General features: G+C 45.7%; 2 protein-coding genes across 7 annotated transcripts in view; one reads left to right on the top strand and one right to left on the bottom strand.

Annotated features, from left to right (window-relative positions):
- Positions 1-12,998: 12,998 nt before the first annotated feature.
- On the bottom strand, positions 12,999-105,927 carry SUSD6 (sushi domain containing 6). 6 transcript variants are annotated; one of them, XM_075754243.1, is made up of 9 exons: positions 105,092-105,170; positions 102,492-102,560; positions 98,368-98,454; positions 62,624-62,811; positions 58,146-58,175; positions 25,491-25,688; positions 22,431-22,569; positions 20,813-21,234; positions 12,999-19,006 (listed from the first exon to the last, which is right to left on the bottom strand). In XM_075754243.1, exons 4-9 carry the CDS (start codon positions 62,742-62,744, stop codon positions 18,981-18,983), a joined length of 936 nt encoding a protein of 311 aa, XP_075610358.1. In that variant the 5' UTR covers positions 62,745-62,811; positions 98,368-98,454; positions 102,492-102,560; positions 105,092-105,170; the 3' UTR covers positions 12,999-18,980. The 6 variants fall into 6 exon arrangements, with proteins under 6 accessions (XP_075610358.1, XP_075610354.1, XP_075610355.1 ...); XM_075754239.1 differs by lacking the exons at positions 102,492-102,560; positions 105,092-105,170 and adding an exon at positions 105,786-105,927; XM_075754240.1 differs by lacking the exons at positions 102,492-102,560; positions 105,092-105,170 and adding an exon at positions 105,287-105,483.
- A 13,005-nt stretch (positions 105,928-118,932) lies between these two features.
- CCDC177 (coiled-coil domain containing 177) overlaps positions 118,933-122,610 on the top strand; it is a 10,172-nt gene continuing 6,494 nt past the window's right edge. Inside the window, exon 1 of the mRNA XM_075754229.1 lies at positions 118,933-122,610. This exon is cut by the window's right edge and continues 6,494 nt beyond it. Within this exon, the coding sequence (XP_075610344.1) occupies positions 118,933-120,855 (1,923 nt within the window). The 3' untranslated portion in view covers positions 120,856-122,610.

Genomic DNA, 122,610 nt, shown 5'->3' with positions numbered 1-122,610 from the left:
ATTATAGCTCAGCAGCAGTATTCAGCTGGTCCCAGAGGTACCTTGTGGTAGCAGGGGGGTCTGTAGCTCATCACTGAAGTTGCAGACCTTATCTCTTAGTTCAGGTGGGTCTGATGTTCAGGGCTGTGGCTCAGGAAAAAAGCAGCAGAGGCAGGAGCCGATCACCTGCTCTCCTCTCTGCCTATGTCTCTGCAGTTTGCCCCTGTGTGAGACGGTTAAGGGACATTGGCAGCAGCATTGTGCATCGTCGCATCAGATCACATCCCAGTAGAGATTTAATACTGATAAGGCATTCCACACCATCACATTTTTTACATTATCTAGTACATGTGACAAAGTTTAGGTTAGGTTTACGTTTTTATGCTGAGTTTATGCCAGCTGCAGAAGGACAGGTGGTACCTGGTCTGACATGAAGCTTACGGGTACAAAGTGGAAAAGATTTTTTTTCTCTTTGGGTTAATATTTGAATCATCAAAACAAGTTTACACCAGCTCATTGTGTTTAGCTGTAGATGCTGAATGCAAACTTCTGAGGAAATCTCACAACACTGTGAAAGCAAGCTGTAGACAGCTACAAAAAACTTTACTGGGTCAAAGCTATTTATAAACCTTCAGAGGGTAACAGGAGAGCTTCTGCAGCATCACGTGTCCTTCCTCAACTGGCCCTTTCAGACCTTTCCTGAAAGCCACCTGGGCCCCTTTCTGATTTAACTCAGCATTAGATGTACCCCCAAATGCAAGCACTGCACTCATGGCCATGATCTGCCATTACATTTCCAAGCAGCTCAAATCATACTACGTCTTTCTTTTGACAAACCATCTTCTTTGTTTATGCAGACCCAGGGACTAACATTGGCAGTAGTTTTTGTTCTCAGCAGACAGCAGATGGCAAACACTGATCACGTCATACCATCTTCACCTTTTGCTTGATTGAGACCCAGTATTCATCTTAAAAAGGGTGCGAAGAACATAGGTTAATAGGGGAAGAATAGGATGAAGAAAGTTCACATATTCTCAAGTATCCAGCACTTCTAATCCTTAAGAAACTCCCTGAAGTGACTAATGAACCATCACCGAGAAATCTCCAGCATCATCCCAAAGCCTAATTTCCTGGTGGTGCAGTGATTTTTTGATTGGCAAGCTTAACTTCAAAGGTCAGGAAGGCAGTGGAACAAAAGATTAAATCATCAGTTTATAAGCACTTTCCTTCAGTAACCTGGTAAGCTGCTCATGCCAGCAAGGCAGGCAATCAAGAACAAGCTGTTTCAAATGAATCCGATACTCCTTATTGGAATAAGTAAGCTAGCAGGCAAGGGGAAAAAATAGAGACGTGTTAAACTTGACTGTAATAAAGATTTTAGTGCGTTTTCTTAAGCAAACAGGAAAATACTAAGGTAACATTCATTGTAAGATAGAAGCACAACTTTTACAATCTTTGCATTCAAAATAGCTCCTTGACAAACTTGGGGACAATTCCTTTGTGGAATCAGAGATCTCTTCTTAGCACAGGACCATTCAACACCTGCATTAATAATTTGTTAAGTAGATTAGAGCATGCAGTGTTAAAACATGCAGGTGAATCAGCCTGGGAAGAGTTTCAAACACTCTGAAAACAAGAAAAGAATTCAAACTGAGTCTCAGAAACCAAAGGAATTATTCAATAACAAGATGAAATTTTGCAAGAACAAGGGCACGCTGTATTTAGGAAGTCTAATCTACCTATACAAAATAGGAGATAGCCATTTAGGGAGTAGTTACATCTATGAAGGCTTGAGCTAAAGTAGATTGCAACCTAAAAAATAACTCAACAAATACACTGCATTGCAGAAACAGGTAAAACCCATTCTAGGATGTGGCAACAGAGGGTAAGATATTTAAAGGGACAAGTGATGATCTACTTAATGACAGTAAGGTAAGTCAGATTTAACAATGACCTTGGCTTTCTTATGGCATGTTACTACTCCAACACACACATGGCTGCCACACAGTTCATGAAGAGCTTTGTGATATCTTTAAGAAGTAGAGGTCAAATCCTTGCAGAAGGCTGGAGCGTTGCCAATGCTGTGTCTTGTGTTTATATCACCTAACTTTCCCATGCTTTTCAAGTCTAGGGAGGATGGTACGTGCCCCATCACTTGTGGTTTTATTTCTTATTTTTATGTGACTGTTATACTAAGCAAACCCAACATTAAAAAATATACCACATAGTTGCACAATCCAGGAAAACTCTCATTAGGCTGCAATCACAAGAGACTGTTTAAACTAGTTGTCACTTTACACAGGTAACAGCACAAAGCAGAAAGGACAAAGCTTACATATATATATATATATATATGAAATCTATATGACATCCTAGTTCCTCCAACTTTCTGATAGATCTTACTGGAAAACAAACTGCAATTTCACCGACTGTTAATCCACCCAGGAATTATGCCTACCATACACAGAATTTTTTGTGCCACTATGGTTACTTTAAAAAGCTACATTTAAGCATTACAACTCTTTGAAAGTACTCATACCAATACAGAGGTCTTTCTCTTCCTATTGCCTTAAGATACAGGAATACATGGTCTTTCTATAGATAGGATTGTGTGCTACAGTCAATTCAATAGCAGTCTTGGTTCTGGAGGTTTCTGCTCCCAGCTTCTCCCACTTGCTGTTTTCTCTCCTTCAGTTTTACCAACTCTACTTTCAGGGCAACTGTAACACCCGTTATTTTGGGGGTTTTTTTCAATCCCAACTACCAATCACTCCTCCCCCTTGACAGGGCTCTGCTGTCAGAGAAGTAACTAGATCCACATCTCACTGTGTTCACACCAGAGAATTTACCTCTGAAGTGGTCTTTCCCAGCTGGGCACCGTGCCACCATGTGGCATCAGGCCCTTGAGCTTTAAACCATCCTGTGATCCCTGTGACAGGTATAACAGCACAGAGCTAGTGTAATTAGGGAGGACACTGGAACTGACCCTTCCCCTAGCCCATAACGATTTCCACCCAAGCCCTCAAGAAGACAACAATTCATTCTCTGAATATTTCACTTTCAGCCACAAATGCTGGAAAGGTTGTCTAAGTGAAAGATAACATTAAGCAGATTTTGGCTCATATTATTCTCATTCATGGACTCTTTCTGTAAGAAGCACTCCATCAGCAGCACTCTCACCCACAGGCATTAAGAAGCAATTTACACCAGCAAATACAGAGGGGCAGGTGGGACAGCCCTCAGGGTGCGATGGCTAGAAGGCTCAGGAGGAGATTTCACATGCATCTCTTGATCATTAAGCATCTGGCTGTGACTGGATGGTGCTACTGTCTGTATAAACTGTAAAAGCCAGTGTTAGGGTATGAGGGTCAGCTCGTACCAAGTTCAACCTCAGAGCCCTGACACGAGCGCGCAGTGAGCTGCTGTGCATGCTAGGTTGCAAAGCAGCAGTAGCTCAAGGTCACGGATGTCTCCAGCGTCTTCTCCCCCTCTCGCTCACCTCAGTGGGCCTCTGAGGGGCCACTTGTCACCCAGCTGGGGCCAGGGCAGCACAGGGAGCTGTCAGCCTCAGCCGCTTACTAACGTGGTTAGATTTGACAGTAAGTTTCTAGCCATGCACTAGGTTCACATGCAGTGGCTTGGTATCTCAGCCTGGTTCCCAGACCCACATCTATCTGGGTCTGGTGTTTTCGGTTAGTTATCTGCCATCCTGCTAACCTGGCACCAGAACTTAAGTAAACTTTCAGCCTCAGAGACAGAGGGTTCCTCTGGCTCAGCATTTGAGCTCAAGGACCACCACAAGGCTATTCTGCCTGACTTGCCCACTCCAAGGGGGGAAGGCAGCTCGATTCCCAGAACTTTCACCAGAAGCGCCTACACTGCACTGGGCTTGCCGGCACCATGTGCTGGACCTGCCAGAGCGCGGCTTCTCCTTGCAGAGCCAGAGAGGAGCAGGGCTTTCCTGCTCCAGCTTAGAAAGCAAATGTACAGTCAGGCACCCTGGGTCTGTCGGGAATCCACAGAGGATGAAGCCAGGAGTGCTGGTGTCTGGTTCCTGCCAGTGAATCATTATCTGTTTGCATTAGCTTTGCTCTTTCTGCAGTTCTTGCTCCAAAATGCCTGCTCACTTGGCACAGGAATTGGTGTCACCTCCCTTAAGGAAATGTTGATGGTGCAGCTGCCTTCCTGAATTCGACACTCTACTACTTTTTCAGCGTTGAGCTGAGGGTGTCCTTTTTGCTGAAAATAAATTCTTCGTTCAGATTTGTTTTGGGCTTTGCTCGTGAACACAATGGCCAGAAAGCCTACTGTTTAAATTGCATTTTAAATTGTTTTAGGAAGATTAAATGCTTCGAGGAATAGGCACATTTTCTGTTTGTTCTTCCCCCCAGACCATTCAGAGGCACATATTGCATCTATCGCTCTAGAATTAAGCATTCAGCCACCACAATGTCCCGATCATGTGTCTGCCAGCAACAAAAGACATGATTATGCAGATCTTTCTTCTATTTGGCATCATTTCTGAAGCTCTGAAACAGCCAAGGCACCTCTCCTGCAGCCCTGAGCCACACAGTGCATTACATAAAGCTGCATCAGCTTTTCCAGGGGTCTGATTCTGCTACACGACCCTCCAACATCCCCAGCTGCTAATTCCCAGCACATACACTGGCAGAAGAGTTTTATTACTATCATCAAACTCAAGCGTTGGATGGCACGTAGGATAAACAACAGGCACAGGCCATTACTTCTGGCAGGCAGAAAGCTGGAATGCAAAGAGCCTGGCAGGCCAGTCCATCACCCAGTACTTGCCCCAGCTCCTCACTACCTTCCTAAAGCACAGGAAAGTACATCCCCTCCCCGGCGTACAGACGAGTTGAGAGCCCGGGCTTCTGCTGCTCCCTGTGGGAAATCACTTCAGTTTAACAAATGACATTACAAGGTACGGGGAGTTTTTTCTGTTTAACCTGTATTTCCCTCTCAAAATTCCTCCTGTCACATTGAGTTACAAGCCCTTGAACTAGGCTAAAGACTCCCTTTTCCTCCCTGAGGACTGTTCCCTTTGAATGGTAACATCAACCTTCCTTAGCCACCCCTGCTCAGCTGAGATATACACATATTTAGCCCTTTTCGTCTTTTCTTGTAAGTCCTTCCAGCCTCTGATCATTTCATTGCTCTCGTGTGACCTTCCCTCTGTTTTCCTGTGTCTTAGGCTTACCTGCAATACTGCTGATTACAATGATAAATCTCAGGCTGCTTGAACATGCTCCCCCAGGTGCCTCCCACCCCTCCTGCCCATCCTTTGGTGAGAGTGAACCTCCTGGCAGCCCGGGGAGGGGGCTTTTCTTCGGGCAGGGCTGAATTCCTGTTACAAGGCTGACCTGATCAACCTCTGCTGCTCTGGGCTGTGCTGCTGAGAGAGGAAGGAAAATGGACTCCCTGACCGGTGGGAAAAAACTCTCTGTGACCTGAGATGGAAGTATGGACAATAAGGCACTGGATCTGTCAGGCAGGTTCATGGCTAAGGAGAATAGTGACCGGGGAAAATACCGCCTGGCTCTGCACTCGCTGTGGGATACACTGCGACCAAACGGTGCACACAGGGAAACTTGGAGCATTCCTGACAATTGCACTGGGGTTTCATTCGGTCCTGGTTTGGGTTTGTTTTTTTCCCAAGGCTAGAAGGAAAATAAATAAAAAATTAAAAAAAAAGAGGGGGTGTAGGGGGGTTCATTTCACTCCCTATTTAAAGCTAAGACGATTTTGATAACCTTTTATGTTTTGCCTAATTATTTTCTCATTCAAGAAAAAAAGAGTGGCTTTGCGGTTAAACCACCAGGCACCCCGATTGCACACGTAAAAGTAGCCATGGCTGCGTACTAGCTGAGTGCCCCGTGATCTAAGCTTCATGCTCTAGTGGATAGGTAGGTACACAGAAGAAAATTCAGGCAAGACCTGCCTTGTATGGCCATGAATCCTCAGCCACAAGACAGCATCATGCAAGCTTCTGAGAGAGGGAATAAAGGCCCTCGCCAAATGGTTAAGCTCCATTTTTGTTATACATGCTTTTAACTTCAAGAGCTAAATGACATACTGGCTTACAGCTGCTTTATGTAAAGTTTCATTGATCTTACTCTGTTGGGAGCTTGTAATGAATACCAGACCCCATATTCCTAATATTTTCTATGGAGACAGGCAAAAGGAAAACACTTAAAACAAGGCAAGCTTTCTTTGAGAAGCAGGGGAGGGAGGGAGGGAGGGAATCCCTCTCAAGCATTAATACCCCTCTGCTCTCTCACCAGACTAAAAAAGAGACATAGAAAAGTTTTAAATAACCTTTTTTTCAGTTATGAAACCCAACAAAATAAGAAAAATATTTTGAGCTTTGGACATTTAAAAAAAAATAATCATATTTTGTGGTTTTGAAAATTTCAGAGGAAACTGCAACAATTGCTCAGAAAGGCATCATGTCTGGAGAGTTTGTTTCCTCTCATGTAAGAAAATGACTCCACGTTGCTCTGGCAAGGACAGATGCCAGCTCTGCTAACTGCAGGGAGCAGGTGATCGCTTCCACCAGCCACAGAGATTTGTTTTCCCAATGGCCGTTAGGTCCCACAAATAAATTCAACACCCTCATACTGAAGAAATCAGCAGGCTTTTGCCCAGTGAAGCAAAAAAAATGCATTCTACCATCAAGTCTTCTGCCAAGGAGTTTCTGGCCCAAGGATGGGCTCATGATCCTCTGCAGGTGCAAGTGCCAGGTTAGAGTCTATGGAGAGGAGCGGCCTCCCAGCGCACGTCCTCGAGATGGTTTCCTCAGGGTGCCCTGGCCTGCCCAGGTCACTGTTGCAGCAGAGCACGTGCAGTTTGAGACCAAAGCCACCGCTATTTCAAATTTTGTCACCTTGAGAGTCTGTTCTGGCTTAGGTGTCCTGGCAGACGCATTTACCAGCTCATTTTCAACTCACTTGCTGTTGCTGGCACCAATAAAGCCATCCGGGAGTGCTAATGGCGGGTTGTTTTAATAATAAGAAAGTCCAGCTTAGGAACAACACTTGCAAGGCCCCATTCTTGGGCAAGTGTTTGATGTTTCATGAAGCGATCACACGACATCTTAAAATCAGTCAGCTTCCCCTAACCCTACCACAAGGCTTCCCTGCTATCTAACCGATGGTGGGGATCCTTAATTTCTGGCCTAATTTCCAGCAGGGCTAGGTTAGAGCCATTTATCCCTGCGCCAGCGCTCTGTTGCTGAAGTACATTTGTTGCAATTTTTTTTTCCTTCTTTTTCTTCTTTTTTTTTTTTCTTCCTTCTTTTTGCAAAGCATCCATTATCTTGATCTTAAATACAAATAACCTTTTCTTTATTCCCTCCCAAAAAATTTCTTTGGTTAGAGGAACACATTTTCATTTTTAACTCCTTAATCACTGTTTAGTACATGAAATCTGTGAAAGCGTGGGAACAGACATCCATCCTTGAAAACCCATTTTTAGCCTGCGACTGCCATCCGGAGCGATGTCGCTCTTTGGTGGCGGCACCTTGGTGCGGCGGAGAGCTGTGCGGCCAGGGAAAAAGTGACCGCTGCTGCCGCCGCCGCCGCCGCCGCCACCCCTCCCGCACGGCGCCGGGAGGCAGGCTCCGTCCCGGGGCTGGCGGCGAGCCCACCGGGCGCTAGGTGGGGGTGTCGGACCGCACCGCGGGGCAGCAGCCGAGATCCCGCTCCCTCCCTCCCTCGGTTTGGGAAGCGAGGTCTGACCCAGGTAGATCTGACAGCGCTGGCTGTCCCAGACATCCCAGACAGGTTTTAAACCAGCATTAGGAACTCAAACGAAAGAGAGCGTTATGACATTAGACTGAGTTAAACTGGGTGGCACAGCAGCCCCCCGCGCTCCAAAAGATCACGTTTGGGTTGCAGTGTGTCAGCCCCGGCACTGCTGGAGGGAGACTGGGAAAACTGTTTGTTCTCTATCCCATTTACATCCCTTCCTTGCCCCCATGGCTTGGGTGAGTAGCGGTAAGGCGTTGCTGTGTGGGTGTTTCCTCCTGTGGGAAAGGTCAAGATGCGATGGTAATTTGCATCCCCCAAAACAGACAAGAAAATCCCCAATATGAAATGACTAGGATGGCTTTGTACAAATGCAGAACAGGGAAAAAAAACAAAGGAAAAAAATCTCCCTCGACCTCTCATAATTGTCTTTGCCAATTGCAGGGGGAAACTACAAGGCATTAATCCTTGGTTTTCAACTCACGGGGACAACGACCAGTCCAACAACTGATAAACCAACCAAAACAGCAACACATTTTGTTCCCTACTGCACTACTAAGCAAGCAACCCTAATTCTAGCGTCTCAGAGGTACCCCAGGACCACCTGTCCCTGCATCCAGACCCCTCCTGTGCTCCATTCAGTTGCATTTTCACCACTTTGTTCTGAAATACCTAATTTTGCTGCCAAAATGCAGCAAAGAAGAAAGCTCACCTTCCTGTACGGCTCTCCCAGAGTCCCTGCTGACCTGTCTTAGACCCGGAACAGCGGGGCCTCCATTTGTTTCCCCAGGGCACAGCCCTGACTGGTTCATCTCAAACTCGGCCACAAGGCAGAATAAGAAGAGAATGATTGTGAAGCAGGTGTTGCCCTTGGCACTACGCTTCCACAATGAGGAGAATCAATATCTCCGAATTACCATTTCAGTCATTCCCTTCGGGCACAGCCTGTGCTGGATTAAAGGGGCCATCGTCCCTCTGGGTGATGGCCAGATCACCGCGCGCAGGAGCTCGTAGCTAAAGCAGAGGTCTGGAAGAAGACATGCTGACATTAAGAGCGTTTGTTTTCCTGTCTGCAACGCAGCCTCTGGTGTGACCTAGAGAAGGTTACTTCAGTTTTTCCTGCCTTGTTTTTCCCCCTCCCCATCAACAGGGACAGTGTGGGCTTTCCCACCCACTGAGATGCCATGAAGCTAAATTCATGGTTATTTGTTAGGCTGTTGAAAACGCACCAGAGAAGCACAAGAGAAATACTCAACAGTTTCAGTAACAAATCAACTATTTTCAAGCTTCCTGGAGGAAGCAATTACTTGGAGCCAGGTTACATTTATGAGGGGAGACACAGACTGTAGGATGGTAACAACTTTGTCTGCAGAGCTGAACCCAGGACCATAAATCTCTTGGAAACAGCCGTTTAAGGGTCATTGCTGCCATCCTGCGCAGGCAGCTCATGGGAAGCTGTTTGTGCACAACTACTGTCCTGTCCTACCCGCAGGGAGCCCCACACTGCCCTGCAGCACCCAGGGACGGGAGCACGAGGTGGGAAACCCAGTGCTGTCACCCCTTGGGTGCCAGGCTTCTGCTTCTGGCTGCCACGGGGCACCGCCACTGCCACCTCTCCAAACTTTCTACCACCCCTGTCTGAACCAGGACCACAGGGAAGTGGCAGCCCCCGGTGCAGGGAGCAGCAGCAAGTCTAAGTACATGCACACCTTGTCAGACAGCAGCGGCAAGGGGAGGGACACCTACCTGCTACCCAGGCCTCCTTGGCACTCCCGGGTATCCAGAACATGATCCAGCCCATGATGGCTCCCTCCTCCTTCCCTGAGAGCACCAGCCCTGCACCCAGCCCTGCTACAGGCTGCCCCAGGGCTGCTAGGCGATATGGTTCTGCATACGTGGGGACAGGGAGAGCATTTCTGCCCCACAAAATGGGTCCTCCTGGCCTCACCTGGGATCCACGGGCCTGGAAGACAAACCCCGCTCGCCAGGCAGAGCTAAACGCAGCGTGGTCTCAAACACTACCCCCAACGTAGCTACGAGGTGATCCGAGCAGCACGCCTGCAGAAGCAGAGGAGGAGACAAGGGTGTTTGTGCTCTGAACACCAGTGTGTTGGCACCAGTCTGTGCCTTCTTGCCCCAAAGTCTGGGTTTTCTTAATGGATGTAACTTGAAAAGCCTGAACTGTGCCCCAAAGACCCACCCCGAGCTCAGCACAGGCCAGATGAGAGCAAGCTGCCCAAGGACAGCCACCTTACGCCGAGGCACCCCCAGGACTCTAGCTCTGCTGTGTCCTGACCCAGGTCTCACTGAAGGTTAAGGTGAGAAAATGCTGGGAAACGTCATCATCCCGCAAAAGGGATCAGAAAGTCCATTGTCTGTGTTTGCCCATCCCTCCCCCTGCACCCCGGGACACCAGCCTGGTGCTGAGAGAAACCACTGCAGTTTTGGCAAGTACTGCAGTCCGTGAGGGATGGGGGCTGGCACTGTGTCCCGGCCAGACCCTGCTCTCTTCTCCTGGGCCAGCACTCATAAGGGGCCCTCTGCACAGCCCTGGGGGGTGAGGGCGAGCGTGCAAACACTCGCTTTGTGAAGCATGGGGCTCATTGGCACGTAGCCTGCCACCAGCCTTCTGCTGTCAGGAGGGGGAATCCTGATACCCCTAAAACCAAGCCAGAGGCTGTTAGTGCAGGAGGGGTTTCTGGCAGGGGCAAAGCTACAGTCTGTCAAGGGATGATCTGATAACGCAATCCCACGGCAAAGCTTTCCAATGGTGGCACTGTGGCATGCAGCAGCCAGGGGAGGTGAGGAAAAGCTCCAGATGCACTCAGTCCTGGTAAAGAGTTAAAGCTCAGGGCTGTAAAGGGGCTGGTGTGTCCCTGGCTTTGTGTTCCTGGAAAATCCACACGTACAGAACATCCTGTTTGAGAGCCAGGCAGCATAGCACACTGGCTGGCAGGACGCCTGCGAAGGGCAGGAGCCCATCCATCCCTTTCCCAGACCAAGTTTCTCAAAGTGGCTTTGCAGTGGGGTCGATGTCTTTGTGGCGAGGCTGCTTTTCTGGAAGCGGAGGTATTCCTGCGTGCCCTGGCCTTTCCGCCCTTCAGCCGAAGTGCCAACTGCTAAGGAGGGTTTCCCAGACCACCCACCTCAGGCTGGCTTCCCTCCGGCTTGGCTCCCACAGTCAGTGCAGGCACAAACCAGAGGTGACAAATTATTTCCAATGCATCTAATAGATAAGAGCTGCAGAACAACAAGAAAGGCGCATTCTTGGCTGCCAGAATTGCTGTGGCAGGAGACCGCAGCCCAGTGAAAAATAGTAATAATTTAAAAGCAGTTCCTGGAGGCCACCGACTCCCACGTGCCAACTGTCTGCTACAGGAAGGCAGGCACAGGGCACAGAGCTCCAGTTTCGCAGTGGCAGAACTACAGTAAGATCAGCTTGCTGTGTGGGAATAATTTAAGGAATAAATGGAAACGGGAGGAAGGTAGAAGTCACCCCTTCCCTTCTCTTTAACTTGCCTGTTCCTCCACAGAGGAAAAAAAAAAATTATATATGCGAGTATACAAAAAAATCTCCTAACATCTTTAAGGACTTTGCTTTGAACAAGTTGGCAAAAAGGATCTCCTCTCTCCTTCTCTTTCCCATTACACTACCAATAAATTTCCTTAAAAGAAAGGAATGCTCATTAGTACTTGTCTCAAAGGACAACATTACCACAGGTTTTAGAAGCAATACAAACAACAATAATGGTAAGAGAAAAGGGCTGTATATCGCACTAGCAGAACAACAGGTGTCTGTTCTGCTGCAGTTTGAGCTTCTGCCATCCTCACGGAGCAGCATGACCACCCAGAAGAGGGAAGAGCAAGAGCCTGTGCCCGTCTCACCTCTGCACCTGGGCCTGCACTGTCTGCACCCACGTATTTGAAAGATCTCTCCAATGTCTCCTGCACTGTCCCACTACCCTCTTGGGATTAGTATTTTGCCAATGAGAGCGATCTTCCCTCTAAAAAAATAACACCCTCTTCCTATATGTACTGTTCTCCTTATCTAGTCTCCAAGATTAATTAGCTGTTTATTATATTCACCCCTTCTTCCTCTCTGAAGTCCTCTCACACCGTGCATCATCCTTTAAACCTTTCTCCCTCCTCCCCTTTCCCACTGTTAACAACTTGGCCAGCCTCTGGCTTACTGTTCCCAAGGACCCCACCAAGGGACGGGGACACCGCAGCAGCTATCAGCCGTTGGTGCCTTAGGCATCAGTGCAGGTTCCCAGCCCAGCAAGCAGGGGACTAAGAAAACCACACAGCAGTTGCTTCAAACACTCTCCAAAAATGCATCTTCTTTCCTTGCGTCAAATCCAGACCCAGCCTTATTCCCTCCTTGAGGCCTCCCTGTGGCTTTCATCCAGCCCATGTCTGACAGTCAGCCTCCCTTGCTTTATTGCTATTGCCTTTTCTCCACGCGCACAGGCCCAGTGGGCGTGCGTTTCCTACTGCTGCAGCAGCGGAGCCAAGGAACTGCCATGTCCTCCTCCCAGCTCAGGTCCTTCCCTCTCCATCACTGACTGATCATCGCTGCTTGCTCCCAAGGAACACAGACTGAACAGATTCTGTTTTATCTGGAATAGCAGAGGAAAGGGCAGAGCATGTGCAGGGGTCATAGAATGGTTCGAGTTGGAAGGGACCTCAAAGATCATCTAGTTCCAACCTCCCCCTGCTGTGGGCAGGGACACCCTCCACTAGACCAGGTTGCCCAAAGACCCATCCAACCTGGCCTTGAACACTTCCAGGGATGGGGTCTCCACAACCTCTGTGGGCAACCCATCCCAGTGCCTCACCGCTCTAACAGTAAAGAATTTCTTTCTAACATCTCATCTAAATCAACCCTCCTTCAGCTTAAACCCATTACCCCTTGTCCTGTCACTACGCTCCCTGATAACCAGTCCCTCTCCAGCTTTCCTGTAGCCCCCCCTTCAGGTACTGGAAGGCTGCTAGAAGGTCTCCCTGGAGCCTTCTCTTCTCCAGGGTGAACCACAGTGGGGTCTTTCCCCACTGGGCTAGTGAATTGCTATGCCTGCACACGGTGCTACAGACAGTGAAGGCAAACCAATGCCTTGCCCAGCCTCATGCACCAAGCCTGCACGTTACATCAGGTGATTTGATGGGGAAGGCACTGCACCACTGCAATGTATTCACTAATGATGGCCAACCCATAATGCCCAGGCAGTTAAAAAAAAATACGCAAGAGATTATAGATTCACTTCAAAAGAACTTTTTTTTTTAATTTAGAAATGCAGTTATATACATAGAACAATTAAATTAAACTTTGTACAAATATTAAAATACTATCTTCACACCCACTGCAATGTACAGGATACCAGAAAAAATATATATAAAATAAAGCAAAATAAAACCAATTGAGTGACATCCTGCACAGCATCAATTATGGTTTTGTTTTCAAATCCCACATATATATGGAGTACCATTCTGCAAATAATTCCCATAGTGGTGCAACTCAGATAAAAAGAAAACACATACAGGAAAGAAGATTAATGCACAAAGGCAATCAAGCTCCCCTTGCATTTGCATCAGCAACCACCAGCAGTCTACCCATTGCATCAGAGGACATCTGCTTCACAGACAACTTTGCTTTGTTTTCTTTTGGAAGGAAGCAAATTTGAGAATCAGAACTAAAACATTTTCCAGCACAACTCAGTTGCCTCTGTCCTTGCACACCCCAGGACAGAAGCAAAAGCCCAGCTTACAGAAAGCATACGCAAAGCATCAGTAGAACCCGTTGTGGTGGGTACGTGTATCCGTACATCATCTGCAGAGGGTCGAGTTTGGAAGCAGTGCTGAACTCAGGGCCCTGAAGAGAAGTGTGGGAAGTGGCCTGCTCTGTCCTGGTGTGGAAGGCAGGAGAAAGGGATGAAGGATTGGGAAAAAGGCTTGTTTCCTGTACAAAAATATGCCTTAAAATGAAGCCTGCCCTAGGAAAACTCTCTGCGCTTTCAAAGCGTATCATAGAGAATAAATGTTTTCTAATAAGTTCTTCTGCAAACAAAGGTGTTCACAAAGAGTAAGTCAATCTCCAGTTCCCTGGTAAGGACTGAAGGGTGAGGATGGGGTGAGGCAGGATGTGCAAAACTGATGGGATTTATTGCATTTATATACAGAAACCAGAAAGTGAAACTGATTTAATTAGTTATCTGGATAGAGTAATAAGGCAGATTATTAATTTTTTTTTAAACAACTATCAGAACAGTAAAACCAGGTTTTGCAAATATATTCTAAAAAGGTCAACAAGGAAATCTCAGTGTGTCCAACCAGTTGTACGATAATTTTTTTCTTTTATACAGCAAGCCTGCTGGTGTCTGCTAAATCATCTAAAAAAAAGCACAAGCTTCCTTAGAACCCAGTCATGAAAGCATTAGCTCGTTAGCCTGCAGCATACCTCTGTTTTCAGCCAACGCTCTTCCTTACCCCCCCACCTTGCGTTCCCTTTTCTGTGCTGCCAATGACTTCACCATCCGAGATTCCTTCCAATGGCTGAGCCTGTTGCTCCCTCAGCCCCGCTCCTCAGTACTGACCCAAGTCATCACCTCAGGGTGTTTCCTCCCAAAACGAGGGGAACAGATTTCTTCCTAACACACCTGACTTCTCCACGTGCTGAAAGGCCAAAGAAAGGCTCCAGATGCATTAAAAGAATCGCCACGCCAGAGCTGAAAGGCTAAGGAGAAACCTCAGGGGAGACATCCATGGGGTTAACAACGAGCAGCATGCTTGCTGAGTAAGCTGTCTTCTACACAGCAAGTTCCCTGGTAGTTTAAAAAAAGGGATAAAAATGCATTAAACTCTTCTCCCTCCCAAACTCATGACGTTTTAACTCAGCAACAACTCCACAGGCTCACATGCTGCAGCACGTCTCTCCTCCTGATTGCACTTTTTTATCTCTTCTGCAGTTAATGCCGGGGAGCTGCAAGCTATTTAAAGCAGAAAGCCCAAAGCCATCTCTCACCGATGTCGCTGACCCCCTTCAAGGTGGCAGGAGGCTCTGACACAGCCCAAACTGGCTCATCGTTGGAGCTGAGCTTCACGATGCAGGTCCCGACACGAGACAGTAACCCATGGGGAAGCGGGGCAGTCAGCTTCACTTTCTGGTTCTCTTGGACTGCTCTACGTTCTGCAACGCCTGGGCTGTAAACACTGCAGTAGGCTGCATTTTATTGATCTTTTTTTTAAAAAAAACCTATGCAACTGAAAAGGAGCAAGGAGGGTTTTTTTATTGCACATAGTACTTTGAATTTCTGAAATGCCCTTCTAATTTTTTTTACCTATCGGACTCCAAAAATAACAAAACCCTTCAAAATAAGTGCTATTTTTGTTTTTCCAATGTAATTAAATCATTTAAATGTTCTTGAAAATCACAAGATCCAGCATGTGTGACAGAACATGAGATGATTATGTCGGGAGTGTTTAATAAGAAAAAATACCTCCCTTTGAATTCTTTTGCCAGAAGAAAAGGTGGTGAAAAAAGGTAAGGAGGCTGTGGCCCCATCGGAAAAAACCAAAACAAAAGAAAAAAATCATTTGCTGTGTTACATCTTGCAAGGCTGAGCCCCTGTGCTCCCCATCCACCCCGAGATCCAGGCTGCACCTACCTATGGCAACAGCCAAAGGACACACTCTTTGCTCAGAAGTAACAAACGCTCCCGAGATGGAGCAGAGCTCACGACTGAGGGATCTTTCGCCCTCAGCCCTTGCTCCCGTAAGTAAAGACAGGACTGTGCAATTTCGTTTTTCTAAATCTCTGCCAAAAATACTTCCCAATCCTTCAGCCTCCGCAGAATGCAAACAAACAGGAATGAGTAACAATCACTTGATAATCAGTAAAGTGAGGCCCTGCTCCCTCCCCCCCTTGAAAAAAACTTGTCAGGCAGACATCTCTCAGCTTCCTCCCCTGCCACTCTACCTTATTTTATAGGAAAATAAGCTCTAAAGCTGAGGACTCGGGCAAGAGGAACGTGATGCCCCCAAACCAGTTCTCACGTTCTGGTTTGCACAGGTCCTGCTGCAGGGGACAGGCCCTTCTGCAAGCACTGGAAGCATCAGCTGGGGTTACCAGCCAGCACAGCAGAGCCTGGCCTGGGAGCCGCTGGTTTACCCTCTCAGCAAGCCAGCAGAAGCTGCCTTGTTATGCCTGATCACAAGATCTACGCTTACATATTTCCCTCCACCTCTGCATTTCCCCCCCTCCTTAGTAAAGCCATTTCCCACAATTTCTATAAATGAAACAAAATTAAAGCACTCCCTCTTCTCTGCAGCTTGTTTCCTCCTCCTCCCCACCCAAATTGAATTTTCTCTCCCAAACCGGCAGCTGCTTGCTTTACAACAGTGGCGAGGAAGCAGGGCCACAGAGCACGTGCCGTCTGCTGGCAGAGCAAGCGCTCGTCCAGGGCAAGGTCAGGCCTCAGGATCAGCTTCCAGCTTCGCTGTGGGATTCTCCCACGGAGCCGGTGCCAACACCCGACTGTCCCTTGCAGGGAGGTAGCACCTACCTGACTTCTACACCTTGATTGCTGAGGGTCAGTTTGAGTAGAGAGGACCTTGAATGCACAGAGAGCAACTCCTCCTGCTCTGAGCTGGTTAGGTAGCAGGAAAGAAGTCACACTCTTCTCTCCACACTCCTTCAGCCTTACCACTACACACGCTGGGTCCCTCCATCTGCCCTGATGAAACCAGTGAATGAGACAATTTGCTCAAGCTTAGACCATTTCCAAGGTAGGAGTTAAAAACTAAATACAAACATTCCCATGCTTATTTTCTAAAATTCCAATAGCAGATGTATAAACAACATCTGCCCTTTACAGTGCCTGAAGCTGAGAGATCACAGCCTGCTGTAAAACGACATGGGATTTTCATCATCCAAACTGAACAAAAAATACCCAAACCACCCAAATCAGATTTATCAAATCCTTGTGATAATGCCAGGTAACATCAGCAATAGAGAAGGAAGTTTAAAATACTGTATTTTTAAATTAATAACATCCCTCTAAAACAAGGATAGGGAAAATAGGATTCTTTCACCCACAGGCACACACAGTTCCAGGTGTCCTGGGATTTAAGAGCTAATCAGGAACAGGAGCAGCAGGTGCACGGCTGGGTACTATGGCCAATCTCCATGTCCAAGAACTGGAGCTAAGCCACAGTGACTTTTATATATAAAGGTGTTGTGTTACTTTTACTGAGTGCTGTGATGGTATGTTCCTGAAACAATGAGGATGGTGAAGATCAAAAACCAAAAGCAAGTCAGCAAAGACAGCATCCCTATTTACCTGTATATTACCACATGATGTATAAGGCCATGACATTTTGCTCCTTCAACTCAAATAAAAATTTAGCAGCTTCTCACAGGGCAAACACTCCCCTTGTTACTTCAAGACAGTTATGACAAGGTACATGCATCTAAGAAGCCAACTCTTCCTGCTGAAACCAATCCCAGGGAACAGAGTGTCCAGACCACAGCCCCTCCCCTGCCCCCCCCCCCAGGAAGAACCTTACAAGCACCACAACCCTTCTGTGAATGGATCACCTGCCTCAGATGAACGTGGCTTCCTGCAAAAAGACAGTCCTGTTAACAGCAACCAGGATATCCTGGCCTGCTACAGATAACTGGGCAGGGGGGCAGAGGTATACATATTTTTGGATTTTCTTTTCCCTGCTACCAGAACTTGAAACAATCTTCAAAAACTTAGGTTCAGAAATAAGCTATGGTGTCCTCTAGCACTGCTGTCAATGTAGCCAGCCTTCCCTCGCAGCAACAGGCAACTGCATTGTATTCAGGAGAGACTTTATAAATGCTGCTGACCCCCAGCCACAAGGAAGAAGCCCTTCTCTGTGGGCCCCTTAAGCCCATTAGGATGAAACAGCAGACCCTTGCTGTATGAAGCTAGGAAGCCACACTAGCCTCTGAGATGGTGGCTACCCAGGATCCAAGTACCAAGGTACCTAGTGCAGCTGGAAAGGTAATTGGGGATCCCTGCAATGGCACTAGGCATTCACTACCTATGGGCATTTTTTCTCTTGACATTTTCAAACACCTGAACCACTTCCCAATTACATCTGAAAAGGGCTACCTGTGCCTAAAGATCTGACCAAAAGGAACCTAAGCATTAGTGCAGGACCACCTTAACTGAAAGAGCTTTGAGACACACAGCTTATTCAGAAGAGCAGGGCCACAAATTTGGTTCCAGTCCTGATGCCTCAGTGAACGGGGCTAACTCACAGTTAACACAGGGTTGGTTAACTGAAAGTCACATCCTCCAAGCTTTCTGGACCCTGCTAACCACTGGCCATTCTCCAAGACTCTTCTACAACCTAACACCAGGAGCTGCTCTGGCACCGAACCAAAACGGAAAGGGTTGGTTTACTGGCTGTACAGTCCCAGTCCCAGCTTCTAAAGACAAAGCATAACCAAGTGGGCTGCACAGGTAGAGAAGGAAGGAGGAGACAAAAGTGATTTTCAGGAACGGACTCCTGCAGAGATGGTTTTTGAGAAGGGGTCAGAGGGCATTCCTGCACGTTGGACTTCTCAGCCTTCAGCGCTCTAGCAATTCTCAATGAACTGTTATTGCACAGCTGTCACACAGCCCATCTCATCCGAGGCGCTTCTAGACGTCACGAGCTGCCCCTTAACTGGGAACCCTCCCAAACCCAGCTTCAGTCCCAGTGAGGCATTTTGTCCTGCCCCGTCACAAAGGGGATGCTGGAAGAAGAGCCTATATAACATATATACGTATATATAAACTGTGTCTGCACCCAGTGAGCAAGCGGTTTCAGCCCCTGCTCTGTGGGCGGCGGAAGGGCTAGAGAGGCTGATAAGCTGCAACAAGCCGGACTGAGGAGGAGAAAGGCACAAGAAAAGAGCAGCTCTTCAGAGACTGCTGTCAAACATCTGGCTGGGGAAGAGGAGAGGAGAGCTCAAATCCACTCTGTTCCTTGAGCCCCTGATGCAGATGGAATGGGGAAGCCAGCGCTGCACCAACCCCACTGGTGCATCCAGGAGGCAACCTGGCGACATCCTTTGGATCTTCAGCTGAGGGCGTCTCTGCTTGGAGGTATCCAGGGTACAGCTCGCGAGGACGGGGAAGGCTGCACAGAGTGCTTCTGTCTCGAAGGCAGGGGGAGGGGACGAGGAAGAAATCCAAGAGGGAGAAGGCTAGGCAAAAACAGCAGGCCTCATGCTTCCTTCAATAAGGGAATATCTGAATGGCGGGGAGAGAAAAGAAGAAAAAGTAGTCAGACTTTTGCAGTTCAATGCACACCAGAAAGGCTACTGTTGAAAACAAGACAGGCTCCCACTTCCGTAACGTTATAATGCAGTGGTCCTCCTGTCATCATAACACAGCAGAAGAGACTCTGGAGGGCTCTGCTCCAACCTCCCCTGCGAGTGGGACCATCGCCAGCTCCAGCGTTGAAAATCTCCAAGGACGGAGACTCCATCACCTCTCTGGGTGCCTGTCTGGTCCTGCACTACCCTCCTAGTGCAAAATATTTTGCTAATGCCCAAACTGAATCTGTCAAGTTACAGCTTGTGGCCATTGCCCCATGTTATATCATCCGGCTGAGAACAGTTTGGCTTCAAAGTCTTTTCAACTCCCTGTAACTGCAGTCAATTGTTGGCTTGGCCCTTAGCTGCTGCTTCACCAGATTAAAGGAGCCCAGCTCCCTCAGTCACTCCCCACCAGACCCTGGCTATCTTCACAGGCCTCCAACAGAGCCTGTCCAGTTTCTCCACAACTCTCTTGAAGTGAGGGTCCCACAACAAGATACAGTATTCCCAGTAAAGCCTCACCAATGCTGTTTAGGGGAAGGTAATAATTTCCTGTAAGAATAACAGTTTCCTGCTTTCCCATGACCTCATCAATCTTTTAGTTCCTCAAAATGTCCAAGACATGTTTTTTTACTGCAACAGAGATGGTCAGAGATACAAGGATCACACCTGCCCTTATCCAACTTGAAGAAATGCAACCTCCTCCAGTAGCTGCAGCTTCCTCAACTTGAGCCGTAAGCACAAGCTTTATGGTCTCTCGCTGCAAGGCGCAATCTACTACCATACAACAAGCCTTAGAGGCAATGCATATTTCAGGCAGTAATAAAAATGACACAGCGCAGAGGCAACATCCTCTAATTTCTACACTGTAGACATTTTTTCGTTAAGCTCCACTTTTGGATTTCTGCTGTTTACGCACTTGAGGTTTAATGCCATCTCAGGACATGTTGCAATTTCCACCCTGTAGCAGAAATTCTTAACTAGTTTACTGCAAGGGTCCTGGATGGCATTCCTAGGGCTGTAGGGCTTGACACCACAGAAAGGAGAAGTTATGCCCTGAGCTACCTACAAGCTGGTTATACTTCTTGCCTAAGATGCAGCAGTCTCTGCAGAAGCAATCGTAAGCTGCAGCTTCACATCAGCTCTAAGCATTGTAAAGCCACTCCTTCAGGGCAGAAGAGAAGAACACAAGACACACTGACTGACAGTACCCTGCCCTGTACAGTAAGTTCAAGTAAACCCCTTTTAGGGCTTCTCGCATGCCAGGGCTGTGCACTGTATGCACTGCAGCAGTAAGCTGCTTACTAAAACAGTCTAAAAATGAAGCAGCCCAAACATCACATAGGGTTTGTATTCCAAGCAAATCCTTCGACTCCCACCAACTTGTTTTCCACAAACAGAGCTATTTTACTGCACTTGCACTATGATGCTGGCCGGCTGGCATTTCTTTGCAAATCCTTTGCTAAGACAAGAGTGAGCAACAGTACCCCAACAGTCTTTCCAGACTGCCCTAGACTCCCAGTCTGAGCACGCCACATACGTCAGAAGGCGGCATTAAATACTGCTTGCACGTCTAAGATGTGAAACATGCCATGGAGATTGGGACATCTCCTTTCAAAAACTCCTCTGGTGACTGACGTACATTGGGGCAGTCCTTGCCATTTTCATCCTAGGTAGTCAACTGCAGAACCCACTCTTACAAGGGTCTCGTTCAGTGCTCCTTGCCCAAGTCACATACCATCTGTGTATTCCTCGGAGGAAGTGAGTGATAAAAGGCTCTGTATGTCACTGCTTTCTGAATCTTGGACCTCTTTGTGTACAGGTCTACTGCTAGTCATGCCAGCTACCCAGGAAGAGGTAGCAGCCTGATGCACGAGAACAGTTTCAGAGCGCTGAGAGCCACTGGCTTCACACAGTCCAGAACGTCCAGGGGCTTCATCTTCTCTTTCAAAGCTATTGCGAGCCCCTTGGTCCTGCTGCTGCATCTCTCTGGCTCCGTTCTGCCCAGCTCCCTCTGAGAGCACGATCTGCACTCGGGAGTCCGAGGGTGGAATGCAGTTCCCTGTGCTGCCATACACCGCTTCTTCATAGGATGGCAGGGCCACTTGGACACCATCCACCATGATAGAGACCTGATCTCCAGACACACCTTGGTCTCGCCTCAAAAAAAAACAGAAACAGAGGGGGGGACAAATATCAAGTCAAGCACTTTTATACAAATGTTACAGAGAACTCCAGTAGCCTCCCACAGCAGGACTCTAATGCTCACCATTGACTTATTTAGGGGAGAACAGACAGAAACATGAATGGTGGTTTAACAGGGTTAATCAAGCATGGCCTTGCACCCGTGCTGTGAATTGCCATAAAGATGAGCAGGGGCTGTAATTCACAGTGCCCGATGGATTTAGCAGCAAGAGCTGAAAAGGTTACAATGCTTCCCACCTCACCTGCCTCCACAGCTACATCTGACAGAGATCACGACTCAGAGCCCTCTGCTGTCACAGCCCGCAGATAAAAAAGAGCTCTGACCACTGCTGATTTCAGCTTGCTACACTGCTATATTCTGCAACACCCAGCGCTGCCTGTTCTGCCGCCTTTGCTGCTGGCAAGATCACCTCTGGCAGGGTGGGGCAGGCAGCTCTTACACTGGCACAGTGTCAATCACCTAGGCTCGTGAGTTAGAGTCTTGAGATTTAATTTTTCTTTTCCATTGACAGGACTTCTGCAGAAAAGGGCGACTCCAGGGCCCCACCTCTCAACCTCCCCACTGCTGGACAGCCATGTCTCTGCTCTTATTTAAGGAGTTCTAGCAGCCAACTCAGATGAGAGTCCACAGTGACTTTGTTGACCTCACCTGGCAGCAGTGTTATGGCTGAGTCCCTCCTCTCATCTATAAACCCAGGCCAGGAGGGTTCTCCTCCCACAGTAGGGAACGATGGGAGACTTGCATGTGTATCTAAATCAGCAGTACTGCTAGAATTTGTGTCCATAGGATCTCACAAACAGACCAGGGGAGATAGATGTATGTGTCTCCAGACACATATTTCAGCAGCTATCCAAGGCTAGAAGAGGCAGAAGACTGATCTATAGCCAGACTAGCAGGGATCATAACTTTTCACATTCAAGGCCAAGGAAAAAGAACAAGGAAACCCATCATCAGATGGCGTGTTAGAATGGGGACTGCAGCTGGTGGACCACTGGGCAAGAATGCCACTGAGGTGATTAAAACAGGAGCAGAGAAGCGAGGAGATAAGCTGCTCCAAAATGAAGGCCTAAACCAACCATGTACCTTAATAGGTTTCTGCTGCAAAGAAACAGGCTGCCTCTGAGCCCCTCCAAACCCCAGCTACACTTACCTGCTGTGATGGAATGACTTCAGCTTTGGCTGCAGCAAAACAAACAGCACAACTAAGAGCAGAATGAGGGCAACGGAGCTTGCTGTGGAGGCTACTATGGACAGCGTGGGTACTCCAATTGTCGGAGGAGAGTCCTTTTCTACAAAACCAAGAGAAGTACAAGGTAAAATGATCCACTCCTTTAAATCACTGCCATAGGGAAGGAAAAACATCCACAATGCCTGCCCTCAGGAGTTATACTTGGATGCACATGTGAGGACCCCAAGTTTCCCACACAGTCAAGGCACACCAGCTATCTCTTACAGAAGGCAGTTCAAAGCTCAAGCTGACACCTCTCCATCAGCTGTGAAGGGAACCTAAAAGAAAACATGCACATACAAGGGTCCTTTGGAAAAAACACAAGACAAACAGAAAAAGCAGCAGAAGCAGGCCACAGGAACTGACAGATGGTGGTAAGGATCATGTTATATATATATATATATATCTGGTTGAGCAAAAGCTAAAAAATGTCCTCATGTCACCAGCAAGGCCAATAATTGTCTAGCACAATAGGCAGGATATTTTAGGCCAAACAATAGGAAAAGTTCCAAATAACGGGTTTTCTTGGCTAATGAAACAGTCTCCCAAAGGAAGGGGAAGTCACCTGGCTGGGCGTATTTAAGATGCAGCAAGTATTCAGTTTCTCTCACACACAAACATATGCCGGGGAACAGAGAGGGAAGGCAGATGTTGCTTCAGGATGCCGAGTTGTCAGTGTTAGATACATGTGCCCTGTTCACATTACTCCTCCCTACCCTTCCTCAGCTGTGCCATGTGACTCTATGGGAACTAATTTGGCTTTTACAGGTCCCTTGCAAGACAGGAATAAATGGGGAGTGGAGAGAGAATGGTCTGGAGCTGGTATTGTTGAGCATTGCATATCATGTCTATAATGCTGCACCTCTCCACAGCAAATAACTGTATATGTGTTGCCTCTGTCCCTAATTTATGTCTTTGGTAGAGATGTGAAAAACCTCACTTCCCCATTGGCAAATATTATTTCACATTCAGGACATTTCCAGGTATGCAATTTCTCAATTCCTTTTTGCTACATTCAACACATTCTTCAGGAACACAGGTCTCAAATTGCAGGGGGATGCAGAACACACCTGCAGGTAGGGATGAGGGGAAGAGGAGCCTGCAAACAGAAGAAAAAAAGCTGGAGGACCACTGGTTTTAAGCCTGCAGCCTGAAATCTACGCCCAAACCAGGCATATAAGGCAGAAAGTCAGTCTGCATTTTCTGCATCTTCTCTTGGGGTCAAACCTTTTGGTTTAGTTGTTTTGAACTTGTTTTTCTGAATTTTTTGAGAAGTAGCTTGACCTCTCCCAAGGGAAAAACAACGTCTAGTAGGTTTTTTCCCCTATGGCAAATAGGGTTGAGTAACAATTTCTATTTTCAACATTACTCGGGGCACTGAGTACACTGACAGGGAAGAGGGTAGGCATACAGAGGTGCTCTGTTATCAGCATCAGTACACGATGCTGTAAAACTGCTCACCACCCAGGGTACACTCCAGCACATTCACCATCTCATATTACAAGAAGATGCTCACTAACTCATACAATAAACTGTCAAAAGGCTATGGGGCTGACAGGCTCAGAGCTACACAAAAATCTGATAACTGCTAGGGATTTTATTTACTCTATAAGGAGCAGGTGGGATCTTACCCATTACCAATCATTTTAAGACCTACTGCCTTTCCCTCAACAGTCTCTCACCTCTTCCTCCTCTTCGTCCTGTGAAAGAGACCCAACTAGTTAAACCTCAGCTGTCTCTGACCCTGACCAGTTGTTTCAAAGCCTGTGCTGTGAAAGTAATGGCTTTTTCAGTGAGTCTGACTTTTGAGGCCTCATATTTTTGATAAGGCCACATATTCTTCAGGATGCTAAAGAAATCTGAGGGACTGCTGCTCATCACAACACAATCTCTTCAGCCCTGATGAGGACCAAGTGCTGCCATGCAGGAACGCCCCCCAGAGAACACCACCTGAAATAGCACTGCTTTGTTCTCCAGCCTGGGTGGAGCAAGGGGAAAGGGGACCACTGTGGAAAGAAAGCTTATGCTGAATTTGAAAAGCCTCTTCAGGATCTAGTTGCTGCCAGGTAAACTCCCAGTTCCCGTCCTTATACATCATAGGAAGGGGCTATTGGAGTGGCTCTGACAGAGACACATGTCTTCGGGATAGGACACGATGTTCCAGACATCACAGATATGCAGTGAGCTCCATAAAGAGCTTGAAGAAGGTGCTTTTCTGTTTCCTTCCTGGCTTTGCTTTATGCATTATGAGACAATCCCAGAGTGTACATCTTGCTGACTCAGGATGACTGAGCAGTAAGACTATCAACAAGCCAAACTTGAAGAGGGGAGGGAGTTCTCCCTTTATCTAATAGGTATGCTTTTAAAACCAGAAGAGCCGTAGGCAAACTAAGAGCTGTATGATGAACATTTTCCTGCAAACCTTTTTACTTTCCTGCTTTGATGGTGGAATTCCTGTTCAGCTGGGAGAGACCCACAAAACAAAAGCTGTCCACTTCCACTGGGAGAGAAGCAGAAATCATTTGTCAGCAATGTCCTTTCCTGCCAGAGCAGTGAGAAGCAGCTCTTTGCCACAGGAGGCCAACAGTTAGTTGACCTGTTTGCAAGGAAGATCAGCTCTACATACTCACACACACACGTGCACAAGCAGGTACACCACTGAGGGAGGTGTACTGTCAAACCCATCAGGAGCAAAACCAGACAGCATGGAAAATGCTTCAGTTAGGGCCTCCCCCATTTCTGGGGTGACACCTGTCAAAACAAGAGGCTCCACATAAGTAACAAGTTCCCTCCTTTATACTCCTTTCATGAGGGACTCTGAGCTTGCATCTGATGGGCTAGTATGGAAGAGATGTTTTTAATAAAGAACTGTGATTGTGAGCCGCTTTTATGAAATTGCTGGAGCAATGAGAGGCAGCTGTATAGACCTCCTCAGCATCAAGGGAAATTCTGACTCTCCCACTGGAGTCAGGGAGCACTCACCCGGGCTGAGCCTGCAGCTGACTTCCATGGCCGGGTTCCACTCTCCATTCTTGCAGGTCAGGTATTTATAGTCTCCTTTCAGCATGTAGCCTTCAACACACAGATACTCTATGACACTGCCTGAAGTCAGAGGGTTGTTGCAGGGGCTAGGGTGGCATTTATAGCCTCCATTCTCAGGCTGTGGTGGCTGGGGACAATCTGGAAAAGAGAGAAAACATCATGGAGGATATCTCGGAGGATGACATCTGTTGCATAACAGATACAGCATGTAGGCAGACTTCCACCTACAAACACCCACTGAATTAAGAAACTACCAAAACCGAGAAGAAAAACTCTTACACAATGGCAGAGAACACTGCTCAGTTTCACCTCCGATATGTCTTCTGTGATTGCTAAATACTGCTTGTTATCCCAGTGGTACAATCTAGTTGGCAGGCATTAAACTGGTGATATTTTTGAACAGTGACATCTAAGTTTGTCACAACTGAGATTCCACGTGAGAGGCGCCCAGAAAATCCTTGGTGCTATCTTTTCCCCACAGCTGTTTCACTGGAGACTGGGGGGAACCTAACAGCCAGGCTTTGCTATTAGCCTGGTATGGAAAAAGCATGAGACCTCCTGAATGAGTGAAGAATGCAAACACCCCACTGTACTGTGGGTACAGTGTCAAGGTACAGAGCTGCCCCATAAGGCACCCTGGAAGCCTGTGAGAGCACACCGATTTTAGCTATTTTATACAGATATATCATCAACAGTATGGGGAATGGAGCTTTGCTTCAGTAGGACCAAATATTCTAGCCTATTTTTAAAAAGGAATTAATTACATTACAAAGATATTTCTAAAAAGCCCTCTGTTTACCTCTGTGAAGTCTGGAGCACTGAACGCACTTTATGTTTCTCCTTGCATCTCCCCCTGTCCTGACTAATGCGTACAGGCACAGCACATGCCAGAAGTTTTCTTGTAGAATTTTCAATAGCCATTCAAATAAAAGTAACAAACCACAAATGAGAAAATTGCACTGAAAACAGGATATATGTATTGCTTAGAATTTCCTCTCCTCTGGCAGGTCACTGTGACCCTGCAGAACAGCCTCACCACTCGCTGCTGACACCACATTATCTGCCTGGCTGAAAGAGGGAGAAATCCAGATTTTTTCCCTTTTAAATCCACATCAGCTTCCCAAACTTCACAAAAAGAAAATCCATCAAAGATCCCTCTCGAGATATTTTAGGGCATGGAAAACCAACCATCCGACCCACCCTATTCCATCACAGCATGGTGATCCAAGCCTACCCCTAAACCCTGGAGCATGTGTCCCCAGGTTCTGCCTCTAAGTGTCCCACTTACTGTGGGACAAACAGCCAGAAACAGCTGGGCAAAGTTCAAGTATCTGGATTTTGGACAAGATTTAAAAAGCAAAAGAAAAGCTACAGAGATTCATTCCACTGTGGAAAAAATTGCTACGTTGCTGCAATGCAAGCGACCCTTGAACCTAATCACATGTGTGAATGCATCATAGGTAGTGCCTTGTGAATGCCAGTAAACCCCAAGATGAAGTGCTGAGTGAAGCCAAAAACCCTCTGGTATGAGTTCTGTCAGCTTTAAAACTGCAATTCAATTTACTTCTTGAGAGAAAAGGTTAACAGGGGTCTGAGCAGCAGCCTTTCAAGAAGACTTTGTTCTTGAGGAGATTTATTCCTAAATAAGCTTCAGAGAACCCACTATCCTGTGCTTCACGAGCATTAGCTGTTGCCCCTTCTGTGTTCCTTTATTTTTCTTTTCTGCAATAATTTCCCATTTTGTATCCAACATTTTAATCCTTTGCTTCATGAGGCTAAAACCTGCTTTCACTTTAAGCCTGTCTAACACTTAGGATCAGCTGAAGCGACAGGCTCATGGCACATTTCACATTCAAGCATACAGACAAATGCCTGGCTCCATCTGCAGCCCAAGAGAGAGGTGTTTCTTGCTAAATTGTGGGGACCTGTTTGAGCACCAGAAATATTCTCAGCAGTTTAACAGGTACCTCTTTAGGCAATGGTACTGAGTACAGCACTGTGGGGAAAAACCTCCTGTTGCAACAGCAGCTGCTGAAACGCGGAGTAGAAGGGACAACTTCCCTTCTATGCCACAGGAGGCACCTGGAATTGCTTGGGAGCCACCCATAGCATCTCTCTGCTAACTGGTTGCAGCAAACAGTTTGTTCCCTCTGTTCCCCCTTCTCCTGAGCCATACTCATGCGTGGCCACTGCACCAGGAGGCAGGCTCGCTGTTCAATTCCCCTTCTGTTGTAAAGTGCCACCTACACTGATAAGGTTTCTGAGTTATGTACAAAAATCAGCCAGCTAACAGGAAACAAACGCTCATTTACATTGCAGTAGTGCTCTCAAAGGCTTGGAAGTATCACATCAGTTACCTACAAAACCCTGACTTGGCCTTCTTCCGCAAGGGCTTCAAGAGGAGATGCACAGCTACACAACTGCAGATTGGGCTCCTCCCCACCTCCACAGGCCACTTGGCACAACAGGAGAGAAGCAGCCAATAAGCGTGTTCAGTCAGTTGTCCCTGACTTGTCCTCTTCACACAGGGAAGAGATTGCAGAATTAATCATGTCCCCTCTGCCCCACCCCCTTAGGTCATTTGTCATCACAGCATCCAAGAGCATCACAAGTACTTTGAAATGTCACCTTCAGTGTGACAAATAACACTGTTTACGTGCTAGAGAAATAAATAAAAAGGGATCTGGATCAGGCAGCCAGAACATGAACACCCTCCACCCTCAACATGACTGAGCATCTCTGGGCAACCCCAGCTTCCCTGGAAGACCACCTGAACTGTCCTTTGCAAGGCGGCCTCATGGGAACCGAGCGTCTTGGGGCCTGCAGCTTTGGAGAGGGCTATTAGACAGTGCTGATGATTTTGAAGATTGCTGGAGGTGGCCCAGGCGACATTTGGGTGGGTAAGTAATGGACTGGTGGTGCCTGACAAAAAAACCTGAGGAAGCCAAATACCTCTGCTCCCTGCTGGACCAACTCCCTTTCCCTGGCATCTCTGAGAGCTCAGCACATCTGCAAATCAGGGCCCAGCCCAGCCTAACACAGGCACCCAGAAAGCTTGGGACAGACAATGCAGCTTTCCACCACAGCAACCTGTTCCTAAGTTTTCAGTCCACACAGCTTTCACATGCTCCATAACTGGTTTCTTCAATTGCCTCCATATGTCTGCTCTAAACGGGGACTAACAGAACAAATGGTAGAGTCTGATTCTGCACAACCCCTTATCTCTCAGAACAGGAGCAAAGCTTACACCCTGAATTTGCAGCACTGGTATACCCACGGCAATAGAGAACCAGGCAGAGCAGCCCATTTACCCCCTCTGACAGAATAAAGCACTCACACACCAGGGGTGAAAAGGGCTGGTTGCCAACTGCTGCCAGAATGCACATCCAGAGCAGCCCACCCCAGCCATGCTTTGTAGCCAGAGGGTACAGATGGATGGGAATAGCTGCCTGTGCGAACTGTTTATTGGCACTTCAGAGCACGCCTGCGTCATGAAGGGTGAAGGGTACTGGCTTTGCTGCTTGCATTTAACCCTCAGCGGTGTTTGCACGCTGCTGGGTGGCCCAGCTCCAGGCTGAAGTGTTGCTGTTCGGAGATTACTTTGGCACACTGGTGCTTTTTGAGGCACATGAACTAAGCCATGGAGGAGGGGTTTTCAGCATTTCAGCCTCAATTAAAGCTGGACAGATTTCAAGGGACATAGCAAAACCGTGACCTCTACATTTACTCCTTGCAAGGTTCAGAGGCAGTGGCAGGTAGCAGACACACTGGAGCTTCCCAAAAGGTTACAAAAAATTCCTTTACATTTGTGGGACACTTGAAGTACATATATTGTAACCATCGACCCCCTTCCCAACAGCATCAGCCTAGACTCACAACGGCACTGGGTTATATTTGAAATACAAGGAAACACGCAGAAGTTTCATCAACTCCCTCCCTGAAACACATGTTCTTGGAAGTATCCCAGAGCTTACGATACATCCTAAAACAAATGTCGACGCGAGGCAGGGAAGAGAAGAGCAGCCAAGTTACAGAAGTTATCAACTTCCTAGGGGGTTACTGACATCTTAGGCTTGCAAAGCTATTCCCAGGATCTTGATTCATCAACCATTGAAGACATACAGAAACAGTGGGTTTGAACATAGCCGCGCTGTGTGCGAAGGGGGCAGAGCTCTATTCCCAAAGACCCTGTTTCTACTGAAGTTTATGACGTCTCCTGAGAGAGCTGGTTCTCTGCCAGCACAGGCTGCTGGAAAACAGGAAGGAGATAACCACTGATGAGAAGTCCAAACACTTTGAACATCCCTGAACTCTGTTCAGAGGTAAAGAAATTGTCATTTCCAGATTGATGGGCAGAAATAAAGTTATGCACTGGAGTTTCCACAAATGCCATTCCAAAATACTAGGTATTTCATATATAGACAATTTTTTCTAATACTCAAATTAAAAAATATTAAGCCAGTATGGACCTCCACTCTGTTTCCCATCAACTCACCTGCAAGCGCCGTGGGTTTTTGTGTCTAGGTTACATGAGAAAATACTGTCCTGCTTCAAAGAGGGTTAACTGCTCATATGTTCTTTGAATAGCTGTGAGCAACTTGACAATAAGCAGCACAATACTAAGAAACCTTTTTTCTTGCAGCCACACTGTCATCACATTGTACCTTCACCTGCTCCCTTTCCCATGGCTCTGCTAAAAGTAGCAGCAAGCTTCACTTGCTTTCCCTTCTACCAAATTCAGACAGCTGTGACGGGTTGGAACATGGCTTTTTTTGAAGACAATAAGAGATGCCAGTTGGCCAAACTGATTAACCTTATCACCAAAGGGTAAAATGGATCTACCACGTCTTGGCTGAGCTGAAGCTGAGCCGTGGTCCTGAATGCTGACTTGATGCAGAGGTACAAAGCATTTCTAACATAATGTAAAAACAACAGAAAACCAGCCATGGTCACAGATAATACCACAGATGGAAGTGTGCAGTATTTTGTGTGCTGACATAAAAGTGAGGGTTTTACATACTCAGAACATAAACCACAGGAGACACACAGTTGAGCCTTGACCTCTGAGTGAAATTCACAGATAAGCAGAAGATTTCCAAAGCCCAAGCAGGATGAGCCTGTTGTGGCAAGGATCAAGTACAATACACTCCGCTTACACATACAACATAAGATTAAAACATACTTCAATCTGACTGGATAATTGCCACAGAATTATAAAAGCTCCCCAGTACTGACCTCCTTTGCATAGGCACGCCACTGTACAAGAGGTGACTGAAAGGCCCCTCTCTACAGTCTTGTTTGCTTGGCACTGGGCATTTCGTTTTTCAACTCGTAAGAATCCCAGATCCTAGCAGAAGTCTTGCACCCTTTTTTCTGCACCAAGCGCCTGAGCTGTATTTCAGTCACTCACGTCTTTTGCTGGGCAGTCTGACCACACAGAGATGAACCAAATCCTCCTTAACTGAATTCATTCTTACAAGAAAAAATAAAAAACAAAACCAAACAGAACAAGACAACTACTAATCATCATCTGCTAGAGTGCATAACTGTAGGTTTGTAACTGAGGGACAACAAACCATTGCATTGCTCACCTTATGTGAGTGGGGAGATGGATATAACATTGCTTAGCAAAGGGATGGCTTATATTGAACAAGGTCACTAAAGCTAGGACAGGAACAGTTTTGACAAATTAAATCTGCTGCTGTTTATATGAGTCAGGTCCAAATCCCAGCAACTTCAAGAGGAAGCTGGACGGAGCCTCAGGTAAATTCCTCACTGACTACACAAGTTCTCTAGCATGTTTGACCATCCTCAGAGCAGCATCAGAGGAATATTGTGTTAGTTCTGAAGAGTTTTGGAAGCTAGACTGCTCTGCTGGATGCCCTGAACACATGCCCTGTTCGGCTATGTTAACACCTCCTGGCCTTTCAGCCATACTGCAACTTTTGTGGGATGTGAAGGCTGGAAATGGAAGATCTTCAGCTCAGTACTTGTCTTTCCTCATCTACAAGGTTTACTCAATTTAACCAGTATTATCAAGATTGACAGAGGAAAAACATCCTACAAACAAAACCCACCCTCCTGATCTAACAAGATGAACATTTCCCTGGCCAGTCTGGTTAAACCTGTCATGATTGTCTCACCCCAGCATGTCCTGCCTGGTGAGCAAACATCTTTGTAAAGCAGAACACATAAGCACCTAGTTAAACTGCCCCAATACTAGAGGCCATAATATTTCCTTCATGCCGTCCCTCTGAAGCCTCATCCTAACTTTCTTGTGCTACCCTGACTCCCCCTACAGTAGGATTTTTGTGGAGCAGTTTAAAAAAGTGTCTTGCCTTCAAGTATGTCTTTTTTGTCTCTTTTCACATCTCCTGTCACACAAGAAGGTTCCTTCCTGGTCACAGTCACTGCCTTTGCCTGATCACCACCACCTTTATTCCCTCAGCCAGGACTTGCCACTAGCTGTATAAACAGCACATCCAGAAAAGCATCCAAAATAAACCCCATCTTCCAGTTATTTGTTTCTGCTATGGAGGCCTCTGATTTTCAATTTGGGTAATTCATATCTGTGCGTCACTTCAGTACAACGAAGGGAACTGCAAAGGCTATTACTAACTTCTGGCAAGGACCTTCAAAAAGCCCCAAACTCTAAGGCACCCTTGAGAGTAATCATCCCTCTCTACTCCCCTCTTCAACCTGGGTCCTGCCACAGCTAAATGGGTGGTCCGAAACACCAGCTGCATCTGAATCCTTCTGCAGAGGCTCTGCATTTTCAGCATCTCGGACCTGAGGTTTGGGTTTAATTAACACCATACTGAAAACAACAGAGCCAGGTTCACCATTTCTCTCCAGTTAGTGCCCTGGACAAGCCTGTAGCAATAGTGTGGGTTTTTTTCCGAGTTGCTATTTGTTTGTAAATTCATACACAGGGCTTCATCTTTTTTATTCAATGCTTCTTCACAATAAAAAAATAAAAAATAATAAAATGTAACAGCCTGACATAGCCAGCTAGACAGTGCTCTACATGCAAGTCAGAGATCAGCAATAATGCTCACTTTGGTTTCTACAGGTTCTGGCAACTGTAGCAGAGTGCCGCCCATGGATCCCACTCAGAAGTGACACTGAACATTAGTTTCGCCTTAGGAAGCAACTGAATGAATTTGCTAGCAAGAGCTCGGGCTGTATTTACTAATAGGAGAAGAGACATTGTTTTCTCTCTGCAGAGTTTCAATTCTTGCCAGCAGGGCACTACCCGACCTCTCCACTAATCTCCTGCTTGTTTAGTAAGCCAATAAGGAAACAATTTACCCCTCCCTTAGCCCAGTTCTTGGATCTCTTCTATTTATTGGATATACACCCAACCTCTGTCACCGGTACTCAGAGAAACATGAATTGACCCAACCAGATAATAGTGTCACTACTGTCCTCAGCCACAGCAGTAGGGAAACCAGCCCGAGTTGCCAAGCTCACTTTGTTGTTGTTCAAGAAGCAGCTAAGCCAACACATCAGCCTCCCAGTGTCTGCAGACAGGCTACAGTGCCTCAGCTTACACCTAACAGAACACAGTCCAAGTTTTCATGCAAGTAATTTTTTTGTTTGTTTTTAAACTTAGCTTTTCCTCCTAGAGAAGTGGTTGTCTCAAACTCTCCCACATTTGCTATGGTAGGACAGATCCCTGCATAGCATATGATGAACTGAAACTCCACTACATGCCTACTGAGTGAAAAAAAACCTAGAAAAGCAGCACCAAAACCGAAGGCATGCATACAACTGGCATACACACCATTTTCAACAGCAAGCACTTATTTTATAAACCCTTCCCAACTAGCAGACAGGAAATTCACTGCCCAAGTTAGCTGCTTTTCTCATGAGGACTTCACCCCTTATGCCCTGAAGAGTCTGGGCTGCAGGTACTTTGCTGCCTCAAGGAGGAAAAAAAAAATATAGAGATACACATATATACACGCACACCCATTTGACTCAAAAAGCATATAGCTACCTATCCGGCCCCTCTAACCCAAGCCTCCTGCTGTGTTGTGCTCTGGCGGAGTAGGGGAAGACCAGCACGGCTACAGCGTCACCATGACTGGAGAACAAAAAAAATTCCACAAGCTCCTCTTTGGGTCAGGATTTTTTCCTTTTAAACCAGGGCCTTCAGTCACATATAATATTTCCTTCTGCCTGAGGCAGGATTGGTGTTTGACTCCAGGAGTCTTCTGCAGAGAGGAAGATGAAGGGGACAGAAGACCAGCCAGCTTTGCTTTCAGTGTGAAATCCAGACAGGCAGCATCCTTGGTTTTGGTCTCTTCCCTTGTGAACACAAACCAGCCTATAAACAGCAGAACCCACTTTTGGAAGGCCCTCCCTTGGCAGCAATTTGGTTTTAGTAAGAAACAAGTCTGTATCATTTCATACCCTTTTTAGACTAGCTATGTCAACTAAACACCATCTTTTACCAAAGCAAAAACCATTTCCTAGGCAGCTGGTCTGCAGAGAAAAAGCACCTAGATAGGTTTTGATCAACAGTACTGCCTCTTCCCCATCCATGCCTTCCTTCCCATTGAGTGGCTTTAGTGGTAGATACAAAAGCAGTCACCTCCACCCACATGCCCCAGCTAGTGAGAGTATCAGCTCCATTTCTGAGTGTTAAATATCTTCAGGTTTCCAACCAGTGACATTTGCCTGGATGCACTCAAAAGCTTTCAGCACAGCAGCTTCCCACTATGCACCCTCTGCTCCTGCATTGTCCTCCCCAGTCCGAGTGTTTGGATTAATACCAATATTTGGCTAGAAAATGGCTCATCAAGTATTCCATGGATAAATGTCACTGCAGGTCTGTGCTGAACACCAAGAGCCACATGCTTTAGATGGGGGTTTCTCTTGGCAGTGTGGCTCTGAGAAGTACAGCAGTGACCTGCTCTGGGAATCATATTTGAGATTCTACCTGACATCCAGCATCTTGAGGACCTTTTTTAGCCCACATAATTAAATTCCAACACAAATGTCTCCTGCAGTCATTCAAAAGCCATCTCCCTAGAGGACAGGTGGGTCCCTTCCATTGGAGGTGAAGTATGCTCTGCTCCCCTTTCAGGAAGACAGAGGTGTTAGTGGGGTTTTTTTGCTTGTTACCCACAAGTGTGCCAACCTGCGTGTTTTATCTATATAAATATAGTAGCTGCAGATACAACATCTGAAAAGGGACCCAAAGTGAAGCTATCCTCTGCCAGCTGGAAACAGTTGAGAACTCAGTGTGTTTCTAGCTGGAGACAGCATTCACACCATAAAAAGATTACCAGATGCCCAAGTTTTCCACTGGTCTGTAATTTCTGGGGTGGAAATGGGGCCTGGAACCAGGCGAACAGATTTTGAACCATCTCCTTTTCAGCACTCTGGCTTTCTCTAGCACATGAGCAGATGGGTCATTTCCCAGAGGGACAAACCCGAGACGGCAGCTGCTGCCGGAGCCCAGTCACAACAGCTGAGGCTAAAGAACCTCTTTATATTTTACTTACAGGAGGCAGAAGTCAATAAAAGGCCTCCATTGTGAGTGCACACACTTCTCACCGACCCTGCCCCTAAAATATTTTAAGCCTTCCTAAAAACACACTGCAAAACATAACCCTCTTTTGGGCTCTGTGTATTAAGCAGAGGCCAAAGTCCACTGAAAAATAAGCCCTCTGTCTTTACTGGCTCCAGATGCTGCTTACTCTGAAGGCAATGACAGAAGAGCAAACCGAGCAGGGCTGAAGCCTTCACAGGGAAATTACAGTTTCCCTAGCAAGGACATACTCTGAAGAGGAGGCTTATTTTTCTTCATGTCATAATGTGGGTAAATGAGAAGAAACCAAAGCAAAGAGATTTGTATATATAATCATATAGCTGTGCATTTATATAGTTAGACACAAGCACTTACACTGTGTACAGTAACAGGCACCCCTCACACAGCCATCCCATCCACACCAAAGCTGCCTTTTTCTTTTCTTTTTTTTTTGGGGGGGGGGGGCAGGGGAAGAAAAAGGAATAAAGAAAAGCCTCTAATTGCAGCCTTCCACCAATGCAGTCACCATCTGGTAACTCAAGAGACACATGGAGCAGAATTATCTTAATTAACATGTTACAACAGTATTTAAAAAACTCTATGCTTATTAACACTCAGCTGTGATTAGCCAACCATGGAGGAAGCCTGCTAGTGCAACATTAATTATGGGTCTTGTCTGTCTTTCTATTAGAAATATGATTTTTTTTCCCAGTGGCTTATCTCTCTCCTAAGAAGAGAACCATTAGCATCAAAGCTTGCTCTAAAACAAAAATTCTATTTACATTCTACAAGAGTCAAAATGTTTAGGCTATACGAAGCTGCCACTGATGCTTCTAGAGTGCTACAGACTGTCTTTATATAAAACATACTTTTCTCTGTTTGCCCCTTACAAGAAAGCTTTGCTTCAGTTAGACAACTCCCTCTTCTCACTGAAGTTTTAGCAGAAAAATGAGTTTTATGCCTTTCAAGTTCCTTTCCCCCTCCAAAACAGGAGCACAGACTTTGCTGTATGCTAGGCAGACACAACATCCAGGGCTAACAAAAGAACCACATCTGTGAAAGGAAAATTTCTGTGATGGAAAGCAGCAACCAAAACACAACTGTACTCCAGCAGCAGATTTGCCTCCCTAGAAGAGTGCTACTCGCTATGACAACTGTATTATTTTCCCCATAATAGGCCCACCTGTAACACGCTCCCCTCAGATACATTCCCAAATGATTCAGCCTGACAGGCTCTGAGACTAACGCTGCCAAGTTTTTCAGACTTGGCTCTGCGTTATGTTTGCACAGGGCTGGCTGCAGTGGGGCTCATCCGCACTGGGCATTCTGGACATCAGGATAACACCAATTCATAAGACAAAAACCTGGCGCTTTTAAACAAAGCCAGGATTGCTAAATTAATTCCGGAAACATTAACGAGGAGTGGGAAACAAACTGGGAACAACTGCATAAGTGCTTTTAAGATCTTCTGATAAAGCAATCTTATTGTTGTGCACGCACACACACCCAACACATAAATAAAAATTGCTGGTGGTGATGTATGTGGAAGGTCATGCAGCTTGCTCAGGTCCAGTAAGGATCTGACCAGCTGACCAGTACTTTACAGCATCCCATACTGCCAGGACAGCATAAACAATTTGCATCTGGGCTGCAATTGTAGCCAACAGTACAGTGGCTCCAGAATAAATTCTGTTTCATACAGAAACCTGCTCTCTCCCGTAGGCACAGTGCAGCTTTCCAAGTGGCACATGTTTCATTTGCTTTTGTTTTCCAAGGCTGCTTCCGGCCTCCCCGCGCCTTCTTCCAACCACTCCGTAATTACTTCCACATGTTTAGAGAAGGAAATTAAGCAAGTGCTGTAACAACACTGTAAATAATCACCAGGGTCCCAGATTCTCCTTTTGAAACCCAAACGCACTATCATAAGTAGCACCCAGCTAGTTTGGTGGGTTTCCTTTCCCCTTCAAAAGTTTGATTCAGAGGGTCCCCCTAAGAAAGTTACATATGAGTCTTAGTTTGAAAGGTCTGATTATTAAGAAATGTAGAGTCCAAAAGCATTCACCACACTGGGCAGAGGCAGCTGACACTCATCATGGGCCTCTCTTCCTCTCACTGGCAGCTCATCCAATTCTAAATCTTACTTTATATTGCAACAAAGAAGAGATTATTAAAAAAGATAACAAAGAACTCTCAAAATAATTTGATATTCTTTCAAAAAAGGAACAGGCAGCTGTGCAGGAACTTACAGTGCCTACTGCATAGAGGCAGGTTAGTAGAAAAGGTATTGGCATGGCATTTGAACTCAATTAACACTCACTGTCCTCAATCACTGGTGCTAGTTTTAAACTTCAACTTCACTCTTCACAGAGCTCTGATCTCTCATCTTGTCCCTGCTCGCCTCTCTCCAGAAACCTATAAAACTAAAAATTAGTCTCAATTCAGAAGTAACCTGCACAGTTACCCTGCTGTTTGCTTGACTGTTCCTAGGTGGGTTTTCAGTTTGGATATAGTAATATCCCAAAGCTGTCTTTTTAGCATAAAAGCCTGACAAACACTATGGGCTCTGGTCTCAGGAAAACCATCTGGCTCTTCAGCTAAAACAATGAGACGCTATAGGCAAAAGCATAACTATCAGATGTTCATGCTGATTTTGGACAGGTTTTGACAGGATAGAGATGACTGATTTGCGGTGACTGGTCTGTAAGTCCTCACCAAAATAAACACAGTCCCTCTATTGACGCTACCTGAGGACATAGCAGAAACATACCTGCAGGATACAGCAGAGAAAAACTCATCTCCACTAGCAAGTGACAAGAGGCTTGCAATTTAGCAGTGCCTCAGGAGGCTTAACTTGCTTGTGTATTTCCATATGACTACAAAACACTTCCACTCCCTAAACTTCAACCTAGTACGGTTATCAGGTTCCTTTCTCCAATAAGGCCCTAAAAGTTCTTGCTATGGCAGTCTCCCAAAATACATCCCTGTTGTGGGTTTCAGCATGGCCACTCAATTTCTGGATGACATGTCACCTGGCTGGTAACACTAGCAGCAGCAGGTATTGGAGTCCATTGCTCTCCTTCCACTGGGAGGTGGAACTCGGGCAGTCACCACCAACCTACACAACACCTGGCTCCCCCTTACACAAGAGGCCAGCTCGTGCCTACCTTCTAACCCCAGTTCTGCTATGGTTTATTCTGAGGCTTGACACAGGTCATTGCACAGTCATGAATTTGCTGAAGAGGCGGTCCTAAACTCCAAGGGACCACGGGAATCTCTGAAGTTAGAACTTTAGAGTTTAGAATGAATCCTTGTCTTCTTACATATGCATGGAAAGATCCCTACACTAGCCAAGTCACTTTAAAGCTCTGCCCTGGTATGCCTTCATCATTCACTAATGAGCCTTTTGCAGCCGATTCATTTTTCATCCTTTCAGCAGAAGCAGCTGTTGCCTCTGACTCAGTCTATCCAAAGTACTAATTTGGAAGTTTGGCCAAGGCTGATCTAGTAACGACATGCACGCAGGAGATCGCTTTGTGCTAAGCGTTGTTCTACTTGCATCCATGTGGAAACCGAACTGGGAAGCTCAAAGCCCTAAGTTACTGAGGTTTCCCTCAGCAGTATGTCTACAGACAGCTTTGCTAGGGAAAGGTGGGTAAGGACAGCAATCCTGAAACCTCAATCTGATACATCAGCACACGCTGGAGAATACTTTTTCATCCTGCCATGCCACTTCTCTTCTGACCTTTGGCTCTGTTCAGGATCATTGAACACATCAGAATCTAATATCTGGGCAGATTCATTTGTCCTTTAAGAATGACTCATCTCTGTCACGGGACTCGTCAGAACAAGCACTCAACTCATTTACCACTGGCTGGGCAGAACTGCAAAGAGTTATTAGTCCTGTCTTGCTGGAAAACCTCTCTTAAGCACACTTCGTATTTTCACTCTAGATGTGGTTAGGTTAGCTGTAAATATTCAGTCATCTTTTCTGCTGGCTTTACAACAGCTCAGCCTCACAAGCAACTTCTCTGCAGAGTCCAGCAAGAAAACAAAAATAGCCCCACTTGAACGCTCCTCAAGTCACCCCATTCAAAGTGGGAGGCACCTCAGATCAGAGTGACAGAAGTACTCCACATGGCAAATCTAGCTTTCCCAGAGACCACAAAGTCTTAGCACCTCCCAGTTACGCTGCAAGTTCAACCACGCTCAGCTACATTTTCTTGAACTGATTAGCTGATACAGACTCAATCCAGACTCTAACAATTCAAAATCTCTATGACACACAGAGTGAAGTTGAAGAACTAAGCTTCAAAGTAAAAGAAACTTCTTACTTTGCTGAGAGCGAGCTGTGATACACCTTTCTAAATTGCCCAACACTTTAACAGTGTGTAACCTACACTGAAACTTAACAGCTCCTCAGTCTGTGGTCTTCTCTACCTACTGGCAATGCAATTGTTTTTTTGAAAAGAAGGGAGGTAACTCAGTGAAGCTATCTGTAAGCTTGCTTCGTGACTGGAGCATGACTAGCAAGAGGCATCAAGGTCTGGTGGGATGCTGCTGCTACTTTGATTTACCAATCACAGAAGACATCATCAGTTCTGGCAGAACAGGCAGAGTCCCACACATTCCACCCACTCAGATTCTGCTGGGGATCAAATGGCACATGGAAAATAAATGACAACTGAGTATTATCCTTACAAATGCAGTGTATAAAAATTCAGATTTTCAGCCACCTCCTGTGAGAAGACTGTCTCGTTATTCAAATGTAATAGCTTCAAAGTGTTTGTTTTCATACCTCCATTTTCCCAGTACCTACTAACAGCTCTAAGCAACTCAATGGATATGAATTAGCAAATTGTCTAACAAGGTGTATTAGCAAATTGTCAAAAGCATACCTAGCAGCAAACATAAAATCTTCCTTTCTGTCTTTCTAGCTCCTCATCCCAAGCACCCACAGGGTAAGCAAAGCTGAACTGAAAGAAGCCAGGATTGGGAAATCGTTCAAAAAACCAAGCTTCTTTCACAGCTGGCAAGAACAGTGTTCCGAAAAGATGTGTAGGAGTTCTCACCCTTTGAAATACTACGTGTCCTCTGACACTTTCACCATAGCCACTGGAATCAAAACACAGGCAAGTCAAAACATCCAGCTGAAAAAGTATGTAATAAAAAAGGTTAGAGGCAGCAACTGCCAAGACAGGACCCATTTGTAGCCTTAGATGACTGACAAACATAAGAGGAGATGAAATACCATTCCTTCCCTTTGACATAAAAAGAGATTATAAAACATACAACCCCAAACCCCACAATATAACTGTTTTAGAAAACAAATCTTCAGGCAAGAGACCAGTCTCTTCAAGGACAGCTAAACTTCAGTCCTGCCTCTCTGCACTTTGCTGCTTTTGAGCAACAAGAAACACAAGACTGTACATATTCTTCGCTGCTTCTTTATATTCCCCAGTAACCTAAACAGGTTCTTTGTTCTGTAACAATTAAAGTACCAAATTAAAGCTTAAAAAAAAAAGAAAAAAGAAAGCAAACACTCTCATAACGCTTCAATAAGGGGTTGCTTTTGCTCCTTTCCTGGTGTTTTTGGAGCACAGCTGGCCTGACAAATGCTCTTGAGCCTTGGAGACACACAACTCCAGCTCCAACCTACTGCCAACAAAGCCAGCCAAAACACAACCCACTGCTGACTTAGACATTATGGATCCTTACACCAGAGGCTGAAATTTCAAAGTGGGAGACAACGCAGCTAAATGGCTGGAACCAAGGCCGAGGCATCAGGGACCTAGGCCCAGAGACATGCTCCACCAACAGCTAACCTGATGATTTGCCTCCCTGCCTCAGCTTCCCTCTTCAGAGGGCTCTCCTGCTTGCCTTTGTGACTATACAGCTTCAGGTCTGGAGAGCCCAGTGTGATGATTTAAGGGTCCTTATCACAAATATAATTAATTTCAATTACAATTATTTACAGATTAATTTAATTGCTTTGATATTTGTCTTTTTCTGTACAAGGAAGGCCAACCCAGATGCAGGATTTCACAGTTCAGTAGTTCTTCTACACAGAAGAACTGGTCAGGAATTTACTTCAACCTTTATCGCCATAAACAGGACTAACACATGGCTAGGGATGCATATGCTGCATTACTGTCTTGCAGTGTTACCATCTGATTTTAACTCGACAAGGTCCCTTTTGTGCCGGTTGGTTTTTTATGTTTTTGTGACATTTCATTAAGTTTCATTTATTGTTTTGAGGCACTTATTTGCTCAACTCTCCCAAGTGGCTTCCTTTGGCTACATCTTATCTATACAGCATCATCAGTCATGTCAGAGCAGTTCTTGCTAAACGCAGCAACAGCATTTCTCAGGGCAACATGCAGTTAACAGGCTAGCAACAGTGTAAAAATGCTAGATTGAGTTTTGGCTGCATAAAGTACCCAGAATCACACCTCAACAACAGCATTTTACCTGGATCACTCTTGACTTTGACAGGCCAAGCCTGAATGATACTATTATCATTTCTTGCCAGCCAGACCTTGGGGCCTAGGACATTGCCTTATTGAAAAGAAGAGACTGTGCAGGCCAGTGTCTTCCAGATAACTCAGTTGATTTGCAGATGCTGCTACAAACTTGTTTCCTTGAGTACCACAATAACCAAAATAACACGAAACCATTTTCATTGCTTGCTGTCCTGTGCACTTTCCAGTCAGCCTTTACAGCATCAAGTTGGAGACATCTCATGTCCCTCTTCAGCTTCTTACAGTTTTTGCCTCCTCCTTCCTGAAGTCCAACTGCTCCTCCTCACAGCCATCTTCTATCAAACATGCATGAGAAAATTCCTGCTCAGCTCCAGCATTCCCTCATATCAGACAATAATTTCAACTCCCCAGCTTGTGTTTCAACTACCTAGCTCCATAAAAGAGATGGTGTGCTTAGCTGGGGTTTTGGCCTGTGTTTGGTTTTGTTTGGGTTTTGTTGTTTTGGTTTTGTTGTTTTGGATTGTTTGGGTTTTTTAAGTATTTATCTGCAAGGACAGTTTTTGTACATTTCAGTGATATTTAAGTAAAAATACTAGTGGATAACAACAGTATCCACTACATCAGTACTTGCTCTTTTTTGTCTAAATTGCCAATCCTGCAGGACAACATTTCAAATTTGATTTCAAAAGGTGCAGTACCATCTTTACTGGGAGAGACAGAAAACTTACCAGAATGAAATGCTAAAGTTACATTATAAAATGTCATTACAATAGCTTAAGGATATGATATTCTGAGAAACAGGATGAGGTGAGAAGGCCAGATTATTCCAAAAGGCAAATAATTGTTTAAAGGAAACTGTTTTGTTTTGTTTTTTTCTTTTAAAAAATTTAAAGGTTCATAATTCCCAAGAACATAAAAATCCCTTTCGCTACTCTGGTCAACTCAGAATACATTTCATATCTATACACACTGATCTAGCAGACAGATTTCACAACCACCTTCTTCTGACTCAGGCTTTGGAAGGGAAACATTAAGTAAGAGCAACCAAGACAGTAGGAAAAGTTACAGCCTGTCAGCTAGAAACAACAACATAATCTTTCCCAAACCATGCAAGAACAAAGCAGTTTCAAGAAGTTCCTTACACAGAAAAAGAGCATTTCAAATGCTCCCCAGGGAAGAACGCAGCAGAGGAAGCTGTTGCAGCATGCCCGAATGCCACAGGAAGTGCTCCGCTAAGTACAAACGGGGGAAAATGCACGAGTGTTCCCAGCTTCTGCAGAGCTGGGGCCAGAGCTTGGAGGAATGCTGAGAACACCCTGGGGAGCCCTCACACACACACAGCTGGACGCAGATCTGCCTCCCACGTCATCACACGAACGCATGTGGTAGGAAGCAAGTATCCAAATCCCAGCTCTTCCCCAGTATCAGTGCTCCCATCTAATACCCCCTCAACTCGGGGCAGGGCAGGGAGCAGCATCTGGTTTTTCTTCCAGTAGGAGTGCTTCTACTATCAAAAGCTTAAACCAGGGAAGGGCAGAGGTTATGCTATTCTTTTTCTCTGTGTTCTCTCACCAGAGGCCTCAGCGTTACTACCACCGCCTGGGGTAAAGTTTGTGCAGCTAGATTTCCCTCCCGCTACAGATCCAACTGCTGAACCTGCCTTACACACACCCATCCCAGGTCTCACTAGGCTTCTGCCCATCAGCCCCGGCTTCAGCCAGACATCTATGGGTCCTGGGCACTGACTCAGCAAGCCCCATTTCTGTGCAGAGGCAGCTCACAAGCAGATCATTTGACAATTTCAAGAACACCACAAGATACACAAGATCCCTCAACACATAGGGCACCCCATATCCTAAAAGCTGACCCCATGCATGATACCAAGTCACTTTTTCAGAGAGCTGAAGAAAGCACCTCTTGTGTGGAGCTTGCGAGACAGAGGGTTCCATTCAGGCTCAGTTAGCTCTGAGGCACTAGACATCCACACAGAGCTGGCAGATATGGCACAGGGCCTTCAGGAGATCTGTGCCCTTCCAGAAAGACAGCTAAAGGGTAGGCCAGATGCACAGGCCACTGACTCCAGTCCGCTCTCAATCACCGTGTCTACATCTGAACACTTCTCATGCTAACTAGTTCAGCATCCCTACTGCCATTCCTAGACTGTCATCCAGCCTTACCTCCATGTCCCCTACAGAAGTCAGAGTCTCTCTACACTCCATGAATTCCCTGAATTGCAAAGTCTCTCCTCCTCATTTTAACAGATGATTCACAAGTTAATGCATTTTTTCTTTCTCCCTGCAGCAGATGTTCAAATTTCTCCCATCACACCTTCTGGATTGTAGATCAGTAGCGGGGCAATAAACCACCAAGCATTATGGCCAGATGGAATTTACCAGTTGACACAAATGAAGACCCCAGACACAGCAAAAATAAACAGTACACAGATAGTGCCTCTCCATCAACTGTTTCCAAGATGTAGTAATTCTATGTCAGGCTATACCATGATGTCTCTTCAGCTGCTTAGGGGAGGACAGTCAGACAGTTTGGTGAAAATGCCCAGACAGCGCTTATAGGTTTCTTGGTAGTGGAGCGAAAGCTTCCCACGTAACTTTGCGATCCATTTACTGTATGGTTCAACTTCTTTCCAGCTAGTGAAGTTTCTCACAAAAAGGAAATGGAAGCCCCAAAGAGATCATGCTAAAAATAGCAGAAATGCTGCCTCCCAGAGAGGCACACTTGGGAACTCTTCCCAACTGTGAATGCAAACTCCTTGAGAATACTTAAATAACAGATATGGATATCTTATGCCTGAGAACTAGTGGGAAAAGCCAGCAGGGAGGAAGGTTATTTTGATGCTGATAAATTAGCATCCAGAGAGTAAAACAAAATTCCAGAGAAAAATCAGGAGTGCATTTACTAAACCGATCAGTTACTGAACAGTAACTGATTGTTTTTTCACACCAATATAAAGAATTTCAGAGAACAGCACACACATTTAATCACAGGAAGAATGAGTATTACAGAGGTAACAATGTAAACAGAAATCAGAGCTCCAAACCCAGATTTGATCACTCAAGTCAAGTTTCTTAAGAACACATGGTGCCTTAAACATGTATCATCCCGGAGGGCTACAGAACAGCAGCAGGTATTACAAAGCCATTCTGATACTGTTTCCATCTTTAGTATCTCCTTTACCCAGAGCTTTCCTGGTTTTGTTCATTTCTTTCCTCATCTCCTCCATATGCTTGGGGAAAATGGGATTTGAAATGTTTTATGGGAGGGAAGTAACAGAAAACCCACTGTCTTACTAGCAAGGCAACGAGCACTGCAGAGTCATGTTTAGCAGGCAGCAGGGTGCTATCAGGACAAGAGGCGGTGTAATGATTCCACAGCCCCTTCTTTAAAAATCTGGTAATTTTCCTTTCTTCAATCTCCTCCACCCCCATACAATTTGCTCAGCACACAGGAGTTACTCCCTCTCACCAAATACATCCCACCAAGCACAGACACTGTCAGAACTTTCTTCCCATTGCCAACACAATTATAGTCAAAGACAGTCCAACAGCTGTCGCATTCAATTTCACAGTGCTGATTATGTTAGACAGCCTGCAGCGTCATCCTTTATTCAGTCCCTTGTCCACCCCATCTTTCCTATTCACTTTTTTAGAAAAGGCTACTTAAGCCACACTGAGGATCTAGGATGCTACTCATAGGAACAGCTATATTCTGGCAGTTGACATGGAGAGCAGAGGACAGTGCTCCTAGGAAACGGCTCAGCCTCAGTGGAAAGAAGCTCAAGTTTGGGAAAGAAGGCAGAAGCATTAAAAGTATCTACTTCCCAACTGGGCCTCCTCATACTAACCAGTATCTTTCATCAGGGTATTAATGAAATACTGAACAGCTCGATAAACTCAGAGTTCCTCTGAGTCCTCTCCTGCCAAACCAGTGCTCCTCCTCCCAAGACAAAGAACTCAACTGGAGTTTGACCACACATCCTCCAACACCACATTCCCTCTGTGTGTACATTAAGGAGCCTTCTGAAGCCTCACCAGAGGATCTTATGCTAGGATCAAAGCACAGAAAGGCCTTTTCCAAAACCTCTGGATTAGATCTTTTCACCAAGTACCCAGGGATTTCAAAGTTACTGTTTCTAAAATACATGTTCAAGATCTAGCACTGCTAAGAAATTGATTTTTCATTCTCCCAAAGGGCTACCCTATGACACACCTTAAAATAGGTTCTCAGTTCTTAAACTGATGCTGCAATCCTGCAAAAGACCATTTTGTGGCTAAACACACCGTTATCCTGTGTTAACTCGCACCAGAAGTAAAGGTGACTTTCCACAAAACAGAACTTAATGCCTAGAAAGCAAGAGCATTCCTCAAAAGACAGACCACCGCTCTTCTCCACCTTCTTTTTCTTGGTATCTTGCCTGAGGACAAAGACAGCAAAGACATCCCAAGCCCCAGGAAAGGTCACCTGGATTATGACACTGTTTTTTTCTTTTCTCCCCATTTTTCTTCCTAGTCAGTATGGCTGAGTAGGAAAGGGAAAATTCCCATCATTAATGAGGTGGGTGGAGGTGTCTGTCTTAAATGCCATGATCTACTTTCATAGCCCTGCACCCACAGCATCAGAACTTAAAGCCATGAACGCAAATCACAGCAACCTAGTTATTGCACATCAAAGCTGTCACTGTCACTCTTATTCTCAGGGAGGAAGAGACAATCAGACAGTTGACATTTACTCTTTAGCTTGCAGGATAAACAGAAACCAAGTCAGAACATCTCTTCTGCTGCTCCGGGAAGACACTGATCCCACACTATCCTGCAACAGCCACACTGCCAGGCCTAGCATCCCTTCTGCAGTAACTCCATAGGGAAGAGCAAGCTACCCAAACGCACCTATGTTTTCTCTTACGTTTTTGAAGTTATCCCTTTCTGCTCCTCTTATACTCCTCATCACCAACGAAAGTCACCCCAGCATGTAAAACACACTCAAATAAGAGGTGGTTTGTGATCACATACCTTCTTATTCGGGGGCACAAACCTCTGCCAATTCCAGAAACTGCTTGCACTAGAAAGCAAGAATACATTTAAAGCTCCACTTCAACACAATTAAAGCAGTTTCAAACTAAGAAGCTGTCATCACGTCGCAGGCAGAACTACATGGACTATTATTATGTGTTTCGAAGATCACTGCTTGGAAACTTCTAATCCCAGTCTAGCACATTTACTGGCAACAGATTTCCAGTCTAGACTCTGCAAAAACTCCCAGAAAAGGAGTTTTTCCATAATGCTCCATTCTGAGAGGCCATGCAACTACAGGTGCAAAATTAGGACATATTAAAGGACTTGGCACTCCTCAGTAGAAAGGGTTAAAAATATTCAAAAACAAGTTTCACAGCAATGAGAACATAATGTGTGAATCCTCTTGAGCAATCACAGGCTACTAGACTGCAGTGAGTTCCTGTTTAGAAGTGCACAATACCTGCAGACAGAATTATGTTGTAGACAAGGAGATCTCCAGGGCTGCAGTAGCCCACAGGAACAGGAAAGATGGTTTTGCAAGAGGCACTCCTACAACAAGGATGAACAGCTACTCCTGCCCTACAGCATCTGTATTGGCTCCAGGCAGGGGACATGCCTGTTCCATGGTTGAGCACCCGATGAGACTGACTAAAATATGGCATGTTGCTTTCAAACGCTCCTCTTGATGACTTGACAAAAAGGGTCACTAAGAGAGACCACAAGAAACTGCCTCACCATTGCTGCATACAACTGCTTTATTCAGCATACTATTTTCTAATAAATCATGCCCTGGGGAGCCCTCACACTAGCATTGATGCTGAAGATAATAGAAGAGCCTGTTGCTACTGGGCAAACTGGGAACACAGAAGCATCTTTCCAGCTAAAGAACTACACTTCCCTCCATCAGTATTCATGGCCCAGCCACCTCTGGCAACGTGTCTGTTCTCATCACAGAATTGGACAAGTTGGAAATATGAAGCTCTCTTGTACTGCTGGTAGACTTTCAGTACAGATAATTAGTATTGTCTGGGGGTACATACCCACCAAGAGGAAATGAAAAGGAGTATGGCTCCACCCTGTCTTTCTGAAACAACTCAAAATGGGCTGCCACGACTGCAAATTGTGTAAGGGAATAGATTCATGCCTTCTTCCAAATGCCGCCTCAATCTGCTTACTAATCAAGTAACCTTTGGAGAAAGCTAGCTTCAGTTTCTCTTCATGGATTTCCAGACATTATTCAGTTTCTCTGTTACCCAGAGTAATCTCATGTTACTCAGCCTTTATGGGAATTTTGCATCTCTCCTGCAGTACTGTATTGTCTGCAAATTTAAGCAGCAGAATACTAAGTCCCTCTTTCAGATTGTTTAACACACTGGGTAAAATTCTCAGCAGTGCTTGCATGACTTGAGACATCCTCTCCCAACTGATTACTAGAGAGACACAAGCACTTTGGAAAATTTCCTTTGATGGTAAATGTATTTGACATCATAGCCATCCCACCAGATATCTTCCCTATTTTCCAGAAGATACAAAGCTATTTTTCTTTGCTATTTACTTGCTTAGCTGCCATATCACTTTATAAACCCCAGTTTAAGCTGACAAAAGAGCAAACAATTTAGTGGAAACTAAACTATATCATCAAGAAAGAGGAATTTCTGACACAAGCTTTATTATACAAAGATCCTTGTTTCTGGCATTCTGCCCTGTCTCCTTTCCCCCGACCTCCTGCACTCTTGCTGGTTGTTACACAGAATCCCATTACTCTGTTCAGCCATTTCCTTTCCATATTTGTCTCTATTTTATGCTGACAGGAACAAAAGAAAGAACAACTTTATTATAAGGATCTGTTTGAAAGTTGGTACCTCACTTGCTTCCATGCATTTAGAATTGCATTTAGAATCTTGTCCTGGTTTCTCCCCTCCCAGTACATCAGAGGCATATTAATTCAGTTCTCTTAACATCTACAGACACAAAGCACTTGCAATGGGGGATATAGCCATTAAGTTCTTACTCACATCTTCAATTATTTTTATTGAATTGCCTCTTCTTTTAAAATTTGCAGTCTTATTAAAAGTACATTTGAAAAACACCCACAAGTTTGCTACTAGCTATTTCCAAGTAATTAAATTCATTAATCCAAACAAGGAGCAAGGGAAATAAAACTTTCTCCTTCATGCTTTTTTCCCCCCTCCTCTTACTCCATAATAACTATAAATGCTCTTATCCCACTAAATGTTATGACCAGCACTTATTAATTCTATTTTTGCTGTCCTTATCTTTCTCTTGCAAGCCTTAAAAGAGTAATTGCCCTGAAATTGGAAAGAATGACAGAGGGTTCCCCCCGTCCAGTAAACCTAAAAGTTGATCAGCCTCTCAGAAATGAGGCTGTTTGATGTTTCCCTGCATTCTTTAGTTCTTAGCTTTTTAGTTCACAGCATTCAGATTTACAGCTTTACTTTTTCTCCAGTCTGCTTCCACCATCATACTGAGTATTTAATTTCTATCATCACTACCAGAAAAGGTGTTTAGAAAAGGGGATGCAGAAACTCATGCATCCCAAAGCCAGCCACATAAAGATGCACGGTAGTGAAACTTAAATTCACTACCCTACTCCAGAGCTGGTTGCACAGCGACTCAGTGACTAACTTCCCAAGCAGACAGCTGGCAGATTTGCATAGCTGTGTCTGCTGGCACACTTGCAGAAACAGAGAAAAGGAGAGGACAAGACAGAGCGACCATAGCAACTTCCATCTCTGCCACTCTGTGCTTTTAGTCCAGCTCACCTGAGGCACAGAGCACCCAAAAGCTCCACCTTCGCTCAGTGCAGTTCAATTGAATGTCTAATGTTTAAGACATCCATCCTTGTTGAAGTTTATGGACAGATGTGTGTTGTACAGAAATAAGCAGATTAGAACAGGCCTTAAGATTGGTAGGGTTAAAAATACACTGAATAAGCACACACACCTTGTCAGCAGCCACCACACTCCTGGAAGGCATTCCACAGTTCCTGTTTTCACACAGAGAAGTGAAACACCTCCCTTCCTCAGAACACCAAGTACCCTATGCCGTGTTTACAGAGGAAACTCTACTTCTGCTCCTCCTTGATGCCCTGAGGGACAGCTTCTCTAGGGCCCAGGCCCGCCACCTCTCTCAGGAAGAGCTATGCAGTTCTTCCAGCTGGTCTCCAGCTGTCTGTCCCCATGTCAGCCATCACTCACCTGGCTGGTGGCTGCTCCCAGCAGCGCCCAGAGCAAGGGGCGGCCATGACAAACCAGCACTGCTTTGCAAAACCACTTGGTGAACTATGCCCTACGTGAACACGCAAGAGAAGTTCGTATGGGCACAAACAAAGATTAAGGCCTGTGAACACTTCAACCTACGCATATAATAATGTCTCTTCAAAACACACCTTCCATTCTTACTCAGCAGTTCAACACACACAGCACTAGCAATACTGCTCAGAACAAGGCTCCAGGCAATCACCAGCATTTTCCGCTACATGCCTTCCAATCATGCTCACACAGTCAAGACAAGGGGCTCCTATTTTGGATGCTGTGGGTCAGCTACTAATTTTAGGGCCCATTCGTGGTTGAAGAGGTTGCATAAAGTAGTCTTGCCTCTCTCTGGTAGGCAAACAAGACTATTCCCTTTGCTCTCTTGCCCCAGGGACCAGATGACCAACCTGCCTGGCCAGACCCATCATTTCTACAGCTAATGGAACTGGAAAGGAGATAGCAACCATGGGGATTTTCCACTAGAGCCCAGTTTATGTAGGGTCTTAACACAAGTTTCCAACACAAACAGCATTGGAAAGGGAAAGTTAACTTAGTGAAAAACAAAGATCAGCTGAATATTGATCCAAAGTGAGGACACTGCAACAGAGCTGCAAGAGTGAGGAATTAAGTTTCATTAGAAGAATTTTTGTTTTTAAACAAGACCTTATTTAAAAAAAAACCAAACAACCAGCCATTTCTCCAAGGAACTGCCCTGAAATCCTGTGCCTGGGCACAGAAAGAGTTTTTGGTACCATGAGAGGCCTGGAAGGCAGAGAATTAATAGGATGTGTGTGCTGCCCATTTCCTTTGGTTGAAATACATGAGACAAACTAGTATAGTTACCGTAACTTCTTCCTGTAAGCATCACATCAGGATGCTTCTCTAGCATACAATTGTGATCCCAAGACATTCGTTTTAATTTAACTTTTCCATTAGGAAATTCTTAGACAGTCACTCCAAATTAGCAAAAACAAATGCTATCAGCAACAACAGCTTCACATCTACCACTCCACATTTAGGCCAATCAACAACTAGCTTCCTCACAACAGCAAGAACACAGGTTTAACAATGGTCTGGCCACCGTCACCAACCCTTCAGGATTCACAGGCGGGAAAAAAAAAAAAAAGCAAAAAAAAAAGCAGAGATAGCTAGAAAGCAGCTTTTCAAGTAACAGCCAAAATATCCTCCCATTAGAACCTGGGGGCTGTGGTAATCCCCTTTTTGAAATGCTAATGTCATTACAACCATAGCACCAGAAGACAAGCAGTGGGCCCTGGGTGACAGAGCCTCCGCTGTGCCCTTACACAGATGATTTAAGCTGGGCCTTTTGTAACTCTCCTCCCTAAAGCTCCCTGCTCAGCATCGTGCTTGACAGGAGCTGCAGCTGCCGTCCGACCCTCCCGAGGAGCAGGGGTGGAAAGATCAAGCTGACGAATTCATGCGTGTGGGGCTGGGGCCCAGGGCGCAGCAGCCATACGCCACAGCCTTATGTTCTCCAAACACACAAGCGAGGACAAAGATGGGCTCGGGGAAGACTTGAAAAAAAGGTGAAGCAAGAGGTCCCCAACTGCTCCTCTTGCTACTGCTAAACAATTGCACGGCAGTAAAAACTGTTACAGCTGGTCATTAGGCTGGGCACAACAGATATTGGCATAGGAGAGCATGGCTAAAAAAACTAATCAACATAAATACATCTATCCTCACAACCCTAGGAACCAGCTCAGCCTTGGGGAGGAATCCCTCCTATGGAGAAAGCTACTCTAAAGGGATGGAGAGCAGTCGACTTTCCTGCAAAAGCAACTGGAACTGGTTGCTGTGGGGAGATCAGAGACAAGACTGGGCACAAGTTTGATCCTGCCACCATGTGATATGTAACAACTGACAGATGGTTACCAGATGGGTTTTTAGTTTTGTTTTCAATTTAGTCTTCAGTTTTCCTTACCTCTGATACCAGTTAGGGAATGACCAGGGAAAACCAACTTCAATGATTGTTTTCAATGCTATAGAATTTGCTGCAAAAAAAATGTTTCCTACAACTTACCATTTCCTACAATTTCCCAGAGAGCCTCCCACTACAGGAGAAAAGGGAGACCATCACCATAATGGCTGAGAAGTAAAATTAGAAGTAAAAACTAAGTTTTACACCAGGTGACATACAGGTTAACTGGAAAGCTACAGACTGAAACAACATTTGCCATTCACAAACACTGCTGCGTTTACAGCGATTCCCACTTCACTATGAGATTAGGTGAAGCTACTCTAACGCCACAGAAATAATACATAAGAGCCCCAAATCCTGCTGCCAGAAAAGTAACAAGATCTATTTTGTCTTAAAAAGCTCAGTCAGCCCACTGCTGCTTAGGTGTTTGAACTCCTACCTATAGAGAACTATTTCTGTGTGGAATGAGGAGGCCAGCAGAAAGGAAGGCAGGCAACAGACCCCTCTGGAAAGGGAGATGCATTTGGTTTCATTTGTGCAGGGTGCACACTGGCAAGCAGCTTTGAAATACAGCTACCAAACCCAAATAACTTTAAAGTGAAAAACACAAAAGCTTTGGTTCTGCAGACACCCTCCCTTGGTGCTACTAACTAATCAGTGTCAGGAGAAAAATTTCCTCAATGTAAAGCAGCTAATTAAGTTAAGAGTACAGCGGATAGAAAAAGACTTAGTGATAGATGCTTACCTGCTGTCAGAGGATGCAGAACAGACATCCATTTTCATCCTCTCAAATCGCTCCGCGGAACTTGACACAGCCAAGCATGAAATACTCCTGACCTGCCTCAGACAAGTGGCAGGTAGCCAGAGGTATGCAGTAAAATAGCTAGGTCTTTGCTCACCCTGACTGTAGTTAGAGAATAAATCTCCTCACAACACCCCTAATTAGCAGCTTCCACCAGCCTCTCTTGGTTTTACTGACAACAAGAATCAAGGATGCTAAAAGCCACCCTGTGTACTGGATGCCAGGCTGCAATGTCCCCTTTTCCCCATGCTGTCATACCACTGCCCACCCAAGGACACAACTCTTAGTGCACTTCAAGTGTGTTCCCCCACCAGAGGCGTCACCTTACGCTAGCAGTGATCTGGCCACCATTGCACACCCCTCCTCTCCCGCACGGCAGAATGCCAGTCTTGTGATCTGCCTCAGGCCAAACTTGCTGACTATTTGTTTCACCACTTCAGTTACACAAAACTGAACGAGGATCCTGTACCAATAGAGAGCTCAGCTCTCCCAACACTGTACATCTCCCCCAACTATTCCAGAAGTGGGGTCTAGCTTAATAAATGCCATGGAGGAAACAGCCACCATCAAAGCACAAACTGTCAACTTAAGTATTTAAGTATTTGAGAAGTAAATGCAAATAAAGATTCAAAATGGGAAGGCCCGACAGTTAAAATTATGCTAGCTCAAAGACATTGCATTTTTATGTCACATAAGACTCATTTCTGCTTTGGGCTACTGGCAATAACATTTGCAACAAGACTAGCTTGTTGGGAAAGACAAAGAAGTGGAGTAGTAAAAGAACACAATTGGAAAAACAAACTTGCTGACTTCGTGGATTTCACTAAGACTTGCGCTCAAAGGCAAACTTGTCACAGCTTGTGACTATGTTCAGATTTTTCAGCTTAGATATTAAAAATGAATAATTTCCTCAGTTGAAAGTGACAGTTGAACCCAAACATTCAAATGATACAGCCTTATCTTTTCGTAGTATCTTATAACCTAAGTCAATTACGCCCAAGAAAGTGTTTACAATGAAACCTGAAGGTTGTTCTCCAGGAGCATTCAAAGATTACTTTTGCTAGGGAAAGCCAAACCAGCAACACAGTGGAAGAAGTACTAGCTTTAGGATGGAAGAAGTAGCAGCTGTAGGATAATACAGAGCATTACAGTTAGGGTCCTTTGCCTGTGCTAAAGAGAAGTAAAGGTGTGCTGCAGCATAACACATGGCTCAGCACAACTCGGACAGTACTGATGTTTTTCAAGAAGCACATCAGCAGGCCTAAAACGTGAACTACTGGAGATTGGTCACACAGCAGGCACACCCTCAGGACTCTGAGTTTCAAAGTTAGCTGCTCTGAAGGTAGGAGTGGAATGGGCCAGAGGAAACATTAAAACCACACACTTCTCCCCTCCCAGCCAGGGATAAATCAACAGCTGTGGGTTTTGTATAACACACCAGAAGCACATTCCTAAAGGCCTCTGCAGCATCAGGTAAGTCTCCTGGAGATAAATCTACAGGATGCTGGTGATCCAGAATAGAGGCACCACCAGAAGTCAGTAACCCGCTCTGATATAACTTCATTCCACACACAGTGGCACACAGACCCCACCTGGAAAGCATGACCATCAGCAGGGAGTGATACCTTGCTGTTGGCAAGGATCCAGGGTCTAGCAGCTTTAATAGGTTTATCTTGTTTACAGGAAAGGTTCCTCTACAGTAGGTGTGGCAGCCAAACAAATGCAGGATGGGGAAGAGCAAAGCAGTGTGTAACTATAAAACTAAGAAAAGCAGAACTTTCTGAGAAAGCCACAGATATTTCTCTAAACATGGCAGCAACTTCCACTTGAAAATCCTCCTTATGTCTTGTTTCACACAGTTGCTATATGGGGTCTTTTGCAGTTTCTCTCGTCCTCCCAGATCACCAGCCATGCCATTAGAGCACTTGTAGGCAGACACAGACCGTGCTTCAGTAACTGGCATCTTCACTCTGCTCCTGCCTTGAGAAGATTCTTGTCTTGAAGCTTCAGTCTCTGGAGGGCACACGCTTTGTAACCCTCAAGTTCTTAAATTCCCTGTCAGTGCCTCATTAGTCAGTCCTGTTGCATATAGAAAAGCTTCAAAAGTCTGATGTAAAGACATATCCTGCATCAAAATGCTCTTACCTAACCAATAAAAAAAAAAATCAACACACATATATTTATTTCTACTAGAGTCCTCCCTCCCAAGGCCACACTATTCTCAACCATTCTAATCTGCTTGCGTAACTAAAACACTACCTTCTTTCAGGACTTACACTACTTAACCACCAAGCTACTAATTGGCTTTTTAAACCACCAGCATCTTTTTCACAACTCCACCTGTGGAAACCTTCACCTTCCAGTTTTGCTGCACTCCTCTGTCCCCATCCTCTCCTTCCTACAATCTTACCCCTGATCCTCATTCACATTCAATCTATTCTACCACCTTCCTACAAATCTCCATTCACTTCTAATCCTTTTCTATGCCTGAAGAGCCTCCAGATAGGTCAGTTTCCTTCAAAACATTCTAGTTCTACCTAAAACAGAAAAACTTCACCTGTTGTCTCAGCAGCTGATCTCTCTGCTGCAAAAGCAGGGGAAAAAAAAATATGAAGTTGCCTAACTAACAAAATTGGTGAGATTACAAAACAGTTTTATTCTCTTTCTGATGGATAGTTTTATGGGCGCTGAAGGGTATGTCTGATACAAAACTTGTTCACCATGTTGGTCTTTTTCTCAGGACATAGAAAATGTTCCTTTAAGCCAGAAAAGCAGCTGCCACCTCTGGCTTTCTAGTTATGACTCTGCATGTGTCAGGCCTACCATGTTTCTTCCCTGTCTGTGGGGTGAAAACTGAAGACAGCATCCACCAGAGGTGCTTATCTCACTCTACAGCAAGGCAACATTCTTCAAATCAGACATGCTTCTCCCTTTACTAAGTAAAAGATGTATCTCGAAAACAGCAGCGATGTTTCTTTCTGCTCTCAATCAAGAAAGATTTTCCCCATTGAATTAAGATGACTGGCTAGATCCAAAATGCTGACCCCACAGGATTTAAAGACACTCTTTTGTTACCCTACTGTTCAATTTGTTGGCTTCTGCTTCCCCTGAAAAGCTTCTTACCATGCCAAATGGATAAATGCACTTTTCCTTGCATTCACGACATTGGCCCTATAAAGAAGGAGCACAGGAGGGCATCTCCATCTAGCACCAGCCAGGCCAAGGTACAGAAGCAGTGAGGGAACATCCCCACAACCTCTTGAGGTTAGGCAGTCTTCTCAGCATAGGACTCCAAAAGTTTCCCTTCCCCTTCCATAAGGGATCACTGTACTAAGCTGGGCCTAAAAATTCATTCTATTCTTCAACCGTTCAGCAACAAGCCTCTTCTAGCCCAATCCACCTATCTCATCCTGCAACTCATCTAAGCAGGCCCATATCTAAGGCGTTACTTCAAATCTCTGCAATGACATCTGGAAACAAGCAATTTGCCCCTCCTCAACTCCAGTACAACACTTTGCAAAAGCAGAGCCGCAGGGGAATTCCAGCTTGCAGAGGAAGATGAACACTCCCCAGAGGTTTCAGTTCATTAAAATGTTTTCTTATATGCAGATCAGTGCACACAGAAAAGCAGGTACAACCTCTTGAGACAATGCCATAATCCTGTCACTGCGTTCCAATTACTCTCACGAAGGTACAAGCATTTGAGCTTGCTGTTCAAGTGCCTTCAGCGACCTGCCTTCACGCTCGACTATCAGCAGCTTGTTACCAGCAGTGTTTTAGCAATCCTCATCCAGACACAGATTGCTGTGTGTAACACGGGGCCTTGACAGATTCAGTCACAAAAGCTGAAGACTTGACAGTCTACAGCTACCCACCCTGCCCTACCGCTTGTTTTGCCCTTATCACCCATGTAAGCATGCTGAGGAGATACCTACTCCACAGCTTTACGTATCACACACCAGCTATTCCAGCAGTATTTGCAGTAACAGCCCAGGCTGAAGTTTGCCACAGGTCCAGAGCACTTCTTATTCTGCCATCCCCACTACAGAGTCAGCAATAGCTGGGCAGCATCAACAGGAGGTGGTAACTGCTTGTGCTGCTACAGTTAAACACAAAGGCTGGAGAAGCAATTGCAGATGAGGGTTGCACAGATGGAAAACATTCAACATATCCTAAAAACAGAATACCTCAGCTGCAATGGTAACCAGTTTAGGACTCAAAAGGGACAGAAGCAGCAAAGGACTTGTCAAATGGCACGAGGCAAGCAAACTGTCTCCCTGCCAACGCTTTTCCCATGAGACTAGGAACAAACCCAAACTCTGCCCAAATGATTGCTTCACATAGATAAAGAGGAAGGACTCAGTGATAGAAAGAAGCTGCGTAAGATGACAATTCTGCATCTTCAGCCTAGTGGGCAGCAGTCACGAAGGGACATCAGGATGGTAATGAGTCAGAACCTGGACAGACATCCGCAAATACTTTCTCTTGAAGAACAAACTGTGCCATTCAGTGCCCCTCCTGTTTCCCTCTACAATGGAGATCCTACCAGTTTCCATCTTTCTTATTCTAGCCCAAGAAACTAAGGTGAGTTGGACCAGATGACTCCTGAGTTATTTCCTAAAGCAGCTTATTTTCCTGCTAGCAACCATGGCCAAGAATTGAAAGCCCCTTAATACTAGGGGTGTGTATGATACCAGTCTTGCCAGGAGTAAAATTCAGGAATTGGATAAAAATCCAGGATTCAGAGGATTCCATGAGCTCTTCTCCTATCTCCCACTCTCTGAAGATCAAAATTTGGCAGGTGGTAAAATTCTCCTCCCATACCTTTAAATACTTCATTATAAATCTATTCCCCTCAGACTTTCATTCTGTATTCCTTTTTTTTTGTTTTGTTTGAAGATGGGAAGTTCAGACTAAACAGATCAAATTTCAGAGTTCAACAAAGATTTACATAAAATTTTATACATTTAGAACAGATATAGAAGCCAAATATGCTTTCCAATTCCTCCCAAAGTTACATACATCCATAACATGCACGCAGGAAAGACTTCAGACATTTTCCAAGCACAGGAAATGAAAAACAGGAGTATCCAGTGGAATATATCCAGAGTCATCCTCTATGATGAGATGTTCACCTTTCTTGATTAAAGGAAACAGAAGGGTTTTTGCCTCAGCTTGCCCTCCCTGTCCTCTCAATCCTCTCTGGCAGCCTCTCAAAACTCCCACAAGCAGGATCTCTCTCTGCGTTTTAGTGAAATATTTATTCTATTTGATTTTTTTGAAGTTAACTGCTACAAAAGGCACAAGAATCTGTTTAAACACAGTGAAACATAGGAAGTTGATCTCCCTCTCTCAAACTGAGGGCAGTCACCTTTCCCAAATACAATGGAAAAGGGGCATAGAGATAGATCTTAGCCTATCCAACACAACAAAAGTATAACAGGAATCCTAGCTCATAGCCACTTACATTAACCACTAAAACATCACACTCATTTCTCATAGTACAGCAGTGAATATAAGTCTACTCACATGTAGGTCCTTTGGATTTGCTGAGCCAACCTAAGACAGACAAAAGGAAAATTCAGGATTACTACTATGCTTGCTTTAATTCATCCATCAACTGTTAGAACTGAGTAAAATTAAACAAGTTGTGTGGCTTCTTAAGATCCCTATTACTCCCTTCAAGCCAGTTGCTTAAATAGTACTTCCTGGATCAGTATAGTAACAGTTTGCATAGTCTAATTCCAGGCCCATCTGCATCTGCTTCCTAGGCACCTTTGCAGCTTGGCCATTATTCTGCAGCTCCTCACCATGCTCTTCTGTATCACTCTGCTCTTAAGTTCTCCAAAGGGACTGGAAAGAGGAATTGCACCACACACCCTTCTCTCCATAGAGAACTACACACTTCTTTGGACTGACCCTGTAATTTCTCCAAACCCACACTTACATGAAGCTTGTAGGTTAGAATCAAGAACCTCTGTTCATGCACAACACCTCCCCATGTTTCTGTCTGGCCATCCCATGTTATAGTGTCCTTGTTTTCATGACCATTCAATTTCATCCCTAGCTGTATAAACACCTTCCTTTCAGCTGCACAATTAGAGACAAAGAAAACCTCTGCTTTGCACAGATCCCAAAGAACAGGAACAAGTCTGAATCTGCTCAATGACTGGAGTGCACTCTAACAAGCTGTTGTGCGCAACGCAAACAAATACCAGCAGTATCCAAGAGCTTCTGTGCAGAATAACCTTGGCACTGAAAAGACCTTAGAACAGCAAACAGCAGATTGGCTGCATTTGCGTCAGAGACACCACACAGGAATGAAGTAGTTTCAGTTTATTCAAGTTCAATTTATCACTTTAATGGCAATCCTAAAAATTAAAGAGCTAGCTTTACTGCGTTTCACACATGATCAGTCAACAAAAATCAGGCTGTGTCTAAATCTAAATGGACTTAAGATTTACCAAGCCTGCATTATTATTAATTTTTAAAGGTTAATATTTCAAGTCTCTCCTTTATGGGTATTGATATTCGCTTAATTCAGAATGTTTAATACTTTTACCAACACCTTTACTTGCATTTCCCAGGACCAGGTGATGCTATTATCTATAATGAAAGGCCCAACCCATGTTTTGATAGGTTTCTGAGAGAGCTGGTTATGAATCCAAGAGAGATTACACCATTTGGAACACAGATGACAGGAAGCTTTCAGAATATTTTAGAGACTACGTGTTAAAATTTAATGAACAACTTATTCTGATCCACTGTCAACCTTTCAAAAATAGCCTGGCCAGACAGGAGGACCCTTGTGAACAAGATAGAAACGCAAGGCCTTTGGGAGCTTGGGAATAACCTTAAGGGCCAGAGATAGGAGGGAGAAAAAAAAATATCACAGCAACAAAGAAAGAATGGAGAAGCATTATCTGTAGAAAAGTAGACAAAAGGGTTGTTATTGCTCCTCTCCAACACTTCAAAAATTCTCCATCTCTATCTACTAAGCACCCTGGTTCTTAGCTACATTCCAGATGAACTCTCAAAGAAAACAGAAGAGACAGGCGAAGAACTAACCCTCAGCATTTCAGGCCCTTGCTTTCTAAGTCTCCTTGCCTGCTCATTCCTTCATTATTTCCCCCAACTAATCTTGGAGAACTTGCCAGATAGGAAAAAAGGCACAACAGTGATAAAGCTCAAAAAATAGTTCTGAACAGCACTGAAGTTTCCATAAATCCTCCTCTTTTGACTCAGCTTCATTGCTTGCCCATCACCAAATACTGCATTTGTTTTGTGTTAAAATATTTGCAGCAGTTATTGTTATATTAATGGATATCTTCCTGTGAAAAGGGAGCAGTTTCCCCAAATTCTTCAGTGTGCTTAGTGACTAAGCAACTTATCATACTCATGTCGTGGCACTCCCGGATATTTAGATAGATTGCTTGAGACAAAGCACTGAAGATTTTTCTTAAGAATTCATGCATAAATAAAATCAATTTATTACCAGAGGACAGACCAGATGCTTGCTGACTGGAAATGAGTCTGTCCTCTGCATTAGCCACGTGGCAAAGAGAACACATTCCTGACCAGAACATGAATATATCTCTAAGCCTCCTGAAACTCAAGCAACAGAATTTCTGAATAGCAAAATTATTGCAATACAATACACATCATATGGTTTTAAACATATGAATCACAAGCTCTGCTTTCTCACTCATAGCAGAGCCAGCTATTGTCTCCATGCTTGTCTGTCTTCTTATGAGAACATTCTTCAGCTTTTGTAGCAATTGTGAGCATGTCATGTTGGTCCCGCATTCAAGATAAGCATTACCACCAAGAGATTTAATACAATCTCTTGCTTCATGTTAACATCGTTTTGCTCTGCCTGCTCTGAATGATTTTGCTATGTAAAGTAAAAGATGAAGGAAAGCTGATTTTCCAAGCACCTCACCCGTATTCTTTGTTTCTCCATCTGGCTCTCCGCTCCTCAGCTGACTTGCTCATTAATGTTACTCATGGCTGGCATGCTGCTGCAGGTGCAGCTCTCCGGGACCATGACACATCACTGAGCACCCCCATCCCTCCCAGCAATTGGCAGCTGGGTTGATACCTCCCAGTCTCAGAAAACCTGTATATGGAAGCACTCCTCAGCAAGCCCTTCCCCTCCACCAGCATTTTTTCCCCTGCATGTCTTGCCCTCTGCTATTATCCAGGGCTCCCCTGCACACACACACTCACTTTCTCACCCCCCCCCTGCAGGAAATAGCTCATGCCTAGCCACTATAATCCTATTTAGCTGATGATCTGCCTTGATCAGTTTACCACAGCTGGTTTCAGGTCCTGAAGCAAAAGGAACACAAAGGGAAACAATGCAGAACCACTCTTGGGTCTTCTGACATGCTTAACTAGTGCTTTAGTTAATGTGACTGGATGCCTCAAAAATGATATTAAAAGGCTTGCCAGTATTGTGGCTGCCTCTCTGCATCCAGCAGCCCCGTGCAGCACAAGGCATTTGCATACTGATTACAGAGTCAGTTGAAGGTGCTGCAGTATGTAATGGGAGTTTCAGATGGGGATGGCGCACTCCAGCCTGAGACTGGGAGGCCCATCTGACAGGCCTGCATCTGAAATGAGGCAGTGACATTATCACCAATAGCAGCAAGACTGGAAAAAACAAGGACAGACCAGATCCAAAAAGACCTTGCCCCTTTCCTACTCTCACTATTTGTTCTTGCCAATTTGTCATACTCTCATCTGTGTCCCCCCATCCCTCCTTACCTACAAAGCCAAAATCAGGCCAAGACGACATACAAGTCTGGGATATCTGATTTCAGCAGCCTCTCCCTTCCAACTTGAAGAGCCAGAAATACTAAAAGGAGATCAACTCCTCCTCCAGTTTCCAGCACCAGTAGACTTTTCCATACTGGATCACCTCAGCTTTGAGTGCATCTGGCAACTAACATTGATTCTGCTCTAGCATGCAGAGGCCAATTCAGGCTTCACTGATGCTGAGGAGTGTTGGCCATGGGACATTTTCAGGTGGCATGCTGTGTCAAATAAATAGGATTTTTTTATAGTTATGTCAAGAACTGAGGTTTTGTTTTCAAATGTAAGCTATTGTTATACATTGCAACAGCTGCTGAAATCAAATCTATGTGCCTTTTTGGGACTAACCTTCAAAGTTCTGTGCACGAGCACACAAAGTTATTCCTTCCATCCCATGCCACTTATGATCAGGCATCTCTCTACAGACAAAAGCTACATCATGCCTGGTCTGAGACACAAGGCATGTTTCAGGGTATACTGGGTAAACAAGCACATACTTCACATCACATATTACCTTGTGAGTATCCAGCATATTGTCTTCTTCCTCTCATTTCTAAGAGGCAGATCCCCTCATCTCTGCTGAGATTTTACATATCATCCCATTGCACTGCTATTTACATTATTCTCAACACTTGTCCATCAGATAACCATCAAGAAGTTAGAAAGGGGAGAGGGAAAACTCAAGCTGCAAAGAGGATCTAATAGAGGGGTGCAGTTAGCAGGTGTTGAGGTGTCAGAAGGTAGCGCACAATTAAAGCTGAACAGATTCATCAGCTTTGCTAAGAAATGAAGACAGTCTACACTTCCAAAATTACTTGACATGAGCAGTTGCTACAGGGCATACACATAAGAGTGTCTACACGAGACTCTCACTCAACTAAAATGTGGTCCTTGCTATTCAGACAGTCCAAGTGCTCCCAGCTGCAGTGAAAGGATGAGAATGGAGGGGAAAAAGGCTGGGGGAATCAAAATGACAGGGCAAAGGACAAGCACCTATTGAGTAATATGCAAGACTCGTTCAGTTCAGACACTGCTCTCTGCTTAACAAGTAGTGACGGAATTTTTCCTGAGAGTACTGAAAGATATGTACAAATGCATCAACCATCACCAGCTTCCCCATAAAAATATAAGGACATCTCCATACTTATACATCTCCCCTTCCTTCCAGCATATGCAAAGGTTTCACTTACCTGTGGCCTGTGCTTCCAAGACAAAGGTACCAAAGATAACTAGCAGAAGAAATAACCCATGGCTAGTCAAGGCAAGAGACGATCCTGTGCTGTTCTTTGGTGCTACCATTCCATGGCACATCTTTTACCCACCGAAGTTTCTTTTTAAAAAATTCCTGAAAGGTCCGGTTGATCAGGAGCACCCTGGTCTACAGAAAGAGAGACAAAGAAAGAAACAGTAAGTGAACCTTGAGCCAAACACCTACAACATCTGGGGAGGGGAGAAAAAGGGGAAATTCAGAAACAAACAAGAGCAACGTTTTGCATGTTCTGGCATTTAAGAATCTTACCAAGCATTCACAGTTCACAAGGTAACAGGGGCAGAAAAGGCAATCCTCCACAGAGGAAATACTAAAAGGACCTGCATTATAGAGAGACCAGAACTTTTCCCTCAGCCTCTAATATTTCAGGTGTGAAGACTGCCTAGCTTACAATTAATTTTAGCTTTTCCTTTCAAGACAGCCCCAGAGGATATAGCACCTGGAGAATTTGTTTCAAAATAACTTCAAGAGAGCCAGCCTTCCTACACCCCCACCACCTTTCAGGAGGTCTACAAGACACAGCAGACTATACTAGACAGCTAGGATAAATAAATCAAATGCTTCTTCAGCCACCTGGAGAGGCACAGCAAATCTGACAGCCAGCCGGCAGGCAGGCAAACACACACTTAGGAGGAGGAATGTAAAACAGCTTGCAAACCTCAGGTATAATGTTCTGACAGTACAGAGCATAGCAATTAAAATTGCAGGATGTGACACTGCTCATACCTGAGGACTGAGGGATTCAGCCACAGCCTATCAGGCACCGTCACAGCAAAAACTCGCACACAAACACACAAAGCACAGTCGGGAAATCAAGAAAGCACAAAATTGAACTCCTATTTTTAATGAAGGAAAAAGATCCACCAGAATACATGTCCCACCAACCTAGTATAGTATGGTTTTAGCCTGCAAGGCCTCCAATGGTAACTCTGGACCCGGATGAATAACAATGTCATGTGTAACTCCAATGCTCATGAAAGAAAGTTAGGACTAAAAAAAAAAGTTGTGTGTACTGGTTTTACAACAGAGGAAGGAGAAAACTGGGATAAAGATAACTGGGGGAGTGATGCAGTAAAAACACCCAAACAAAAAAAAACCCAAAACAGAGACACATTTCAACACTTCTATCATGCTATTCTTTACACAAACATCTAAAACTCTCATGGAAAAAAAAATTGTAGAAATTAATGTTTCTTTACATTTGACCACAGGAATACTTTTAATTTTGAAGGCAACCCCATTCAGCCACAGCTTCTTCAGTTAAATGGATATTCATACTGAAGGGGGATTTTATTTTTTTTGATCCAAATTTCCTGTAGAAATTCAAAACTGCTGGGTAACTCTAAACAAATTTGAGAGGTGCAGAGGCAGGTAGCATATTCTTTCATACCCTGTGAGAACAGATGGGAGACTTGGGTTAGTGTTCCTTCTACTATGGAAGGCAATATGACTTTCAGATCCTAAAGTACTTCTGAGATGAAGTCAACACACCAGCACTGACCAGAGAAACACACAACTCAAACAGCCACAACTCACATTTCCAATTACTGAGGCAAAAAAGAAGCTCTATTATGGAAGGGAATATGTAGATTTGTCATTAAATGACTGGAAGTCATCCTAGTGAAAAGAGGATTTCCTTAGTTCCACGTCACTACTTTGCTCATATTTACTTCACAAAAGGGCTATCTAAAATTTGGATCTTTCAAGTCAATTAGTCTCTACCAAAGAGGAATTCTTTGTCTGCATACACCCCCACCTTGAAATGTCATTTCAAGATGACATTTAAACTGCCATGTGGCAAGTCTGGAACTGATGCTACAATAAACTCTGTGTCTGCCTCTTTTGTTTCTTGCTTCATTTGGAGGGGGAGGGAAAGAAACAAAGCTATCCCACTCTAAGCCTGTAGCACAGCCTATAGATCTCATGTCTTCCACAGATGAGGAGCCACTACTTTGTTCACCAAACGCCTACCTTGCAGAAAGGAGTAAGGATGCTGCCACTCACCTGCTAGAACTCCTTCAGCAACAATTAGACCACGGAATGAAAAAAATACTCCTCTGTGAAGAAAGCCAAGCCAGATAGTCTGTACATCTGCCGCCACCTCTCAGGTCAGATCTCCCACATATATTTTAAGTTCATATTCAACTGGAAGAGGCTAGCATCTGGCCTATGCTCCAGGCCAACAGCTGGCTGCTTTCTTCTAAGAGTCACTGCTCTAAACCAAATTACAGCTCTGACAAAGCAATGCATCATCTTCAGCAAATGGCCCTTCTGATTAGATCAAGACAGGTCTGCCCTCCCCATTCCAATTTAATGAAGCCTCATTAGTACAAACAAACTCTGCAAGTCTTGCCAAGGTATCTTTTAAAGGTGGCCTTCTGTGCCCTTGGAACAGTGCTTGCCAGGTGACACAGCAGCAGCCAGAAGGAAAGGTAGGGAAGAGGGCATGCAATTATCACAGGATTTACTGAGTTGCCTGAGGTGTACTACCTTGCCCCACGTGTCTCCCTCTCCCAAAGATTGTAAGCAGAAGCCAGCAGTCCAATTTTGGTCTCTACACAACAAGCAAGTTAGAGATACCTAATACAAGAATATCTTCTGGGGGAATCAATTATTGCTTGTCCTTGATTCGCTAATAGATTGCTCCAAAGCACAGCACTGTTTCTCCCCTTTCTTCTGAAGTCAGGCGCGGTTTCCCCATTTCTTTTCAGCTAGTCACTTGGGTCCCAGGTTATCAGGAATCCCCTGCCAGAGGCACAGGGCTGCCCCACAAGGAATGCAGTAAATTGCTGCTGCTATGCCTACACTAACATCCCACTAAGCTGATTTAGTTCAATGTGGGATTTGAAGGAGACGCAAAGGCAGCAAAACTATTTAGTGGAAGATAGCATCAATAAACCCCTCGGAATTGTTAGGACACAATGGGCACAGGTACTGCCTGCAAGGATCCTCCCATGGACTTCAGCCAAGTTACAAAACTTGTCCCCAGCCTTGACTTTTCCTTGACAAAATTGGAAGATGAAAGAGATTCTGGCCAGATAAGAAGGTATCCTTTCTTCCCAGAGGGGAGCTGGTGGTTGGGAGGCTATTTAAACAGACATTCAATTCTCTGAAAGCTAACTGTTGTTTTAGCACATTCCTTATACCTACGGCACAGGGGGAAGCAGCTTTCATAACTCTTCAGGCCTCCACCTCCAGAAGTTAACTGGAGTGCATTGTAGAGCAGCACATTTGTGATAGACGTACTCTCAGAGAGACAGCTTAACAATTCATGGGTTCACATGAATCAAAGTGATTCCCTCTTTACACACAGCATTAAGGAATGGGCTAGTTTCTTTAATGGATCCTTGAAACAATGAGGCAGAAGCCGCCAGAAGCACAAGTATACAGTGAGGACACTTCAGACCCATTTCACATGCTACAGCCTAGGCTGAAAGGTTATGGGAGGATTAAGTTTACATAGAGATGTTTTCAAAGATAATATTTAGTATAGCCAGCAGTTCCCATAAATAAAGTAAGAAGGGGAGAGGAGATTCTTCTCTGTTAACAGTACATCAGTCAATAGAGGTATTTTTGTTTGCTTTTCTTCTAATGTCCACTTTGAAAAACACCTACTAAATATGGGTAAGAAAACAAACCATCCTCTATGGCCACAAAGTCAATTGCCACACACCCTCTCAGGGAATGCTATGAACAAGGGAAAAAGTACTCATTTCTCCTGAAGTACCTATACATGCTTTTCTTGTTATTTTTGACCTCCCTGGCCACATCTAATTCTATCGGGGCTTTAGCTTTCCTAACCTGATCCCTTGCTGTTTGGACAATTTCTCTGTATTCCTCCTAGGCTACCTGTCCTTTCTTCCACCCTTTGTAGGCTTCCTTTTTGCATACGACTTTGTCCAGGAGCATTTTGTTCATCTGTGCAGGCCTCTTGGCATTTTTGCTTGACTTTCTCTTTGTTGGGATGCATCTCTTCTGAGCTTGGAGGAGGTGATCCTTGAACACTAACCAGCTTTCTTGGGCCCCTCTTCCCTCCAGGGCTTTGTCCCATGGTACTCTACCAAGCACATCCCTGAAGAGGCCAAAGTCTGCTCTCCTGAAGTCCAGGGTAGTGAGCTTGCTGTGCACCCTCCTTGTTGCCCTAAGGATCTTGAACTCCACCATTTCACAGTCACTACAGCCAAGGCTGTCCTTGAGCCTCACATTGCCCTCCTTGTTGGTGAGAACAAGGTCCAGCATGACACCTCTCCTCGTTGGCTCCTCTACCACTTGGAGAGGGAAGTTATCATCAATGCATTCCTGGAACCTCCTGGATTGCTTGTGCCCTGCTGTGTTGTCCCTCCAACAGGTATCAGGGTGCTTCAAGTCCCCCATGAGGATCAGAGCTTGTGAACCTGCGGCTGCTCCTATCTGTCTACAGAGGGCCTCATCCACTCAGTCTTCCTGGTCAGGTGACCTGCAGCAGACCCCCACTATAGTGTCACCTGTCCCCTGTGCAACCTTTAATCATGACCCATATGCTCTCGATTGGCTCCTCATTCATCCCCAAATGGAGCTCCACGCACTCCAGCTGGTCATTGACATAGAGGGTGACACCCTTGTCCTTCCTATCCTTCCATTCCAGCACTTCAGTCATAGGAGCCATCCCACCATGTCTCCGAGATGCAAATGAGATCACAGCCCTGCAGGCATGTTCCTCTTTCTAACTCCTCTTGTTTATTCCCCATGCTACTGTGCTTTTGCACAGGCGCATTTAAGGTGGGCCCTGATGAAGCTGACTGACTGGCTGGAATTCCTTTGGGCTGCACTTTGGGTGCTCTCCTACTGACCTGTGATCCTTCTCCCAGCTCTGGGCATCTATTGCTGGCACTAACATCAAACTGGTAGGAGTGGGATGGATTGAGGTTCCCTTCCCTTGGTAACTTTAAAGTTCTCTTCACCAGCTTGGCAAGCCTATGACCGAAGATGCTCTTCCTGTTCTCTGACAGACGGACCCCATCAGCCCAGGTTTCTGAAAGCGAGTCCCATGGTTTAAGTAGCTGAACCCTTGACTGTGGCACCAGTCCTCTAGCCATTTGTTGACTCGCCAGGTTAGATTGGCCCTTTCAAACTCCTTCCCTTTGCCTGGGAGGACTGATGAAAAAAACACCTGCACTTGAGTCCCTTATCATCACTCACAGGGCTCTAATCCTACCTGATACTACCATTCCCAGCTCTTTCTTTTCTTGAAGTCTTGTCATCAAGCAAGCTTCCCAGTGAGGGGACTAAAGCTGAAGCATCACTACACGGCCAGCCCAGCTTGCACAACAAGCAGTAGTTCGCTTGTATGTGAACTCCCTGAAGTAGGCATCAGCTTCTGCTGAAACCACACAGGCCACATTTTCTACTCATTCTTAAGCCACAATCAGCAATTTCCAAAGATGACATGCTTGTATATGGCAGGATTTTTTTCTAAGCTAAGCTGTTTGGGGACCTCTGCCATTTGGAGAATGACATTTCTAGGCCTTCAGAAGCTGCCAACTCATATCCTTTGATCCAAGATCCTTTCGTAAGCATGTACACATTTTCCCAGGATTAAGACTAATTTTGTGATTTTTTTTTCCCCATTTCATCACAGCAGGACTCCTAGGTCCCCATGGAAAAGTGTTCTTTGGAAGGTCATACACTCAGGACATGAAAGAGAACCCGATTTGGTTAGTTCTGGTTCACCAAGGACATAGGATGTCGGGGGGTGGACAGGACAGTCTGAGGTTCTCCAGTTTTTCAAGATGCCTGGCACAGCTTTCCATTGCTGGAAAACAGGTCTTCAACCTGGATTCTTTACAGTTCGTTTAAGGAAACATTCAGTATGTTTAGAATGCTACTGGCTTGCTTTTAAATACCACACTTGAAACTTGCAAAAAAAAAAAAAATTGGTTATCCTCATGTACATAAGAAATATCTATTTTATCCACACAGTTTCTGCCTCACAGAATACTCAGAAATTGTTTGCTATCTCTTGAATGCACACAGTAAAGATCTTGGCAGCCAGGTGAGCGATGGGTGTGCACAGCATACCTTTTGAAAGGCTAAGCACAAGTGCCTCATGGTCACACTGCAGGTGGAACCTAACGTGCAGCATGGTTCAGAGGATTTAACCTTTGCCCTTAGTTACTGGTTTTGTTGTATCCTTATTTTGCCTGCTTTTCAATGAGCAGTCAAGCTTTAAAACAAAAAAGTCATCCTCTTGGCTTATTAATAAAAAAAATAACAGAAAAATCAATTCAAGTGCCAGCAGAGGAAAAAAATCCCCAGTTCTACTTACTTTCTGTAGCTAAACCAGCTGAACTGAAGGCTTTTAGAAACATAATTGTATTTTTAACATTTTGGATTAACTTCACAGCTCAAATAAAATGTTCAGTTAAACTAGATGCAAAGAAAAAAACCAAAGCATTCAGAGTGACCTGCAGACAGTTTAGAAAAATTTTAATCTGACTTCCCAGCACAGCCAACTCTCAATTATCCAGGATAATTGGAAAAGGTGGAAGAGGAAGAGAAGAAATAAAAACCCATGTAACACAAACACACACACAGTAACCAAATGATCTAGAACACATGTGTTTGGTAGCTTCATTTTACACCTTCATCTTTGGATTATAAAAAGGTAGATTTCTGCATAGCACAGGCACAGCATAATGCACAGGACTGAAGTGCACATATTCCCTGCTACAGACAGGAATCACTAGGGCAGACTGAGCTGCTTATTCCAGACACTGGAATTATTGCACATCCTCCTGCAAACCAAGACCTGATTGCAACCTGTAGAGAAACCTGAATTGTTGGGGTTTCCTTCCTCATTCCCCAACTGTGCCACAGGGTTTGCCCTATGACCTGCAAATTCAGCTGTTTCTTTCACATAAATATCTTGGTTTAGCTTTCACCTCCTCTCTGGTGAAGGCTTCTAAAACATCAGGACAATTGTTGGCAATGCAGAACTCCCACTTTCAGGACTGAACATTAGAGTTTGCTCAGAAAGAAGCTTGCTGGACAGGCTAAATTCTGAAATTCCATTTTAATCTCTGATAAACAGCATGTGCCTAACTCTCCACAGCCCCACTAAGGCACACTTAAGCTTTAAGCCAGGAAACTGGATTTTTCACTACTGAATAACCAGTCCTTCACAACTGGGAAAGTCACACCAACATTCCTACCCCAAGTAAATAAACCTGCAAGATTCACCAATTTGCACAGCTTATTCCCCAGCCACCTCCTCTCTATCCTTCCTATCACAGTCTAAAGTCCTATTTGCATCTAGATCATGCTTTTGCACCCCTCCCTTGCTTACTTCCTTATTTCACTTGACGTTCCTCAAGAAGTCATCCTGAGGTTAGCCGAGCATATTCTTCTGTGGGCTAAAGGCAGGGACCACTTCCTTCCTCCATCTATTTCTCTTCCATGCTAGCAGCTGGGTGCAAACCTTTGCATATAAGCTTCTTCCCTGCTGCAGCCCAAAGATAAATGCACAGCAGGCTCAAAGATATTCCTGAGTGGACCAAACAAGCTGCAACTCCAACCGTCCCCTTAGAGGTAAGGAACAAGGAAGGAACATACTCTTCAAGGTGCGCCAAGAAGAGGTGCAAAGTTGCCAAGGGGAGGGGAAAAGGGGTGGTATTCAGTACCCTTCACTGCCTGTTGCATGATGGAAACTCTGAAGTCAGTTGTGGATTAACCCCAAACAACTTACCATTCCTCAGCCCAGTGTGATGCACAGGGCAATTTTTAAGTACACAAGGACCCCAACACACCTTTGCTGCTCAGGACACCTTGCTTGTCAGCTTCCTCTGTTCCTAATTATCCAGCCAATGAAAATGAACAAGACAAGAGGCCTAGAACCTCTTTAAGAAATGCCTGTGCACATCCAAGAAGCACCAGAAAGAAGACAACAGCTCAGATCCCAAACCCTGACCCTCAACAATTTTTTATGTAGTATCCCCTTGAGAACCACAAGACATACGTGGGCGTTTTGAAGACATTTTGTTTGGAGGATTCATTGGGCATAAGTCAGTCAAGTGAGGGGCTCCTACATTCCTCAAGGAAAACCAGAGTAAGCATATTTTCCACTGCATACTTTAAAAGTCCATTTCTAGCTCACTGTCAGACATAGTTCACAGATTTGCATCTCCTACAGTCTAAATTGCCATCCTTTTCCATGGAATATTAAAGACTTAAGAACCAAACAACCAGCCACACTGGTCTTCTAAATATATCTGTGCACTGCAGCAGAAAGTTTCATCTTCCCAAGAAACAAGTAGGCCTCCAAAAAATGACGTCACTTCAGGACCAACTGCATCAGACACCCAACTGCAGAGGACAAACTGTTAGCAAGGTACTCTGATACATCAACATGTAGTAACATTGTGTCACATCACAGCCTTTAAGGCATAAAATGTTTTCTGTTCAATTGACATCCTTTCCCATCCTGTGACACCCTGAAGAAGAGGACACCACAGCAGAGCTTGCTCTAAGACCCGTTTTTCATTCTTATAAATAACACTCTCATACTTTTATAAACAGAGTCAGAGATGAATTGTTAAAAGCAGTCTTAGTTTTGTGAAGATAACTCCCCATTTCCAAGTACTGTGGTTGCCATGCCAGGTCACAGTCACAGAAAATTTTAATTTTATGACTAAAAAAAAATCATCCCATTTTCCTTGCCTAGGCAAGTGAAAGAGAAAGCACTAGATATCATTAGCTCCCCAAATTTTAAGAAGTTTCCTTGAAAGTCATAGAATTTCACCGGAAACTTTTTCTGTTTTACTTGGGAGAAGGAAGATAAGAGATCAAAATGTGATTGTCCTTCCAAATAAGAAAGGAGAAGCTAGTTACAGGCAGGCTGTGAACTTCCAGGCACCAGCAGGAAGGAAAAGCAGAGTGTGCTAGACAGGTTAATGCACACAACCCCAGTGCATGGCAGATTTCTGTCCTATTACAAAAATGCTTATAGCAATGGGGTCACATCATCAGTGAATGAAGAGAAACCAGTTATTTAAAAAAAAAAAAAAATAAAGTAGTGCTGGATCTGCTTTAAGGGTTTGGGGTTTTTTGTTGTTTTTGTTTGTTGGTTTTTTTTAAGCATACTGGCATCTATTGAATCTATGGGAGAAAGTAGAGACTGGGCGATGTCACACGCAATCTTTCCCAGTTTTGGGCTTTTTTTTTTTTAAATATGTCTTTATTTGGAAAAACATTCCCTTTGGAAACTATTGTTTCAGCATTTTTCCCCTGCCGCACTGCATCAGAAAGGCTAGGTTTCATACTTTCAGCTTTAATCAGTACAACAGCACATTTACAGAGGACCATATGCACAAAATGTTCCAGAACGCTTTCCAAAAATAATAAGTCCTAAAAAAGAAAACTCACAGTAAACTGAAATGGCTTCAGGGAAGGAGAATAAAGAAAAGCTGTGCAAAGGCAGAACCTCTTGTTTCAACAAGCTTGAAACGTTACTTTCAGTAAGAACAGGGTTCTTGAAGCAGCACTGGATTAGTAAGGTAACTTGTATATCCAGGATGCTTTTTTCATTTATGCAGCTGTGTTAATCTGTTTCAGGGAATACGCCACAAGGCCCATGTACAGTAAAAGCTTATTTTATAATCCCTCACTACTAGAATGTGCTTTTCCTCATCCTTACCACTTGTTGCGCTTTTGTTCCAACTGATGTCACTAAAAGCATCAGTCTGCTATACACGCAGCTGCAATACCACCAGGCAGCACGGCCATTAGAGGAGGACACCTATTTGGGAAATCTTTTTCTATCAAAGCCCTCTATATATAAAATTCAGTGAACCAGTCTGACATTTAAATAAAGAACTATACTAGAAGATGGAGGCAGTCTTACATTTATTCCTAAAAGCACAGCTGTGAGACAATTCAAGTTTAGAAGCTGCTATCCCAGGTATGAAAACATCCACTCACCCACTTTCAAGGGATGATGACAATTGCTGTGCAGTGCTTATTGTTTGTATCACAGTTTATATAGAAACTTTTCCACAATAGACACCTTGTAATATCAGAAGCTTCCAGGCTAAGAAATCCTCAATGTTTGGATGTCTGTCAGCACAAAGGTCTTTTCAAAGATACACACACAAAGACTCTGAGAAATAAGACTGTCCTTTAAGTCCTCTGAAACCTTCCAGCAGCCTAGTACCATTGACCAAACTGAGAAAGTTTAAAAAAAAAAAAAAAAAAAAAAAGCAGAGTTTCAAATTCTGGTTCTGATTGTAAGACTGCATTTGGGATTCTAACACAGCAGAGAACTGCTTCAATAGATCTCAATAAAGGGAGGAAAAAAAGCAGGTCTTCAAAAGGTCTCAGCACCTTCACTCAGTTTTGTATTTATTAGCTCACTGTTTCCCTTTTCTTTTTTAGTAACAGCAAAGTCATTAGATGTTTCTATTGCTTTTCCTATTCAGGATGCACTGTGCTAATGTCACAGATGCACTTGTATTGCCACAAACCCTCACTGTGGCAGAGGCCGATCACAGTTGCTTTGGGCACGTTTCACTCCACCGAGCCCAGCCACATCACTCTTGCCAGTGTACAACTGAAAAAGGAAAAGTCAAATTTTGCATCGCCATTCAAACCCCTTGCAACTAAAATTGTGGGACAACCAGCACATCACCTGCATGCAGAACCGCTCCTGTGAGGCCACAGTCAAGGGCGGCTGCAGAAGGTGGCCCGGGCAGGCTCCCCAGCTGGGCACCATCATCAGCATCAGGCATGCCAGCGTCCACCTCAATATTCAACTTTCAGACTCTAGGCAAGATGCCATAAATCAATCTCAAAAGTCAATACTCAAGGGCTGAAAGAAGAGGGGGTGGGAAATAGGAGTCCTAACAGCTTGCTTCCTTTTAAGTCACTCTCGCAGTTACCAGTGCACAGAGAGCACACATCACTATGCAGAAGACCCCCGCAACCTTTTCTCTCTGGCTTCCCTCAACAGATTATGCTTAATTTGATTTTCTAACAAGGGATCAGTTGTAATTATATTCTGATTTGAGCAGCACAAGCTAGAAACATCAAACCAGAGAGGCACTCCAAGAAGGACCACTGCTCATTACGTGTCATCAGGGGAACATACACATGCCCCACGAGGAAACCAAGCACTCCAAAAAGAATCCCCAGGACAGGTCCCTTTCTAATAAGGTGGCAAACTGACTTCCTGAGACCTACAACCACCATTCAAAGGTTGTGCATTAAAAATTTCCACCATTAAATTGGGGTGAGAGAAAAGCATGCCAGAAAAGAGAGAAGTAGAGTCCACAGAATAAAACCTATCATAAAAAAACCCTGTAATATGCATCTCAACAGAAGGTGAATTTGAAGCTTCAACTTCTCCCTCGACTACTCGACTCAGTGACATTTACAAAGCATTGCTATTAGTGGTAAAAATATTTGATAACAAAAAAAAATATCTGTATGGACACTGTTTGCTGGAACTAGACCAGGCCAGAGGTGGGACTCAGGATGCTCTGACCTGCAGCAGGAGGGGGAGCACACCCACAGCCTCCTGCCCCCATCCCACAGCACCCACCCTGCAAGTGTCACAGGGATTGCCATTCCTCTGCTCCCGGAGGAGGGGCCTCTGCCCAGCTGCTACCAAAAAGAAACTCAAAGAAAACATTCAGCAGAAGATCTTGAGGCAGCTGAGGAGCACTGCCTGGTACTAACTGTTCATTCAGCAGCTCTCAGCACCTTGTTTGTATAGCAGCAATGGTTCCTCAGCCTTTACTGACACACAGTCCAGTCTGCCCCTTGGACATCAGTGCTGGGGTTGAGACCTGTCCCTCCACCATCCAAGCACTTACAGGCTTGCACTGCTACCTTGGCTGAAGGATGACTCCTTCCTCCTCGTGACTAGACATCCCCATGCTGCTGCTCCCATGCACACTACACAGCTAACCCTCCTCTCCACAATGCTGATGTGACTTTCAAGGAGCTCGTTGGGGAAACTGGGTCCTTACACCAGCACAGCTCTGGGACCAGTGGAAGCAGCAGCTGGGGAGAGGTAAAAAACTCCCACCTCAGCTCTGCTGCTGAAGCCTACTGTGTGTGGAACCAATCTCTGACTTAAGCGAGCAGCCTGTACAACATGCTGGGCCAAGTAATTGCACAGGCTTCTTGCTTCTAAAACCACCTCTGTTTTCAATTCACATTAAAGTGTGGCAGAAATAATTTACTATGCATAAAGATGCTCTACATCTAACTTCCCCCCCCCCCCCAACCAATCAGGGCTCCAAGCATCCTGGTTTCCATGTAGATTAAAAGCCAGAAAGCTGGGTGAGAGTGCTCCACAATAGCCAAAGGCAACACAGGCTTGTCTGGTTAGAGGAAGTCAAATGAAATCAAAACCAAAAGAGGGGAGAAATTTGTACAAAAGCAGGACAGCAAGAGGCAGCAACTAGCTCTGGCAGTAAATGTTACAGTTTCGTGCAACAGTGAGAAAGGCTACAAAGCACTGTTGCAAGCAGGCAAGAATCACGCACATGTCAATACTAGCTCAGAAGGAGAGACATTCAAAACTTAGAGGATACAGGTTACTTAACCTTCTGCCTCACACTGGGGCTTTTTCACTAGACCACTCAGGAGTGCATAAGTACAGCTAGGCTTTGTCCAGTCTGCCTCAAAACTCAAGGGAAAACTCTCCCAAAGATCAGATTCCCTCCTGAAACTCGCATGTGCAAAGAAAAACCCTGGATAAAGCCTCAGGCAATGCCTCTTTACCACTAGGACCAAAAACCAGAGGTGAAGCATCTGGCCAGTGACCTGGGCAGCTGCCTCCCTGAAAGCAATACATATTGCCTGCTGTCCCTCAGCCAAGCACGCCGCTCCTGAGTGCTGCCTCCCTCCTAGCTCTAGTCATAGCTCCCTGAATGGGCCAGCTACCAGGCAAGCTTCCATGAAACACAAGCAAGAAGAGGAAGAGAGTCTTAATTGGATTTCTGCATTTTGTCACTTCTCCAGTGCGCTTATATTCACTGTCAACAGGCTAGGCACATGAACGTAAAGGATACCACACACGCTGCCCCAGACACCTCTTCCCCACGCTCCTCTTGCACACACAGAGCTGAGAAGTGGAAGATCCTTCCCCATTCCCCCTAAAATGGGTATTTTAGAGCAGGCATATTTAACTCTTCACTATCTGCAGGGTAGGAAATAACTCTGCCAAGCCACTAGCAGCTAAGTGAATAGTACATCCACTTGACAAACAGGTTGCTCTCTGCTTTGCTTGGAGTTTCGATGTGTCCAAGCATCCTGTGTGATGGCTCAAGCCATCAAACTATTTGTCAAGAAAAAGCACTCTAGCACAGAATTCCCAGTGACCTCTACTCAGCCTCACAGGAAAAGCATAGCAACTTCAGCTTCGACTGCCTTTAAAAGGAAGACTGGGGTTTTTTATCCTCCCCCCTCCCCCTCCCCATTCTCCAAATAAATATGACTGTCCTGCCACAGCCAGTAATCCTCAAGCAATTTCCTGTCCCTGGAGACAAGGTTCCCTCAGAGTGAATTGATTAAATAAAGGTTATTAGAATTAGTATAAAGCATGCTAGTTTAAAAGTTATCCTCTTCATGTTTTTACCTGTAACTTAGTGCTCCAAGCAGCAGCAGCAAAGAGATCAGCTACGAGAGCTTACAGGATAGTGAAATTAATATGCAAAACCTACCAAACTCCGAAATGAAGATCTGAAGCAACTTTTCAACAGCAGAGGATTTTCATGTTTGTTTAATCTATTTTCGAGTGAGTTTCTCAATGGGAATTCACCCAATCTCTTTATTACTGTACTGTTAAGATTAAATTTGCTTTCCCCATTTTGTCAATCTGACATGCAATTTAGTCTTTCGAGAGTCAGCAGTCATCCTCACCAAAACTGTTCTCCTCTTGCCTTTGCAGTCTAAGACTTTGCTGCAAAACAGGCTAAATCCATTCGCTTCATCTTCCAAGTGTTACCAATTTCCTTTTCCTCTAAAGCCAAACATTTTAAATAAAAAACAGAGACACTCAAGTGTTAGTTCCTATAAATGCCAGTTGTGTGGGGGCAGAGCAATTAGCCTGATACCAGTATCAGAAACTTGTTCAACAATTCTCTGGCATCCCTTGAACAGGCAATAGGAAGTAACAGTAAAGTAACAGCACTGGAGCAACAGTTTAAAAGAAACTGAGCAACCACTGGAATTAAGGCATGCTTTGCAAATAAGAAAACCTGTATCGTGCAGAAAGCTATAAACATCAACAGATTGGCAACTGTCTCACATGCACAAGTTAACCGAGCTTCTCATTCTTATCCACAAGAAAAAAATATATTACGCATAGTTTCCGGAAAGGGTCCCTGCATAGGAACAGACAAAGAGGTTTTTTTACACTAACCTCACTTCTCTTCACTAAATGCACAGAGAAACAACTGTCGGGAAAAAAATAAAAAAACAAAACAAAACAAAACAAAAAAACCCACAAACAAACAAACAAAACAAAACACCCAACCATCAAACAACCCAGATGTCATCTGTAGCTCCACCTATAAAGTTCAGGGAAAGATTGTATTGTGAGAATGTCATGTACGGCAGCAATATCCAGAGGAGTTGGTGGTCTGTCACTTGCAACTGTCTGGGCTTCTTTTAGCATCTTTTAAAAGGCCACTTAGAAGCTTCATTTTGTGAAAAGCCTAGCCTCCGCTTGCTTTTACACACATTCTAGCTCACCTAAAACTGCTTTTCTGGGTGAGCCGAACACGACATTTAACAGACGTAAGCAACAGTCGGCTCCGGACAACAAACTATCTTCTTTGTCTCCCTTTGCACTTCAGGATCTACTCTCCCCATGAAGCAGAGTCACTGTTTCACATGCAGAGGGAAGTGGGGGGAGGACAAAGAGAAGCCTGCATTGTGGAAAATAAATAGCTCCATTATAGCTCCACAGGATACTACAAGGCACATTCGGAGGAAACCACCCTCCTTACAGCATACTAGAGAGCACAATAGCTATCAGAAGCCCTTTCTCCAACAGCCACATCCCCTTCCCTGGCCTCTGGCAACAGTCCCGCAGCCTCCAGCCCCCCCCCCCCCCCCAGCACTCCTCAGAGGCGCTTGAGTACGGCTGCTGGAATCATTGCAAAGGCTGCTCCACACCACCACTGCAAGTGGGAAGAAATCCCAGGGAAACGCTATTACCGGCCCTTTTGAAAGGTAGGACTGCCTGCTGGTAAGACAGAGCCCAACAACTTCTGAGAGATCAAGGTTAGGTTTCATCTTCTCTGCCAAGCACGGCCATCCTTTATTTACATCACAGGCACCAACAGTCTTCACTAGTTCCTTGCAAACAAACTAAACCTGAAGAAGCTAATCACATTTAGGCTTTGTTTGCAATGAAACAGATGTAATAGGGCAAGAGTTTCAGTTCTTTGAAGAATCATACCCATTCAGAAATCTTTATTTCTGTCCAAAGAAAGCTGTTGGGCTTTGTCATTAGACCAACAGCAAGTTTCAATCCCAGAACTCTGCATCACATGACATAAAGAAGTTACTCTTCTCAAGAGGCAAAGGCTCTCAGGAGGGAGGCCTCTGTAGAACTGACAGGTACACCCTCAACACCACCATCATCAAGGTAACACTAAACTAATTCTTGCAAACACTGCAAGGAGAAAAGCAGAGCACAGGTGATGGTCTGCAGTGTCAGAAGTTGCAAGATGCCCAACCTGAAATGTTTACTTTGTTTCTGGGGGAAATAAGCTTGACCATCAGACTTCCTAACTGCAGGAAAGACTCCTGATCTGATGAGAATGAAGAATTGCAGAAAGAGCAAAGAGCCAGCCTTGTGAGGGCCATGTAATTTCAGAGCATGGTTCAATGCCCACTGCACATTCCTGAAAGCAGGCTATAGAGCTCAGCTACAATCCAATCAACAGATGATGATATGCAGAGGGATCCCAGTTCACTTCTACAAGTGTTTGCCCAGCCCTACACAAAAAAATGCAAAAGGTTTGAGACTGGTGAATTAAGACTTACGCTAGTAACGTGAAAGACACTGCAACAAAAAAAAATATGTACAATGCACAGTGAGACTCTCACACTTTGCAGAAGCCTAAGAAAAAGCTGAGGAGGGGACTGGAACAGAGGACATGCATCAATATTGGAAGGGTCTGGTTCATGGAACTAGCCAATGTTAAGGGTTGGAATTATTTTTTAGATATTAAGAAGATTAACCCAAGGTCTGCAAATACCTTTGTTTCAAGAGGCAAAGAGGAATCCTCTGCTTCTCTAGACAGTAAATGCTTAAATCCCCATTTCCTACACCAAAATTTTTTCCCCTTCCGCTATTATATGCCAGGAAGAAAGTATGAGGGAAAAAGGGTATCAGGGGAATGAACCAGTCTTGAACTTTCAGAGAAGTGATCCACATAATCAATGCTTCTTTTTAAAACCACGCCTGAACCGTAGGCTACTTTCTATAGGTGACTTGTATAAGAAATCATTTACCAATGGTCAAACCAGAGCTCTAGAAGCCTTCTGGAAGGGTTTCACTTACCATCAGCTGGGTATGCAATATGTTTACTTGAGAAATGTCAGGCCTATCCCCAGCAAGGGTTGGCTTTACTCTCCTCACCTACAAGTAGCCAGTAGACTCCAGGCAAGCCTGTCAATTCACTAGAATCAAGTTGGAGGAGACTAGTCTTTAAATAGCATAAATGCAGGCAATAAAGGCTGCAGCTACCACAGGTTTATCTGGTCTGTTTTCTTATGTTTGAATGCTGAGGCACATTTTCTGAAATAAATGACAGCCACATGCTTCCTTACAACAGGCTCTCCGGTGCCTTACATGGAAAGCATTTCTTGTAAGACACACAGGAAGAAAATGTTAGATCAGATTTTAGTTGTGGGATATTTTCATGCTGTGCAATAGAAAGCCCACTGATCTCATGCTGCTTCTTCCTCTGCTGCATGCATCTCCCTCATCCCCTCACCCAATGACAGCCTCTTGGCTGAAGCATCATCTCCTATCCCCTTCTCTTTAGTACATGCTTTTTAACATCCTTTTTTATACATTACAGCTAGTTGCTGTGACTCACTACAGAAGTCACTGCAAGGGAAAAGCTGCGTGTAGGAAGCCTGGGGCACATGCCAAACGATAAACTTCTGCTTCAGACAGGTATGTGATTAGGCAAAAAAAGCCATTCACAAGCACTTCTTGCCTCATTAGCATTTGCAGGGAAATGGAGGCAGAAATCCAAGCCTAGAAATCAGACCTCACCATGCTAGGTGCTGTATAATCACAGAACAAAAAAGTTCACTGCTACAAAGGTATTACGAGCTACCACCACATGGAGAGAAACCACCTCTTTAATCTGAACCACGACTGGTTCCCTGTGATCTTATTCTCACAGCGGGTTCTTGCTATATTACACCCAGAGAAATTCAGAGCTATCTGGTCTACTGCAAACATGCAATAAAATCTGCACCATGCCTGCTCTTAATGCTTTGCTCATTACAGCAGATTCAGAAGATTGAAAAGGAAATTAAAAGGTCACTCAGACACAGGAGCTATTTCTGTCCCAGAAAACACCAATAATTTGGCTCAGAAGCAAGAATCGAAGAGCAAGACTGCTTAGAAACAGGCTTTCCTCAAATTCTTATCAGTAAATATTTAACTCTCTTTTTATTTTTGTAGCTAGTCACTGACATGAACTTGATACTTATTAATTTATAAAACCAGATTTATGAAAGCAGTAAAGACTAAGACTTTCCTTGCCAATGGCTCTCCCTCTCCAGTCCCCAGCTTTCCCCTCATCTTCAAGTCTTAACACAGCCTCACCTCTGCTTTCATTTCTCTTTCATTCCTTCTTAAGATTACTACCAGACCTCCTTACCCTCTCTGCACACACTCCACACTTCGCACGCAAGAGTGAGCCTTCCCTCTCACACAGTTCCTTGTGCTATTTCCTCAGCTGAACTCATTAACAATGTCTCCAGGACTTCCCATGACTGAAAAAATCGCCCCTGGGCATATAGGAATGAGTTTGTAAGGTTTTGAGGGCAGTTACTTTGTGCATTTTGCAAAGGTCCTGTGTGGCTGCAAGATTAGCAATGTAGTGAGACTTGTCAGGCACACCACCCCCTTGACAAGGGTTGAGCTGTGCTCTCACTTTTTGGAGCTCAGTACAGAGGTGAGCTGCATACTGGTAATGGAGGCTACATTCCTCCATGCAAGGGGTTACCATCGCCCTACAGATACCTGCATCAGGCTTCCCTAAACAACCACAACTGGGAACACAGGAATCTCCTGCTCCAGGGAAAGAAGGAACAAACTGGTTCCTCTCCTGTGCTAGATGTACTTTTCTGAAAGCACGCGGGTTTTGTGGTGGGGGTTTTGGTTTGGTTTTTTTGAGGAGGATAGGAATGGGGGGGGGTGGTGTTTTTTGGATTATTTTTTAACTGTTCCCCAGTTTAGTCATGCTTCCTTAAGAGAGAGAACCTATGCACAAGCATATTCCCCCTTCTTGGCTAGGATCAAGAGCTGCTGCTGAACATATCTTTCAAAGCTTAATACTAAGCCAAAGCATGCCTGCAGCACAGACAATGGGGTGCTGCAATAGCGGTAGGGACTGAACTACTGGGAGTAGTAGGACAGAGAACACAGGTTCACTACATAATGTCTCCAGTCATCTTGAATACTGATCTTGTCCATCAATGTTTAGGCTTCCCCCCTCTTTTTTTTTTTTCCTTCTTTTGTTCAAAGGGTGTACATTTTTGCAGCACCTCAAAGACTGTGGTAACTTTTGTAATGCAAACAAGAACATTAAGAAGAGATCTCTGTCTGTTCTTGATGTCTTAGCATTTATCTGGCCTTTCCTTGCATTTCACCACCCCCAGTGCAGCTGTTCATCTTCTGTTTAAGGACAAAGATGAAATCACTGCCTCCTTGCATCCTTGTAACTGGCCCCAGGGGGATTCTCAGGGAACCTGAGCCTGCTCCCAAACACAGCTATCAGCAGGTTTCGCTCCTGTGGTTTTGTCTTCTAAGAGCAGCATTAAAATTTTAGAGCAATCTATCATAACTGAACACGATTAATCCCAACATCCTCAAACACACCCTTCCTCCCTCCAACAGTCCTCTAGGTTTCAGTCTCCTATATGAGCAGATGCTTAAAACAGCATGGCCCATTTGTAGCAACTACAAGCCCTCACGTGCTAAGCAGCACTGTGCAAATGCATTATCACAGGCGACTTACAGCCCAAACAGAAAACAGCCAGCCCAAGAGCACCCAGATGGGACTAGTGGTTTCTGAGCACAGACAGGAATGGCAGTTCTGTACTGCATCTTTCTTTAGTGCATGGTCTGAGGGAAACCCCCTGGGCCCAGAGATAATCACTTCCCCACCTCTGCTTCCTTCACCAAGAAGAAACCCTCCTCTAGAGGCTCATGCTTTCCCCAAAGGGGAATCAACCCATGACACTACCATAAGCCTTCTAAAGTAAAGCAAGAGACAATGCAGTAACAGACTGGTCACAAGACCTGTGCTAGTGCCTCTTCTCAGTACAACCAGTGGGCAAAAGCACCCCCACCCACACTTAGAACTGTTCCACAGTCATTTGTATATGCAGAAAGCTAGTATCTGCATTCTCTCAAAAAGGAAAGACAAAACTAATATTTGTTTCACTTTAAGCAATCCCATCACCATATACCTCACTGAACTGCGGAAGTTTTTTCTTGTTAAACCATGGCAGCTTTCTTGATATCAACAGCAAATCCTCCTCTCCATTCCAGAAATCTTAAAAAAAAATCTACCACCACATTCTTCTTTGTTTGACACCCTTCTTAGTAAATGCATCAATACTGACACACACTTATCTTTACACAGAAGACTCATAGGCAGGGTCCCTGGACAGGGGAAAGAAAGAAATTGTGACCATAGATCAATTTACAGAGAAAAGGGAAGGAGCTACCTATACCCAGACAAGAAGTCTGCAGAAGGGCTTGGTTCATAACCGCGCCTGTTTTAGCTGCACGCGTGGTAGAGTACATGCAGGTCAGTGTGGCAGCGCAGGCCCAGCCCTGACACTGCCTTAGGGCAACAGACCTCCAGTGGCAAAGCAATGCGCCCCTTCCCACATGAGGATTCCTAAGAATACAGGAAATGACATTCATGAAGAGCTGCATCATTCTCGCCAGCAAGGACCACAGTTTCTCTTAGTGTCGTGTCAAGTGTTTCATACTCCATGCAAATAAAGACACAACAGAAAGCAACTCTGTGTGGGTGCAACCCTTTAATTCCTGCATCCAAACTGAGGGATGCCATGGTCTATCTGCCACTCATTCATCTGCAGTCCACCACCATACGCCTACTCTCCTGTACTAAACTGGAGCAGCAGCTCATGAGTACATAAGAGGACAAACAACTATACTGGCAGGGAGAGTACAGAAAACAACCACGTATGTGCAAAAATATCCCCATTCTCTCACAAAAAAAGATGGTGCTCTGGGATACAAAGTGATGCAGATTTGCAAAGAAATTGCATTCACTAGTAAAACCAAACTACCACAAAGAAGGTAGGGCGGAACATTCTGTTTTATGTTGAAGAACAAAGTGCAGAGACCATAAGTAACAGCAGAACAGGAGAAACTATTCAGCTGAACATACTGACACAGAATGCAGGGTTCAGTTACCACCCATATACACACATGCATCAGATACACAACCCAAGCAACATTTTTGTGCAGCCCCGCCTTATTTGTAAATGCACATCTAGAAATTCAGGGCAATAACCCAATACACTGGAGCTGAACACTATTACAGCCCACTGCAGACAGGCTAGAAAGAAAACAAGGAGAATTTGTGTAACAAAGCAAAACACAGCAAGAGACGAACATCTGCTACTTTTACCAGGAACACCATATGGTCTGTAACTGAGGTATGGAGAATGAGTTCATTCATATTTAAAAGCAAAAGTAATAGGTCACTCCTTCCAAGATAGGAGAGAAAATGCCTGTTCCCTTTTCACCATTCCAGCCCCATCATGCCCCGTCCAGATTTGGCTTTCTGAAAAACTGCTACTGCCAGTAGTCTGGCCCAGACAGTCAAGCTCAGAGCACTTTTCAAAACAGGATGCCAAAAAGAGGAGGATGAGAACACTCCTGTAGTTTTGCTTAGCCCTAACACAAGTTTGATTTATCCACAGCCCAGTCAGAGCTGCAATACTGGAAGACCAGTTTTGTCACTGGCAGATTACAGTAACGCTGTGGAGCTGTGAGGCATTTGGCAGCAGTAAGCATGGTCAGCACAGTAAATCTCAACCACTATCCTTAAGTCATCTTCAATTCCTAAAGGCACTGCACAGAATTGCAACCAACATGGTTGGTTCAGATGAGAGCACCCAAGAAAGCATCTTTTTTCAACAAATGTGAGGCCAGATACATGGCAGCAATGCTTTCTGCTATCTTGCAGAACACAGGCACACTAGCTGAGAAAGCTTCTACTTCAGTGGTGCTCTCTCACATACGGGTCTGCCGTGCAGCAAAGTTACACTACAGGATACAGAAATCAAGAGGGACAATCTTAATGCATCCTCATTATCTCTTAAAAACCAGATCAATAAGGTCTTTTTCTATTTGAACACCTGTTGATGGGTATCAGTTGGAAAAGTCTTGTGCAAGGAGGTAAGATCCCTGGTACTAGCAAAGTCCCTCAACAGCTGTAAAGATATAGCACACAAGTTAATTGACCTAAGAGCGTAAGAGTCCCTCAGGTCCAACAAGTTCTTGCCATATTTGCTGATTCTTCATTCCTCCCAAACCTGAATCCCCACTTGCTCTCTGAAATTCAAGTATTCACTTTGTCAATTGTGTTTCCGTTGCAAGAGACGGATGGCAAAAAGGATTAGAAGGATTTTGCAGCAGTGCTGAGCAGCCTAAGCCACAAAGAGAATACAGTATAAAAGCCTGCTCTGACAATCAAGTGCCAGGAGTAAGTAGAATGGAAAATGACAGGACAGATTAACTAGTGAGTGCCAGCATTACTTCCTAGATCCATCCAGGTCACAACATGTCCCAGTCTCCCTGCTTCATCCCTTTAAAACACTCCAGTCTGAGTCCAGGTATAATATTGCCCTGACCCACACATCTCACTTCATATTCGCTGTCTGCCCATGGAAGGGAATTCAGGCAAGAAACCCAGAGATGAACACACCTACATAGAGAGCAATCCACAAGGGTCTCCAGCAAAGCCAAGCATTTGCTTACAGGAAGACAAAAAGTCAGTCTCCCAGGTACCTGGTGTATAGCTCTCACGTTGACTGCAAGTCTGCTGCTGAGACAGGAAGGCTTTTTCGGCCTCTTCACAAGCAGTAAGGGGAAAAGCAATGCAGCACAGACCAGACACAGACAGTAACTGTCTGGTCGACAGCCTTACAGCCAGAAAGTGCCAGAAGGAAAGAGATGCAATATCTGAATTTTAGCTATTGCCAGGCTAAGTAATTACTGAGAGAGGTGGCCAGCAGCTTCATCTTAGTACCAGGAATTTCATCTTTATCCTTATGAAAGCCAGCTTTTGATAAGTTTGTAGAATGAAGCATCATTTTCTTCCATGTTTTGCCCTCCCTACATATTTCATTTACTGATGATCCTGCTAGAAAAGAATATACTTTGCACCAGAGAGCAGCAGAAACAGTGCACTTGTGTGGGGTAGCAACCTCCTATGGAAGCTGAAAGCTTGATGCAGGCTTCTGACTTTAAAGCCTTCTGCAACTCAGACTTCTGCACACAGCTGCTTATTCTTATGTAAGATTTTCCATGCCACCAGAAGTTACTCCAAATCAATTTCTAGCAAGATCTATAATTTACATTTCCTCCATGTGAAAAGGAAGACCTATTGCCAGCAAAAGCAACACAGAATTAAATGCATTTTCAGACATGGGGCAATCAATAGTCTTGGAAATCAGAAAGGCTGTAGCACAGCTTTAAACAAGTCAAAGGCCATTGGGAGAGATTAAATATGGACTTCCATTACAAATATTTCTAAGCTTTTTTTGGCCTAGTATCATTAACTCTGCTTGTGTCTAACAGCAATCAAACCACAGAAACCTTGTTACTGTTTTCTGAAAATGCAGGCTTTGTAGAGACAAACAAAATCCTTTTTTTTTTTTTTTCCCCCTGTTTGGAACTTGGAACAGCCTATTCATTTTAGGACCACCTGAACCCAGAGCTGGATGTGGTGTCCCCTTCACACTCTGGGGCATGAACTGGAGGAAGTTTGAGAAGAAAAGGTCAGAGCAGAAAAGTTATGTGGGTGACCCTGATGCAAGCACATAGGACTGCAGGAGGTGGCCAAAATGACTCTGCATATGGCACCTGTCCTCTGCTGAGGATAAGGAGGCCGAGGGAGAAGGCTAGTATTTCACAGGGCAGACAAAAAGTCTTTTGCATTGTCTTTTCCCAAGTCTGCCTTCTCAGCTCCCAACACTAAGCTTAATGAGCAAGGACAGCCATGATTACATCCAGCTTAAAAGCAGTTAAGCTTTGCCTCAAAAGTCTCACTTTGATCCTCATATTTGTCATCTATCCAGTAATTAAAGGATTTTTTTCTCTGTAAATTAAAAGGAGCTTCAGGTATTAGAGATGCCTCCAAGCTGCTCTGCCATGGTCTGAACTTTAACCTCGTGATAGCTTGGTTGCTCATTACCTCACGCAGTGCAGAAAAGAAACACAGAAGTGTGGCAAGCCTTCAGCCCTGGGAGGAATAGATTTATTCTGTGAGATATCAAAAATGACCATATCTATGTCAATGGGCACATCATGATCTGAAAGGAGAAAATAATATTTCACCCTCCAAACTTTTTCATAATTTTACATGAACAGATGTAGAGAAATTTTTCACACAAAGGCAGGATTTCCCAGTTGACCAAGTCCCTTTAAGTAGTCACTGCTCATTAGACATTCAGAAACCCCAGAGTAACAGGATTTTTTTTTTGCTTTATGAACACCATGTATTTCAGCTCTCCTGCCCCATGAAGGCCGGCAAGGAAACACTTCTGTTTGATGCAAAAGGAGGTAAGGTCTAGCTCAGTGCTACTGTGGGAAGAGATCCCCAAATTCACTTTCCCTCAGCATGAGGACAAACACACTCTCAAACTTGGGCATTTGGTATTTCAAGCCAAAAACCACCCAAAAAACCCAGGACAAAGTATCTTGGGGTTTTGTTCAACACAGATTCCTATAAATCTTCCTCTGTGGTAGAGCTATCACTGCATGCTTGCATTCTAGATAAATCAAGTGGTTTACTTAATGTCCATTACAGCAAAACGTGCACCTCCACAGCCTGCAACACCATCAAATGTGGAGCAAGGCACTCCAGAAGCCGCCACTGCCACAGCAGCAGCAGAGACCCCTCTCTGCTTCTTTCTACCTTCATGTTTTCCACCTGATAACAGCATTTCCACATTAAGACTTTGTTTTTCTTTCCAGGCCAGGTAGCACCCCTACATTCTTGAGTTTGGCACTTGGCCTGAGACCAGATGACTAAACAAATAAAGACTTCTGTGTCCAGCTACAGTAACGCCCACGCCTGCCACCCTGCCCTGTGCATACATAAACCCATGCTCCCCACAGCTGCCCATGCCCCGCACATGTACAAGGTCACCAACTCCTCGTGTGCCAGGCGTGGCTGGCACAAATTTACACCAGCAGCTGAAAGCTTGGCAACCTTACAGCCACACGTTGACAAAACCACAACATAATGAAGTCGTGCACCACACTGCAAGGCACATGGCAGCCACGCATTGTGCCCTATTACACTGGAAATGGTCATTATTGTGGAAGTAAATCCACATATAATTTTTACTTGATGAGTTTTTCCTTCTGTATTTTCATTCCTCGTATTCCCGAAGACAGAGAAGCTCATCCTGTGTTACAGAGGCCTACCTATAAAACACAGCCAAGATATCCAAGTGCAAGTCTCACTCCAGCAATGTTTCTCCACAGAAATACCAAGGAAAAAGAATGGGTTTAAAGCTTTTAATACCAATACAAAGTAAACTGGATTGAATTTACTTAAAACTTCTTTTGACAAACACAGCCTAAAGGCAAAAATCTATGGCCAAATAACAATGCCCATACCCCCATGGTGTACCACTGACAGAACAAGAGATTACAGTGGTGTTTGAAAACATTATGCTTGTAAGGATAGAAATGTTTTACCTATTTTAAGACACGTATGTCCTGAAACATATGCTTTCATCAGAGGGTGAAGAAGGGCGGGAAGGGAGGGAGAGAGGTTATCACATCTGGGCAGGCAGATATGTTTTTACTTTATACAAGAACTCAAGGCAAGAAATCTTCCTTCCCCCTATGTTAAACAAATGTAACAACTTCTCTTGAGAGGATACCTACAACCTCTTACCACTTCTTCCTGGATCTAGACTCTCCAAAGACACAAATAATAATAAAGGGCCTCAAAGCCCAGACCCCAGCAGCCAGCTGAATATCACTTAAACACGTGGATTTGAATAGAGAAGCCTTTGCAATCCTCTTCTGAGGATTCAGGAGCCTCCTGTTGTTCTCTGGCTAGTAGCAGTGATTTCACTTAGTTTGGAAGAAAGCTCAGCGTTTCTCGAGGGAAAGTCCCACGAGGAACACTCACCCACTACTTACAGCCCAATCCATTACGTAAGACGTCCAGATTCTACCCCTTTTATCCAGATCTACATAACCCCAGCACCTGCTCTGAGCAGGAGGTTGGGTCCATAGTAGCTCCAGAGGTCCAACCTTTATTACTCTGACTTTTCACAACCAAAGCTATTGCTTCTCACCAGGAAGCCAAGCGACTGTCTCTTCTGAGAGCCAGTTCCTGGACACCAGTAGTCTGGTAGATTGTCGAGAGGTTTGCCTTCCCAAATGTAGTCAGATCATCACCTTCCTTGGAGCAGCTTCACAGGAAAGAAACAGCCTAGTTCAGTTGTAATTAATTACATTTTTCAGTATTTTTGTTTTTCCTGCCTTCCTCCATCGCATGCTACTAGCCTTTAATGATTTGCCCCCACCTGAGAGCACTGCCTAGCACACTGTAGATTACATCTCAATTACAGATATATAGCTAAGGAAACTGATCTACCGTCAAAAATTCACACACATATAGGTGTGCAACAATTCACATGTGATCAAAACAAGCTCATCTAGCTCACTGCTTCATTTCCTGCAGATGCTAGAGGCTTTGATAAGCAGGAAGCAAGTAGAGAAGCCGAGGCAACAACTACACAACATTCTTTGCGCTATACAAAGCTTGCATTAACACTGCCTACGCTAATCACCTTTCTTAACCTCCTCTGGTTTTTTGCTTATAGGCTAATAGAGCCTCAGCCTCCAGCACTGTCAGTCTCTGTTCTCACAGGCAGTCTAAGTCAAACACCTTTCTCAGCATCCGATCCCTGGGTAGCAGGCACAGTGTTCACGCTCACCAATGGATTCCACTTACTGTGTTTGCAATATTTCTATTTTCCTTCCCTTCTCCAAGAAGGGGAGAGGATCTCTGCAGTAGTCTTTCAAACATCAGGTACAGAGGGTATAACACCAATCACCCTCACAGTGCAAGTCTGAAATAACTCTACTGAATTCATGGGCTCATCCTAGTATAACTAATGAATTAAGCCAGCTTCAAAAAGCCTGCTTAAAATATCTTATTGGCTCCTCCTTAACCTCACCTACCTCCAAAAATTTGCTTCAACTTGAAAAACAGGCTGCCTTCTACACTTACAGCAAATTCTACCATAATCATGTACAACATTTTTGACTCCATAGCCAAAAAGGAGACAGAAAAGACCTCAAAGACAAGAAAGGCTAAGATAATCACTGAGTCCTAGAGAAAGAAAAAAAAAAAATCTAGCTAGAATTTACTGATTTTACATTTAATATTGATCTTCATGGCTTGGAAGACAAAAAAACCCTCTGCACTGTTTACTGTATCCATCCTATAAAATTCACCACTTCTGGGGATTAAACAGATTGAGCACCCAGCGTGAGGTGCTGAAAGGGAAGAAAGTGTTGCCTTGAACTTCTCTGAGCAGCTAGGTAGCGCCCAGCTGTATCTTCACAGAATTTAGGATACGCACATGCCCTTGTTAAGATGCAGTACTGTATTGACTAAGCTGAATAATATCTCTCAACTACTCCAAGTACAACTTTAAGTATAAAGAGGGTGCCAAATTGCCCTATGTACTGGGAGCCTGTTAAACAGTTGGCATAAAAAAAAAGAAAAATCAATGTATACTTGAGACAGCAGGAATCAGTTATGCAGCAATTAAATGCACAATGGAGGAGGACTATAAAATACCAGCTTGCTTTAACAAATGCGGTTGCTTGCCACCAAGTACCTCAGAGTAAGAAAAAAAAAAAAAATCTTATCACATATCTCAAATTCAGCAAAGCTTGTCTGGAACAATGCTTGGGGAGGCTGCAGCACATGCATCATTCTGTAAGCAGCAGTATTTCTGACTCAAGTTCTCCTCTTTAGTCAGCACCAACCAATGCCCCAGTGCACTGTTGGAGATGGTGGAAAAGACCAGGGCACAGGTACACAGATCAACCAAGGCAATAGAGATCAACTTACAAGGAGCAACCATGACCATTTTCTCAGCCACGTTGCCAGAGGTCAGAAGCACGTTCGTGCCAAGTGTTAATATTCAGTGGCTCAAATACTTCAACTCCTTCCAACTTCAGTGTTCGGGCACTTTCAAAAGTCTTGCAAGTACAATACACATCTCCTTTTCCACCTCCTTGTGCTGCCTCAGACTTTATGCAGGACAGCCTAGTTTTAGTCAAAAAAACCTCAAAAACCAAACCAACCAAAACATCCAAGTTGTTCTGAAGAATCTAGCTTTTCCCTGGGAATCATTTAAAGCAAAAAACAGAGGCACTGACAGACTTCAACCTATTCTGCAACAGGCCTATCTTCAGGTGACATACCTCTCATCTGTAGCGAGTTATTTTTCAAATTAGTATTTCATATTTATGAGTTCATTCCAGGCTCTCGCTGCCATAAAACTGCTCCTCTGCCAACACAGAGGCAAGTCCCTGCCCCAAAAGTAAGTTACACATCAATAGCTCTGACGTGCATTTCAAATAGCTGTCTTATCTTTGACTCTTACAACAGATTTGCTGAACTAGAGAAGAATGCTTTCTGTCACAAACTGCTGAGCCCTTTCTGCTGGAAAGGCAAAGAGAAGAGAGGATTTCAGAAAGTGAGATGGTAGACCAGCTACAATGCCAGTTTCCTTGAACAGCCGCAGTAAGGACATTGGCAACACCCATTGGCCCCAGGCATGCCTTCATTTTCATCTGAAGGATCTACCCTTGCAAAGGAGAAGTACCTCAACCCATACACCCCACATGAACCAAGCTTGCCTCACTGCAACTCCTGTTTAAGGAGCATATGGGCAGAGCCTGATCCCTACTACAGTCAGAGGGGAAATGGCACCTGCAAGTAATGCTGGGTTCCAACCTGCCACTCCAAGGTTAGGCGAGATAACTGATCACCAGCTAGTTTGAAGAAAGCACTCCCCAAGATGCTAAGCTCTACCTGTAAACACAACTGGATGTCAAGGTAACAGAGCCAGAGGGCAATCGGCCAGGGAGCACAAGGCTCTTGGGGGGTGGGGGGAAATCTTCCCAATCTCACATGCATCAAGTTGTTTGCCACATGAAAAGTCAAAGAGCCTTTTTGCGATGTGTTAGTTCATAACTAAGCTATGCTGATTAAAAAACTCTAGTTTTGCAATAAGGGATAAATACAGATGAAGAAATAAAATGAAGAAGTGTCTGTTCCACAAAATGTTGGGGGGAAGTGGGAGGAGGCAGGAAGAAGTGATCATTGAAGCTTAAACGGACCAATATACTACCTCCAGGATATGGTGGCTGCTGAAAACCCATCTTCCTTCCTCTCTACCAGAGATTAAACCAGAGAGTCACAAGGGTTAAGCTGGTCTTCAAGTTACCTTAAAATAAACACCAAAAAATCCACTAAAAAACCAACCCACTCTCATCTAGAATCCAAACCCTCAGTTCATACACAAAGAAACAGGCAGAGGAAGTCTCCTCTGACCTCCTGTCAGTGGAGCAGAAAGAAAATATTTGGGGAGAAAAACAGATGAATTTTGAATATTCTGTACTGTTTCCTTAATTTTTAATAACAACAATGCTGTACGCCCCTGGAGTTTCATTCTACAGCAAACCACGTGAAAAGGAAATGCTAACTTGGAACAAAAAAAAAAACCCAAACCCAAAAAACACACAAGTCAAAATACACACACAAGAGAAATCTCGATATGTAAGAAAGGATGCAGGTGAACTCCGGCCAACCCCAGAGCAGACACCACTGTTTCAAGCACTTGAGTTTTAAGCTTTCTACATTACAAATGGTTCAAGCAGACAAGGGGAAAACAGACAAGAAAGCACAGGTTAGAGAGCATTCAAGGCCTTATGGGAAGCTTTGCACAAGAGCTGTTCAGAAATGCTTCTGCCATCCTCCTCCTGTTCTCACTTCACAGGATAAAAATAGCAGAGGAGAGGAATCCTGTGTTAGGTACTGCAACTTCTCTGTGTTTCTTTCTCTCCCTCATACACACACGCCATTTCAGGAGTTGGCAGCAGGCTGGCCAACACGGTGAAGCAGGCTTTAAACTGAAGGACTTGGGGGATGGGGTCCAAAGCAGCAATGCTCATGCCATGGCATCCAACTGGGGAATAAGCCAGGCCAACCAGAGCAGTGACAAATGTTCCTTAGCTGCCTCCCAAGATGAGGGCCAAAAATCAAACCACCTCAAGAATGTGTATGGCTACGGTGGACCCTCTTGCACCCCTCAAGGGAAGTCTCCACTCTCAACTACCTCTCTGAAATGCCTGTACACCAACGCACGCAGCATGGGGAATAAACAGGAAGAACTAGAGGTCTGTGTGCGGTTGCAGGGCCATGATCTCGTTGTAATTACAGAGACGTGGTGGGATAGCTCACGTGACTGGAATGTTGTCACGGATGTCTACATACTGTTTAGGTAAGACAGGCCAGCAAGGCAAGGTTGTGGAGTTGCTCTTTATGTGAAAGCAGAACTGGAATGCATCGAGCTCCGCATAGGGGTGGATGAAGAACGAGTCAATAGCTTATGGGCTAGAATTAAGGGGCAGGCTAATATGGGTGACACTGTTGTGGGTGTTTACTACAGACCATCTGATCAGGAAGAGGAAGTCAATGAGGCCTTCTGGAAAGCTGTCTGGAGACAGCCGGAAGTCGTCTCACGATCACAGGCCCTGGTCTTCACGGGGGACTTCAACCACCCTGATATTTGCTGGAAAGGCAACACAGCCAGGCACATGCAGGCCAGGAGGTTCCTGCAGAGCATTGATAACTTTTTGACACAGGTGGTAGAGGAGCCTACAAGGAGAAGGGTGCTGCTGGACCTTGTACTTACTAACAAAGAAGGATTGGTTGGGGATGTGAAGGCTGGGAGCAGCCTCGGCTGCAGTGACCATGAGATGGTGTAATTGAGATGGCTGATTCGACGGGGGGGGAACATAACCCCTATTTTTAAGAAGGGTAAGAAGAAACACCCAGGGAACTACAGGCCGGTCAGTCTCACCTCTGTGCCTGGCAAGATTATGGAGCACACCCTCCTGGAGACTATGCTCAGGCACATGGAAAACAAGGAGGTGATTGGTGACAGCCAACATGGCTTCACGAGAGGCAAATCGTGCCTGACAAACTTGGTGGCCTTCTATGATGGGGTTACAGCGTCCGTGGACAAGGGAAGGGCAACTGACATCATCTACCTGGACTTGTGCAAGGCATTTGACACTGTCCCGCACGACATCCTTGTCTCTAAATTGGAGAGACATGGGTTCAGTGGATGGACCACATGGAGGATAAGGAATTGGTTGGATGGTCACACTCAAAGAGTTGTGGTCAACGGCTCAATGTCCAAGGGGAGAACAGTGACGAGTGGTGTTCCTCAGGGGTCAGTACTGGGACCAGCACTGTTCAACATCTTTGTCAGCAACATGGACAGTGGGATCGAGTGCATCCGCAGCAAGTTTGCCAACGACACCAAGCTGTGTGGTGTGGTCGACACGCTGGAGGGAAGGGATGCCATCCAGAGGGACCTTGACAGGCTGGAGAGGTGGGCCCGTGCAAACTGCATGAAGTTCAACAAGGCCAAGTGCAAGGTCCTGCACGTGGGTCGGCGCAATCCCAAGCACAACTATAGGCTGGGCGAGGAATGGATTGAAAGCAGCCCCAGGGAGAAGGACTTGGGGGTATTGATTGATGAGAACTCAACGTGAACCAGCAGTGTGCGCTTGCAGCCCAGAAAGCCAACCATGTCCTGGGCTGCATCAAAAGAGGCGTGACCAGCAGGTCGAGGAAGGTGATCCTGCCCCTCTACTTGGCTTCTGTGAGACCCCACCTGGAGTACTGCGTCCAGCTCTGGGGGCCCCAGTACAGGAGAGACATGGAGCTGTTGGAGCAAGTCCAGGAGGGCCATGAAGCTGATCAGAGGGCTGGAGCACCTCTCCTATGAGGACAGGCTGAGAGAGTTGGGATTGTTCAGCCTGGAGAAAAGGCGGCTCTGGGGAGATCTAATTGCAGCTTATCAGTACCTGAAGGGGACCTACAGGAAAGATGGAGAGGGACTAGTTATCAGGGAGTGTAGTGACAGGACAAAGGGTAATGGGTTTAAGCTGAAGGAGGGTCGATTTAGATTAGATGTTAGAAAGAAATTCTCTACTGTGAGGGTGGTCAGGCACTGGAACAGGTTGCCCAGAGAGGCTGTGGAGGCCCCCTCCCTGGAAGTGTTTAAGACCAGGTTGGATGAGGCTTTGGGCAATGTGGTCTAGTGGAGGGTGTCCCTGCCCGCAGCAGGGGGGGTTGGAACTAGATGGTCTTTGAGGTCCCTTCCAACCCAAACCATTCTATCATTCTATGATTGTATGAATTCAGGATTCTGCATGGAAAGAGCAGGACAATAAGTAGGATTACAACCCTGGACTTCAGGAGAGCTAACTTTGGCCTTTTCAAAGACCTGCTTGAGAGAATCCCATGGGTTAGGGCTCTAGAAGGTAAAGGGGCCCAAGAGCTGGTAAATATTCAAGCACCACTTCCTCCCAGCTCAAGATTGGTGCATCCCAAAGAGTCAGAAATCAAGCAAAGGAGGGAGAAGACCTGAATGAATGAGCAAGGAACTCCTGGAAAAATTCAAAGGGAGGAATAATCCCATGCACCAGTACAGGTTAGGGGTTGACCTGCTGGGAAGCAGCTCTACAGAGAGGGACCTGGGAGTCCTGGTGGACAAGTTGAATATGAGCCAGCAATGTGCCCTTGTGGCCAAGGCGGCCAATGGTATCCTGGGGTCCATTAGGAAGAGTGTGGCCAGCAGGTCGAGGGAGGTTATCCTCCCCCTCTACTCTGCCCTGGTGAGGCCACATCTGGAGTCATGCGTCCAGGTCTGGGCTCCCCAGTTCAAGAAAGACAGGGAACTAGTGGAGAGAGTCCAGCGGAGGGCTATGAGGATGATGAGGGGACTGGAGCATCTCTTGTATGAGGAAAGGCTGAGAGAGCTGGGTCTGTTTAGCCTGGAGAAGAGAAGACTGGCAGGGGATCTAATCAATACTTATAAATTTCTAAAGGATGGATGTCTAGAGGGTGGGACCAGACTCTTTTCAGTGGTGCCCAGTGACAGGACAAGGGGCAACAGGCACAAACTGGAACACAGGAAGTTCCACCTGAATACGAGGAAAAACTTCTTTACTCTGAGGGTGACAGAGCAGTGGAACAGGTTGCCCAGAGAGGTTGTGGAGTCTCCTCCTCTGGAGATATTCAAAACCCACCTGGATGCAATCCTGTGCAACCTGCTCCAGCTGATCCTGCTTTAGCAGGGAGGTTGGACTAGATGATCTCTAGAGGTCCCTTCCAACCCCTACCATTGTGTGATTGTGTTCTGTGATCATTGTCTCAAATTGTAAGAGATGAACAGGATGTTGCAAAGTGATAGAATATGAATAACTAAGTACAAGGGCACTCATTCACAGAAAGTGCCCTGCATATGCTAATCGAGAGTAAAGAAAAGCAACACCACATACGCCTTCCAGTTTTTATTTTCAGGTCATAAAAGCAATCATCACCCTGAAAATGAGCATTTCCTGGGACTTAACAACTGTGGGGTTAACAGAGCTAGGCAAAGGCGGCTATACCTAGCCCGTAATTTTACCCACATAAAATGTGTCACACTACATCTACTAATGATGTCTTTTCAGGATACTGTCAACACAATCAACCTTAAACAATTACTTTTTGGTAGTGCTCATAAACCCTTTCTCACACCTAAAGCTTCCACACAAGTTTACTTCAGGAAGCCACACTGGACAGCCTTTGTAACACGCACTCCCCACCTGTGCACAGTCACTAGCAAAAAGGTACATTTCAGCTCTGGAGCCTCTGCCCCAAACACTGTAAATCAGTCTCCTCAGATGGGCATCTTCTGATGGAGCCTTTCTCCCTCCTCCCCAAAAGTTTTTACACACTTTTTTGAGCTCAGTTCATCAAGACATTATGCCTACACAGCCAAAAATCACGCAGTTTGCAAAGAGATCAGATTTTTATATCATCACTGCAGGCCTTTTCCAGTTCTGCATTAGAAAAAAAACACTCTCCATCAAAATGAAACACTATAAGACCATTGCACTGATATGCAGATGCTAGCTGTGCAGACGCACTCCGTCAATCTCTGCCTTCTAGTGAAGCTCTTTAACTTGTCTAAATCCCTCCTGTCCCTCTATTCTACACTGATACTAAAGAGGGTCTCAAACAGCCCCTAGTGAAAGACAGCAAAGTCCCTTACAAATTCACCAGAAGGCCAGCTCAGCCAGACTCAGGACAGATTATCCACAGAGGATTGCCACCAACTATCCTCAGAGAACCCACTTTCACAAACCAAACAGCTGTACTAGGAGACCTGATTTTAGAAGCACAAGGATGAGCTTCTTATCAGCTTCCTACTTCCAGGAAAGGCTAAAGAGGCTAACTCAGTACACTTCTCCCCTTCCATTCTTGATCTGCAAGATATTTTAACAGCTTTGATGCGATCATTTCACATCAGACCTAACCAGTATCTTCACCAACACCCGCCTACGCTTTCCCCACAGCCACAAATAAGATTTAGTGAAGAGACATTTTTAATGGACTATTTTTTGTAAATAGTATTTCACTAAATACTATCGTATTTCACTATACACCTAGGCTTCAAGCTCCTCTCCCTACTGCTGTGCAGTTAGTCTTTAGACTGGGAGCAGATCATTGGCATAAACCAAAACAATATACAGGTTGCACACACATTGATCCTAGAAAGCTTACAGAGCTCTTTGGACTAGTGATTAGAAGTTAGTCTCTTTAAGGGTATTTAAAAGCATCTGAGAAACGATATTTGTTTGCTCTGACCAAGAAAGGAGGAAAGAAGAGACAGAAGGAAAAATACCTTCTAAGTTTCAGCTACACGCCAACTTGCATTCTTTCAATTGCATGTCCCAACATGTAACAAAAGATGCCACTACATTCAAGTCCAATGTGTCCTGCATCAACAAAGTGTTGTCTTATTTAATAATACAAAAAAAATAAAGACACACACATATCCAAGATATCTATTTAACTCAAGTCTACAAGTACCACTCATGAGCACCCAAAAATAAATAATCTTAAAAGATTTAAATGTGCACTCCTCATGAGACCCCCTCAAACTCAAGCCTTTTCACTCGAGGTAGCAGTTGCAGGAAACAAGGACAACAGGCCAGCACAGCAAGAAGAGTGGTAGCAAAAGGAGCTCAATGCCTTATCGTTGCTAGAGCGATCTGAGAGGAAGAGGGCGTAGTCAGAGGAATTATCCCTATTCTGATTAGCATCAGAACAAAGGCTCACATTAGTTCGTCAGCACTAGGACTCCCCTAGAGTACTGGATAACAGCCTTGTTGAAAGCCTTAGAGGGATTTCCTCCCTAACCCCCACCCCCAATCTACTTCCTTTTTCTAAAGGGGGATAAAAGAGTGAGGTCCAAAAAACACAGTTTTATGATTAATTCTCTTTAGAAAGACATATCTATGTAAGTTTCTTGCATACCTTAAGTTTTAGTGGTAAGATCCTTCTGTGATAGGTTTTCAAAGGTAACATTTGGGAGCAGGTAAGGGGGGGAAAAAAATCAAAACAAAAAACATTTTTTTGTTTAAGAGAAAAGGTGGGATAGTACAGGTGGCTTATCACCTTAACTCTGGAAGGCAGGAATTCAACAGTTTCTACAGCAAAACCAGGGAGTGGTAAGTGGGTGTAGAATACAAGGAAAAAGCCAGCTTGTGGTATATACCATAAAACCCAGGTTATCAGAGGTGTCAGGAAAAAGGCTAAGGCATGGCTACAAAAGAGTCAGACCCTAAAAACATTTTAGAACACTAGTTTTCAAAACAGGAAGTAATACTAACAGCAAGAGGCTGTCCTGTTGCAGGAGAACATGGAAGACAGCTTTCTGACTTTTCTGTAAAGTCACTGGCATTTGGACAAAATGCAGGTTTAAAAAGCAAAAAGTCGAGAAAAATAAAGTAACAGCAATTAGCTTTCACCTTACCTGGTGTTGACACAAGCTGGCATACAATGGTTGTCAAGTCAGTATGATTAAAGAGATGATTCAGTGACAATAGGTTGATTCACACACCTAGGAATACACAAAAAGTAAGTATTAGCTGCAAATACATAGATGATAAGAAGGGCAGCTCTGTCACGTAAGAGAGCCAGAAGGCTGAGGGGTAGAAGCAGCTCTGTTATGTTTTTAGGACACAGGCACACAGCTATGTTTCAAGTATAGGCATTACCTGCAAAACTCATGTCTGGGTTTGAGATATACTGCACAAGTTACTCAAAACCAAAGAATATTCAGAACTACCCTCACACATTCCATTTAAAAATTTCAATTAGAAGAAGAGAACAGATCATAGTTTCAAGCACAGCAAAGTGTTACAGAAAATGTTTTTCAGCAGCGCTCAAGCTTTGGTTTTTGGGTTTGGTTTTGTTTTTTTGGGGTTTGGTTTTGGGTTTTGTTTTTTTTTTTTTTTTTACAATGGGACAGAACCTTCTGAGAAGTTATCTGAAATACACCAATTAGAACTGCATCAAGTCCAGCCATCAGATACACACCTACACGTCTACAAATAAAAAAATCTAGTGATCACAAATACTGCATACTTCCCAAACAAGCATAGGAGAAAGTATATGTATTTCTATGGTGCCAAAAAAACATGGGTATGTTTTTTGTCTCTTATCTCCTCACATACCCTTTTTATTCAGCATTAATACTAAAAATTTCAAGACTTAAAGATGGTTATTAATAAGGTAACCTTCTCCACTTGGGAAAGCACAGCAACCAAGAACTGGGCAATCCAGTCATCCAAAAGTGAAAGTAAAAGCTGTGCAGCTGAATGGAATTTTTGTCTAACCTGCTTAAAGATCTCCTTTGTTGTTAAAATATTTCATTGTCACATTTAAATGTCAGCTTTTTGAGTCTCAGAAGCGTGCAAGCCCTGCAAGACTGCAAGCCAGAAACAGACTTGAGATGGAGGTTCTCACGGCTAACGAAATTAAAAGTAAACCCAGCAAACTCCTATTTGTGTCTCTCATTCAACTGAAATAATCATACGCTTACCAAAAAAACAACCCCTGATCATACAACCCTGCTCCCCATACCCATGAAGCAGTTTTTAATGGACCTCTCATAGCAGGCTTGTGTGGTTTTATAGTCTCCGCTCACAAAGCCAGGACAAAGCCTGTGATGAGTCCCCAGCATATTTTTGTTGCACATCACAGAACCAGTTTGCAGCATTTCAGGATCACATGGCTCTTTGCAATAATGCTTTAGTTTTATAAAGACATACTACTAGATTTTCCTAAGGGGAAAACAGGAGCCTCCCTCTCCTGAAGCAAGCAGCATGCCCTTTTTGGACTTTCAAAAGGAGTGAGGGGCCCTTGGAGAGAAACTGGGTTTAAAGCTTTCAGGATGGTCCCACATATGGCCACCGGGTCACCAGTGGCATATGCGGCAGCAGATGGAGAGGTGAAGCTTTCATACCCTCTGAGCAATGCTCTGCAATTTTGACACTTCTCTTGAAAAGCAGAGATGTCAATCACCCTTCCAGGCTGGTGTTTTGGCACAGAAGAGATTCTCCTCAGGCCGTGTACCAACACCAAAGGATAACCTATACAGGCTACTTTGGGGGCAGTTTCTGTCTTAGCTTTCAAGTATAATGAACCCCCACACAGCAGAGGATGATAAATTACTATGTCTTCTTCACAGCACATCAGCTTTCTTTTGCCTTTTGGCTTATCAGAGCGCAACACATACCCACTAGGCATCTTTATCTTCCCCTCACCCCTAATTTAAAGAAGTTTTAATTAACATTAGAGCACCTGACTAGGTCTAACAAATAAAATGCCTTGTGAGAGTGATTGGCACATATGGGCTCCAATACCCAAAGGAGATTCTGGCACACCCCACAGTATAATTGTATTAGTGTGAGCTGCTTCAATACCTACTCCTTGAAGACTTTCCAGAAGCTTACCAAGAAGACGAAAGCCACCAAACCCAAACATCTTAAATACATTAGGGACATTCAAGTATTTCACTGATCTATATATTTAAAACTACACATATAAACTATAGCTCTTTTCAAAGCAAGCTGCCTTTAACAGCTACTTTTGAAAATAGAGTTGCAGGTTTAGCTATTGAAAGATCTATATTTTTATATAGCGTAAGAACACCACTCTCAAGCTCACCTACAGAAATTGGGGGTTTGAGGATGGGAAGGTGGTGTTGAGTTGGGGTGGGGTTTTTTTTGTTTGGGGCTTTTTTTTTTTTTAAACAAGACTGATGTATCAACGAGATTTCCCTCTTAAAACTTATGCTCCCTTACAAATCCCGCAGAAAGAGATAAGAAGTTATGTTGGAGTATTGGATCTATCTTCATTCCCAAACATGTTAACTTGGTTTTGATCAGAGATTCTTTCAATTACCACTTATTTTATTACAAAACTCCATTGAACCAATGCAGGGGAAAAAAAAAAAACCAGGAACAGCAGCAAACCACAGCAACGTTTAATTACAAACCAGGAGGAAAATGAGTTAAGGGAAAATGTAAACAGCTTTAAAGTTTTCAAAATGGTTCTGCAGCTTTTAAAGCATGAGCTAAGGAAGCTTCAGACAGACACAGTATTGAAATTGGTTCCCTTCTGAGCATGAGGTTAAAATGGTACACATTTCAGCCTAGCAAAGTTCAAGCATCTACAAGGAAGTCATTCCTATGGCAAGTAAGTTTACACTGCTGGACTGAAAGCCATTCTAGTCCATAGCATAAATACAATGCAGCATTTAATTTTCTACATAAAAGCGCTCCCAGAAGCCGGTTTCCATTTACCCTGCCGTACCAGCTCCAAAAGCTGTACTCTACCTTGCCTACAAGGTTGTAGCTGCAGAGGTGATGACCAACCCATTCCACTTAACACTCACACCAGGAAGCAAACGGGCTGCTGGGTGGGCTGGTTGCCAGGATAGCAGCTCCCCTTGGGGAATCACCAGAGCCACGTGAGATACATTGACCCTGTGCACCGTGGAGGAGGTTTTCCTTGTATGCCCTGCTTTTGGAGCCTGCCAACACACAGGCAGAGAAAGCAGCAGGGAAGAGGCAGGGGTTTTATACCTCTAACTTCTGGTCCTGCAGGTCTTCGACAGCATGAGCCTCCTCAATAACTGTCCTGAATTATCACACACAAATATCATCAGTTTAAAATAAACAAATAAGCAAGCAACAGGCCAGACTTCAACTGGTCTCTTATTAGCATCACTAGGTTTAATTTGAAAATACCATGTTTGCAGACTGCATCACAAAGCAAGCCGTGCAAGAACACTAAGCTTCCGGAGAGAGAGCACTAGCTGCCACTACTCAGCAACAAAACAGCACACAAATAGCGGGTGAAAGTATCTCTTGCTACGTACAAAGCTCGCTTCCTGAAATGTATAGGAAACATTTCCACTGATTAAACTTAAAAACAATTTTTGCAGCTACTCAAAGTCAAGGAAAATACTGTCTGCATAACTACTGAACAGTAAAGCTGGGTTAATTACACAGGACTTGCAAAGACTTCATTGAAGTCATCTACCTGTCCCTAACTACTCCTCTCTGTGCTGGGGGTTAAATCATTACATCCGAAGTAATTTCATTTGTACCCAGAATAACTTCATAATAGAGATTAAATATGTATGATGGCATTTCTAAAGACATGACACTTGTCATAACAACTAGATAAACATAATTACAGACTACTGTATTTCTGGCAAGAGAAATCTACTGTAACCAATACCACATTATAAGCAAGCATCTTTGCTACGTATGGGTTAACTTTTCCGTTTTCCTGTTCTAGGAAACGCCTTTGTGTTTCTATTTACACACTCCTAAAGCCAAATTCAATCCCTGCTGCCTTTCCTCCCCCCGTACACCCCTCAATCTTTCAGGCAAGCAGGCCCAGCCCTGCCAGTGAAAGATCACCTCTCTCCTAGCTAAGCCTGATCAGCTGGGATCAGCTGGTTACAGCAGCCAACAAGTGGCTCAGAGAGCAGGGGAGCTGCGGGGGGCCCTTGTACCAGGCAGAGTGCACGACAGGACGCAGGCTGGGAAAGGCTGGAGCAAAGGTTTCCAAACTACTGACCTTTCATGCAGGTATCGGCAGGCAATGCACTTCTCCGGGAGGATCTCAGGTTAGCAAGACGAGATGCAACTTTCAAAAGAGAAAAAAAAAAAGAAAAAAAAAAGAAAAAAAAAAAAGATCGCAGTGGTCTGACACACACTTTGGGTACAGTGTCAAACCTTCCTGGACTGACAAACACCAGCAGCTTACGTTTGTTTTGTCACGAAAGCAGAACAAGCAAGAGGCATATTTAGGTGGTATAGCAGTAGATGGCTGTGGTGTGAGCAAGTATACTGATAAAAAGCAGAAGTGATGCAACAGGAACAGCCACAGACACAGAAAGCCAAGTCTGCAGCTAAGAGGTTGCACAGCTGAGGTTAAGACTACTGCAGACTGCTCTTACTGTGAGCTGAAACAATCCTCTAGGCAGGAATAAAATAGCTGAAAACCACCACGAGCACAGGACAGAACTAATCCCATCAAAATCACTACACTACAGGCAGGACACACATTTAGTGACTTTAGTAACCATTGCTCGCTGACTCCCCAGGCGGCTTGTGAGCTCAAGCAGCCATTTCAGTCCACCTTCATATGCTGCACTAAATATAAACTCTGCCGATAACTGACTGGAAACTCTTTCAGCAGAAACAGGGTGCACTGAACAACTCAAGGACATTGAGCCCTCCTCAAAGAACACAGGGGGTCAATTTGCATGGTAAGCAGAGAGAAAGTGACAGAACCAGAGTCTCTGCTACAGTAAAACCATAGTTGGGAAATTTCAGTCTCTAGATCAGTACTTTCCCAGACCTGGACTACACTGAAGCATCTGCGTATTAAAAAAACCCTTTAAAGTAGGAACATGAGGGCACCTGGGTTTTGACAACGACTTGTCTAAGAGGAGGTTATGGCTCCCTTATGTGCTGCTCTGCTCTACAATGAGGTGCAACACCATAAAGTGATAACAATCATCTTCAATTTTAAAAGCTAGTTAGATTAGGTTGCAGGTCTTTCAGGCACATTTCCTTCATCCCAGTGGCCCCTTAAAGAAACACACTTTCCAACTTTCAGGTAGTACTCTCTTCTCTAGTGGTCCGTAAAACATTAATTTATATAACAGGATAAGCCAATTTAAGAGGGCAGATGAAACTCCAAACAAGGAAAAAAAAATTTTCTTCTCCAAGTTTTGCTTACAGAATCACTACCAGAAACAACATTCAAGTTATAAAAAGACAAGTGTGATCTGTAAAATTGCCAGTTCCCTGACTGGCCACCAGAATACAATACTGGAAAGAATTCTTCTCTCTGCATAGAAAAATACCCCCAAAAAATAGCGTGGCATGAAAAGAAGAAAAGGAGGCAGACGTGCAAAGTGATTTATGACAGACATCTGAAGAGGAGGCGGTGGATGAAATCAACGATAAACTGCAGACACAAAAGCACTGATCCTTAGAGCACTGGCATTTAATATGCAAATTCTCTTTCTGCTTAGGCGTTTTGCCTCCCTTTGATGTATACAGACAAGTTCTAACTAGAGATGCAGGCTGGGGAGAGTCCCTTCTCCCCATTATCTCAAGTATTTTTTTCTAAGCAACAGTTAAGTGCTCTGAAAATAACTATATCACTTCTGCTTCTGTTCAGAGGGGAAAAGAAAAAACCCAAAAAAGAGAAGTATAAAAATTGTTATTATTAAAGGAGAGAGGCAATGTCTTTCCAGCTCTGACGCAGGATGCAAGCGGCAAGCTGATGCCTAATACGTATAGCGCAGCCTAGGAGAAGAGAAAGGCAAGCTGAACAACAGAGGACAGTAAAGATACCCTGGAAGAGATCCAGATGTCTTGAGCTTAGTCCTACCGCATGAAAAATTGAAGAGGTTAAAACCTCCTCTTAAGGACTTTAATTCCCATTGTTCCGACCATGTTTCTCCTGAACAAGCTACATTGCTCCAGAAACCTCAGGAATTACAGTGACAATAGACTCCTACCAAGAGGAGCACCATTGCATAATAGCATTTATGGGAACACGCACAAAAAGCCACTAGGAAGCACAACCAGACAAGTGCAAAACCCTCTTTGTCCATCAGCTCAGCTTAGCTCTCGACCCTTCCAAAGACAACTTCAGGATAATTTTACTTTATATGTTTACTTCTCACCTCCTTCCACCCAACAAAATCTGTGTTATTGTAACTACACTGAGATCAAGTCCATTCCCAAGAATAACATAGCCCCCCCGAGAATAAGCCCACTTGAAACTACTGTATTTGCATTGATCTGTTTAAAAGAACACTATGAAGATGAAAAAAATGTGTCACTGCTTGCATTAAGTGAATTTATTAGAAATAAGAACTATTTATCATGGTATTTTTTCATCTTTTACTCAAATTTAGGTATACTTACAACAGTTCTGGCTTTTCAGTTCTCAAAAGCCCAGCGTGGCTATTTTTGAGTCCCAGGTTGTTCTCCGGGGGATTTACAGTAGAACTGTTACACACATGTACAGGTTCAACCCAAGCACTGCACGCGTGTAAGGGCGGCTGCCGGGGAAGCTCTGACCTTTAGGCAGTTAAGGCGCCACCGTAAATAAGAAAACAAAGATGAAGCCCTAACGAACACAAAGTTTCTTACATTAAATCATCCGCAGGAGTGCCTTAGCTAATACCTTCATCTCAGACACCGCTTCTCCTGAGTCTCTCTATGCACCCATAAGCTCTACGAAGGAAAAAGAGAGCAATGAATGCTTCTCGGCTGTTACTCTCGGGGTTTTTTAAATCCTAGAGGTTCACCCCACACCAGGGAGGACCCACAAGCCTAAACATTCACTTTAAAGATCGCACACCCCAGAGAGAACCCGACTCCGTTGTCACCACCGACCACAGGCTGCCGTGACACGAGCGAGACGGCAGTACTACAGGTGACGTTATGTAACAGGCCCCTCTCGGGCGCCCAGCGCTGACCTCCCGGCCGGGAAGGGGGGGACTCCCGCCGCAGCCCCCCGGGAAAGCAAACGCCGTCCTCCGGCCACGCGTGCAGGGGCCGGCAGCCAGGCGTGTCTCTCCCTCCCCCCCGGCGGGGGCCGCTCCGCCCCGCGCCTGGGGAAGCGCCGCCGAGCCCGCCCGCCTCAGCCGGCGCTTGCCCCCGCCGCCGAGCCGTCCGCCGAAACACAAGCTCCCGTGCAGGTAGGCGGCACGCTCCTCCGCACTCCAGCGGCAGGCCCGAAGCCCCGCCGGAGCCAAGCCGCTGCCCCCGCCCGCGCACCGGCCGGCCCCTCAGCGGCGCAGCCCCGGGAGCGGGCTGCACACCCTCCCCCGCGGCAGCTTACCTGGAAGCTCGGCGGCGGGTCGCGGGACGAGGAGGAGGCCGGCGCCTGGGCGGGCGGCGCGGTACGCGGCGGAGGGGCGGCGGGGCGGCGGTGCCGCAGCGGTGGGGCTGAAGGTCGGCGGCCGCGCGCCCCGGCCGCCCCGGCGTCTCGCCCGCCCAACGCCCCGGCCGCCACCGCCCGCCAGGTCCCGCCCCGCACGCCACCGACCGGGACGCGCCGGGCGGGGCGGGGCGGGCCTGGCCTTAAAGGGGCTGCGCGGCGGCTGGTGGCGCCTCATGGCGCGGCGCTGTCGGTAGGGGGCGCTGTGGTGCGTCGCCGTCCCGCCCGCCGCGAGGGAAGGCGAGCGGGGCCGGGCCGGGCCGGGCGAGCTCCTGGACCCGTTAACCGGCGGGGAGCTGCCGCTTCTAGTTTACGGGCCGCAGCTAGGCACCGGGAGACCCGCCGCAACCTGCAGCAGCAGTTGTCGGAGGCCTGCGGGAACGCCGCGAACCCCCCACCCGCGGCGCGGTGTGCCGCCACACGGACACGTGGCGCTCGCTGTCTGTCCGGCGCCGGGGAACAACGGCTGCGAAGGGAGCCGGAGCGCTGTCCGGCCCTCTCTGCTCTTCTTCCGGAGCAGGAACGGCTCTGCGGCAGCAGGGGAGAACACTGCTGCGAAATCCAAGTCGTTTCATTGAGTTTTCAACCCTTCATTCCCAGGCTGAGGGCTTTATCTCAGTGAGATGCCCATTGCCTCACACCAGGACTCGGGCAGGGGAGAGGCTCTGCCAGCAGCATGTCACCATGAATATACCACAGCGGCAGCACAGAAGCTGTGCTGAGCCCCCCTCAGCAGCTGCTATTTCAGAAGATGTCCATCTGCCAGCCGGTTCCTTGCCCCGTCCCCTCCGCTTACCTGTTGGCAGCCCAACCCAGCCGGTGGGAGGCCTGTGGAACGACAACCCACACCTGGCTCCGTCCTGCTGTGCAGCACCAGCAGAGGTAGTTTGTCGGCTGGAAGGTCCACAGCTGAGCTGTTGCTGGAGGTCATGGGAGAGCCTGTGGGTGTAGGGGGAAGTTCTGCAACTCCTGCCACCTCCTCACACTTCATCTGCTATTGACGGCCTCTCCCAAGACACTTCTGTATCCAGCAGTGCGCACAGGGAATCAAGAAGGATCTCTTTCTTTGCTTTCCTTTCTCTTTCTTGAACTAACACTTGCCTTCTATAGATCCGCTACATTATTCATATTTTGCTATGGAGAGTAAGCTCTTCTCCCTCTATAGTGGGGGGAAGTACACATAGGTCTACTGGAAAGGTGGAGGGGAGTTTACTTTTCCTATTTTATGTGATCGTTCATAGTAAAAAGCCCATAATAGGCTATAGAAATGGCTTACCATCACTTGATTGGATGCAAGAGATTAATACGGTACATGACAAAATATTCCCTATAAATATTCTCCTTGTAAGGACTTCAAAACCAAAAAGCAGGAAAAAACTACATGGTCATGCGGAAAACATGCGTGAAGGCAGGAAGGAAGAGAGTGGGAGCTCGAGCCACACACAAACCTGCCCATTCACACAGCTGCTCTTTTTGTGAAATCTTGGGTGCGAGCCAATGTTTTTACTGTGTCCCTTCCACCTTCGCATTTTGCTCTGGTTTGACCCGTTGGTGCGGCTCTCCTGGACCTGAGGGAAAGTTCAGATACCCACACACCTCTGAAAGAAAAGAGCTGTGAGGAGGCTGCCACACTGCTCCCTCTGCTCAGCTTATGGTCTCAACCCAGGTATTTTGGCACATTTTTCCTGATGCTTTCAGGTTGCTTGAATAGAAATGAAATAATTCATTGAAACATTTAACTTTGGGTAGCAGAAATTTTCAAGCATGAAAGCTGCCAAATTTTACTGGAAGGTCAAAGCACGCTTATTTCATGCAGCCCCATCTGATTAAACAATTAATTTCTTATCCGGTGGTTATGGGTGTTGCTTTTATTCCACAGAAGGAGTATTACTATCACAGAAGGCTTAGCCCATCAATACTTTCCTTCCTGGCAGAGATGCTGACAGGCTTTTGGCCAGGCTGTGACTCGCTGACAGGGGTCCGGGGGAAGAGGGTAGCTCATACATGGGGGTGGAGGGGGGTGCACCCCACTCAGCGTTTTGCCCCGGTCCCCTTGGCAAACCCGTGGCAGCAGGATCGCAGAAGAGGCTGGGCTAGTGAAGCCCCATTTTACAGCAATACAAAGCATCTCTCCTAGTGCAGCAAACGCACGCTGTTCAGCGCGCCTCGATAGACCGCCACTGGGACAGTTGCTGCCCTCCAGATCCAGACCTGCCAGTGGATTATTCAGATTTAAAAAAAAACATCTTTTCAATCCCATCCGTGAAATTCTTATCGTCTCCTTCAAACTGCTGAAAGCCCTTCACATCCTCATGAAAACAAATGGTACCTTTCACCCTCACGCACACACCTGCCCATCTCTTCCACCCCATGATGGACTTCACAGGTTATCAATGTCTGTCCAGGCACCACGTGTCTAACATGACCCCAATTTCAAGTTAATTTCACTTCTGAGAGAAAAGCCACAGATAAAATATGATTCCTGATGGTAGTGCTCAGCTGGAAAATGTCTCATGACAGTCTAAGCGCTATCAGAGGAGAAAAAAATAGCCTAAGAGATAATGTTATCTCAGGCTGTGACACAACCCATCCTTGCCCATGAGCCCCGGTAACATTACCATCCTGTGCGACATCCACCTCCCCAGCGCTATGTGCTCCTGCAGACAAGGAGGGAGTGCTCTACCTGCTCCATGCCGTTTGCTCCCTCCTCCCCAGAGCTGCCCAGCCAGCAAGCCAAAAAACTGAGGGACCTTCACTCCAAGAACAAGCTGCTACAGAGACCCATCAGCACCCAGCTCAGTCTCCAAAGATTTTCTGGCTTCAGAGGGCTCCCTCACAAACATTTACTCCTTAATGAGACAGCTCTGAAACTCTTAAGATGCAGGAGAGCCACCCACCTTTGGCTGCTTCCATCAACCCCCTCATGTACAGATTCCAGTGGGAAAGCAGGTAGCTGGCATCACACCAGCAGTGCCTTTTGTTCCTCGGAGCCAGCAGCATGCCAGGCATAATTCTAGCAAATGGCATCTCCCACTTGGGTGTACATGACAGCCACACACACTCTTGCTCCTTTGCCTTCTTGCTGATAACACCTATGTGACCTATTCATTAGCAACTTGTTTGAAGTGGGATTTGTAGAGCAGTAAATCAGTTTTTAAGTGCTCCTGAAATCCCCACAGCCCATTAGCCTCCTGTACAGTTTACCTCTCCTGATTTGCTTTGTTTTCTCCCACTTCCTTCTGTACGCATCTCCTGTTCTGCCAGCCCTCGGTTACACTTTCAGGATCATGCACTGAAACCCACGCACATTTTTCATGTTTAGCAGGGCGTTACTCATTTATTAACATTCAGAGTAGATGTAAATAGAGAAGCTCATCTCCAAAAGACTACTGAAGCAACATGGGAAAAACAACAGCAATACAGAAATCTTGGCACACCATCCACCCTCCTGTCTTGCTGGGGTGCTCCCGAACCAGAGGGGATGATACTGAGCCCCTAATTTCTAAATCTCTTTAGCCCTCTCTCTGTGCAGTTCATAGCCTGCTGATGAAGGACAGGTTGAGGCTAAACTGGGCTACGATTATCATCCCTGCCATAATATTTCCCTTCTCAGAGTACTGTCAACATTCACTGTGCTGAGATAATTTTCTTTTCTGTGACTCGAAACGCAGCACACACTTGTGGAGCAGCCACTGGGGCTGTCACGCTGTCGTGGGAGCCAGAAGACCCACTCGCAGCCTGGAGCTTACAGGGACTTGCGGTATGAAGCTGTACACCATTTGTTCTGTACATATAGGCCTGTACCAAAGAAGCTCAGGAAAAAAAAAAAAAAATCATCTCCTGGAAACTACCCAGAGCTTTTCTCTCTGAGGGAAACAAACGAGGCCTTAATTAATTTTCTTTCAAATACAGCAAATTGACTTCTGCTCCAGTTGTGCTAGATTCAAGCCACACAGCACAATGGTATTAATTCCACTTCACTTAAGGGCTAAATGTTCAGAGCAAGGAAAAGGGAGTTCCCTGTAGGTCTTGCTCATGTTGAAGTCAACAACTAAACCACCCTGGTTTTCACAGGAGTGGCTTCTTCAGAGCCTGCATTTCTGAGGTTGACTGTGACATGCCTCTGGGTTAGCACAGCAAAATGCCAGACACATTGAAGGCACTGGCTGAGCAAGTTGTCCGGTCCCTTGCGTTATCTTTAAAGAGCTGCCACATCCTGCCTCAAGTTTCATTTTACAGGCTCAAAGATCTAAGTTCTTTTAGTGTCCTGTCCTAAGGCTAGCTTACTGGTTTGTCGATCATCCTAACTAGCCCTGCTGTCTTGAACTTCATTTAATCTGTCTTAAAACCAGAGTCCTGCCTGCAGGATTTCCTAACACCTGAATAACACGCAACATTCCGGACAGAGTCTCCTCAGTACCTAGCAAACTGATGGTGTATTCCTTCATCTCTGCCAGAAACACTTTGCCCAATAAACCAGAAGATCGCATTGGCCTTCTTAGCATTTGCTTCACATGGATATCTCAGAGCCACCCTGCAATTGCACCCACCCCTTGTCCAAGAGAGGTGCGCTCAGATCCCAGCAGAACGATTTGCATGGGCACAGCACCGCTGTACAGCAGCCATCCTGCACGAGTATCTCAGCATTTCTGTTCTACAGTGCCGTGGACCTGTACCAGCTTGTCCAGCATCATCTCATGAATCCCATCCCTACACTGTGCTAAAAAAGCCAGGAAAAAAAAGGCACAACAAAACCCAGATTACTGAGTCCAGTGAAATCATTGGTGTAAGCAGAGAAAGTGCAGAATCTGACTTATATACACATATATATGAAACACCAATTCTAAAAAACTGTTATGGGAAAGTATCCATCCTACCCCCTTCAGTATCTGCTCAATGATACAACAGCTGTATCATTGCCTGTGCTACAATAAAGAGGTACAGGGGACCCCTCTTGCTTGTCTGAGGGATTATGTTTAAAAGAGGCTGAAGGACAAGATCTCCTTCACTGTAAAATCCTCTGATTAATTTAAATTACCTTCCAACCATCGAGATCCTCCTGCTGCCAGATTTATCTAATATATTTAACGTACAGCTTCATTATCACATTGGCTATGCACCGCTTAGGGAAGGTGCTATTATTCCTCTTCACAGATGGAAGAGGGAGGCCCAGATCCCCAAAGATACCCAGTCATAGCATTTATTTAGGTAAAAAAGTGACACAGCAAAGAACTGAACCTGTTCTTATCTAACACCCATTGTCCTCAACCGTTCGTTCTTTCTGAGAACTTCATGTCCCAGGTTCTCCTGTGGAAAGCAGCTTGAATAACTCTCATCTTCTTTCATTGTCAATTTTGAAAATGAAATTAAGAAAGTCGGGCATCTCTTGACTTATTCTTCAAAACAAAGGGCAGCTGTAAAAATCTTTCTATTGCACAGTAGGTTTTTGTGACAGGATATTTGTTAACTTCTCGGATTCCCATCTGTTCTTTCCACATGATGCTGCATTGTTTGGCTACTCTGTACACCTCAAGGAAGCAGTAAATCTTCATTTTCTTTCCCTTCTATAAAAACTCAGCCCTTTTCAAGTTGGCAAAGCTGCATATTAAAACTACTGTCTGCTGACTTTCATATTTTCTGAGGCAACATCTGGCATAAAAACCAATTGCAAATATGAACAGAGTTAGGAAGATTTCCTTCCAGCAGCCTTCCAGCTGGCTTTATTCCCAGATATCAGCCCAACAGAAAAGAAAAACTTACTTGGCACTGTCTCCAGCTGCAGTCTCTCACTCTTCAGGTAGAACTGTTTCCCTTCCCAGGGAGGTCTGGATGACATGGGATTGGGATTCAGATGATGGGATCTGTACTGCACTGGAACTGGTATGGCCTCCAGGGTTCAGGACGGATGCTCTCTGATGCCCAAGGAATTAGCAATCCCAGCTCTTGCTGTATAAGAGTTTATCCCCTCCAAAGTGTAAACATACAGGTACAGATATAATTTTGAGGAAATTAAATGTAATCCTATCATTATGGGTAGCAGGCCTCAGCTGCAGACATTTGCCTGTAATTAAGCAGAATTATTCATAAGGGGGTTTGGCTGTAGTCAAGGCAGACTCGGTAGCTCAGGTTATTGTTGAACAGCGTGAGAACAGCAGGAGCAACTCAGCCCTGTGCGACAGCATCGCTGGCCTCGTGTGGGTGTGCAACGTGACTCTGCCCGTGTGTGAAGGCTCTGCCTCCACGGGTGTGATATTTGTCTTTCAGTTCTGAATTCTGGAGGCAGGCATCATGGGCTTAATGCTTCTTTGCCTTTCTCCTCAGGCCATAACGTACATCAGTGCAGGCTGAGTGCAAAGCCCCCATATACCTCTCTTATGCTCCATACACGTGGCTATACAGCTAATGAAGCGAGGAAAGGTCCAGCTCCCAGCTCCTGAGCCCTCTCTTATGCTCCCTGCTGCACTTCACTCCCAGGTGAGCGCAGAAGCAAACAGCAAATCTCTTCCTTCTGTCTACAAGCTCCTTGGCACAGTACCATCAGGCAAGAGCAAGTACCATCTAGGAATGCAGAATTAGCTCATATTTAGAACAGAACATTAAATACTGTAACTTGGAAACCCATGTCTTGGTGTGGCTTCTGATAGGGGAAGGAGGAGTGCTGAGATTTTTGCAGTTCCTCTAAAAATAACTAACTGATAAAATCCATACCATGGTCAAGGTAGAAATTATGCAGAAAAAGAAAGAGTATCTTACTATTCAGCTAATAAACACCTCAGATTAGTTAAAACTAAAATAATTTAAAATCTCCAGTCTTAATCTAACTGTTTATTCTGTTTGATTACTCTTTGCATTTTACTCCCCCTGGAGAACATCACCAATAATGTCATATTACCCACTGTTCTTCAATAGCTTCATGTTGTGATTTCCAGGCTGTGCTAGAATAAATAGCGCAGCTTGGAAACTGAAGCGGCATGCAAGACTGATCATTTGCTCAAAACCAACAGTTTTCAAGTACATGAATGGAACATAATTGCTTTTCAGCTTCAGCTTTAAAATGTAACCAGTGTTAGCATGTAATCTTCCTGTTGAGTTTACACTCAGTGGCACTTGCTTATTAGAGATGATTCTGGGTCAATGCTTACTACTAATCTTAGTAATAATGAGGTAATGGTTGGGGTCCCGATGAGGGACTGGAACCCCTTTGTGCTAGGTGCTGTACGCTGCTATCACAAAGGCACTCCCTGCCCAAAATGCACTATCAGGCTATGGTATCAAGGATACTTCTGCACACAGGACAATGAGGTCTGTCCAAGCTGGATTTTGGTGAATACTGAAAATAGGAAAACTCAATGGAAAAGTTTCCTTTTGTCTTTGATGAAAAAAGCAAGCCACACTATTTCTCTATGGATAGTAGCTCATGGAGATGTAGTTTGGAGTCCTGCATGGACCAGGCCAATGGTGTACTCTTACCTCTCATATAACAAAGACTTCCTCATACTAGTTTCTGTGTGATTCATGTATTTGTTTACTTTAGCTTAAGTTTGCTCTATGACCCTGGGGCCAAATCTATTCTCCATGATTCACCACGTGCAAGAGCTCCATAATGCCCTAATGACCCATCAGCTCTCCATTAGAAGTGAAGCCTGACCAGAAGAACTGTGTGCATGAGATTCAGCAGCAGCACCTTGGATTTGTTTTGGGCCAGAATATGCCAGTATTCTAATGCCTCCAAAACCAGCCACTGACTATGGAATATCCCCAAAAGCAAATAAAATCTACTCTCACATCGATACTTGTTTCCATGGAAATATGCAATAAGGTTTTTTCCCTTATTTTCAAAATTTTCTCTGTCAGCCTACCATATTTTTTCAGACAGCCCTGGTAACAGGTTTTACCCAAATACAAAGACTACTGCAGATGTGCCAAACTTGCACAAAGCCAGGTTGAGAGCTGTTCATTGCGACCCCAAGAAAGATTCAGTGCAGCAACACTGCTGCCAGTCCTTGATACATAGAGAACCAACTGTCTGGAGATCCTTTCAGCCAGGGACCAATGTAACCTTTCGTTATTGAGGACCAAGCATTTTTGGAGAGATGCTAAACAGCACGTGCCATAGTGTTACCCAGCAAGCTGAGCACTAATAACTCACCGTCAGCACAGTTCATGTGCTGGCCATAAACTCCAGGTTTATATTAGGTTGAAGGACATAGTATTTGTAGTGCAAGTCTGTCCCCAGTGGCTGCCAAACATTTTGCTTCTGGCAGTAACCCTCTGCATTGTCCCTCACCATATGTCGCCATCTCCAGCTACCTCCTCATGCCCCGTCTCTTCTCTGCTTCGCCGCTCTGCACATCGGCGCCAGCCAGTAGTTCCATTTCCCTAGAGACTCATCTGAAGTGGCTGCGGCCCAGCCACAGATGACAACGTTAAGCAGAGCCGCTGTGAGCGGTGGGGACGGTGCCTCGCATCTGGGCACTTGCTTCAAAGTCACTCAGGGTGCTGCTCACTGGCTGTAACAGCCTGGCAGGGGGCTGCAGAACAGCATCTGCGACCCAGGGGAGCGGGGAGGCTTTGCTGCATCTCCCAGGCACGCAGTTTGTGGCAGCAGCCGGAGGAAAGCAAACGCCTGTCCTGCTGCCCGCAGAGGAAGGGAAAGGCAGGCTGTGCCAGGGCTGCGGTCAGAGCAGAAGCAGGGAGTGACAAAAGCCAAAGGCAAAGCACCGGAGTGGATAAAAGGAGCCAAGACTGAAATCTCCCAGAGGAGGACTTTGGCTTTGGTCAGGTTGTTACGCTGACATTGTGGTGTGCTGGGTTTCAGTCCTTGGCTACCAGGCAAGCCCAATGTGTAACGTCTCAAGGGACTTTATGTTCAGCATTAGCTCAGCGTGGGCTGCAAAATCACCCAGGTGGAGGGGCTGCAGGACTGTAAACAAAGGATTATGGCAAGTGGCAAGGGGCTGTTTAGAGGGAAGGGACCAAGGGTATCATGGGGATGGGGATCAGTAAGACCTTAGACTGAGTGGCTCATTAAAGTTTTAAACTAGTACTTAAATCATCCAGCTGACAGAGGAAGGCTGTGCTGGAGAGGCTCTGGTGTGTCTGGGAGGGGTGCAGGAGTGCCTCCAGGCAGGGAAGGGACACGCTCATCCTCCTGCCCCTCGGGAAGGCACTGGCTGCCTGTGCTCCATCTGCAGCTAGAAAGGGAAGGACCCGGTGCCTGGGACATACCAGCAGCCTGTAGCCTAAAAACTATGTCAGAAGGCTGCACTCCCCTCTCCCCAAGGCTGTCACCTTCCCCCTATCCCCAGGGCTCAGGAAGGAGCAGGAATATTCTGGTGCAAAACCAGGAGTCATCCAAACACGAGTGAGTAGGCTGGGAGCTGGAGTAGCTACACAATAGCTAGGTCAGGGTCCTCCCAACAACGGCGTAAAGACAGCCTGAGAAAGAAAGAGTAGAAATTGCAAACTAGATGGAGATAGGATTCAACCTGGAAAACAAAAGCTATTTAGCAAGGAGGAAATAATTCACCAACTATCGTTCCCCACAGCAGAGGGGAGAACAGTTCTGGAAAGTCAAACTGTGTTGAGCAAATCTTAGGAGAGCTAGAAAATTAAAGGAGGAGACATGAGGAGATGCAAGACAGGAGGAAGGCAACGCACTGGCATGAGGACCATGCACAGACCTACCCTGTGCCAGGCAGCACGGAGGTAAGTGCTGGGCAGGAGCCCACTGCTCAGCTCAGGGCAGCAGCTACTGGGAGAGCCTGACGCCCTGGGAGGAGGTCAGAAGAAAGGTGATCGTGTAGCTACAGGGGATTGATTTGCAATGACAGTATGTTTTCCTTGACTCTGAGGGGATATGGAAACAGTTTACAAATATTTGTAAGGCATAAACCCAAGCAGAAGGGAGGGCAAATTACTTAGGTAAAACAAAGAGAAGAAAAACTGAAGCTGAAAGTAACTAATAACATTTTACCAACAAGCTCTAGCAGGTTGTGAAATAGCTCTCGTGAGGAGAGCAGGGAAAAACCCAAGTACAAGCAGTGTTAAAGTTGAATGGGAAGAAAGTAATTAATATATGTGCAAGGAAGAGCATACAGAAGAATTTGTTGAAGTGATACAAATATTTCCACCCCCACAATCCGTAGTCCAAATTTTCCACTGCCCTGCATCTCTTGCTATCATTAACAGCAATGCAAAGAAAGAAAATGTTTATTAAAGCAGGAGCATAACCTTATAGTACTACTTTGCCTGAGTGCATAGATTTCTAGACATTTCTAGCCAACAGAGAATTAGGTTTTATAATTGTGTGTGAGAAAATGACTCATCAGCAGTGATCCTCTTCAGCTCCTCCAGAGATCTCCTCCTGCCCCATCCCAAATCTCTTTTAGTCTTGATGAGGTAGGGATATGACTCCATGTTTGGATAGTGTGTGTTAATGTCTCCAAAAGTCATATCCCGCTGCTTCTAAAATCTCCCAATAAATCCCCTTCCAATTGCATTTGGGAGACCACTTATGAGACTTCTGAAGATCCACAAGGAAACCTGAAAGATCAAGACCCAAATACAGCCCCACTGGAGGCTGAAATAGCAACCTGCCAAAAGCCCCAAGAAGCCCACACCTTACCTGGCATATACACTTACCGGCTTAATATTCTCCAGGAGGACAGAACACATCCATGGCTTGACAGCTACGGTGCTGCAGCCAGTATTAACGGTCAGCCCCATCAGCCTGTGAGCCGGGCCCTTCAGACAGCAAAGAGTTGTTCCCTGGCCTGAGTATTTTTCACATAACTAATTACCAAGCTTTTTAAGTCCCCTGCAGACTATAATGATGATGAATGAATGAGATCAGATTAGTCAATATGGTTTATTGGTAGAGTTTGCCTGTTCGCTGTGGATGCATCATTACTGTGTGCATTCATCAGCACAGGGATGAGCACGATTCAAAGTCACTTTGCTGCCTGTACAATTTGAAACCATAACCAACCTGCAACTCTTCAGCTTTCTGCCGAGGACTCCCTAGGCCTTTCTTGGGTCCTTCTGTTGCTCTGTATCCTTGTCCTGGGCCATTGTGGAAGTCCTTTAGTGATTGCCATGTCCATCCTTATTAAAGCAAAGTACATTAAGCTCCATCTGTAGAGACTAAACCAGACATTGCTCAAAAGCACTGAAGTCATAACACAACAGCTAATGGTGCATTTGCTACTACTGTCCTCTGCCTGATAAAATCAGAGTTGCTCCACTATGTGGCACAGATGCTCTGCAGCTCCACAGCCAGCAACGATCCCCTTTTTGCTGAACAGTATTTCTGGAGCAGGGCATTCCTCAACCCCACTGTGGCTGTAGAGCCCAGGATCCCTGTAGAATTGGGGGATCTATCAAAGTAACTGCAACCAGCATGTTCAACATGGGTACCTGAAAAGATGTACTGTATTGCCTGTAACAGCACTCTAGTTTCTGACTCCTTGTCAGTCCTGACATATCCCCGCAGCAAGCAAAAGTTTGCATTAGCACTGAAGGGAATAGGGTTTCATGGCTGGAAACTGCTTTGAACTGAAATTTGAGCGCTGTGCCTTTCCTTTCCATCTCTGGCACCAATTCCCCAGGTGGCCGAAAGCACGCATCTTCATCTCTCTGTGGCTCAGTTTGCCATCTGTAAAACTGGGTTAGCATGCTCTCTGTCTTCTTACACCCCTCTTATCCTTGTTTGTATTAACTGTAAATACAGATGGGCTGATTTATGTGCAGACACAGTGCAAAATAAGGGGCACGACCCTGGAAGTGCCGGTCATATGGGGAAGGTCTGTAGGGAAGGATGCGTGCACGGACAGGCAGGTGCACGGAAGGACACCGGGATGGAGGGATGCGCGCACAGGGACGGAGGATGCCTGCAGGAAAGGGTTGGTCCACCGCCCGAGTCAGCCCCGACGCCGCTCCCGCCGCAGCAGCGCCCGGCCCGGCCCGGCCCCTCGCGGTGGGGGGGGACGGGGGACGGGGGGCGGGACCCCCGCCCGGCAGCAGCGCTGGGCCCGGCCCGGCCCCGCCGCGGGGCTGTGGGGCGGGTTCCCCCCCGCGCCCGCCTCCGCCCGCCCCCCGCGCGGGGCCTGCAGCGGGCAGCGCGGGGCGCCGCAGCCTGCGGGCGGCCGCCGTGACCGCCGCCGCCCCGGAGGTGGGGGCGCCGCGCGGGGCCCGGGGTGCCATGGAGGAGCCGCCGCCGCCGCCGCCCGCCTGATCCCCGAGGCTGCCGGCACCGAGACAAAGCGCGGGGCTGCCCGCCGCGCCCGCCCGGTGAGTGCCGCGGGGGGCCGGGACGGGCGGGGGGCTCCGTCCTGCGCCGTGGGCAGTGGGCCGGGGGGGAGGTCCCGGTCGCGGTCCCGCACCCAGCCCCGCCTGACACCCCCGTGCACCCCCATCCCCATTCACAGCCCGGACACCCCCGTCCGCCGCTCTGCCAAGCCCGGTGCACCGCAGGCATCCTCGTTCATAGACCGACAACACCCCCTCCCCCAAACTCCCCCCCCCCCGGCCCAGACAGACACCGTGCACCCCCAGCACCCCACATTCACGGCCAAACGCGCCTGCGCCACAGCCCAAACATACTGCAGAGGCTCTGAACGCACCCCGCCGTCACCCAAACACCCCCATCACCCCAAACGCCCCCACGCACACCCCCATGCACCACCCACGCACCCTAAAGACTTCCCTCATCACCCCCCGTGTCTGAGCACATGCTCCCAACACCCCTTCTGACCGCCCAAACATATCTCCCCGCCCCAAAAACACCCCACCCCCGGCACCCCCACCTTAAACGCTGCCTCCCCCCCAAAAAACACCCCACGCAACCTGTCCCCCTCCCTCTGCAAACACACTCCGGCCGCACTCCCCCAGCCCAGGCACCCCCCGGTGCAGACGCCGCGGCCCCTTCTCCAGCTCCTCCTGCCCGCCCTGCCCTTGCGCCTTCCCTGGGAGACAAAAGGGGTCCGTGCGCCCCTCTCGCCCGCTGCCCCGCTCACCCGCCGCCGCTCTCTCCCTTGCAGGCCGAGCCATGGTGGAGCCGCCGGCTGAGCCTCCCCCGCAGCCCTGCCCGGCAGCGCCCGGGGGGGCAGCGGCGGGAGCAGCGGGGGGAGAGCCGGCCCGTCCCGGGGAACAGTCGCCGCTGCTGCACCTGGACCTGTACAACTTCGACTGCGCGGCAGCGGAGGGCAGCCGGTACGTGCTGACCAGCCCGCGGTCGCTGGAGGCCTGTGCCCGCTGCGCCGTGCGGCCGGTGGAGCTGCTGCCGCGGGCGCTGGGGGAGCTGCTGCGGGAGGCCCCCGGGCGCTCCATGCGGGTGGCCGCCGGCCTCTACGAGGCCTACGAGCGGGAGCGCCGCCGCAAGCTGCAGCAGTGCCGGGAGGAGCGGGAGAGGATTATCCGGGAGGAGAAGAGGCGCATCCTCGCGCCCCTCGGCAGCCTGCCGCCCTCGCCCGCCGCCCGTGTCGCCCCCCGGGCCGCCACCGCTGCCGCCGCCAGTGGGCCCCAGCCCCTTGGTGGGGGGAAGGCCAGGGCATCGGGGGGCGCAAAGGCCAAGAGCCACTCCCTGGACTCGCTGCAGAAGCGCCGTGAGGGCAGCTGGGGCAAGACGTCCTCTGAGTCGGGGGCCTCGTCCTCCTACAGCGGGGAGAGCCTGCGGGAGCGCGGGGGCAAGGGGGGCGGCCGGGGCCGAGGGGGAGCCACCGCCGCTGCCAGTGGCTCCCTGCTGGGGCGCAGCTTCAGCCTGGGCGACCTGAGCCACTCGCCGCAGACCGCCCAGAGAGTGGAGAGGATCGTGAGGGAGGTGAAGAGGAGGAAGGGCCTCTCGGAGGTGCCCGAGAGGGACAAGAAGATCGCGGCGCTGATGATCGCCAAGCACCAGGAGGCCAGCCTCCTGCGGGAGCAGCGGCAGGCGGCCCACCTGCAGTGGGACAGCCAGCGGCGCCTGGCGGAGCAGCGGAAGGAGCAGGAGGAGAAGGACAAGCAGAGGGCCCTCCTGCAGGGCCAGCGGATGTGGGAGAGCCAGGTGGAGAAGCGGCGGGGGAGGCTGAGCCAGGAGCAGGAGGAGGCCACCCTGCTGAAGCAGAGGCAGCGCCTGGTGTGCGAGGAGAGGTGGCGGGAGCAAGCCGAGAAGCAGGAGCGGCTGCGGAGGGAGAGGCTGGAGAGGGCCATCAAGGAGGACAAGCAGAAGAAGCTCCATCAAGAACACAACCTGAAGGCGAAGGAGGAGGGCAAGAAGGAGCACCGCGAGCGAGAGGAGCAGCTCCTGCAAGAGAAGCTGTCCACGGCCACACAAAAGAGGCTGAAGAAGGAGGTGCAGCTGCAGAAGGAGAAGAAACTGCTCAACCAAGCAGAGAAACTGAAACACGAGGCCTTGATCAAGGAACTGGCCAAGCAAGAGGCAGAAGAGAAGGAGATGCTGAAGGCCTCCCTGGAGATGAGTTTGACCAAGGCTCAAGAGAACTATGAGCAGCTAGTGGAGAAGAGGAACCAGGAGCTGAGGGAGAAGGCCAGGCGGGAGGACATGCAGATCCAGAGAGCCAAACTGGCAGCAGAGAAGAAGGAAAGAGAGCAGAAGGAGCATTTGGAGGCCCTGGCTAGAGAGACAGAGAGAAAGCTCCAGCATGCTGCCCAGGTGGCCGAAGAGGTTGTTCAAGAAAAAGCCCGCAAGGTGGTCTTGAGTCGTCTGGAGAAGGAGAAAGTGCAGAAGATGAACAAGCAAAAGGTGGAACAGTACGAGGACTTACGGCGCAGGGAGATCCTCCTCTCTATAGAGAGGAAGTTGGAGAGGAGTGAGCAGATCTTCAAAGAGAAGAAGACGGTCTTAGAAAATGCCAGGTCTGTTGCTCGAGCATCCTTCCATGTCCGGGAAAAGGTACGGGAGGAGACTAACATGCGCACCTTTGACAAGATGGCCTTTGAAGCAGAACTGCATGCCCACCTGAACAAGAAATGAAAGATCTTGTCACGGACAAGTGGGAATACATCACCGGTTGTCCATCCTAATGCATCAGAAAGCTCCTCTGCATTAATATTGAACATTTTAAAAAAAACAACCACCACCCTAATTTCTTATTTTGGGGGAGCAGGGTACCGCACAAAAATGTGGCAGCTATTTCACATACTTTGTAAAATATGATTTTGTTCTGGGTGTGTTTTAAGGACTGACCTCAGTCATCTTTACAGAGGGGAAGTGAGCTTTTGTGTCCTCCACCCCACAAGCACATGCATTTTCTCAGAGAGGGCTGCAGAAGTCGTCTGCTTGAAGCCTGTGAGTCTACACTGGAGCTGACCACAACTGCACTCTTTGCAGCTGGAAATGCAGACAACAGAGACTACTGACTACCAGAGCATACTGGCTAAGAACCAAAACCACCCCAGCTGATTCTGGCTTGAGTGACAGGCATTTTGGTTTAAGTTAGGGGACTGCATTTTCAAAGCCACTGCACTCCCATGCCGAAGGTGAGGAGGGCTGGGGTACAGAATGCCGTAGACCCCCTGGGTGCCCCTCGCCTGCTCCTGGTACTTAGCAAGAGGAAGCACAGATCAAGACTCTGTAACACCATGTAAGTAGACATTATGATCAGAGCTGGACAGAAGCTGTTAGAAGTGCTCACAAACAATTTCACTTCTGCTTGCAGCTGTTGCCCCTGCCAGGTATCCTCACCTCTCCTTTTCCTCTCAAAGTTTCTCTTACAAATGTCTGTACAATTTCTTCTTTTGTTTTGGAGGAGGGGGAGAAGGAGAGAAGTTTGTGGGCAATACACAAAATGTCAGGCACCCACACAACCCACTTGTTCCTTAAGATAAAACAATGAATGAACCTGTGGAAGCTGGCCTTCATGGCAAACGTGGATCATTTGTAAATGAAAATCTGCAAACAGATTGCATAGAGAAATTGCCACTGTCAGGAATTCTCAAAACTCGAGGAGACCCTCAGCAACCTTATCCAACTTGGCCTGCCTTGAGCAGGAGGTTGGACCAGGTGTCCTCTAGAGATCCATTCCAACCTAATGGTTCTATGAGCTGCATAAAATGAGATGTTCATCCAGTTCTTATCATAATCTACTGAGCAGGGCAGCATTTATCTGTCCACTGGTGCTAACAGTTGTATTATAAAGGGCACAATAAAGAGTAGATGCACAAAATAAGGTACATTACAGGTTCTCTGAGATGAGAATCATGGCTTTGTTATAACTCAATACCATTTAGAGGGAACTGAGTCCTTCTGCCCTTAATGCACTTGAAAAGTGAAAAGCCTATACCTACGCTCCGCACACAGCATTCAGTAAGACAGCGGTCTGCTCCAGGTTTCCACATTTACTCTCTGCTGGGTTGCAGTTACAAGCACACATCCAAACCAGGCACTTTCTGCTGTTTTTTTTCTGGCCCTGGGCAGTGCCAGCTCTCTGTTCCATCATCCATGATGCCGTGCAGGGTTGCTGTGGTGATGGCATCAGACCTGGAGCATGGGGGAGAAGCAGCAAGAACAGCCAGGATCTTGGTTCCTTGTGGATGTCTCTGACATAACAACACAGTAGAAGAGAAAACCAGAAGAATGTTGACATATGGGACAGACATGCAGTCCTGCATGCATAGATTGCTTACTGGAATTTCCCAGGAGGTGACAGCAGGTCAAAAACCTCTCACAAGGCTTTAAGGTCTTAAATGAACAGCACCAACAACAGTAGATCAAGCACACCTCGGTGCC

The sequence above is a fragment of the Balearica regulorum genome, chromosome 5, assembly GCF_011004875.1.
Source record: "Balearica regulorum gibbericeps isolate bBalReg1 chromosome 5, bBalReg1.pri, whole genome shotgun sequence".
In the NCBI taxonomy this organism is placed as follows: domain Eukaryota; kingdom Metazoa; phylum Chordata; class Aves; order Gruiformes; family Gruidae; genus Balearica; species Balearica regulorum.
This window is presented reverse-complemented; position numbering and strand designations above follow the sequence as displayed.

Coding starts and splice junctions, on each gene's coding strand:
- SUSD6 (XM_075754239.1), bottom strand. CDS start 62,744: ATGTGCCATGGAATGGTAGCACCAAAGAACAGCACAGGATCGTCTCTT. Junction 22,570..25,490: donor CAGCTGCAGGCTCAGCCCGG/GTGAGTGCTCCC, acceptor TTGGTTTTGTAG/AAAAGGACTCTCCTCCGACA. Junction 19,007..20,812: donor CTCCGAGGAATACACAGATG/GTATGTGACTTG, acceptor CCCGCCATTCAG/ATATTCCCTTATTGAAGGAA.